General features: G+C 34.2%; 2 protein-coding genes across 3 annotated transcripts; both read left to right on the top strand.

The window, feature by feature from the left end:
* Positions 1-46034: 46034 nt before the first annotated feature.
* Positions 46035-132704, top strand: LOC146998777 (uncharacterized). Of its 2 annotated transcripts, XM_085811601.1 has the most exons (5): positions 46035-46285; positions 56142-56394; positions 127096-127238; positions 129585-129717; positions 130937-131176. In XM_085811601.1, exons 2-5 carry the CDS (start codon positions 56324-56326, stop codon positions 131025-131027), a joined length of 438 nt encoding a protein of 145 aa, XP_085667727.1. In that variant the 5' UTR covers positions 46035-46285; positions 56142-56323; the 3' UTR covers positions 131028-131176. The 2 variants fall into 2 exon arrangements, with proteins under 2 accessions (XP_085667727.1, XP_085667726.1); XM_085811600.1 differs by lacking the exons at positions 46035-46285; positions 56142-56394 and having other exon boundaries at positions 127100-127238; positions 130937-132704.
* On the top strand, positions 47042-51401 carry LOC146998778 (uncharacterized). Its single transcript, XM_085811602.1, has 4 exons — positions 47042-47549; positions 49053-49321; positions 50108-50373; positions 51172-51401. Exons 2-4 carry the CDS (start codon positions 49306-49308, stop codon positions 51277-51279), a joined length of 390 nt encoding a protein of 129 aa, XP_085667728.1. The 5' UTR covers positions 47042-47549; positions 49053-49305; the 3' UTR covers positions 51280-51401.
* Positions 132705-144179: the final 11475 nt, after the last annotated feature.

Here is a 144179-nt window from a genome sequence, read left to right as displayed (position 1 = left end):
CAATCTTAAATCTTTTTTTAAAAATTCAATAAAAAGAAATATTCTCCATCAAAACCCCTCCATTCTTTCAAAGCTTCACAAAACGCTCAACAATGTCCACACAACGGGAAGAGAAAAATCGATCTCAACGGTCCACACAACATGTTGACTCCTCAAAATATGTCTCTCCCAAGTGACAGGATGCTTCTTCTTCAACGGCTGACACTCATCTAAAGCCAAACTGGGAATGTTTAAATAGATAAGCGAGAGTTTATTCTTAAAAAAATGGCCCTTTCTTGTCAATCGAGAATCGAGTCGGCTGGGCAAAAATTTTGAGAGCCTGGAAAAAAAATTCTCTAACTCAAAAAAAAAAAAAAAAAAAAAAAAAAAAAAGTTTTGGTTAATTTTTATCATGTCTTATAGACATGATAAAAATTAACTCTACCCTCCTTTTGTCTGGGAATGTTGTCTCTCCGTTTCTAAAAATAGACCAGAACCCATTCTTGGAATTTTATCCTTTTTAGAAAGGATGAGTGATGGTCTATTTTTAGAAACGGTGAGACAACATTCCCAGACAAAAGGGGAAGGTAGTTAATTTTTATCATGTCTAAAGACATGATAAAAATTAACAAAAAGTTTTTTTTTTTTTTTTTTCAGAGTTAGAAAAATTTTTTTCCTGGCTCTCAAAATATTTTCCGAGCCGACTCGATTCTCCAATTGACGACACAGCGCCATTTTTTTAAGAATGGACTCTCGTTTATCTATTTAAGCATTTCGAGTGTCACTTAAGATGAATGTCAGCCGTTGAGGAAGAAAAACGCAGATTCCCATTTTCTCATTTCCTTCAGAGAGAGAGAGGCCTAGATTTTCGAGACTCGATGACTTTTCAAGCATTTTTTGTTTAAGCTATTCGACTTCATATTTGTCTGACGTTCAAGAGTATGATCTCTCGTGGATGGATCTCTTCCACCTCATTCTCTTTCCAGTCGATTTAGAAGGGGAAGGGGAGATTTTTCTTCCCTCATGGAGGATGTCTCCTGAATACCGTTCAAAGAGTCTATGGAGAAATTATATGGTCAGAGTCACGATTTCCAGGGCAATCTGCTTCTCAGCTAAAAAAAAAGGATCTCTCTTTCCCAGTCTGTCTTCGATTGCCTCGTTAACTGTAAAACCCATCGCTTTTCCGATTTTATGGTTCTCCCAGTATAATCAGACAGTCGGTCACAAAAGTATTCGAACACCGGTACCCTATCAGAAAATGACAAGATGGCGTTTTTTTTTCTCTTTCTCTCTGTGTGTCGTGTTATTCCATCCTAGGTTTTCTTCTCCCCCCCCATCTTGGAAAAAACTGGAAAAAATTGGTTACGATCTCTTTTTCAATGGGGAGATGCCATTTTGAGAAAAAGCTGACGACCCTATCTTGGAGAATGAACATGACCGCTCTACACACCCTTTTACTCTCTCTCTCTCTCTCTCTCTTTTTGAATTGGGAAGCCATTTTGGGAAAAAGCAGACGACCCTATCTTGGAGAATGGAAATGAACGCCTCTCCCTCTCTCTTTGAAATGGGAAGCCATTTTGGGACCCTCTATTCTTCGGGAGGGAGAAAACTGAAGTCTGCATTTCGCTGTCTCTGAATGCGGAAAGCCCTTTTGGGAAAAGCGGACCCTCTTCTTCTGATCTTGGAGAACTGGAAATGAACGCTCTACACGATCTCTCTTTGAATTCAGAAGGTATTTTGGGACCTTCTAATGTTGGAAAACTGAAATGAACGCTCTACACCTTCTCTCTCTCTCTCTCTTTCTCTGAAATGGGTAGCCATTTGAAAACTCCCTAACTTTGGAAAAAAACAGAAATGAACGCTCTACACCATCTCTCTTTGAAAATGGGGGGGTGTCATTTTGAGACCTCCCTCCCCTAAACTTGAAAAAAAAAACTGAAATGAATGCTCTACACTTTCTCTCTTTGGAGAACTGAAGTGAAGGCTCTACACAATCTCTCTTGGAATGGGATCCATATTTCGGGAAACGTGGATCACCTCATGCTGGAAAACTGAAGTGAACCACCAAGATTGGACTCTATATAATATTTTTTTTTAAAAATTGACATCATGACCCTCCTCCCATTTGTTATTAAAAAATTGTTTTTTCTTGTTCTGGACCCGTTGGAACTTGTTTACCCGGCTGAAATTCTACCTCCATGATTTCTGGACCCGTTGGAACTTGTGAACCCGGCTGTGATTCTGCCTCCATGATTTCTGGACCTGTTGGAACTTGTGGACCCGGCTGACATTCTACCTCTACGATGTCGGGACAGGTTGGAGGAGAAGAAGAAGAAGAAAAAGAAGAGGATACTAGAAGAGGTTCTGTCTGTGAGGAGTCCGAAAGAGGTTGCCGGTTTGAACAAGTCGGGGAAGAAGAAGAAGAAGCTTCTGGATTCTGAAGCGGATCTTGCACGCCAGGTAGGTTCCGGTAAGTCGACCGTTTTTTAAGAGGTAATTTTTTTTCTTCCTCCTCATCTTCAATTGTGATGACTTCAATTTCATTCCGTTGCCGGGTCGATTTTGTTTCGGGAAATAACGGTTTGGTCCAGCTCCTCTTATCATCTAAGGAAGGGATGGGTAAAGGTGGCGGAGGGTTTTCTTCTTCTTTTTCTTGAAACATCATCGGCGATTGGAAAGAAATCTCCTCTTTCAATTGTTTCCAAAGCGAGTACGAGCACCGATCGACGAGAAAGAGACTCTTCTGGGTTGTGACGATGAGATATTGCGTTTTCGGGGGAACGACATAGTTTTGAAAAGGTCTTAGAATATATTTCTTATATTTCATCCTGTCGCTGACTTTAAAACTTCTTTCCTTCAGATTGGGGGACGATGATTCGTAATAGGCGAGAGGAGCGGCTGTGGTTTGAACAATATGAACTTCGTCCTCAGCCGTCGTTCTCACTCCAAACGTAAAATATCGTTTCGTGAGAAAAATATTCTTCCACCGAAAACTCGTGCGCGGATCTGTATATCGCCGGTCTGTTTGAATGGGCCGTCTCAAAGCTCGATCCATCCGATTCCAAGAGAAGGGAGATTCCTCTTTCGTTTGTTGCGATTAGAATAAATTTCTGTATATATTCTGAACGAGCAGGTTGGAGGATTCGACATCTTGGTTGAAAGAAACGATCGCTTGATGAGGTGGTAAATGCGGAATAAATGTCGCACAATGACACGCCAAAAAATTTTCAAGTTGGAGATTTGCTTTAGCGTCTTCGAATCCTCCCCGTTCGAAATCCGTTGAGTTGGAAAAACGTCTAACTGCGACATGGCTCCCAATGGAAAAGAAATGATCTCGCCCAGTACTCTCGTCTTTTTATATATCTATATAGACACACACAGACACACATAGAGGCTCTATGACGTCCGTTTTATTTGTTTTTTTTTGTTTCTCTCTCTCTCTTCTTTCCAAGAAATCTTATCTCCATGACCTCTTTTTCTTTTCTTAAAAAGATGAATGTGTGTGGGAACGAGGAAGTGAAATTAATAATTTAATAAACAAAAAATTATCCAACCATGACCTTCTTTTTTTTTTCAAAGTCACCCTTTCCAATCCAAGGACGTCCAGAGATAGAGGAAGCAGGGAGAGAGGAGGAGGAGGGAAGGGAAGGTCACACTCTCTTTCTCTCTATAAATAAAAGGGGAGAGCCCCAAAGTCGTATTTTTGTCCAAGTGGATCATGAGGAGGCATCCCCAGCTCACTACGTATATTCCTTTCAAATATAAATATGTTGATCTTTCCTTTTATATCATCCAAGGAGTCGTTTACCTGAAAGCCTCCGATTTTTCAAAATGTGCGGGTTATTATACCGTGGGGAGTTATCAAAAGATGCGGGACGAATTTTTGTCCGACGAAAACGTGTTGATGGCTCGTGACATTCCACCTTTGGATGCACAAAGTTTGTTAATGAAACGAGCCAAATATTTTTACACGTCCCACTTTCTAACCGTCTCGCAAATGAATAGGATTATGGATCGTCTTGAGAAGACAAAAGGGATTCTCGTTCATTTTAGTGAATGGTTGCACAAATGTTTGCACAAACCTCTCTCGATCGAGAAGACTGGGAAGAATACCTATTATATTCTTCTCGAGGACTCTCCTCGTTCGTCTCATCTTAGAGAAGCTACGACTTTTGAAAAAATCCTCGAGCAAGAAAAAATAGAATGGTGGAACAACTACCCCATCCCTCTCCCCGAGCATCAAGAGGAGCCTGTTCAGAAGAAAAAGAAAAAACCTTTCCAAAAGCCTATCCTCATCCTCCTCGATAATGATGGGGATGAGGAGAAGCCTGTTCAGATTCCTCTCCGTTTGTCAAAACCCGTCGAGGATGAAAAACCTCTCCCTTTCTCAAAACCCCTTGAGGAAGAGAGACCCCTCGAGAAGGAGAAATCTCTCCCATTGTCAAACCTCCTCGAAGATGAAAAACCTCTCCATTTATCAAGACCCCTCGAAGATGAAAAACCTCTCCATTTATCAAGACCCCTCGAAAATGATGGACCTCTCCATTTATCAAGACCCCTCGAAAATGGGGGACCTCTCGATTTGTCAAAACCCCTCGAGGATAAGGGAACCAAAACTTCTCTCTCTTTCGAAGAGGAGGGACCTCTCAATTTGTCAAGACCCCTCAAGAATAAGGGAACCGAAAATCCTCTCCCTTTCTCAAGACTTCTCGAGGAGGAGGAGGAGGAGAGACCGCTCCATGTCTCAAGACAGGACCCCCCTCTATCTCTTGAGGATCCGAGGGAAACGATTCCTATTGAAAAACCATCTATCGACGATCCCCAGAAAAGGTCTTCGGAGGAGATTAGACTTCCATGTAGAAAACGAATCTGCCACAATCATCATCATCATCATCATCATCATCATCATAATAATAATAATAATAATAATAATAATAATAATAATAATAATAATAATATACCCCCTTCTCAACAACAGAATCCTACAACATTTGCAGATAAATGCTTTCAAACCAATCCCTTTATAGTAACCCTTTTGATTGGAGAACCCGTGCATTAGCCTCGAAAAATAAAATGAGATTCTAGACTGTTTCTATGACCAGAATGTTAAGCCAATAGATAGGTCTAGCTCAGAATTTTTCTTTTTAAAAGAAAATAAATAAATAATCCAAAGACTATTCGTAAATATAAATGGTAAAGTCTTGAGTCGGCTGGAAAAAAATTTTCAGAGCTGAGAAAAATTCTACAACTCAAAAAAAAAAAAAAACTTTTTGTTAATTTTTATCATGTCTTAGACATGATAAAAATTAACGACCCCCTTCCCTTTTCGTCTGGGAATGTTGTCTCACTCTTTTGAAAAACAAATCGTGATTCATTCATGGAATGATTGCCATTAGAGAAAGGATGAGTCATGGTCTATTTTTAGAAAGGGTGAGACATCCTTCCCAGACAAAAAGGGAGGGTCATTAATTTTTATCATGTCTAAGACATGATAAAAATTAACCAAAAGTTTTTTTTTTTTTTTTCCATTAGAGAATTTTTATCTCACCTCTGAGAAATTTTTTTTCTCCCAGCCGATTCGAGACTTTACCATTTGTTTTTAAGAATGATTTCTCCCTGATCTATTATTTCAAAATTCCAAATTTCGCTTCAGAACCATCTGTGCTGTTGAAGAAGTAACGTGATATATGTATTTTTTTTAATGAGTTCTCTCAAGATTGAATTGTGCAGGATCGACCTTGCGAATTTCTTCTCTGTGTCTTTAAATAATAATGATACCGAACTGCTTTTTGTAGAGCGCAATGGAAAAAACCTTTTGTATGGTTAGGACAATTCATGTGTTCGATCCCATTGTATTTGAGAATCTCTTGCGTCGATCCCGAAATGCAATAAATGGATCTTTGCAACCATTTCTCTAAAAACCGCCGTTTCATTTCTCCTCGCACCCAAATCATGGAAAAAGGTTCCGTCAACATCGTTAACACCCATGGAAAATAACTGTACGGAATTTCTCCTTCGTACCACGACAAGCCGTGATAATAATCACTTGCCCACACAGCGGTTCGTTTTTCTTTTTCGGTGAGCATTTGCCATGGAAACGGGGGTTTAAAAACAAATACCCCTCGAGAAGTACCGTCCAATGTGACGTAAGCCAATTCTTTCACAATAAAGGCTCCTTGAGAATCGTAGAAACCTTCAAAGTCGAGCACGAGTTCCATGTTTTTTATTTCTTTTTCTTTCCAAGGTGACCTTTATTATTATTATGATGGATGTGTATTGAGATACGCACGATATTATTCAAAAAACAAATATATACGAATGTGACCTTTCCCAGAATTCATACGACCTGTCACGTGCAACCTTCTCTCTCTATATATATAAAAGAGGAGACGGCGAGAGAACGCTATCCATTTTTTCCTTCAGGACACACAGCGAGAGAGAGAGAGAATTTTGTTTTCTTTTTTTTCCTCAATTGAAGAAGATGGACATTTTGAGTGCCAAACCTCTCAAAGATTCCTACATTGTTCTGGACATGGAATACTTTCACTGTTATGATCCAAAGACGGGAGATATATGTTTCATCTTGAAAGAACTGGGCTACATCACTTGCGATTTCACCTTATGCGGATCCATGATTTTTCTCCCTCCTGTCCATTACGATGACTTATCGTCCCGCAATCAAGCTGTGGTCAACCAGACTAACCAGACAAATAACCGACACGGCCTGCAATGGACCGAGGGTCGTCTTTCCTACGAGCATCTTCCTACGATCCTGAAAATACTGACCGAAAATGTGGAGGTGATCTACGTCAATGGATACGATAAAGCCGAATTTTTCAGCAAGCTCTGCCAGCGATCCGTTTACGAGTTTTACATCCCAGGGAAAACCGAGTGGCGGAACAAGTCGAAATGCACGCGACACCAATATTTCCAAAAGATGATTCATTGTGCCGAGAAGAAGGTGAGAAATTTTCGATATCATTTGATGGAGGGTAGTTACGTTTTCCGGAAATTACATTGTTACCCCTCCGAGAGCAAAGCTGTCGAAGACGAAGAGGAGGCGGAAGAATCTCCCCAGGAGAACTCGTGCGACGATGAGGAGGAGGAGGAGGATGAATTTTCTAATAATAATAATAAATGTCTAAGTTGGGATGCTTTAGAGACCCAAGAATATTGGTCTCAACCCTTATCTCACCTAGACCTGAAAGAGGATCCTCAAGTGTACTCTTTGTGGTCCTCTTCTAAAATTTGGTCTTGGAGAGAACCCTTGAATGTTCATGAATGAAATGGTATGTAAATCCCTAGAGAAAAAAAATAGAAAAAAAAAGTTCCTTTTTTTTTGTAATATGTTGATTTCTTTCCAATCCCATTTCTTTTCTATAACTCCAGCCCAATCGACGAGAAGAAGACGAATTTTCCAAGTTACACAAGACGAATCTTCCAAGTTACACAAGACGTAGAAAGATTTCACAAGGATTTATAAATCACACGCTCCCACATGATATATGTATAGAGAGAAAAAGACCCTCTGTTCTCTAGCCAATACGTCAAGACTTCCCTAAACTAAGAGAGATCATGAGTACCGAGGAAACCTTAGCAGAGCAAGTAGAAAGACTTTCAAAGAGATTAGAAGAGTTAAGACGGGATAGATTTACAGTTCCGCCGACTAAAGAGGAAACTATCATCGATTTCAACAAACCGCTGTACTTTCATCCCCTACCCTAAAGAATGAGACGAGTGGACTCGCCGTTGAACAGTTCCAATGAGAAACAAAATGTCACTTATTTGAATAGTCAATTTCAACACATGAATATTTCATAAGTATTTTTTTCCCTAAAGCGTAGGGAGATCGGATCAGTAGTTTTTCCCTTTTCATCGTCGAAAAAGATTGGGAGGAAAAATCTTTCTCAGCTCTCTCAGAAAAATTTTTCAGCCTTAAAAAAAAAAAAAAAAAAAACCTTTTTGTTAATTTTTATCATGTCTTAGACATGATAAAAATTAACTCTACCCCCCTTTTTGTCTGGGAATGTTGTCTCTCACTTTCTAAAAATAGACCATCACTCCTCCTTTCCTAAAGAATAGAATTCCAAGAATGGGATCTGGTCTATTTTTAGAAACGGTGAGACCCTATTCCCAGACAAAAGGCGGGTAGAGTTAATTTTTGTCATGTCTAAAGTTCAGGGTCCAACCATCTTCTTATGTGAAACGGTGACCCTGACAAGATCGAGATAAACAAGTCCTGTGAGTTGTTTTGTAATCTTGACGCGATCCAAGAAAGACTTTTTATTATTTTTTTTTGAAATAGGCGGGGGATGGGGAGAGAAAATGTTCTCACGACCCTCAGATATCTTTTCATAAATATATTTTTTATCAAAGTGTTTCTTTCATTCCGATCCTTTTAAGAGGTAGGAATGACCCTGACATTTAGATGGGGTCGCGATCCCGACAGATGTCGCGCGAGTATAAAAGTGTGTATCCTCCGCGAGATTTCTTCAGAGAACAGAAGAAGACGTGAACTGAGCTGGTAAGTTCCTTTGGTCCTATGAATATGGTTTAATCATAACTTCATTTAAAAAGACCTTTGAAACTTTGAAACTTCTTAACCCTTTGAAAAGAAAAATATCTCTTTCAAGACGACGACTCTAAAAGGTTTTATTGTTTTTTTTCCCTCTTTCTAGATCTTCCCTGTTATACATATATACCTTTTCGATTCTCTTTTTTTGCTCCTGTTTGTGGAAGACATCACCGTATTCATCGCCATGCCGTGTTCAGAAAACTTTATCGTGCTCGATCTAGAGGGTTTCCAGTCCTACAACCACAAGAAGGGTGAATTTACCTACGTTTTAAAAGAATTGGGCTATGCGACAAAAGATTTTTTGACCGTGGGATCGTTAATGTTTGCTCCTGCTCACCCCTTCCACCAACTGAGTGAAAAAAACCAAAAGACAAATGCCTGGCTGACGAGAAACCGGCACGGACTTCGTTGGAACGAGGGTCATATTCCCTACAACCATTTAGGACGCATTCTCCAATCGCTCACTCACAGCTTCTCCACGATTTATGTGGTGGGATGCCAGAAAGCTAAATTCTTTGCTAAAGCCTTGGATTATCAAAAACCCGTGACGGAAATTTATGTGCCAGATGGAATCATTTGGAAGTATCGGGAAAAATGTGCCCGACATCATCAAAGGATGAAATATTTCCATTGTGCCGAAAACAAAGTGCGCAACTATCGATGGCATATTATGGAAGGAGATTTTCATATCAATCACGTCTATCCAGACGGAACGGAGAAAGAGGAGAGGATTCAGGAGGAGGCAGACAATCCTCTGCAAGCTTTTGATAAGGCCTACGATCAGTTTGAGAAGGATCCGTCCCCAAAAGCGTACGATAACCTCATCCAGAAATGGGATAATCTGTCCTGTTTCCAAGTGATGGAACATCCGGATGAGCATACGCCTTTAAACTTGATGGGCTCTTCTTCTTTGTCGTCAACTTCCTCCAATAACTCGAGGAAGACGGAGGGTTGGGGAGACATACCTGAAAATATTCCCCATTACGATCCCGCAGCCTGTTGGGACGAACCTTCCAAAGAATCTCATGAGACACCCAAAATATCTTCAGAGGATCCAAAGACAAAATCCACTGAGTGTTGGGACAATGAACGGACGACTCATGCTCTAAAATCCACTAAGACTATGTCCACTGAGTGTTGGGACAATGAACAGACGACTCATGCTCCAAAATCTATTGAGACTATGTCCACTGAATGTTGGGACAATGAACGGACGACCCATGCTCCAAAATCGACTGAGACTATGTCCACTGAGTGTTGGGACGATGAAACCGAAAAGACGACAGAGAATTGGGATGACCGTTCTCAAAAGTATTTCAATTGATATATACATAAACTCAGGAGAAAAAAAAATAAAGAAAAGATTTTTAGAAATAAGTAGGGAAAGGTTCTCCGCTTTCCCTATATTTATGGAAATGGACTGAGAAGAGAGAGAGAGAGACGAATCAGGAGACCAAAAAAAATGGGTCTTGGAAAGAATGAGTGCAAATGCATTCGATTCCTTCCAAGACCCATTTTTTTTGGGTCCCTCTCTCATCCAATCTTGGAAAAGAACTTTGTCCTATTTTTCTAGTTCCATTCAAAAAGAAATGAATCTATCCATAAATTTTCTTAAAAGAAAAAAAACAAAAAGATCCTTTACCTCTTGACGGTCCAAAGTCGAGAATCTTGGAAAAAGTTATCCACTCTCTCCATCCAGTCAAGCTTCTCTGTAGAAAATCTAGTAGGTGCATCTGCATTCTCGAACACCCGGCAGTTATTATTGGACGAGAAACGTCGAATGCTGAAATATCTAACAGTGAGCCCATTCTTAAAGAAACGGGGATGTTTTATTCATCCAGTCGAGTGCGGAAAAATTTCTAAGAGTCGGAGAAAAATTTCTCTGACTGAAAAAAAAAAAAAAAAAAAAAAAAAAAAAAAAAAACCTTTTAGTCTGAAAATTGATGTCTTCAATTTTTCAAAAATTGAAGACATCAATTTTCAAATTTTCAGACTAAAAAGGGGGGTAATTTATTTTTCAGAAACTTTTCCCAGCCGACTCGATGTGAATAAAACTTTACTGCTTGTTAAGAATGTTATTTAATGGATCGATTTCAACCTATCGAGTTTCGCTTGAGTTCCGGCCGTGCTGTGGGCCCACCTGGATACAAGTTTTCCCCTTTTGGAATAGAATAAAACTTTACTGTTTTTTAAGAATGTTATTTAATGGATCGATTTCAACCTATCGAGTTTCGCTTGAGTTCCGGCCGTGCTGTGGGCAAACCTGGATACAAGTTTTCTCCTTTTGGAATAGAATTTCCGTCAAGGTAGGCTACTTTTCCTCTTTTTGCATTTTTCATGTCATTTCATTTGTATTACAATATACTGAAAACGGGCGTTCGAACTGATTTCTAGGCTATTTCTATACAAATGGAGCTCGATCCAAGAAAGAAATGATGTCTTTTTTTTTATTTTGTGGACTGCCAATTTGTATTGGAATATACTGAAAACGGGTGTTTGAGTCGATTTTCAGTATATTTCAATACAAATAGAGCTCGGTACAAGAAAGAAATGATGTCTTTTTTTTTATTTTGTGAACTGCCAATTTGTATTGGAATATACTGAAAACGGGTGTTTGAGTCGGTTTTCAGTATATTTCAATACAAATAGAGCTCGATCCAAGAAAGAAATGATGTCTTTTTTTTTTATTTTGTGGACTGCAAATTTGTATAGGAATATACTGAAAACGGGTGTTTGAGTCGGTTTTCAGTATATTTCAATACAAATAGAGCTCGATCCAAGAAAAAAATGATGTCTTTTTTTTCTTTTGAGGACTGCCAATTTGTATTGGAATATACTGAAAACGGGTGTTTGAAACGGTTTTCAGTATATTTCAATACAAATAGAGCTCGATCCAACAAAGAAATGATGTCTTTTTTTTATTTTGTGGACTGCCAATTTGTATTGGAATATACTGAAAACGGGTGTTTGAGTCGGTTTTCAGTATATTTCAATACAAGTGGAGCTCGATCCAAGAAAAAAATGATGTCTTTTTTTTTATTTTCTGGACTGCCAATTTTGTATTGGAATATACTGAAAACGGGCGTTCACGTCGGTTTTCAGTATATTTCAATACAAATGGAGCTAGATCCAAGAAAAAAATGATGTCTTTTTTTATGTTGTGGACAGCCAATTTTGTATTGGAATATACTGAAAACGGGCGTTCACGTTTGTTTTCAGTATATTACAATACAAGTGGAGCTGGATCCAAGAAAAAAATGATGTCTTTTTTTTATTTTGTGGACAGCCAATTTTGTATTGGAATATACTGAAAACGGGCGTTCACGTCGGTTTTCAGTATATTTCAATACAAATGGAGCTAGATCCAAGAAAAAAATGATGTCTTTTTTTATGTTGTGGACAGCCAATTTTGTATTGGAATATACTGAAAACGGGCGTTCACGTTGGTTTTCAGTATATTACAATACAAGTGGAGCTGGATCCAAGAAAAAAATGATGTCTTTTTTTTATTTTGTGGACAGCCAATTTTGTATTGGAATATACTGAAAACGGGCGTTCACGTTGGTTTTCAGTATATTACAATACAAGTGGAGCTCGATCCAAGAAAAAAATGATGTCTTTTTTTTTATTTTCTGGACTGCCAATTTTGTATTGGAATATACTGAAAACGGGCGTTCACGTCGGTTTTCAGTATATTTCAATACAAATGGAGCTAGATCCAAGAAAAAAATGATGTCTTTTTTTATGTTGTGGACAGCCAATTTTGTATTGGAATATACTGAAAACGGGCGTTCACGTTGGTTTTCAGTATATTACAATACAAGTGGAGCTGGATCCAAGAAAAAAATGATGTCTTTTTTTTATTTTGTGGACAGCCAATTTTGTATTGGAATATACTGAAAACGGGCGTTCACGTTGGTTTTCAGTATATTTCAATACAAATGGAGCTCCATCCAAGAAAAAAATGATCTCTGTTTTTTTATTTTGTGGACAGCCAATTTTGTATTGGAATATACTGAAAACGGGCGTTCACGTTGGTTTTCAGTATATTCTAATACAAATGGAGCTCCATCCAAGAAAAAAATGATGTCTTTTTTTATGTTGTGGACAATCAATTTTGTATTGGAATATACTGAAAACGGGCGTCCGAGTCCTTTTTCCGACTATTTCTATACACATTCCACTATATTAAAATGACGTCATGGTTGAGTCCAGAGTCGTCCCCGGATAGAGTCGTCTCCGGACAAAGTCGTCCCCGGACAATTTTATACCGAATTTGTATAGAAATATACTTAAAATGGGCTTGGAGGGGGGGCTGAGTCCAGACAAAGTCGTCCCCGGACCATCTTGATGACCAGACATATTGCCTTTTCAACAGCCCGTATTATTCTGAACAAAAACGTGGAATACTTTTATAGAAAAGAGAAGAATTGAAAGTGAAAGTCAAAAAGCAAAATGGGATCGGCTGGGAAAAATTTCTGAGAGCCGAGAAAAAATTCTGAGTCAGAAGAAAAAAGAAAAAATATATAACATATATATTATATAATATATATTATAAATACTTTTTGTTAATTTTTATCAGAGAGAGAGAGAGAGAGGGGAGGAGGAGGAACAAGGTTGATGAATTCTAAAATAAAAAAAAATGATAACGAAATGAGATCGGCTGGCGAAATATTTTCAGAGCTCAGAAAAAAATTCTGAGATGTAAAAAAAAAAAAAAAAAAAAAAAAAAAAAAAAAAAAAAAAAACTTTTTGTTAATTTTTATCATGACTTCTAGACATGATAAAAATTAACTCATCCCCCTTTCGTCTGGGTATGTTGTCTCACCGTTTCTAAAAATAGACCAGAACCCAGTCTTTTCTTGGAATTTAAAAGGATGAGTCATGGTCTATTTTTAGAAACTGGGAGACAACATTCCCAGACAAAAGGGGGGTGAGTTAATTTTTATCATGTCTAGAAGACATGCTAAAAATTAACAAAAAGTTTTCTTTTTTTTTTTTTTACATCTCAGAATTTTTTTCTGAGAAATTTTTCCTAGCCGATCCCATTTCGTTTTTCGACTTTCACTTTCAACTCTTCACTTTTCCTATCCACTGTCGTTGGAATTGTGTTCACTGGAGGCTATTTCTTTTTTTGCAATCTCGCTTTTAGTTTTCTCTGAGATTCTTTAGAAATGGCTATACAAATTTCACCATCTATATAGAGATGATGTCCAAACAAAGTCGTCCCCGGACCATCTTGATGACCGAATATGTATAGAAATAGTCTGAAAATGGGCTTGAGGGCCGGTTTCTGGACGATTCCTCTACAAATTCGGCCGCATCCAGAAAAACAAAAATACATAGTTTCTTTTTGGATGGACAGGACATGATAAATTTCTTCTCTCTCTCTCTCTCTCTGCCAATATTGGAGGAGAGAGTGGCCCAAAAAATGGGTCTCGGAAGGAATCGAATGCATTTTGAAATGCATTCATTCCTTCCAAGACCCATTTTTTTGGTCTCCTGATTCAACTCTCCAGTCTATGGAATAGGGAAAGCGGAGAACCTTTCCCCTTCTTTAAGCGACTGGAGACCATATCGCATCATCATCATCATCATCATCACCATCACCATCGTCCTCTTTCTGATACTTTTCAACGAAGGCTTGATGTCTCTGGATGATTTTGGGGAGATGATGGATCCCGAATTGAGTGATGAAAAGGAGAGGACTCTTTTTCCTTTCTTGTTCGTCTTGCACAGTCTCTCGGAGGGTGATATACGTTTCCCCGTCCTCCTCAATTTTCGTCAGAGGTCTCATGAATATTTTACACATCCAAGGGAAGAGCGACTTGTTATGCAGGGATTTCGAAGCGACGAAGGCCGCTTCATTCGAAGTGAGGACAATCTGGTTCGGTTGACCCCATTCTTTGGAGTAGTTGTCCAAATCGCCTAGTCGAAGAAAATGGTGTCGATTAGGAAAAAAGACTTGGAGAACACTCGTCGTATGCGAGACGTTCGTAGGTAAGAGAGTCAAGATATCTTTGGCATTCCAGTACAGGAATCCTAGATCCACATACGCGTGCACGTAATAGTCATCGTTATATTCCAGTTTGAGCAGCATGGCTTTTGTATTTTTTTTTCCGTTCTCAAGGCGAAACACTCGTCTGATATGAACAAGAGCTCGCTGGCGATCCGTTTATATAGACTCCTCAGAGAGAGAGAGAGAGAGGGGAGGAGGAGGAACAAGGTTGATGAATTCTAAAATAAAAAAAAATGATAACGAAATGAGATCGGCTGGCAAAATATTTTCAGAGCTCAGAAAAAAATTCTGAGATGTAAAAAAAAAAAAAAAAAAAAACTTTTTGTTAATTTTTATCATGTCTTCTAGACATGATAAAAATTAACTTACCCCCCTTTTGTCTGGGTATGTTGTCTCACCGTTTCTAAAAATAGACCAGAACCCAGTCTTTTCTTGGATTCTATTCTTTAAAAGGATGAGTCATGGTCTATTTTTAGAAAGTGGGAGACAACATTCCCAGACAAAAAGGGGGGGTGAGTTAATTTTTATCATGTCTAGAAGACATGATAAAAATTAACAAAAAGTTTTTTTTTTTTTTTTTTTTTTTTTTTTTTTTTTTTTTTTTTACATTTCAGAATTTTTTTCTGAGCTCTGAGAAATTTTTCCTAGCCGATCTCATTTCACTTTTCGACTTTCACTTTCAACTCTTCACTTTTCTATAAAAGCATTCCACGTTTCTGTTCAGAACAGTGTCTCTCTCTACCCAAATCTGAAACCCTAGTCACGAGAGAATATGAGACTAGAAAAATAGTTTAGCTTATTGATCTAAAAAATGTCCCATGCTAGAACTCAGAATTATAATCAGAGCGGGGCTTTCCAGTATCCACTTCCAAGATTTTAGATTTGTCATGGGTGACATGTTCCCAAATTCATAAATTCTTCAATTATAGTCCCCTTCTTTGACAAATGGCTAAGAAATTCTTAAAGAATATCATGATAAAGATTTAGCTATCTATATATAACATTATGTTTTCTTTTCAAAAAAAATCCAGTCTTGATCGAAATGGACTTTACGCACAATTTATTGTGTCCCCCCTTTCCAAGATTGGTTTGAAGAAGTGATCAAAAAAAATGGGTCTGGAAGGAAAAGGGTGCATTTCGAGAAAAGAAAAGAGGACCCTCTTTTTCTCGCAATGCACCCGTTTCCTTCCAGACCCATTTCTTTTGCCTCCTCAGAACTCTCTTTCTTTACTCCTCCCTCTCTCTCTTAAGAGGGATTGAAAGAAAGAGGCTAGATGGAAAAGTTTCTTTTTTTTTCTTTCGAGAAGATAAAAAAAAATTTGGAGGAGGAGCAAATTTTTTTTTGGGTGGTGGTGGTTGTTTTTTTTAGAAGGTGATGACTTTAGTGACATTTAAAGAGACCACCAGAGGATCCGTTTGAGTCTCGACGACCTTTTCTTGACGGGGGTCTGTCTGGCAATAAGCGCTGGCATATTGTTTAGGGTAAGTAGAAGAATCCGTCATGCCTGGATGAGGCGGTATGTAGCGCACTCCCAGATTAAAGAGAGTGATGAAGGGAAATTTCTCCCCCGGATAGAGCAGTCGGTAAACGGGTTGATTGGGTACAACTCGAACCAGCGGCTGAGTTAAAATGCTATACACCCAGGCCAGAAGCTGATTATTTTTAGGATTATTTTCGGCCAGATGTAACATTTCTTCGCTGGAGAGGACATATCCCTCTTGAGAACTGCCGAGACTCTCAAGATCTTTTATTTTCCTGAAGACGTGGTGTTCGTCGAAAAACACGGAGAGAATGTCCCACGTTCTTTTACTGGAAGTATGAATCAGAGGCAAAATGTCCGTAGCGTTCCAAAACAATCTTCCGTCATCCACATAACAGCGAATGCTCACAAACTCATTATATAAGACGCGGATCATCATCTTGAGTAGAAATATGGATACGCACAGCAGTCTCTCTCTCTGGGAAATAGAGTCTGTCTTCCACTCGCCTCTCTATATATACGAGAAGACCACGTGATGGGCGACGTGACGGTTGACTTCTAGAAAAAAAAATCAACTTTGTCTATCTCTCTCTCTCTATGACCTTCTATTTTTTTCCTAAAGAACACCCCGTCACCTTTTCAAAGGTCATGGGATTGAGAGGAACGAAAGAAAAAAAAACAACCATCCTTTGTATACTACCTATGACCTTCTCCTAGAGACCCCTGTCATTTTCTTCTCGAGAGCTACGTGATGAAAGCTTTTTTTTTATTCTAAAGTTTATCAACTTTGTAGACACATGACCCCGTCACCTTCTCAAAGGCCATGTCGTATGGAATGGGACCCTTTTGGTTTTTTCTTTTGAGAAAATAAAAAATAAAACAACTCTATAATCATCTCTCTATGACCTTCACAAACACTCATGTTTTATCATTTTTTTTTATTTTAGAATTTATCAACCTTGTTCCTCCTCCTCCCCTCTCCCTCTCTCTCTCTCTCTCTGAGCAGTCTATATAAACGGATCGCCAGCGAGCTCTTGTTCATATCAGACGAGTGTTTCGCCTTGAGAACGGGAAAAAAAATACAAAAGCCATGCTGCTCAAACTGGAATATAACGATGACTATTACGTGCACGCGTATGTGGATCTAGGATTCCTGTACTGGAATGCCAAAGATATCTTGACTCTCTTACCTACGAACGTCTCGCATACGACGAGTGTTCTCCAAGTCTTTTTTCCTAATCGACACCATTTTCTTCGACTAGGCGATTTGGACAACTACTCCAAAGAATGGGGTCAACCGAACCAGATTGTCCTCACTTCGAATGAAGCGGCCTTCGTCGCTTCGAAATCCCTGCATAACAAGTCGCTCTTCCCTTGGATGTGTAAAATATTCATGAGACCTCTGACGAAAATTGAGGAGGACGGGGAAACGTATATCACCCTCCGAGAGACTGTGCAAGACGAACAAGAAAGGAAAAAGAGTCCTCTCCTTTTCATCACTCAATTCGGGATCCATCATCTCCCCAAAATCATCCAGAGACATCAAGCCTTCGTTGAAAAGTATCAGAAAGAGGACGATGGTGATGGTGATGATGATGATGATGATGATGCGATATGGTCTCCAGTCGCTTAAAGAAGGGGAAACGTTCTCCGCATTCCCTATTCCATAGACTGGAGAGTTGAATCAGGAGACCAAAAAAATGGGTCTTGGAAGGAATGAGTGCATTTCAAAATGCATTCGATTCCTTCCGAGACCCATTTTTTGGGCCACTCTCTCCTCCAATATTGGGAGAGAGAGAGAGAGAGAGAGAAGAAATTTATCATCTCCTGTCGACCCAAAAAGAAACTATGTATTTTTGTTTTTCTGGATGCGGCCGAATTTGTAGAGGAATCGTCCAGAAACCGGCCCTCAAGCCCATTTTCAGACTATTTCTATACATATTCGGTCATCAAGATGGTCCGGGGACGACTTTGTTTGGACATCATCTCTATATAGATGGTGAAATTTGTATAGCCATTTCTAAAGAATCTCAGAGAAAACTAAAAGCGAGATTGCAAAAAAAGAAATAGCCTCCAGTGAACACAATTCCAACGACAGTGGATAGGAAAAGTGAAGAGTTGAAAGTGAAAGTCGAAAAACGAAATGGGATCGGCTAGGAAAAATTTCTCAGAAAAAAATTCTGAGATGTAAAAAAAAAAAAAAAAAAAAAAAAAAAAAAAAAAAAAAAAACACTGTTTGTTAATTTTTATCATGTCTTATAGACATGATAAAAATTAACTCACCCTCTTTTTGTCTGGGAATGTTGTCTCCCACTTTCTAAAAATAGACCATGACTCATCCTTTTAAATTCCAAGAAAAGACTGGGTTCTACTTTTAGAAACGGTGAGACAACATACCCAGACAAAAGGCGGATGAGTTAATTTTTTGCTTTTTGACTTTCACTTTCAATTGTTCTCTTTTTTATAAAAGTATTCCACGTTTTTGTTCAGAATAATACGGGCTGTTGAAAAGGCAATATGTCTGGTTATCAAGATGGTCCGGGGACGACTTTGTTTGGACTCCGCCCCCCCTCCAAGCCCATTTTAAGTATATTTCTATACAAATTCGGTATAAAATTGTCCGGGGACGACTTTGTCCGGAGACGACTCTATTCGGGGACGACTCTGTTTGGACTCAACCATGACGTCATTTTAATATAGTGGAATGTGTATAGAAATAGTCGGAAAAAGGACTCGAACGCCCGTTTTCAGTATATTCCAATACAAAATTGATTGTCCACAACATAAAAAAAGACATCATTTTTTTCTTGGATGGAGCTCCATTTGTATTAGAATATACTGAAAACCGACTCGAACGCCCGTTTTCAGTATATTCCAATACAAAATTGGCTGTCCACAACATAAAAAAGACATCATTTTTTTTCTTGGATGGAGCTCCATTTGTATTGGAATATACTGAAAACCAACGTGAACGCCCGTTTTCAGTATATTCCAATACAAAATTGGCTGTCCACAAAATAAAAAAAAAAGACATCATTTTTTTCTTGGATGGAGCTCCATTTGTATTGAAATATACTGAAAACCAACGTGAACGCCCGTTTTCAGTATATTCCAATACAAAATTGGCTGTCCACAAAATAAAAAAAAGACATCATTTTTTTCTTGGATTCAGCTCCACTTGTATTGAAATATACTGAAAACAACGTGAATGCCCGTTTTCAGTATATTCCAATACAAAATTGGCTGTCCACAAAAAATAAAAAAAAGACATCATTTTTTTCTTGGATCCAGCTCCATTTGTATTGGAATATACTGAAAACCAACGTGAACGCCCGTTTTCAGTATATTCCAATACAAAATTGGCTGTCCACAAAATAAAAAAAAGACATCATTTTTTTCTTGGATCCAGCTCCACTTGTATTGTAATATACTGAAAACCAACGTGAACGCCCGTTTTCAGTATATTCCAATACAAAATTGGCTCTCCACAACATAAAAAAAAGACATCATTTTTTTCTTGGATCCAGCTCCACTTGTATTGTAATATACTGAAAACCAACGTGAACGCCCGTTTTCAATATATTCCAATACAAAATTCGCTGTCCACAACATAAAAAAAAGACATCATTTTTTTCTTGGATCCAGTTCCATTTGTATTGTAATATACTGAAAACCGACGTGAATGCCCGTTTTCAGTATATTCCAATACAAAATTGGCTGTCCACAACATAAAAAAAAGACATCATTTTTTTCTTGGATCCAGCTCCATTTGTATTGAAATATACTGAAAACCGACGTGAACGCCCGTTTTCAGTATATTCCAATACAAAATTGGCAGTCCACAAAATAAAAAAAAGACATCTTTTTTTTCTTGGATCGAGCTCCACTTGTATTGAAATATACTGAAAACCGACTCAAACACCCGTTTTCAGTATATTCCAATACAAATTGGCAGTCCACAAAATAAAAAAAAGACATCATTTCTTTGTTGGATCGAGCTCTATTTGTATTGAAATATACTGAAAACCGACTCAAACACCCGTTTTCAGTATATTCCAATACAAATTGGCAGTCCTCAAAATAAAAAAAAAAAAAAAAACTTTTTTTCTTGGATCGAGCTCTATTTGTATTGAAATATACTGAAAACCGACTCAAACACCCGTTTTCAGTATATTCCAATACAAATTGGCAGTCCACAAAATAAAAAGAAAGACATCATTTCTTTCTTGGATCGAGCTTTATTTGTATTGAAATATACTGAAAACCGACTCAAACACCCGTTTTCAGTATATTCCAATACAAATTGGCAGTTCACAAAATAAAAAAAAAGACATTTCTTTCTTGTACCGAGCTCTATTTGTATTGAAATATACAGAAAATCGACTCAAACACCCGTTTTCAGTATATTCCAATACAAATTGGCAGTCCACAAAATAAAAAAAAAGACATCATTTCTTTCTTGGATCGAGCTCCATTTGTATAGAAATAGCCTAGAAATCAGTTCGAACGCCCGTTTTCAGTATATTGTAATACAAATGAAATGACATGAAAAATGCAAAAAGAGGAAAAGTAGCCTACCTTGACGGAAATTCTATTCCAAAAGGGGAAAACTTGTATCCAGGTTTGCCCACAGCACGGCCGGAACTCAAGCGAAACTCGATAGGTTGAAATCGATCCATTAAATAACATTCTTAAAAAACAGTAAAGTTTTATTCTATTCCAAAAGGGGAAAACTTGTATCCAGGTGGGCCCACAGCACGGCCGGAACTCAAGCGAAACTCGATAGGTTGAAATCGATCCATTAAATAACATTCTTAACAAGCAGTAAAGTTTTATTCACATCGAGTCGGCTGGGAAAAGTTTCTGAAAAATAAATTACCCCCCTTTTTAGTCTGAAAATTTGAAAATTGATGTCTTCAATTTTTGAAAAATTGAAGACATCAATTTTCAGACTAAAAGGTTTTTTTTTTTTTTTTTTTTTTTTTTTTTTTTTTTTTTTTTTTTCAGTCAGAGAAATTTTTCTCCGGCTCTCAGAAATTTTTCCCCACTCGACTGGATGAATAAAACATCCCCGTTTCTTTAAGAATGGGCTCACTGTTAACTATTTCAGCATTCGACGTTTCGCGTCCAATAATAACTGCCGGGTGTTCGAGAATGCAGATGCACCTACTAGATTTTCTACAGAGAAGCTTGACTGGATGGAGAGAGTGGATAACTTTTTCCAAGATTCTCGACTTTGGACCGTCAAGAGGTAAAGGATCTTTTTGTTTTTTTTCTTTTAAGAAAATTTATGGATAGATTCATTTCTTTTTGAATGGACCTAGAAAAATAGGACAAAGTTCTTTTCCAAGATTGGATGAGAGAGGGACCCAAAAAAATGGGTCTTGGAAGGAATCGAATGCATTTGCACTCATTCCTTCCAAGACCCATTTTTTTTGGTCTCCTGATTCGTCTCTCTCTCTCTCTTCTCAGTCCATTTCCATAAATATAGGGAAAGCGGAGAACCTTTCCCTACTTATTTCTAAAAATCTTTTCTTTATTTTTTTTTCTCCTGAGTTTATGTATATATCAATTCAAATACTTTTGAGAACGGTCATCCCAATTCTCAGTCGTCTTTTCGGTTTCATCGTCCCAACACTCAGTGGACATAGTCTCAGTCGATTTTGGAGCATGGGTCGTCCGTTCATTGTCCCAACATTCAGTGGACATAGTCTGAATAGATTTTGGAGCATGAGTCGTCTGTTCATTGTCCCAACACTCAGTGGACATAGTCTTAGTGGATTTTAGAGCATGAGTCGTCCGTTCATTGTCCCAACACTCAGTGGATTTTGTCTTTGGATCCTCTGAAGATATTTTGGGGGTCTCATGAGATTCTTTGGAAGGTTCGTCCCAACAGGCTGCTGGATCGTAATGGGGAATATTTTCAGGTATGTCTCCCCAACCCTCCGTCTTCCTCGACTTATTGGAGGAAGTTGACGACAAAGAAGAAGAGCCCATCAAGTTTAAAGGCATATGCTCATCCGGATGTTCCATCACTTGGAAACAGGACAGATTATCCCATTTCTGGATGAGGTTATCGTACGCTTTTGGGGACGGATCCTTCTCTAACTGATCGTAGGCCTTATCAAAAGCTTGCAGAGGATTGTCTGCCTCCTCCTGAATCCTCTCCTCTTTCTCCCTTCCGTCTGGATAGACGTCATTGATATGAAAATCTCCTTCCATAATATGCCATCGATAGTTGCGCACTTTGTTTTCGGCACAATGGAAATATTTCATCCTTTGATGATGTCGGGCACATTTTTCCCGATACTTCCAAATGATTCCATCTGGCACATAAATTTCCGTCACGGGTTTTTGATAATCCAAGGCTTTAGCAAAGAATTTAGCTTTCTGGCATCCCACCACATAAATCGTGGAGAAGCTGTGAGTGAGCGATTGGAGAATGCGTCCTAAATGGTTGTAGGGAATATGACCCTCGTTCCAACGAAGTCCGTGCCGGTTTCTCGTCAGCCAGGCATTTGTCTTTTGGTTTTTTTCACTCAGTTGGTGGAAGGGGTGAGGAGGAGCAAACGTTAACGATCCCACGGTCAAAAAATCTTTTGTCGCATAGCCCAATTCTTTTAAAACGTAGGTAAATTCACCCTTCTTGTGGTTGTAGGACTGGAAACCCTCTAGATCGAGCACGATAAAGTTTTCTGAACACGCAGTGGCGATGAATACGGTGATGTCTTCCACAAACAGGAGCAAAAAAAGAGAATCGAAAAGGTATATATGTATAACAGGGAAGATCTAGAAAGAGGGAAAAAAACAATAAAACGTTTTAGAGTCGTCGTCTTGAAAGAGACATTTTTCTTTTCAAAGGGTTAAGAAGTTTCAAAGTTTCAAAGGTCTTTTTAAATGAAGTTATGATTAAACCATATTCCTAGCACCAAAGGAACTTACCAGCTCAGTTCACGTCTTCTTCTGTTCTCTGAAGAAATCTCGCGGAGGATACACACTTTTATACTCGCGCGACATCTGTCGGGATCGCGACCCCATCTAAATGTCAGGGTCATTCCAACCTCTTAAAAGGATCGGAATGAAAGAAACACTTTGATAAAAAATATATTTATGAAAAGATATCTGAGGGTCGTGAGAACATTTTCTCTCCCCACCCCCCGCCTATTTCAAAAAAAAAAAATAATAAAAAGTCTTTCTTGGATCGCGTCAAGATTACAAAACAACTCACAGGACTTGTTTATCTCGATCTTGTGAGGGTCACCGTTTCACATAAGAAGATGGATGGACCCTGAACTTTAGACATGATAAAAATTAACTCTACCCGCCTTTTGTCTGGGAATAGGGTCTCACCGTTTCTAAAAATAGACCAGATCCCATTCTTGGAATTCTATTCTTTAGGAAAGGAGGAGTGATGGTCTATTTTTAGAAAGTGTGAGACAACATTCCCAGACAAAAAGGGGGGTAGAGTTAATTTTTATCATGTCTAAGACATGATAAAAATTAACAAAAAGGTGTTTTTTTTTTTTTTTTTTTTTTTTTTTTTTTTTTTTTTAAGGCTGAAAAATTTTTCTGAGAGAGCTGAGAAAGATTTTTCCTCCCAATCTTTTTCGACGATGAAAAGGGAAAAACTACTGATCCGATCTCCCTACGCTTTAGGGAAAAAAATACTTATGAAATATTCATGTGTTGAAATTGACTATTCAAATAAGTGACATTTTGTTTCTCATTGGAACTGTTCAACGGCGAGTCCACTCGTCTCATTCTTTGGGGTAGGGGATGAAAGTACAGCGGTTTGTTGAAATCGATGATAGTTTCCTCTTTAGTCGGCGGAACTGTAAATCTATTCCGTCTTAACTCTTCTAATCTCTTTGAAAGTCTTTCTACTTGCTCTGCTAAGGTTTCCTCGGTACTCATGATCTCTCTTAGTTTAGGGAAGTCTTGACGTATTGGCTAGAGAACAGAGGGTCTTTTTCTCTCTATACATATATCATGTGGGAGCGTGTGATTTATAAATCCTTGTGAAATCTTTCTACGTCTTGTGTAACTTGGAAGATTCGTCTTGTGTAACTTGGAAAATTCGTCTTCTTCTCGTCGATTGGGCTGGAGTTATAGAAAAGAAATGGGATTGGAAAGAAATCAACATATTACAAAAAAAAGGAACTTTTTTTTTCTATTTTTTTTCTCTAGGGATTTACATACCATTTCATTCATGAACATTCAAGGGTTCTCTCTAAGACCAAATTTTAGAAGAGGACCACAAAGAGTACACTTGAGGATCCTCTTTCAGGTCTAGGTGAGATAAGTGTTGAGACCAATATTCTTGGGTCTCTAAAGCATCCCAACTTAGACATTTATTATTATTATTAGAAAATTCATCCTCCTCCTCCTCCTCATCGTCGCACGAGTTCTCCTGGGGAGATTCTTCCGCCTCCTCTTCGTCTTCGACAGCTTTGCTCTCGGAGGGGTAACAATGTAATTTCCGGAAAACGTAACTACCCTCCATCAAATGATATCGAAAATTTCTCACCTTGTTCTCGGCACAATGAATCATCTTTTGGAAATATTGGTGTCGCGTGCATTTCGACTTGTTCCGCCACTCGGTTTTCCCTGGGATGTAAAACTCGTAAACGGATCGCTGGCAGAGCTTGCTGAAAAATTCGGCTTTATCGTATCCATTGACGTAGATCACCTCCACATTTTCGGTCAGTATTTTCAGGATCGTAGGAAGATGCTCGTAGGAAAGACGACCCTCGGTCCATTGCAGGCCGTGTCGGTTTTTTGTAGTCTGGTTGACCACAGCTTGATTGCGGGACGATAAGTCATCGTAATGGACAGGAGGGAGAAAAATCATGGATCCGCATAAGGTTAAATCGCAAGTGATGTAGCCCAGTTCTTTCAAGATGAAACATATATCTCCCGTCTTTGGATCATAACTCCCGTCTCCCGTCTTTGGATAACAGTGAAAGTATTCCATGTCCAGAACAATGTAGGAATCTTTGAGAGGTTTGGCACTCAAAATGTCCATCTTCTTCAATTGAGGAAAAAAAAGAAAACAAAATTCTCTCTCTCTCTCGCTGTGTGTCCTGAAGGAAAAAATGGATAGCGTTCTCTCGCCGTCTCCTCTTTTATATATATAGAGAGAGAAGGTTGCACGTGACAGGTCGTATGAATTCTGGGAAAGGTCACATTCGTATATATTTGTTTTTTGAATAATATCGTGCGTATCTCAATACACATCCATCATAATAATAATAAAGGTCACCTTGGAAAGAAAAAGAAATAAAAAACATGGAACTCGTGCTCGACTTTGAAGGTTTCTACGATTCTCAAGGAGCCTTTATTGTGAAAGAATTGGCTTACGTCACATTGGACGGTACTTCTCGAGGGGTATTTGTTTTTAAACCCCCGTTTCCATGGCAAATGCTCACCGAAAAAGAAAAACGAACCGCTGTGTGGGCAAGTGATTATTATCACGGCTTGTCGTGGTACGAAGGAGAAATTCCGTGCAGTTATTTTCCATGGGTGTTAACGATGTTGACGGAACCTTTTTCCATGATTTGGGTGCGAGGAGAAATGAAACGGCGGTTTTTAGAGAAATGGTTGCAAAGATCCATTTATTGCATTTCGGGATCGACGCAAGAGATTCTCAAATACAATGGGATCGAACACATGAATTGTCCTAACCATACAAAAGGTTTTTTCCATTGCGCTCTACAAAAAGCAGTTCGGTATCATTATTATTTAAAGACACAGAGAAGAAATTCGCAAGGTCGATCCTACACAATTCAATCTTGACAGAACTCATTAAAAAAAATACATATATCACGTTACTTCTTCAACAGCACAGATGGTTCTGAAGCGAAATTTGGAATTTTGAAATAATAGATCAGGGAGAAATCATTCTTAAAAACAAATGGTAAAATCTCGAATCGGCTGGGAGAAAAAAAATTTCTCAGAGGTGAGATAAAAATTCTCTAATGAAAAAAAAAACTTTTGGTTAATTTTTATCATGTCTTAGACATGATAAAAATTAATGACCCTCCCTTTTTGTCTGGGAAGGATGTCTCACCCTTTCTAAAAATAGACCATGACTCATCCTTTCTCTAATGGCAATCATTCCATGAATGAATCACGATTTGTTTTTCAAAAGAGTGAGACAACATTCCCAGACGAAAAGGGAAGGGGGTCGTTAATTTTTATCATGTCTAAGACATGATAAAAATTAACAAAAAGTTTTTTTTTTTTTTTTTTTTTTTTTTTTTTTTTTTTTTGAGTTGTAGAATTTTTCTCAGCTCTGAAAATTTTTTTCCAGCCGACTCAAGACTTTACCATTTATATTTACGAATAGTCTTTGGATTATTTATTTATTTTCTTTTAAAAAGAAAAATTCTGAGCTAGACCTATCTATTGGCTTAACATTCTGGTCATAGAAACAGTCTAGAATCTCATTTTATTTTTCGAGGCTAATGCACGGGTTCTCCAATCAAAAGGGTTACTATAAAGGGATTGGTTTGAATGCATTTATCTGCAAATGTTGTAGGATTCTGTTGTTGAGAAGGGGGTATATTATTATTATGATGATGATGATTGTGGCAGATTCGTTTTCTACATGGAAGTCTAATCTCCTCCGAAGACCTTTTCTGGGGATCGTCGATAGATGGTTTTTCAATAGAAATCGTTTCCCTCGGATCCTCAAGAGATAGAGGGGGTCCTGTCTTGAGACATGGAGCGGTCTCTCCTCCTCCTCCTCCTCCTCGAGAAGTCTTGAGAAAGGGAGAGGATTTTCGGTTCCCTTATTCTTGAGGGGTCTTGACAAATTGAGAGGTCCCTCCTCTTCGAAAGAGAGAGAAGTTTTGGTTCCCTTATCCTCGAGGGGTTTTGACAAATCGAGAGGTCCCTCATTTTCGAGGGGTCTTGATAAATGGAGAGGTTTTCCATCTTCGAGGGGTCTTGATAAATGGAGAGGTTTTTCATCTTCGAGGAGGTTTGACAATGGGAGAGATTTCTCCTTCTCGAGGGGTCTCTCTTCCTCAAGAGGTTTTGAGAAAGGGAGAGGTTTTTCATCCTCGACGGGTTTTGACAAACGGAGAGGAATCTGAACAGGCTTCTCCTCATCCCCATCATTATCGAGGAGGATGAGAATAGGCTTTTGGAAAGGTTTTTTCTTTTTCTTCTGAACAGGCTCCTCTTGATGCTCGGGGAGAGGGATGGGGTAGTTGTTCCACCATTCTATTTTTTCTTGCTCGAGGATTTTTTCAAAAGTCGTAGCTTCTCTAAGATGAGACGAACGAGGAGAGTCCTCGAGAAGAATATAATAGGTATTCTTCCCAGTCTTCTCGATCGAGAGAGGTTCGTGCAAACATTTGTGCAACCATTCACTAAAATGAACGAGAATCCCTTTTGTCTTCTCAAGACGATCCACAATCCTATTCATTTGCGAGACGGTTAGAAAGTGAGACGTGTAAAAATATTTGGCTCGTTTCATTAACAAAATTTGTGCATCCAAAGGTGGAATGTCACGAGCCATCAACACGTTTTCGTCGGACAAAAATTCGTCCCGCATCTTTTGATAACTCCCCACGGTATAATAACCCGCACATTTTGAAAAATCGGAGGCTTTCAGGTAAACGACTCCTTGGATGATATAAAAGGAAAGATCAACATATTTATATTTGAAAGGAATACACGTAGTGAGCTGGGGATGCCTCCTCATGATCCACTTGGAGAAAAATACGACTTTGGGGCTCTCCCCTTTTATTTATAGAGAGAAAGAGAGTGTGACCTTCCCTTCCCTCCTCCTCCTCTCTCCCTGCTTCCTCTATCTCTGGACGTCCTTGGATTGGAAAGGTTGACTTTGAAAAAAAAAAGAAGGTCATGGTTGGATAATTTTTTGTTTATTAAATTATTACTTTCACTTCCTCATTCCCACACACATTCATCTTTTTAAGAAAAGAAAAAGAGGTCATGGAGATAAGATTTCTTGGAAAGAAGAGAGAGAGAAACAAAAAAAAACAAATAAAACGGACGTCATAGAGCCTCTATGTGTGTCTGTGTGTGTCTATATAGATATATAAAAAGGCTAGAGTACTGGGCGAGATCATTTCTTTTCCATTGGGAGCCATGTCGCTATTAGACGTTTTTCCAACTCAACGGATTTCGAACGGGGAGGATTTGAAGACGCTAAAGCAAATCTCCAACTTGAAAATTTTTTGGCGTGTCATTGTGCGACATTTATTCCGCATTTACCACCTCATCAAGCGATCGTTTCTTTCAACCAAGATGTCGAATCCTCCAACCTGCTCGTTCAGAATATATACAGAAATTTATTCTAATCGCAACAAACGAAAGAGGAATCTCCCTTCTCTTGGAATCGGATGGATCGAGCTTTGAGACGGCCCATTCAAACAGACCGGCGATATACAGATCCGCGCACGAGTTTTCGGTGGAAGAATATTTTTCTCACGAAACGATATTTTACGTTTGGAGTGAGAACGACGGCTGAGGACGAAGTTCATATTGTTCAAACCACAGCCGCTCCTCTCGCCTATTACGAATCATCGTCCCCCAATCTGAAGGAAAGAAGTTTTAAAGTCAGCGACAGGATGAAATATAAGAAATATATTCTAAGACCTTTTCAAACTATGTCGTTCCCCCGAAAACGCAATATCTCATCATCAAAACCCAGAAGAGTCTCTTTCTCGTCGATCGGTGCTCGTACTCGCTTTGAAAACAATTGAAAGAAAAGATTTCTTTCCAATCGCCGATGATGTTTGAAGAAAAAGAAGAAGAAAACCCTCCGCCACCTTTACCCATCCCTTCCTTAGATGATAAGAGGAGCTGGACCAAACCGTTATTTCCCGAAACAAAATCGACCCGGCAACGGAATGAAATTGAAGTCATCACAATTGAAGATGAGGAGGAAGAAAAAAAATTACCTCTTAAAAAACGGTCGACTTACCGGAACCTACCTGGTGTGCAAGATCCGCTTCAGAACCCAGAAACTTCTTCTTCTTCTTCTTCTTCTTCCCCGACTTGTTCAAACAGGCAACCTCTTTCGGACTCCTCACAGACAGAACCTCTTCCAGTATCCTCTTCTTCTTCTTCTTCTTCTCCTCCAACCTGTCCCGACATCGTAGAGGTAGAATGTCAGACGGGTCCACAAGCTTCAAAAAGTCCCGACATCGTAGAGGTAGAATGTCAGCCGGGTAAACAAGTTCCAACGGGTCCAGAAATCATGGAGGCAGAATCACAGCCGGGTTCACAAGTTCCAACGGGTCCAGAAATCGTAGAGGCAGAATTTCAGCCGGGTAAACAAGTTCCAACGGGTCCAGAAATCATGGAGGTAGAATCGCAGCCGGGTCCAGACATCCTAGATCCCTCCACTCATCCCAAAGAGACTCCAAGTGATTCAAGACAGCCTTGTGAGGATCCAGCCCTTCCCGTATGGAATGATTATATGGATTTACAAAATTTGGTGCAACAGGAAGGAGAAGAAAATAATCATACGGATGGGTGGGTCAAAAACTGTTTAGATCATTTAACCTCGAATGAAATTGAACTGTTGTGGAATTGCATTTCTGAAATCACATCGGAAATGGGATAAAAACCAAAACAAAAAAAAAAAACAATTTTTTTTAATAACAAATTGGAGGAGGGTTATGATGTCAATTAAAAAAAATATTATATAGAGTCCAATCTTGGTGGTTCACTTCAGTTTTCCAGCATGAGGTGATCCACGTTTCCCGAAATATGGATCCCATTCCAAGAGAGATTGTGTAGAGCCTTCACTTCAGTTCTTTTTTTTTCCTACCAAGAGGGTAGGGTCCCCAAAGGGCTACCCATGTCCAAAGGGAGAAAGTGTAGAGCGTTCATTTCAGTTTTTTTTTCCAAGTTTAGGGGAGGGAGGTCTCAAAATGACACCTCCCCCATTTTCAAAGAGAGATGGTGTAGAGCGTTCATTTCTGTTTTTTTCCAAAGTTAGGGAGTTTTCAAATGGCTACCCATTTCAGAGAAAGAGAGAGAGAGAGAGAAAATGCGTAGAGCGTTCATTTCAGTTTTCCAAGGTTAGGATGGTGGTGGAGAATCCTCCAAAATGGTTACTCATGTCAAAGAGAGAGAGAGAGAGAGAAAGCGTAGAGCGTCCATTTCAGTTTTCCAACATTAGAAGGTTCCAAAATACCTTCTGAATTCAAAGAGAGATCGTGTAGAGCTTTCATTTCCAGTTCTCCAAGATCAGAAGAAGAGGGTCCGCTTTTCCCAAAATGGCTTTCCGCATTCAGAGACAGCGAAGTGCAGACTTCAGTTTTCTCCCTCCCCAAGAATAGAGGGTCCCAAAATGGCTTCCCATTTCAAAGAGAGAGGGAGAGGCGTTCATTTCCATTCTCCAAGATAGGGTCGTCTGCATATTTCCCAAAATGGCTTCCCAATTCAAAAAGAGAGAGAGAGTAAAAGGGTGTGTAGAGCGGTCATGTTCATTCTCCAAGATAGGGTCGTCAGCTTTTTCTCAAAATGGTATCTCCCCATTCAAAAAGAGATCGTGACCAATTTTTTCCAGTTTTTTTCCAAGATGGGGGGGAGAAGAAAACCTAGGATGGAATAACACGACACACAGAGAGAAAGAGGGAAAAATAACGCCATCTTGTCATTTTCTGATAGGGTACCGGTGTTCGAATACTTTTGTGACCGACTGTACTTCAAATGTCCTTTTCTTTCCCCCCCCCCCTTTTTTTTTTTTTTTTTTTTCCTGTAAGAGTTTTGCTTTATACTATTTACAGATGTGACATCTAAAAATGCTTGGCCTTTTTTATCCAAATATCTAAATATGGAAGTCTGAAATAATGCAATATATTTGTATGTATATAGAGTAAAATATTAGTAAATTCTACATAAGTACATTATTATTCTAAGATAATGTAATAAAAATATTCAGTTTAATGCAAATATGTGAATCAATTTATACATATAAATTTTAAGTGTATGACTTCTGTTGGATGTTTTAAGTAAACAATCAAAAAAATTAACCTTTTTATCAACTTATCTTGCACATATATACATTATTACTTTTTTTTCCTATAAGAATAAACTTAATCTAATATAATAATCTAAAAATAAATGATACACAACATCTATTAAGGCAGACCATTTTTAGTACAATAATAAATAATACAAGCAATATAATTTAATACTTTCAGTTGTCAGAGAATGAAGTGAGTTTTGTGAAGCTATTTAATGAAAAAATCTGAAAACAATTTTTGGTGGTTCTAAAATACAAGTTCTAAAAGAAATAAAATATGTACATGAGATAAATGCCGCTCTTGTTTTAACCCCTTTGAATAAATTTTAACCAATTTGATACTTTTTTTACTTCTTTTCAAAACCTTGAAATAAATGAGGAACTGATTTTAGGACCAACACATTTCAAGAAATATTGCTAACTGCAATGAATCAGCACACATGTATGACTTCATCAGAACCATCAGAATGTCTTGTATTACCTTTATTTATTTATTTAAAGTTACTAATGGATTTATATGTAGAAGAGCTGAGATTTCTAATACAGTTACCACACTGGCATTTTTAATGATCTTTTCACTAATGATTTAAAATCTCTCTATGTTTTTTTTATTATTTTTCAAATGAAAAGTTTTTGTTCATTTGTTTCCAAAATAACAGCTACTTCCTTAGTTCAATTATTATTTTTCTTAACTGGTTTGTCTGGTGAACTCCTGTGATTTTTTTTTTTTTTTTGAATACATTTATTCTGTAATTTGTTGTTTTCAGTAGTTTTTTAATTTCTCTTTTGAAAAGTTTTCTGCATTTTAACTTAATAGCCTTGAAACTTATGATCAACATTCAAAATCTAACTTCCATTTTAAATTTCAATGTTTACCTGGATTCATAACAAGTGTATTATTTTTAAATTATTCAGACAACTTAACAGCTCTGTGTCTTACATCTTCATAATGGTAGAAAATTTCATTGTACAGCCTATGTACATTTTAGTTTTGTCATGTCATGCCATTTGTGAAATATTCCTTCTCTCTGCTTAATTTTATTCCATATCTAGAGATATTCAGTAAGTTTAAGCATAATAAATTTGTAGAAGATAAATGTCTAAAATTCCATTTTCAGTTTCCTATGTAGACTTTTACATTTGCATTTAGTACAGCAATCAATTACGCATTGAATTCCAATATAAAAATATTTTTTATCACAGCCTTCAGATCATTCCTGAACATCATTCAAATCATCATCAGACTGCAGTATGAAATATACAAATACTTCTTCTGTTTTTGAAACAAAAAAGAATGATGACAAGGTCTAGTGAACATTGTGCATAGGGTATAAGCTGAAATTATTATTCCTGGAACAGCAATCTGGCAAATTTTAGTCTTGTGTGCTGCAGCGTTTTTATGCATAGCGGAATTTTACTGCTGAGTTTGCTACACAGTTTTATAGTTAATAGGAATTGTATTGGATTATTACGTCCAAAAATGTGAGAACTATCTGTCTAAGAGAAGATATGCCTTTTCAAAGGAACAATATAAGGAAAACTGGCTCTGATTCACTTTATACATGAGGAAAACAGCAAAATCTCCTCTGGAGCCAGCCTATTCGTCAAGATAAAACTCTGAGCGAATTACTAGCATTCAGCGGATTTACCTCTCGGCCGCTGGTGGGCCTAGTACAAGTTGAGTCAACAGGTTAGCGTAATAAACACCTTTTATCATGATATTATGTGACCTATAATCTATAAGCAATGCTCTTCATAAAAAATGTTAATTCCGTTTGTTTTCTGTATTCTGAACTTAGCTCTTGTTTATCTATTCTCTTGTTTGGAGATCTGCTCATCAAAACAGAGCAGCAGGTCAATTAAAGAAGGATATGCATGCAGTGCAATCATCTTCAGTACGATCTCAAGTCATAGTCACGTCTTTAATCCACCTGAAATCCAGTCCCAGTACTTCTCACTATTTGAGCAAAAGTATAATTCCTGTTGGAGTCTAAATTAAGATGAGCTCCGGTATTTCAATTTTCTACTGAACTATTTTCATTAATTAAATTGAATTATCTAATTTTATTTATTAATTTACATTTTATTTTTATTTTTTCTTTATTTTTATCTTTGTTGACGACCTTTCATAGTCCTTCTTCTTTTAGAAATTAAGTACTGACCACAATGCATTGAGGCATAAAATTGAACAGGCACTCGTATAATCCTATGACAAACATTCCACACTTGCTAGATAATGTGTTTCATATTGAGGACATCGAAGCACTGAGCCTACGCAGGCCAGATAGAGCTTAAGACACATTATTTTGATCACTGCAAAGCACGCAAGGGCTTTCTGCCTAAGAACAGGGATGCTTTTGCGGAGCACTTTTTAAAGGTTCGATTTGGTTTGTTTGATTTTAGAAAAGCACTTGAGGGCTATTTGTCTAAAGAAGAGCAAAGATTCTTGATGGCTTCATGATGAACTTTTCGAAGAAAACTAGCTGGCATTCACATTGCGCAAGAGAAAACATCAAAAACTCCCATGCGACCAGTCCGTTCGCTGGAATTTCAAACCAGTCGAACTAACAGTATTCACCAAATTTACTGGTAGGTTTATACTCAACAAGGGACATATTTTTGGAGCAGGTAGGTAGTGTAAGTTTCAGTAAATGACGTAGCCAGTCTTGGGCAATAAGCTATGAGTGGCGTTCTTTATCCTACTGAAATATCGTGCTTGGATTCTTTGTCAGGTATTGGTGTATATTGGTTGAGACAGATAGATTTTCGCATGTTATGTCTCATGTGCAAGCAGTAATTAGAATGGTGCAAAGCATAGTATAACATCGTCAACGTATTAGACAGTGAGAAATGTGACAACACTGACTAAGAAAGGAATGCAAAAGATACAAAAGCAGATTCGAAATACATCTGTATTCTACTCAAATCAGAAGGTGAATGCCCATATGATAAGGGTAACACAAACGCAATTATCACTAAGGGATATAATCCTACTTAATTGTGATGCAGTCTCTCTACTGTATATTCATGCTCTGTACGAGATCGTCCACGAATTTCTGAGAAATTATGTTCAATTCTTCTTGCATGGCTGATTACAGCTATGAAAGCATTGAAAGGCACTAGCGACGGGCTGTCAAAAGTCCCCAGACCATACACCATATATTAAGTCGGAGCATACGACAGCCTTCAGAATGCCTACGCTAAGACAGGTGCTATATCTTCACTCCTTAACAAGCTAGCGACAGTTGGTATACCCTGAAGTGTAGCATTATTGGTCCACAAAAAGGGTCCACAAAAATAAAATTCTCACTGCAGATTTTAGAAGATACCTAGTGCACTTAATCCAAGCCCGAGAAAGAGGGAATGATGAGAAAGAGGCGTTATACTATAGATGTATGTGGAGGCAGCAAAATCTTTGAAGTGCTACGGGCATATAAAAGTCTAATTTGGCAATGAGCATTACTAAACAGATAGCTGCTCCCTTTGTTTGAAATGTAATCCAAACTACTGACATGATGTGTATAGTCGCACTTTGGCCTTCTTTCAAACTTCCAGACAAAGTCGTCCAGATATTGTCTATAGAACTGTCACGCTGAGACTACAAATCGATGTTGTTAAAACCGAGTGTACCGTGCAGTAGCTTCCGTTCATGTTTTGAGCATACACCATGCTTTATACCCTCTCCTACACCCCATAGATGTCATGCTACGTATATGTGCATGCTGTACAATACCGGACCCTAAGTGATCTCCTAATTGATCCTTTTGTTGCATCTTCTTGTTTGTACTAACGTTACATTAATTTCTCCATTTCATTCTTAATTTTTATTATTTATATAATTGCAGAACTGATCAGCTATCGTGGATGACTTCTTAAATCGCAATATTTTACAGGAGCGGAAGCACGCTGTCCACTAGGAAGGTTGGGATTTATGCTACTGACCGGGAAATTCGCTTAGCTACATATAGGAACTGTGTGCAGCAAAAATAAAATAAGATACTAAGTCACTAATTTTCTCTTTCCTTACCGCTTGGCTTCGTGTTCTAATTAGAAGCACGTTCGGCTGGCAATGGGGAAGTCCAGAATGCAAATCCTGGGGCGGTCATTCGCTGATATTTTCTATTTCAAATAAATACCTAAAGGCTCAACCAACTAACCAAGTGGTTCCCAAACTAAAATGTGGTAGACGATAATTCTTCACCACCAGCAGGTGGCGATTAGGTTACCACCTCCCCAACTGCCTTTTAAATGGGGAAGAATGTACGGAATTTTCTTTTTTCTCAACGCATGCTTTCAGGATGTAATTAGAAGCACTTCTGGATGGCAGTCTTTAAGCCCAGATTTCGAATCCAGGATAGGTCATTTCTGATTTTTTTTTTTTGGCTCCTAAATAAACCTAATATTATACATCACCGTTCTATGGTGCTCTACACTCATCTACAATAGCACAATCTCAAATAGAGCTACCAGTGCTTTAATATCGAGATTAGTGTACATAGTGACTCTGAAATTGCAGTTTCGATGGTAATGGTTCAGAGGCACATGTTCTACTGTAGTGTGGATTAGGTTAACATGTCTTTCTGGAGCTGTTTCCAAAGCAGAAGGGTGCTGATCATTCTACAGATTTAAGACGAATGATAAGGCCTTTACCGAAGCTTATAAGTTGGGTAAATCAATGTCTACATGATCTTTTTTCTGATTACATACTTTTTGTTTTGTGTCATATGGGGACAAACTGTATACTAGTTTTTATGCCTGCTTTGAATCAGACACTAATTTTTGTTTGCAGCACCACTATAGAGTTTGCAGTCATACCCTGCTACACGACACTTAAACCATTAGCATCTATGTTCACATATTGCTCAATTGATTTATTAGTTATAGCTTATGTGCATACATTTCTTTGTCATATGTGTATGTATTTTAATATGAATCTTTTGTAAAAAATAAATTAGACTTACATATATGCATAGGCAAGCTAGTTTGCTATACGAAAATAAAATAAAATTAAAAACCCTGTTCCTTAGACCATATCAACTGGCTGTTTACCCAAGTCTCATATATTGCTATAGCACCAGATGTTAAATTTAAATCAACCACTTCATTTGAAAGTTATAAAATGGACATTTGTATACTATGTTATCTTTTAGTACATGCTCAGCTGTTGAATTTTTATGGCAAAGGTCCTGAGGGGTATCTGCTTAAAAGAAGAGATGCCCTTCTTTGAGCACTTTTTGAATGAAACTGACTTGTATTCATATTAAACATAGGGAAAACCGTAAAAACAGAAATGTAGCTAACCCATTTGATAGAATTCAAACCTAAATTGTATCACCAGTATTCTGTGTCTTATCTATTCGAGAACCGACACCGGTGGGTATTCTTCTAAAGCAAGATTTTGGTTTATGTTTGCATATAGATATTACTTATGCAGTAGATCATTATCAGACATATAAAAAAAGTGATATCATTGAATGAAATTTAAAAAAATAATAATTCCATTTTGCTACAAACTTCATACACAGGAAACAAGAGAAATAATGCTTTGAATTTTGCTCATCAGAAGAAGCATTAAATAATACAGCACTTTTGATGAGCACAGTTAATTGGTGTGTATATGTATTTTAATCAGTGAGCTGTTCTAAAAGATGTTTCATGGAATGGTCAGACTTTCTTAATTTCTCAACCAGACTAGCAGCATTGTTCATCTGACATGAGACAAACTTAAATTAAGATATACATAATTTTTAAAATAGGGCACATAAATTTCTATATAATGGCTAACATAAATTATATTTTATGTTAGCCATTATATAGAAAACTGGCTATATAAACAGAAAATCTAAAAAATACAGCCGCCTATTCCACAAACAAAAAAAGGACAAATAATCTTAAAATGAACTCAATGATTGCAGACTATAGTAATAACAATTTATTCAAAATGAATGTAGATACAATATTTTACTTTTAAACATGTCAAGAAACTTGTAGTGATCATCCAGCTAATTCAGTTTGCTTTTAAAAAAGTGTGCATTGAAATTAAAAAAAAAAAAAAAAAAAAAAAAAAAAAAAAAAAAAAAAACAAGAATTTAAAGAAAAAAGAACAAGAGCTTTTCATTATTAAAAACTGTTATGACCTAGAAGAAATCTAATCATATCCTTTCACATTACCATCCATGCACACCAATCACATAATCATCCAGCTAGTTGGAGAAAAATGGTTTTAGGTAATGAATTATTTTGCTTTTTTAATTCACGTGATATGAAACTCAGCCAGATCAGGTTCATGAATTTAATTGTAAAATACGGGTATTGAGAAGCAACTGTCATTGGCGAAGGGCTTGGGCATATTGTAGATGACAGTAGGAATCTGCCCCATAGTTATCCCTATGGGACGGACGGATAGAGGACTAATGTCAATTTCAAAAATATGTCTCTGCAATAATATTTTATTAAATTAATTATGTGAGGTTTGTTTGGTGCATTATGAAAAATGAGCACTATTTATGAACAACTTAAGATACTTAACAGTAAATTATCATCACATACATCACAAAAAAGAAATGTATCTCTTTGAGTGTGCATATAGTGAGCTTGGATATATATATATATAAAAGTATATTTTATTTAGTATTATAATATATTATTCTTTTTCATATTTTTATGTTAAATGATAATTCTTAAATAGATAAGAATGAATGAATTTATAAAAACAATCATCTCAACCTTTATAATAAATGACACCTAAAGGTTTTCTCAAAATTTAATACAGTTATTCCCATACATGTTGATTTGGCATCCATAGTTGTTATGGCCAAACTATTATAATGCAAATAACAGAAGAAAAAAAAAAAAATACAAAATGCATTTTAAATGAGAACAGGCCACATCATGCCAAAATAATTTGTACTAAAATTCCAATCATAAGTCAAAATATACAAGTATAAAATAAAAAAATTAAAAAAATATTGTTCTGACATCAAATACAAAACTGCTTACTTTGCTTATAGTACTTAACATTTTATTCAGGGTTAAATTAAAACATCAAAATTCTCAACATTAGAGATACAGAAAATATATTTAAAAAATGTATATGATATAGTATACAATCTCAGCATGCACAATTTATCAATTAAATTTGACTTCCTTTATACGTATTTTTCAAATCATGAGAAACAGTTTTTGGCTGATTTTTGTGATGAAACATTAGAAGATATTTTCCAAGAAGGGATGCTTTAAGGCAAACTGGCTTGCATTCATATTACACGTGGAAAAATCATGACGACGCTTATGCAGGCAGTCCATTCACCAGGATTCAAGCTATTAGTGTTCAACTTCTCACCAGCTTGTCCACTGGCACACAACAGCCTCTTGTAATACATTATCTGCAGACATGAAATCCTGTATTTATATGAAAAGAAAAAGTTATACATTCAATATTAATTACAAAACCCATTTTCATACATGCCTTCTGACAAATTATAAGTAATCCTCAACTCATGATGAGTATTGTTCCAATAGTTCCATCATAAGTTCATACTGATGTAACTCAGGGTCTTAATAAAATTATACCTTGGTATGTTTGATTATATTGTTATGAATAAGGCTTCTGTTTTATATGAAAATGGTTTAAGGAGGTATAAACTTATGTGACATTTATAAACAATTTATTTGCATACATTCACATGAATTTTATAAAATTAATACATATACATCCCTTTCATTAGTTGATAAGAACAAAAATATATACAAAATTCTTTTAATTAAAATAATGGATAAGTAACTGTTACTTATTTGAAAGAATTATTGTAAAATACAACTTAGTGAAAAATTATTATTCAGGTATGATCAGAATCCTATAAAAACAATGCATGTATGCATAAGCTGTTTATATTTTTCTGTAAAATAAACATTTGATCTGGACAACTGCATACTTTTATTTCAAGATGCTTTTTTAGTTAGGACTACCTAATATACACTAATGTTTGTGAAAATCACAACCATGAAGGAATTATGCACTTTGAACCAAACTTACATGAAATGTAAAGTGAGTTAAGACATACAAATGATTAGAATTACAAAGGGATTATGCATGCATGAAACGAGAACTGGCAGTTGTAAAGGACTGTAAAGTTGTGCTGAAATCTGTTTATCATCCTCCGTCTGCAGTGAACATTTAATTTGTGCTCAGTATGCCTCGTCAACAGCAGAGGATGCCATACCAACAAGTTTGAACGAGGCAACATCGTCTGTATGCAAGAGGGTGGACTTTCATATCAAACAATCACAGCCCGCACGCAGCATAATGCCACAACAGTGATGCATGTTTGGAAGAAATGGACAGCGAGAACCAAACAAGGTGAAATCCTGGCAATGGAGAACACAACAGCACAGGACGACAAACACCTCATCTGCATGGCTGTGATGGATTGTAGAGCATCCTCTCGCATGTTAGTACAATATTGGAGCACGGTTACAAGTGTTCGTCGCTGTCTGCTGCAACATGAACTGCATGTAAGGGTTCCTCTACGCAGGATTGCCCTGTCGCTGAGTAACATATGCCTCCGACTTCAGTGAGCACTGCAACTCAGTGCGTGGCGTGCTCTGTGGCAACAAGTTGCTTTCTCCAACAAATCTTGCTACAATCTGGAGTATAATGATGACAGAGTATGCATTATTTGATGCATTCCAGGCACTATATTTTAGGGGAAAAATATGCCTGTGCACAAGCCTTCTTTAAGGTACAACAGGTTTTGCATCTTCCCCAGATATGTTGCTCAATCAGCATGCCTAGGATTTTATCGGTCAGCGACTCGCACGTACAGCTAGTGGGCCACACACTGAAACTGAACTTTCACATCAATTCAAAGCCATTCCCCAGGATTACATTCAGAACCTATACGATTCAATGCCACGATGTGTACAGGCTCTCGCTCAGCATGACAGAAACCCAAAGTACTGATTTTCCAACTTTCGTTTTTTTTGTTTGTAAATGTGATTGTTTACTTGTATCACTATTGGTAATATGCGGAATAAATTTCATTCATTTCCGACAATTCCTTCATGGTGTTGCATTTTTCACAAACATTAGTGTGTCTACAGCATCCAGTGCCTGCTCAGCATCCTCTCGTATGTTACTGAAGATAAATGACTAACTGAAGACAATTTTTAATCTCTATTGAAATGCCCGTAATGATTCATTGCTAAGCACAGAATCTTAAATAACACTTGTCACTCCTAGCAATGCCTCATTCTGCCTCTAGTCCATCATCAGAAAACTCCATCAACCTGCTGTGGAGGAAGCTCCACGTTTATAAAATCATTGCCATCATCTTCAAAGGCAGAATTACAGATGTTCTGGGAATCCCATATTATCTTTAAATTCTTTCAAAGCTTTTCTCAAGCCTTTTCTTGTACAATGCAATCATAAAATGCTTGTTAAAATTCTACTCAGTATCAACTGTAATCTCCAAATGCGGCTTTATGAATTTGTGTCCATCATCTATACAAATTACACTGACCAAAAAAAAAAAAAAAAAAAGCATTATCTAATTTTTAAAATTACATTATCTTTCGGCTATGCCGAACTGGATGATGAAAGGGGCAATTCTCAGAACCCGCACATTTCCAGGAAACCCGTTATCGCTCAGATTGGGACCACGTGATCCTTCAGAAGCAGAACTTTCATCTGATTGGTTCATTTCTACCCCGGACAGAGTTTCAGCTGAAACATTTTTGGCGAGGTTTGAAGAAATATCACATAGCCACTACATTGTTTCTGTAGCTAGGTGGGATTCTTTTTTTTCTAAGAATCCTCCCATTTAAACCAGTGATACCAAAAACTTGTTTCTCAGGAAAGTCCCGTCTAGCAGGGACTGTTGATAGAAGTAAATAACCGCTTTAATCAACACTCACTAATAATATAGTAAAATCACAATGACCAAAATTAGCCTCAATCCACTATGTCTAATCCGTTTTCAAAACACATGTTTCACTTTTGTGATAAGAGGAGAGTGGAATGTGGAAATGAACATGAGCTCAGCATAAGAGCGTATAGGTAGTGATCACTTTAGGTTTTCTACAAATGACATTCAGTGGATGAGTTGAATGTTGCCTTTTTTTCCCTCTGAGATAACTAGATGCTGTTACTAGGTGGCTTAAAGTACAGTCAAAAGTCTTTAATCTGGAATGATCTATAATCCGGACCTCAAAGCTACAAACTTTCTGCACATGCTTAAACGCATGCGCATATGCGTTTAATGTATAATGGACTGTATAAGCTAAGCTAAAATTATCTATTTCAGTTAATGTTGCAGATCGCGTTGTTCCTTATTCTTCTAATTGGATCCGGCTTATTATTTTTTGCAGACTGTTAGAGCAATTTTATAAAAAGTAAGCTTGAACTTTCGATTATGTCAAAAAGAGTTTCCGATTCTGGAGATATCAAAGGTTTTACAAGCGAAAGCACGTTTTGATGTCCATGAAACAAAAAGTGGAATTGCTGCAAAAAATGGTTAAAGGCATGAAGAAAGTGACAGAGAGGTGATTTGTTTCTCTAACCATTCCGAAATCTGTTTATAATTTTCGCGCTGCTCTGCGGGAGAGGAGGGGGTACGTTGCAGCGCACAATGAACTGGAAGTTGATCTGTCAGCACTATCCTCATCTTCAGGGCAGATGTTTTCATTTTATTTGGCTTATAATTCCTCACTAAATGCAGTATTTCATCTCGATGTACTCCATCTTTGATATGATTTAAATCAAATTCATCATTATAAATATCACGAATACACATGAAATAGTTTTCTGGTTGCAATTTTCTAATTTCAACTATGCGTAATGTATGCTTTACACATGCGCACGTTGAAAGAAAAGTTTATTAAAGTAAACAAATAAATATTAAACTTTTTTTTGTAAATTTTGATACCCTTTAGATTATAATTGCTCTTTATTTCATATCTTTAATTTTATAATTTCTGCATGCCATCTTAAAAGATTTAAACTGATGAGCTATAATACAAAAAAACCGATAATCTGAAATCGCCGAAGAGTCCAAATTAAAGACTTTTGACTGTTTATGATAACCAAATGAGCACCACAGCATTTAATGGGTTAATATATGACATAATTACACAGATTGGAATTTGCTAGCAAGTTTGTCCTTGAAACAGAAAAGAAAATTAAAAATCCTGCTCCAAAGGACATTCCAGCTGGCAACTTTATGAAATTTATATACTACTGTTACGAAATAATTTGATCCAGTTTTGTGAAATTAACAAAATATATGGCATTAATGAACTATACAATCATCTGATGCATATTTTAACTTTGAATGTCAAATCAGAATAGGGATTTTTTTTTTTTTTTTTTGGCACTGTGGCTGATTCTTACCTTTAGTCATAAAGATGATTATTATGATGCATGTTGCTTTATCGAAGACCTGCCAATGATGGATTACTATATTTCCACCCCACTTTACAGTGCTGAAATTTATTAAAAATATTTCCCTCATTTTCCACTTTTTTCAATAAATTAATTAGAACGAGCTTTCCTATAGTTTAAAATGTATTTGTTGATGTGGTAATCATTGTCTTACTTACAAAGACAAAATCCTATAAATACATACAAAGGTTACATTGAACCTTTCTTCTTGTAATTTTTTACCTTAATGCCAAATTAACACAAGAACTGTTGGGTTTTCATCCGCAGAGAACCCGTTGGCGCTTCAGGAAAGAACCCGTTGGCGCCGTTGCATTTTTACTCGCCAAGCTGAGCTGAGCCGAGCCGAGTTGTAAACGTGGTTTTTAGTGTATGTAAATTCAAGTTAGCAGACAATGGTAGTAAAAATTCACAGATAATAAGTATGTAGATGTAAAACTAACAGGTTAAACGTGATATACGAAAATAAATTTGTATTAAATTCAAGTTAGCACAGAAAACAATGTATTAAGCATAACGGGAAGTAGAAATTCATTTAAAAAATAAAAATTAGTATTGTTATACTTACGTTTACATTATACTTCTATGTATTTTCTCTAATTCATATAGAATACTAATATTTCTATTACAAGTGTCATTTTTCATTATTAAGTACTTGGCCTGTTGATTGACGTATTTTGGTAAGAGCCATGCCCATGTAATAAATTAATGAATGCATGACCTTTAATACATCCATTTTACATAGTTTTCAGTATTTTTTTTTTTTTTCAAGTTACTTGCACACAGCTTAAAACATTTTACGTTGCAACAAATACCTGTCCTTTTTCATAATATATTTCACAATACAAATAACCTTCAACAGTAATGAAATTTTCTTCAGTAGCATTGTTAAGTTAATAAAACTAGAACTTTATACATTTAAAAATTATTTTAGAATTTGGAAACCTCATGGTTCTGCGTGCTTACAGCTGTTAATAATTAAGAACATAACGTGAACAGCATGTTACAAATTAGCATTCACCCCTCCCGCCATATTTTCTTCCTTTGATCCCGAACTGACGAGCCGAGAACCGGCATCTTTCGACGAAAACTTCTTTAAGTATGCGAAAATATTTCTATCTATTCGTTGTTAAAAAATTCAGAAAAAATAACAATAAATAAGAGAAGAATAATATAAATCTCCAAATGCGAACAACGACAACCTTCGCACAAGCGAACAGGATGAATTAGCTAGGTTACCATGTTTGAACTATTATCGCCAAAGTTGGCGATGTTTACATTTACCGGGTTCTCTGCGGAAGTGCTTCCGAACTGTTGAAACACAGTGAAGCAAACACAAACTGACATTCATTCTATGATTTCAGCTGCATACTCAACTTCTTGCCTACGACTCTGCAGTTGTGCAATTCTAAGATGTTTCTTCAAGTAAAAAATTGGTCGATGTGTACATGGATACCGAGGATGTGTAATTCTTAAAAACGCACCAAGCAGTCGGTGATTTTTCATTGTTTTTCTTGAAGTCCTGTTCTAGATATTTTTGCATGTTTACAGAATTAATTCAAATTTGTAACCGGCGATATGATGAGTTAGCGATTTTCTAAAACACATGAAAACAATCGATTTGGCGACTTGGCAATTTTTTTAAAACTCGCCAATCTGGACCGTAATATCTAGTTTTACCATATTGCTGTTGTGAAAAGACATGTTTGAAGATGAGTACAAGTTTAACAATTTAAAAATACTGTAATCCTAAAAACAAATCATATGGACCATGGCAGACAAAAAAAATAAGAAAGGCACTGCAAAAGCATATGGTTAGACATGGCCAGAATCTCATAAAAAATAGCACACATTAGCTTCTTGGCAAAACATACTTTGGCTCAACTTCGATGTTAATGTTTCTGGTTAAGCAGAAGCAACATTAAAACTGGATTGCAGTAAATGCTGCCAAATGAACACATAACTGAAATATTTGCTGATATTAAGAAAAATATTAATTTGTTCAGCTAGACATTTAGCACCAATGCTCATCCAATAACAACAACAAAATTGTAAATTCGTTCACAGAATGTAATAAGAAATTTGTGTAAATAAGTACATAAGCAACAACAACAACAAAAGGCACATCAATATCACTGCCACACCATACAATTACGTTTGAATAAGAAAACAGAGTTATGCGCACAGCATTGAAAGAATACCTTTGAAGTACACCATATTCATTTCTTATCCTGAATCGAGCAGAACCATGTAATTATTTAATCTGCAACTACATTTTGAAATTTAATAATACACACAAATTATATACATTTAATACACATTTTGTACCGAAATTAAATAATTACAAATATAGTTCTTACTAACCTATACATGCAGAAATTCAGGGAAAAAAGATCGCATTTACCAGTTTGCTTTAAAAAAATGAATTAACATAAATAATTACAATTGAAAACCTATTCATTTAAGCAAATAATGGATTATAAATTTTAATTTTACCTTACAATCAAGAATGAGAATAGCCACATCACACCCACACCACGCTGCATACAGGCAAGAGTACATTAACTGGGCTGAATAACAAAACAACCATCACAGCAAAAGCTACTGCTTCTTGCTGCAATTTTTAATTTCGCTACAAATAACAGAATAATACTAGAATTGCTTACAATAAGTGTACATAGAATGTTAGGCTTTTGGTATTAATATTACACTCTCTAGCTCGGCTGAAGTTAATATGTTAATGTTTCTGGCTAAGCATGTTCAACTAGATGCATTATTAAAGCTGATTTCCAATAACGTCTGGAAAGTTGAGCGCAGATAACCAAAATATTTGCTCAGCCAGATATTTAACATTACTATTAATACGATATCAAAGAGAACATGAAAAAATGAGTATATTTGTTCAAAAGAACACAGAAATACAAGAATATATTACATTTCGCAGTATTTAAAGAAAAATCGGTGAATAAGTACATAAACGACACGAATTTTTTTTCTTCCTTTTAACTGCACACACAAACCAATAAACTATATACAATTCATAAATAATTTTGTATTCAAAGTTAATTAAATATTTACAAAATCAAAAATAATTCTTACCTATACATTCAGCAGAAAACGAATTATGCCTATAATTGCGGTCTGTGCAAGAAAAAAAAATAATGATTAAAATTACTCAAACAGACAATTAAATTTAAAAAATACTATTCATTTAAGTGGAAAAAGCATTAGAATTTTAATTTATTTGAATTTCAACTTAAAATTTGGAACAATAGATAACACTTGTATACTCACCACTACAACATCTCACCACGTTCGAGAACAAAATGGCGCTCGATTCGCATGGCACATTGGAGGCATGTTCATGCGCAGATGGTCTCTGCGCAACCAGTCGTACGTTTAGCATTTTTACCATGTTTGAACTAGCCGTCCGACGTCGTACGGGTAGACACTTCCGGTAGACACAGCCAAGTATCGAAGCTTCGTAATCGATTACAGATCGCAAAGTAATCACAATCAGCTATTCGTCATCGATGGGGAAAGGACAGTCTGGGCTATCCGAAAAAGCGGCGACCTATTTTGTGTGAGGGAAATGAGAGATCATGGGATATGTCATGTGATATTAATGGACGAATTACGGTTCTTTAATCGGAAAAGGGGGGAAATCGGGAAAAAATCTGGAAATTTTGTATTTGGCTTTATTCTGTGTTGTGTGAAACAGTGTTCGTGAATTTTTGGATCCCATGGCCGTAACTAAAGTGAATTCGAAATGGGTATTTATGTATGTATTAATTTAATGTATGTGCTCATTTATATGTTAAGTAGTGTTTTTGAATTTAATTATATTTTAATTAAATGATAGTTATTTTGTGAATTTTATGTTTGTAGGAATTTGGTATACGTTTAAGTTGAAATAAACGTGCATGGAAATAATTTAAATATTTGATATTAAGTATTTGTAACGCTTGCGGTATGAATTCGTTGGTGACGTGTATAATGTAATAGATGATTTAGAGGTAAAAGTTTTTGGATATTTTATTTATTTTATATGTGGAAATGTTCATTACTTTTTCGCGATCAGGTAATTTCATATATGTTCTTTTTACCGGGTTTAAAGATTGAGAAAATTGTCATGTATTTTCGTGAAATTTTTCTAATTTATGAGAAAAAAGCAGTGTACATGGATATAGTGAAGGGTGTGCGCAATGCCATTTTTGTGCAATTCTGGGATGTTTTTTTAAGTAAAAATAAGTCGACGTGTACATGGTTTAGTGATATTTTAATTAAATGATAGTTATTTTGTGAATTTTATGTTTATAGGAATTTGGTATACGTTTAAGTTGAAGTAAACGTGCATGGAAATAGTTTAAATATTTGATACTAAGTATTTGTAATGCTTGCGGTATGAATTCGTTGGTGACGTGTATAATGTAATAGATGATTTAGAGGTAAAAGTTTTTGGATATTTTATTTATTTTATATGTGGAAATGCTCATATTTGGAAAGGGTAAATACTTTTTCGCGATCAGGTAATTTCATATATGTTCTTTTTACCGGGTTTAAAGATTGAGAAAATTGTCATGTATTTTCGTGAAATTTTTCTAATTTATGAGAAAAAAGCAGTGTACATGGATATAGTGAAGAGTGTGCGCAATGCCATTTTTGTGCAATTCTGGGATGTTTTTTTAAGTAAAAATAAGTCGGCGTGTACATGGTTTATGTGTATGTGTTATTTTGAAAAACGCGTAAGGAGTATGGTATTGTGCACTTTTTCCCAATTTTGCAGTGAATGTTTGTCATGATTAAGCCAACGAGATAATATACTGGTAGAGAGCTTATTGCAACCTTCAACCGGTTCCAACATTAGTGTCACGTGACTGCTGCGCGAATTCCGAAAGTCCGGAAATACTTTACATTGCTTTCTATGGGACGAAAGACTGCTGCTCTGCTTGGTCACATAAAATTTAAGTAAAAATGGTTATTCGCTGCAGCGCCTATGGATGTAAAGAAAGTTTCGTGAAAGGAGGACCTGTAACCTTTCATAGGTAAGTTAAAACTGCATGATTTATTATTTTATTTTCAGTATTTCTGTCGTTTTACTATCTCTGTTGAATTGGTTGGAAATTTTCAGCCATATTGTACAAGAAAATTGCCGCTGTATATGACATTTTCAGCATGTATTATTAGCATCAAAATGTATTAAATACTGTGACACTATTTACTGGATTCATCATTTACAAATAATTGAATTTTATATGTTTTTTCCGTGTATTCCGTTGAAATAGAAAGCTGCGCCAATTGGCGTTAACTTTTTTTCGCCAAGTCGTACGCGTTTTGATTTCATAAACAATTATTGCTTGCGATAAAAAAAGAAAAATGCTGTTATTAGCATTAAATTATTGAGAAAAGATTGTGCGATATGTTTACTTTGTTAAAAAAAAAAAAAAAGCTGAAGATCTTGATTCATGCAACATTGAACATAAACAGTTAAACAGCATTATTTTAAAAATCAGATTACTTTTATAGAGCTCAATGCTGTATCATTATTTTCTATAAAATCAATTAAAATAAAAATAATCTGGATTATAATTCTGTCTCATCTACGATGCTGTTAGAAATTTAATGTAATTGAAAAAATGTGATGTAAAAAACTTAACCATATTTTAAATAGTATTTAAAAAAAAAAGGAGAGTGAGAGAATTTTTAACTGTAATATCGTTTTGATCCTAATAATAAATACTGAGTTGAAGTTTGTTACCGTTTGATACATATTCAATATAAAATATTTGTTATAGTTAATAAGATGTATTCATCCCCCCATGACATACACATGAGTGTGGAAATCAGTAATTAAGATTGCATTATTATGTTTCAGTAATATAATCTCAAGAAAAGAGAGGTGGTGCTCATTTTAGAAGTTGAACCTGCATGCAGTGAAATATAATTTTGTTAATAGATTTTTATTAAGAAAGAATTGTTGATGACAAAATCAAACTAACTTTTTTCAACATTGCCTTGAGCACAAATTTTTCCCATCATTAACAATCTAATTTGAAAGTGACTCATTTTCTTTTAAATTTCACTTGACCCTCTTTTCTCTAGAAGGCACCTTTTGACCTGTAATTTGATGTATTACAAATTGTGTTTTTGAATGTACGTACTATTGTAAAATAATTTTAAGAGAACTTTAAGGTGGTCCAAAAGGACCCTTTGATTTCCATTCCAATACAGAATCACGAAATAAGAATTCTCGTGTAATAAAAGGCTAAAGGGAAAAATGCCATCCCCATATACAGACAATTATATTATTGTTTTGACTTTAATTGTAGGTATATTTACATTTCTTTCCAATGAAAAATTACTACACTTTTAAAATTTCATGATATTTTTCAGCATGTACTTAAAGAATTCTTAAATGATTCTGAAAAATTAACATTCTTCTGCAGTATACCTGTATGACCTGGAATACATATATGTGTGTAATTTAATACTTCATTTGCTACTTTAGTACAATTAAGTTTTTTTTTTTTTTTTTTTTTCATTTATAGTTTCCTTAAAGATCCAGAAAGGCAAAAACAATGGGAAGTACAACTGCGGCGGGAAAACTTTAGAGTAACCAAGTATTCAAAGTTATGTTCGAAACATTTTACATCAGACTGCTTCAATAGAACAAAGTTTGGAGGCACCTGGTTAAAGGCCACAGCAATTCCAACGTTATTTAATTTCCCTTCTCACTTATAAAAAAATGTTTACAAGCGAAAGTCGTCAAAAAAGCCACTTCAGCCCAATCCAGAAGAGTCTATGCACTATTCAGAAAGTAAGTGATGCTCTATTTTCAATTTCAGTATCATGTACTTAACATACTTATTTATGTATGTGAGAGAGAGTCGAGGAAGAAATTGTACTTTGATTAAGTCTAACATAACATGCTGTGATGTAGTAATTTTTTTCTTTGAATTCTATTAATTGTATTGGTTTCAATATGTTAAATAGTATTTTTAGAGAGAAAAATAGTTTTGTAAGTAGGTGAATTTTGTTGCATTCTAGACTTATAATTCAGTTTAGAATTTCCAGAATGCTTGTAGTTTACTTTTAGCCTACTTTTTTTATTTATGTTTATGTTTCAGTTTCATTTGTAAATTAAATTTAATGAACTTAGCTTGAAAATTTTATGCAAATGCTAATTAAAGCAACTAAAACACTTGAACTATTACACGATAAAGTAATCTGAGATTATGGGAACTTTTAAAACTAATTTAGTTTATATCTACAACATCTTGCCTGAACTCTAATATTTTGCAAGGTATTGAAAGCTTGTGAAGAAAAACCCATTATTTATTTTTTACTAATTTAAGATGGCAAATTACCCTCAAAATCTCCTTGCTTGCTATAAATATTCATGTTTCATAACTTTTAATTCTGTTTCCTCTCAGAAAGACATTACACAAATAAAATAATCCTTTTCCTCCACACCAAATCAAATTATTAGCCATAAAATTACTGAAATGCGTTATTAAGCTCCAATGAGTATGATTTATAAATAATAATAATTATTATTAATATAACACTTATATTTAATATTTCGTCTTGAAATCTGTTGTAGGTTCAGCAAGTACATCTGTAACTCCTGAAAGAAGGAAACGGCTGCATTACTTGGGAGATTTTAATGATGAGGATGTTACATCTCCAAGTAAAGCAAAAAAAGTTCTTGAAATAGCTCAGCAGCAAAATATCAGCATGAAAAGAAAAATTAAATTGTTAGATAAACAGAACAAAAGACTGAAGAAGCGTGTGGCCTCTTTAGACGAGCTGCTGACTGAGTTAAAAACTCAGAATTTAATATCTGATTCAGCGTCAACAATTTTAGGGGTAAGCTTAACAAATTTTTACAATATCCAGTTTTGTATCTCTCTTACAATTATTTTATCCATCATTTCCCAGAGAAATTGTGCTTTTAATTATAGTTTTGGTTTTTAACTATAACTTAATTTAGGGGTAATTCATAAATGATGTTGCACATTTTCATAAAATTTTTTATCCTCCTTCCCTTGCCAAATGTCAGGCTATTACATAAACATATACTTTCACTTCTGATTTAAAGCTGGGAAATGCTGATCTAAATCATTTAGTAAGAATCAGTAGAATTTTTATTAATCCCAGGAAAGTTGTTTTAGCCCCAATAGAAAGAAATACCCTCAATTTTTGTAATTTCAAAATTTAATCAGCTGATTTTAAATGCTGTTTTTTAACCAAAATGTGTGTGATGTCACACTTTTTATTACTCTTCTTCTCCCTTGTGACAATTGCACAAACCCCCTCCCCCATCAGAGCGTGACATCCTTTTTGGATGGCCCCTTATCATGCACCCTAAGATATAATGAATACTTGCTGAGAATTTTCAAAATGTAATAATCAGAAATATATGTCTAATCAAGTAATTCTTTGATTAAGGAAATGACATGCAGGATGCAATGTCACAGGTTGTATTTCCATTAGTGTCATGAAAATATTGCATCTGTAGGTTTTTTTAAATATTTCTGAGGTGACCATTACATAAAAATGTTATAAGTTATTACTAAAACTCATCTATGTTTTATTATATTATATTTTAAATTTTTATGTTTAATATTATATTAAAATCTTAATTTTTTTGCTCCCTTCCTCTAGTTGTCTGGAGCTGCAGGGGACTTCATAGAAAGACTTGAATGTAGTAATTCAAGAGCTGAATATTCAGAAGACCTCCGAACATTTGCCATGACTTTAAATTTTTATTAGGCAAAAGCGTATAATTATGTCAGACAAATGTTCAACGACAGTCTTCTACTTTAAGAAGGTGGTATGGTAAAATTAGTGGTTCTCCTGGATTTACGAAGGAAGCCCTACAATCATTGAAACTTAAAACAGAAGAAGCTTTAAAGATAAACAAAACCATTTATGGAGTTCTTATTGTCAATGAAATGGCAATACGACAACATATTGAATGGGATAGAACTCGTTTTACTGGATATGTTGACTTAGGTACTGACATAGATGATGATGAGCTGCCTCATGCAAAAGAGGCTTTAGTTTTCATGGTGAATGCCATTAATGGAAGCTGGAAGGTTCCAGTTTCGTATTTTTTGATAAATGGGTTAAATGCTCTAGAAAGAGCCAATCTTATTAATGAGGCCCTTCATTATCTTCAAGAGACTGGCATTAGAATTATAAGTTTGACATTTAATGGTTGCAGTAGCAATATTGCAACTGCAAATGCATTAGGTGCAAATTTACAAAGCAATAATTTAATCAATTATTTTCCACACCCTGCCACCGGAGACAATGTGTATGTCATAATGGATCCTTGCCATATGTTGAAGCTTGTTAGAAATTGCTTGGCATCAAAAGGATCCATTGTTGATGGTGACAGTGGCTTCATTTTGTGGGAGCATATAATCAATTTAGAAAAATTTCAAAAGGAGCAAGGCCTTCATGCTGCAACAAAGTTACGGGCACGGCACATAGAATGGTATCGTGAAAAAATGAAGGTTAAACTTGCAGCCCAGGTTCTCAGTAATAGTGTTGCTGATGCTCTTTTATATTTAGAAAACGATTTAAAACACCCCCCATTCATTGGCTGTGCTCCAACCATAAAATTTTTAAAAATATTCAATAGCCTTTTTGACATCTTAAACGGCAAAAACCTATTAAGTAAAGATTTTAAATCTCCAATTAAGCCCCAAAATAAAGATACTATATTAAATTTCTTAAATACAGCACAAGAATACATAAAAAACTTAAGAACAAGTAAAATTGGAGAATACATATTGCATAGCAACAGGAAAACAGGATTTTTAGTTTGCATGAATAGTATTAAATCGTTATATATTGAGCTGTGTGAAATTTCACCTCACCCATTAAACTTTTTCCTGACATACAAATTATCACAGGACCACCTTGAGTTATTTTTCAGTGCCATACGCACAAAAGGTGGTCACAACAACAACCCTACTGCAAAACAATTTAAAGCAGCATATGTTCGCTTACTGATGCACCATCACATAATGACATCAGGTAGTGCAAATTGCATCGTTTTAGACGATACAAATATTTTAAATGTGAGCAGTTCCACTAATATGTACTTGAAGTCAATCAATTTCAACTCCGCAGATACCTTTAAAGGTGATTTTAATTTTTCTGAGAATTGTGTTACTGAAGATCATTCTTTTGCATTAACAAGCTGTAAACAATTCTCAGACTTTGTTAGTGATGTTGTTGTATACATTGCTGGTAGTGTTGTTAAAAAATTGAAAAATGCATTAAAATGTGATACTTGTATATATTCTCTGTCTGATGTTGGTTTAACAGTTGATTATACACAAAGTAAATTATTAGGTAGAAAAAATAGGGGAGGATTAATAGTTCCATCTGGTAGTGTTGTGAAGATATGTAGAGCAGCTGAGAAATCTTTTCGAACCACCCAAGCTTCTGGAAAACTTAAACAAAAAAACATTATTGCTTCATTAATTTCAGATAGTGTTAAATGTATAATAGAAAACTCTCCAAATATATTTTTAGGCATGCATGAACATATTTTAAATCACGAGCCTTTAGATAACCATAGAAGTTCTTTGATAAAAGCCATTCTGTTTGAATACCTGAAAATACGACTGTACTATGCAGGTAAAGTTGAAACAGAAAAACTTCAGAACAAAAACGTACGTAGTGTTAACACAAAAATTACACTTTTTAAGGGACAATAATATTTTAAGTTTTATTCAAGTCCTGTATTTTTAAAAATAAAAGCATGTATTTTTAATTTGTAGTTTGTATTTTATTTACATTGTTTTATGTATTCATTTTTTAAAAGTAAATATCACATTCTTTATATATCTATAAAGATTTCAATGGTTCGACAAGCTAATTTTTTAAAAATATATACCATCTCCAAAAATAATAATAATAAATAAAAAAAGTTTGATAAGTCAAATTTTTCATATCAGAGCCATATATAGGGTGCAACAAACAACGGTGCAAATAATTTAAAGCGATTATTAAAAATATAGATAAAATATTCAGGAAAAAAGAGGTTATTATTATTGTATTTCATATTATATTGCATTATTGTATTTCATAAAGTTATTCATGTAGTATATAACAATAACTAGTTTCTGTATTTTGGCCAAATTGTGTGTTTTTGTTTTAAAAAGCTCATTACTTATTCACATATCAAAAATAAGAAATTTGGAATATACTTGACTACCATTTTGAGTAGGTGATTTTTAGTACTTGTTCTTGATATACTTTAGAATAAATAATTTTAATAAATAAAATAAAGCATTAATCCACTTAAAATAAAAATATACTACTTTGTATGAACACCAAACTTTTAAAATATGAGCAGGACATGCTTTTCAATCGAAAAGCTTTATTTCTTCATCAGATGCAAGTTGGATCCTTTGCAGCTGGTGAAGAGCGAAAACTTTTTATTCAAAACGTGCGTTCTGCTCTCGTTTAAAAGATTAGTGTTCATGATAAGTAGTATATTTTTGTTTTACTTAATTTTTGTGTGTTTATTTGTAATTAAGCCACTTACTTTATAGTAAATACTGTATTTAAATGCACATTTTCATAATGTGTTTATTTAATTGGGATACAGGAATAAAATAGAATATGTATTGTCATGTTTCAATTTATAATTCATTAAGAAAATTTTATTTTGAAAATGTACATTTTACAGCTGATCTGCAAAATATGAAATCTTACTAAATTTAATGTACAGTTAAGACAGTAGCTTCCAAGTTTGCATGAAATTATTTTCTGGACATTGCTGAATTTATAAGCACTTTAATATGCAAGTAACTGAATAAAATGGGCATAATCAATTACTTAATAAAGATCTTTTTAAAAATAAAAAATTCTTTACTATCCTACATTTCCATAATGCAAGTACTATTGCTAACACCGAGAGGTCAAAAGTAAATGAAATTCTTCCAAAAACTATTTCTGACTTTAAATTAATTAAAATTATGTTTACATAAATATATGAAAGTAAAATATTTTTCTTTAATATTTTACTTTCATATATTTAAGTAAACATAATTTTAATTAATTAATTCAGTATAATTTATCTTTTTGTATCATAAACTATATTAAGTTTGGACAGTAATAGTTTATAGTTCCAGCTGAAAGTCAACAGTCTGTAAGTATATACATGTAATACAATGGGATTTTCTTTGTCTCTTTAGGATGCAATGCATTAAAATTAAACGAGATTTTTTTACCTTCTCAAATATTATAACAGTAGTGCAATTAATTTTTTAACGTTATTCAAATTAAAGTTTCCATCTCATTTTTTATTATTTATTTTAGATTTTCTTCCTAAAATTATTTAATCTAAACATCTTAAACAATGGTGCAAATAATTTAAAGCGATTATTAAAAATATAGATAAAATATTCAGGAAAAAAGGGGTTAAGTTATATCTAAATATAATTGTAAAAAATCGAACAACCTAATTCGAGGTCGTTGTCTGCTGACTGCTAGGAGGCGGAAATGAAAAGCACTACTTGCCATATCAAAAGCGGGCCAAACTGGCGATGAACAGTCTAAGCTATCACTCCCCAAGAGCGCCAAGAGCATTAGTCACGTGGTATATGTTGGAGACATCCTAGCAGACGAATTCTCTGTGGGTGAGCCGTCTACCTGTTATAAGAAGTCCTTGTATTAAGCAGTTTTGTTAGATAAAATTTCTAGCATAAGTGTAATTCGGCTAGTAGATTGTTGGCAGAAGTGTTCAGTAGATAAAAAGAAAAGAAACGTCTTTACTTCGTGAAGACAAAATGGCGGCGGGGAAAAAAATAGAGGGTTGCTGTAGGAGAGTTGGTCGCCAAATTTTCACCAAAAAAATGCCAAGTTACCATAATGTAAAGATCAACCAAAATATGTTTTCCTACACAATAAGCTTTTATGGTGAAATTTACCTGCCTGTAATAATCAAAATAATGCATATAAGTGTTTCTACAAACACATACAATGGAGATTTATTCATAAATAAATTTGTATCAGAACACACATGCGATCATACTATCTCATACCGACAAACACAGTATTTATTTATATGTATGAGTATTTACAAAAGTATTTTAAGTATTTAGAGTTTCATGCAGAATACAACTAACCATACAAACAGAAATAGTTCATTATTAATTACATATTTTGTTGTTTGTATTAGTACTTAACTGATACAGAGTGTAATACTAAACAGCTGCTTATACTGGGTAATATCTATCAGACAAATTACCTTAGTGTAAATACATAAAATCGACGTATGTACAAAATACTTGTATTAGAATGTGTTTAATATTTAAAAGGACAAGCTAAGCACAAAATTATAAATAATTTGAGTATTAATTATAAAATTTAATGGTCCTACTAGTTATAGGCACTAATTGATTGTAAACAAATAACTATCAGATAAATGTATTTACATACAGAATTATAAATGCATATATCAGAGATATATACACATATTTAAATTAGCATTTCAATAAGTACTTTTGTCTGCGAGTTGAAATACATGTTGCATCATTTTTATTCTTTCCTGTGTTTAGAAACAGATATCCGAAGTCAAAATTTTCCTCTTTTTTCGCTTTCTTCAGGAAGTGTCTACAAGTACGACGTCGGACGGTTAGCTCAAACATGGTAAAAATCAAGGAGCTTAGAATAGAAGGAGGGAAGGTTCAACTCAAACGGTGAAGCTTGGCGGCCATCTTCCTGTTATCACCGTGACTTGTGCAAGGAAGTCTGTCATTGCAACATTTTTTTCTTTTCTTTTTGAAGCATGTCAGCTTGTATTGCATATGGATGCATAAATAGATTCTCGAAAAAAATTCCGGGCATTATTTTTCACACGTAAGTATTAATTTTCTTTTTTTTTATGTAATATGACAACTATGTCAAAAAATATCACAATGTCATGTGGTTTTCTTTCCAGATGTGAAAAAAAGGACTTAAAATAGGTTATTTAATATAACTATAATCAAAATATTTTAAATACATTTTAATGTTTCTGTTTATAGCTGGTATCTTCGTTCTTTAAGATACAATGCTATATGGTAGGATTTAAATTGTATAATTTGAACGTTTTAGTTAATTCGTTTTATAACTTTCATGAAAAGTAAGAAATCAATTGTTACTATTTTTATTAATTGTAAAGGTGTTAAATAAAGCAATGCTTTTCTTTATATATTAATTATTATTCATTTTTTAAAGTTACGATAAACTGTTCTGTTGTTAAAAATTTTTTGTATAAACTTACAAATTTCTGAGCAGTATAGTGATAAAATTAAGTAAAATATTTACACATTTGAACATGTGGAAAGATGTATCCAAAAACTTATATAGGTGTATTTCTGTAATTCAACTTAATTAAAGGCAGTTTCTTTGAGATTAATAAATATGAAATGCGCATAAACTGAAATCAATGAATTCTGTTTTATTTTATTAAGATTTATTTTCTAACCTAAGCGAATCCGTGAAATATGCAGAGACATCATTTTTTAAAGGCTTTAATGTATGCGCATGCATTTAGATTTCGAACTATTTCTTAACAATTTGCTGTACATAGTAAATTATGGATATCATCTTTATTACTTTAAAACAAAAATTCAACAATAGCGGGGGATTTCATTATAAATTTAACATAATTTTACTGGAAAATAAATGCACGGAACAGCTTAGAAACACGTACATGTCACTGCCGTAATGCAATGTTTTGAAGTCACAAACATGGACGCCGCTTGTTCGGCGGACTTTGTTTGCAATTGGCCAACATTTCTTGTTCTGTGGCTGGTAATGTTAACATCAAGGCTAAACTAAAGCGTGTTTTAGGAAAGTAAAATGTTCTCACCTCCTACAGCAGGTGTTGTCTTCAGAGTATTACCTTTTGCTCATTAGAATCTTATTAATCTTCGTAAATGTGAAAGCTCTGTAATTAATAGGTTTAGGTAGAAAACTGAGGACATAGATAGTAGTTGCTCCAGAAAAAAGATTTCTGGATGCTAAGGCAAGGGCGAAACAAAATGTCCACAGCAGATACAGCTTGCATCTTTGCGAAACAGTTTTCTTTCAGCTGCTGTTAATGTTTCACTATGGGTCACCTTTCTAATTGTTCCATTTTCATTTTATACGTTGTTGCGCTTTTTAACCTTTCCCTCATATAGTAATACAACTGTTTCACTATCTTCTAAAAGCCTGTAGTTCCTAGCTTTTTTATCTCTTCTGTCCTTTATAAGATCTTTTTTCCTGAATGGTCCTACAACCTTCTCCAGGAATAAAGCAGGTTTACTTACTCATTATCATTCCAAGATTCAGATATCCATTTTTCTACTTTCAAGATGTCTATTTTCCTATTTTTGCAATTATGTCACACCTTTACTCCATGGCTAAGACAAAATGTCAAAGAAATTCACTTCTGTGTCTCTTTATCAGTGCTTCCCAAATGCCCTGCTTTATTGATTGGCATACCGAAGTCATGCTAGGATGGAGTATCGTGGCTTTTATGTCTTCACCTTGTAAATTATCCTTATCAGGAAGGAATGAGACATTATTGAGAATGCGAAGTGCTCTCTTTGGTAAAGGTTTCGACTGAGATAATTAACTTCTAAAATAAAAAATAAACTATTAATACATTCCATAAAAATGGCTCATTTCATCTCTGAATTTGACTGATTTTTTTGTAAGAAACAGTAAGATTATAGAAGTTGCCAGACCCATTACTTATTTTTTCACATTTTAAAAACTCCTAGGGATTTTAGCATTTGTTTATGAAATTAACGTATAGCTTAGCTAGTTTCAGCTTACCGCTACCTATATCATTGCTGCATGATAAGATGTTAGCTAAGCCTGGGGTCGATTCCCTTCCGTCTTGCACGTGACGATGCCAGTTTTTTATCCTACATTGCCATCTGATCGATTCGATTCGCCTTTAAAATACGAAATTTATTCGTAGATTTACTGGCTAGGATTCTGAAGTATTAGTTTTGAATATTACATATAAGTTCTTTAAGCAAACTCATTCAGTTAATTGAAACTAAATCCTTTTCTCGTGATTTGATTTATCTAAAAAATTTAAATAATTTGCAAATAAATTTAAATATTTTATTGAAAGAAGAGTTTACAATTATGTAACTACTTCTAAATCTTAAGTACAATGTTTTATGCATACATTCAAAAGTGATAACAGTAAACAATATCAGTTACAACAATAATAACAATACCCCTACAAAACGTTTCTAAAATTTCGATTCTTCGTTTGGCTGGCTCTCCTACCAAACTCGACACTTATTTTTTCGGTTCATTTTAGAATCTTCTGAGCACTGAAATGCTTTTGAAAACTCTGGCATATTAGATATCATTCCTATCGTTCTGTAAAAGAGAAAACATATTTTAAATACATGTATGATGAGTGTGACTTTCGCTTGGAGCATTATCAATATTTGCTCAACAAAAGGGTTTTATTCGTGGAGATGTCTGTTATTATAGATATTTGGGATAAAGGATCTTTAAGAACGGCTGCCAAAATACATTCAAGGATGTCGATGATAGCAACTATGTAATGTATTTATATCAATTAACCGATTTTTATGATTTTAAAGTTTACTATTATTTCTCATTTCCACTAACCATCACAGGGATGCAAATAAGATTGAAGAGAATTTCAAGGGAGAATTTTTAGTGTTTTAGATGTAAAGCTTTTCGCAACGTGACTTGCAGCATTATTTTATACCGCTCAACTCGGCCTGTTACATTACGGCATTAACCATTTTGCTAGCCGATGTCAAAACGCCCCAAGTTTTAACTACCGCAGTTAGGCGAAATTTCCTTAAGCTCAGTTTACCGTACTCACTTAAAATATGAAATTTTTGCTATTTTACCATCCGCAAGTAGCGGAGATTGCTTGCAAATACAATTAATGTTTTCCTTTTGAAATCAAGTGACATGAAAATGTTATTTGAAAAATTTTATGACTGTCTGGGTAATAGGATGTTAATGACGCTCTAGGTGATTACAAAGTTAGAACTCTACGACTATAAACCGCGAACGCCCCTGAAATATTGTGACTTATTATTTTTCATTATTCATACACATTTAATGCACGAGTTTTTAATTTATGATTAAACTTTTGATTCGTGATTTTACGATTTGGCACAACTGTGTGTTGACGTTTTTAGTTAAATTCTCCAAAGAAAAATAAATATCTATAGTAAAAGATATTTCTCATAAATAGTAACGTACATTTATATTTTAGAACTAATATCAATGATTCTTGAATATAATATCATTAGAAAGTTGAAATTATATTTCAGGCTGCTTAATTAGCCAACATTTAAGTTCTCGACTACTGACGTCTTTTGAAGAAAATGTATCCTCCAGTTATTAAGGACTTTTACACCGACTGCTAACCCATCCAGCGAAATACTTTCTTCCGGCTACAGTAAGAAGAAATGCTATAAGGATAATATGATTATTTGTTTCTCTTACTGTTTTGCCTGTATTGCTTCTATTTTTAATATCAAATTAATCCCATAGAGGTCGTCTAAGTTGTAGTTTGTAAACGCCCTTTTGTTCTCATTCGAACGGATCAAATGAACGCGCTTGTTCCACGTCGTTTACGTGATCCAGAGAATTTTTATTTTTCAGTTCTTAGCTTTTGGAATACATTTTATGGTTGATTTGTTAACTTTATTCATGTAAAAGTAAGTGAAAAACTGTTTTTTATCATAAAATAATGGCCGATTCAGAATCTATGAAGCTAAACTCTTGCCATTCAGACAATGATTCAGAATCAGAACATGAAACGTCTGTAAATGAGTCTGGAAGTAGTAAAAATTGTCTAGATGACTTCGCTACTAATATAAAAAAATGACGGTAAAGATACGAATTAACAGTTTCGATTGGAAGTTATCATTTGACTGATTGAAAGGGAAGCAAAAGTGGCAGGTTAAAGACATGTCTTCTTGGGTTCTTAACAGCTCGATTAAGACCAGTAGAAAGAAAGTTTTAATGTGATTTTACTGACATGAAAAACCTAATATCCGCAAGACGGAGATATGTGTGTTCATTGAAAGAAAAATGTCAACAGCAAAAGAATTAGAAAAGAAACTCTGTACATTAGTCTGAGCTGTCATGTTAAACATTACCTCTCGCCTTGTTTTAAGATATATCACACTAAAGCAGATCTTTGAAAAAAAAAGAAAGGTAAGTAAATGTAAATGAATCGAAACAATCGAAATATAATCGAACATAATTGTAAACAAATGTTATTTTCAATATATACAACTGTAAATATAACTTCTCCTTTAGGCGGCTTCTGTAAGAAGAAAAGGCTAATTCCAGGGTTGGTTTGGTTTGGTTTTGGTTTATTCGATTACGGCAAAGCACTCGAGAGCTATTTGCCTAAGGGGAGGGAGGCCTTCCTGGATGACTTTCCAAGAGAAACTGTCTCATATACACTTTACGCATGGGGAAAAACACGAAAACGCCCATGCAGCCTGCTCATTTGCATGATTCGAACCTCGGACCGAATTATAGTGTACAGCGACTTTACCGCTCGGCCACTGGTGAGCTGGTTCAAGAAAACTACTATTATTTTATTTGCAATAAAGTGTTTTTATAAATGCTTAAAAATTTTACAAAAATTTATTTTAATAACATTTTCCTACTTACAAAAATAAAATTTAAAAAATGCCATAAAAAATGTGATTATTTTTTGGATCGAATTCAAGAAAAATGAAACGGTTAAGAAATTATGTCTGCTAACAAAATATCAACTAGTTAGCAATATTTTGCTATCAGTACTTCTCGAATCCGATCTGAAATACTCTAAATAATATCTCAATAATAAGTAATACGATGATTCAAAATTTAAATGTGCATATTATTTAAATCTGAAGCTATCATTTCGAATTTTCTGCGTGTTGAAAAATTGTCATTTAGCACCAAAATAATTTTTGAACCTTGATAGCTAGTTCTGTGGAAGTTGTGTCCATTTAGGTGATTCTTCAGTTGCTTATTTCTTTTCCTTCTGCGAATGATCAATAATTGAGATTTTTGAGCATTAATCTTCACTTTCCAATTCATTGTAGCAGTTTGCAAGTTTGGAATACAATAAGCGCAAAAGTGTAAGAAAACACTAGTGAGCAAAGTCTTTATAATTTTTATCATAATAATTATAATCGCAAACTGCGAATACAATTTTAAATATCGATGGCATAATGGAATGGAAGCCTGTTTCCATGCCAGAAGCATTTCATTAAGAAATCTGATATGTTTTTAAAGTTTAAGAAGACAATTTCCAAAGAATTTGACAGCCCAACATGTACAATCTTCATTCATTTGCTTAAAAGTTAGTAAAGGACTATCACAAATTTTCTTAAAAAGCCGTCGGAGATAAATGCGGATATTGATCAATGATGAACGAGAATATCATACAATATTTTGGAAGGAAAGATGAAGTAATTCTGAGACTTTCTGCACGACCCAGTCTCAGTTTTATTATTTTAATATTAATCTTTACAAGTCTGACATAATATACGTGACTCACATAGGTATGGAAAATGGATTCACACCGTAAAAAAAAAAAACTGATCTGCATTTTCTTACAAGGTTTATTTTCTTCAATTTTAATTTTTTAAACAAACTCGTCGTTCCTATGCGCATCCATTTAATGCTGGAAAAATACTGAAACTTCAATCATCATTATATGAGCTAAATGTAAATATGTAAATGTAAAATATAATAACAAAAATAAAATATTCTAATAATGATTATTATGACAAGTCATATAAATAATCAAATCCATAGCTTCGAATCTTTGAATATGGTTTGTATCACGGCTTGTAAATTCCCAAAGCTGTTACTCACGTTCGTTTTTAATGGTAATCACACTTATGTGAAAGTGGACTCAAACCCATTTGAATCTTTAAATATCTCGAAATCCTTGCAAAAAATTAATATCATAATAATGCTAATTAACTGAATGGAAAATGTTATCGCTGGACGTGTAAAATTTTTACAACGGCTTCTTTCCAGTTTCGTGTTTTTTCGTCCTATGAAATGGTAATCGTTAACAAAGTTTCGGTCTAAGATGTTACATCATCGGCTCTTCTTCTTGTTAACCTCAGATAGCGCAAACCGTACGGGAGCCTAATTTGCTAACTGCAGTCGCTTGAACCTGTGAACATACTGTTGCGTTCGTTACGAAATGAATGCACAAGTCCGATGAAAAATGAACAAAAATTTATTATTATCACAACAAATATGCTTAAATTTCCTAAAATATTCGTGCAATATTACAATATCTCACAGTAGTTATCTTTTAACTACTCAAACATTCAAAAGAACTTAATTCAAAACAGCTAAAGAAAGCTAATCCGCGAATTCGCTGCAATCAACAAGAGCAGTTTTCTAAACAAACTCTTAAAACAACAACAAGCTAACTAAAATCACTGACTGAGAGGTTTTCTCCTTTTATAAGATTTTAAAATCGCGCGCGAGAATTTTCTAGTACTTTCTCGAAATCAAAAAGAGATATTTATTAAATGTTACGTGCACGCGCTCTTGTATTTTCAATTTTCCGGCTAAGCTTTTTTTTTTAATATTCATCACGCGCTGCACTGAAAGGGGAATAAAACAATTTAATTTATAATTCAACTAACATTAGCTTTTTAAATACCAAGTCGGTAACAATGCAAATTAAAGTGTTAAATTCAAAATTATCTTAACCTTTATTAAATCATTAAAGTTAACAACTATTTTACTGTAATCACAAAGTAAGTTTGATGAAAATCCAAATAAATAATGATCAAATCATTCTCGTGATTTATAACCGAAAATTAACACAAATAAAAAATGGTGACTTGTTGCTGTAATAAAAGTAGTATCACAAGAATGAGGTTGTTTCCTCTCGCAGTTAAATTTCAAATATTTATAAAACAAAGCTTAATTTAAAGTTTAAATTATTATAGATTTATACTATTGTTAACTCTTGCATAGCTTTGCAGTAGCACAGCCCATTTTCTAATTTTGAACCCGAAATGGATTTAACAGGAACTAACTTTTATTGAGATAGTGGGGAACATTCCGCTAGCCGAGCTATGTTCCTACCTTTCAGCTCTATCACTCTGAGCTTAAATTTGAGTAACTTTCTGATCTGACTAGAAATTGCGGCATAAGCGAAGAAAGATTGCACACATCAAAATGTAAGAGATAGTGAAACTTAGTATAGTTGCCGCAAACTTCCTGAATGAAGTTCTTTTATGCTCGTCAAAAACTTAGAATTCGTTTCAATTTTCGAACCCAAGGTTGCAGCTGGAAAAAAAAGAATGTTTCTCTTATTTAAAAAACCAAGACTTAAATTAGTCCAGATAAGCTTGGAAAAATTTTTGTCTGTATACCAAGAGTTACATATTTAATTTTAAAAGAATGCTTAGCTTTTATTCATCTGCAAATGAAAAGATCTCGCTTCTAGCAGATTTCACTCGCAGGCATCGAAATAATTGCTCTAGTTGGACTACATTTCTTCGAGAAAATAATGTGTCGCCTAATATGAACTTTAATAAATGTCCAAGCATGTAAAAACGAATGTTTCTGTTATTTAAAAATACAAGGACTTAAATTAGTCAAGGTAAGCTTGGAAAAAAATTTTTCTATATACCAAGAGTTACATATTTGATTTTAAAAGAATGCTTAGGAATGCTTATAGAGTTCATTTAATAATTCAGCACAGTTTTTGTGATACAAAGTTAAAGGTTGATCAGAGTTAAGGTAAGTTCAGTTTATTTTCTGTGATTCATAGTTAAGGAAATGTTTGATGACAGTTAAGCTTCAGACTTTAGAAGAGAAAGACTTTTAAACATATTACCTCTTAAATTTAATTGATATAACTTTTAAATATATTTAAACATAAAATATAAGGATTGGATTATTGGATTATTTTAGTTATGGCAAAGCACACGAGGGCTATCTGCCTAAAGGGAGGGAGGACTTTCTAAGGGAAACTGGCTCGTATACACGTTACACATGGGGAAAACCACGAAAATGCCCATGCAGCCAGCCCGTTAGACACAATGTAAACCAGTCGGCTCGCCCTCAGGCAAATTTCGAATCCAAGTCAGTATGCGGTGAAGCAAACACGCAGGGTGTAGCCGAGGCGGAAAATCGATCTTACTTTAAACGCTCGTGAAGCAGAAAGCGTAAATCTTTTATTTGATAATTAGCTTTTACTATTGTTTTTTTTTTTTTTTTTTGAAAATTTTGCTTTGCAGTATATGATTTTTTATTTTACATCCACTTTTTTCGTTTCATAATTATTCATATTAATACTTAAATATTTCATAAATGGTTACTATTAGTTTAATACTTCGTTTAATTACGTCTTTAAAATATGATTTAATTTTAAATGCCATGTAGTACGTATGCACGCAATTTAATAAATGTAACGTTTGTTATTGCATATGACAGAATTACTGAGATATAGCAAAGCACACAAAGGCTATATATTTAATAGTCTGAAATACGTATCAACCGTTAGCAATTTTAAAATAAATAAATGATGCACTCTTCAATACAATTTTATTAAAGATTTTTGCTTATTCAGCTTGAAAGAAATAAAGACAACACATATAAATTAAGATATTAAAAAATTTATTTACACAAAATTTCATACTAAGATACACAATTATCAAATCACTATGACATAACATATAACAAGCAAATGTATGATTTTTCATACAATCGCTGATAAAATCTTTTTCCCTCTTTTGTTTCAAATAAGTTTTCTCTGAGCTAACTTTTAAAGATATATCAATTAACACAGTATAACAATAATTAGATGAAATTATTTTCGTGTTTTTTAAGAATAATACATTTAAAAATTTTATTGTAATTTATGTGTTTTATTAGAAATTCTTTTTTCTACTATTTAAACAAAAAATTTGGTAAAATATTCATAAATTTTTGTTTTAGAGATACATAAACTTTTAGATTTATCATACAGAAAAAATAGCAAAGACAAAAAATGAGAGAAACCATTAAAGCTATGCTAAGAATGTATACTAACCATACATTCTTAGCATAGCTTTAATGGCAGAAACTACAACAATAATATATCTTTTAGAAATCAAATTATTCTGAAATTTAAATACTTAGATCTCACACAGGTCATATTTCTGTAAATTAGTAATTTTCATAAAATAATAAACTCTGTAATACCCAATGTTTAGGAGCACATATTAGAGATTAAGAGATAATAGTTAAAAAATAACTTCTATATAATAACAAACAATCTATGTTAGTTCTTTAAGAAACATTCAATATCTGACTGAAAATTTTAGATTCAGTCAATATTGTTTTGGAAACAGTCTGAATTTGTCACTTATGGCTACTAAAAACAGTTTTGAGAGAATGTGAAAATTTTGGGATTATTTTCCATATTAAATTCATTGTTTGCTTTCCTCCCAAAAAAGGAGGGGGTGGCAAATTTGAAAAGAAAATATATTTTACAAAAAGAAAAGCAAACTAAATCATTCTGTACCAATGATAATAATGCATGATGTTAAAGCACCATTATTCAATGCTTACAGCAATGCTGCAAATTTTCATAAAAATGTCAATAAATATATCTTTTAATGTGCTGAATGCAGGAATCTTAAAACTGCACATTTGTAAGAGTATGAGAAAAATCATCAACTGAGGGGTCTGAGCAGTATAATGCATTTCCATTCATCAAATCACAAATAAAAGCATCTACATGGAAAACAATATCTTAATATATTATCCATAACAAATGGCTTGGTATGCATTTTGTATTAAGATAATTTTAAATGATTTGCATAACTAGTAAAAGAAGGAAATTTTTATTATAAAATCTCAAATAATGGAATCTTTTTGTATAGAATGAGATACTGTAGCAATAAATTTCCTATTATGCACTTCACAAAGTATTTCATATTGAAAGGAAAAGAAGTAAGATATGTGATAAGATTATTCTTTGTTTACCAATCCTAAAATGTAACTTAAAAACTATCTGAAAACCTCTGCACATTTTTATATTAGTTCAAAGACTTTCCTGTTCATCATGCTTTAGAATTTGTGAGAAATACTGCTTAAGATAATTCTAACTTTATAAGGTAATAAGCAAATGGTTATTTATAATTTATTCAGTGATTAATTTAGCAGTTTTAAAAGAACACATGAAGAGGTGTAACAATAATTAAAATACTACATTTCCAAAGAAGACATACAAATATTACTTTCAAATCACTGCATAGTAGGTGCCACTTAATGTGATCATGTTTTTTCATATCTATTTTCATAATATTAGCAGAATAATAACATTAATTTTAAAAAAGCACTTCAGAATGGAAATGGAATTTAACTAATTTAATTAAAAAATATCAAGAACACAAGTATTTTCACAGAATTTTAATTAGAAACTGCAAAAATGTATTTGTGAACTGCTCATAATGTTCCTGGATATTATTTTACTGCTTCTATACACGTAATCTTAAAATTAAAAATGCATCCTTTGTTTGAAGACTGCCAGTGTAAAATTAAGCAAAAATGCAACCATTATTTGCCATCAGTGTTTTCAGGATTTTTTTTGGGGGGGGGAGTGGCTTCTGAAAAAGAAAGGACTTATGTGTGATTGTTCTTAAAATCAATAGAGTTCCTCATAGGATACGTCAAACTAAAGTTGTTTTTTTTTTTTTAAAACCTGATTTTAAATAAATGACTAAAGTTGAAATCAAGGTGTTTGGAAACCTAATCTCACACTTCGCAACATTTCCGTGTCACCTGACAATTTTTTAAAATCTATTTTAATCTAATTTGGCAATGGTTAAATTTTAAAAATCCATTCTGTATGAATCTGGACATATTAACTAAATTGTTGATCACAATAAACAATATTAACTGAATTGTTGATCACAATAAACAAAGTATTTTCCAAGTTTTCATTTACAAATGAGTGAGACTTCACCACATCGATGACAATATCCAATTAATAACATTAACCATGACCACAATAAGCAGCGTCTACTGTATTCTTTTAAGTTACATAATGCACTTTTTTATCTCTGTATACTTTGTATATAGCTATAAATTACATGTCTAAATACGTTGAAAAAAAAACTTGAGAAGAAAATACAGAGCAGGATGCAATGTTAGCAAATACAGCATTCAGAATTTTTTTCACATGTAAATTAAAAAAAAAATAAACATTGTTATTGTCAAAATTTATTAGCATAACACAGTTCAATGCATAGTGAAACCTCAGGTTACAAATATGTTTCACGATGAACAAATTTCCTAACCAAAAAAAAAGAACTGTATCGAAAGACAAACATACAAGCTATCAATAAATGAATTTCCTACATGTTTTGAGGTCACTTCTAACAAAAATGAGCAGTTTTAATATTCTCTATTATTCAATTTTCATGGACAAAGCCTTGTAATACATAATTAATGAAAATGAATTCAATCTGGAAGAAATTATTACCAGAGATTTTGAAGAAGTTGACAGTTAAGGACTTTTCTGTTTCTATATAATACCTAAATCCTTTGACGCGTGGTGGTCGTGCCCTGAAACCACCAATTTTCGAATTTTTTTTTCTTCTTTCCGAAATTTTTGAATGAAAATTGATTTATTACTGATCTTTTACCAGAGAGTTTTCTCTGACCTCAACACACTTGCTCCCCAAGCTAGTATTGTGATTTTATAAATTATTTCCTGTGGTTTAAATTTAATGTAAATATACTTTGCTATAATAAAAATTGAAATCGCTTAAAGTTTTATTTAAATTAAAAATATTTTCTGAATATTTTGGGATGAAATATGAATAAAATAAGTATGAATGGGAAACGAATGATCCTTACCAAAGCCAAAAAGACCAAGCCCTCCCCATTAACATAAAAAACCACAAATGTCATCTGATGAAAAGAAACTAAATAACACTGGACATATACCAGTGAAATTTAGATCCAGGCAGTGTATATTTTGTAGCACAAGGAAGAAACCTCATAGAAGATACATGTGTGAAGATTATTTTTATTCTGATTATTTTTTTAATCCTTATTTTACTGAGTTTTTTTACCCATTTAGCCAAACGTCCTTATTATGTAGGTACTTATATTTTCACTGCTACAGAAAAATTATATAAACGTTTATTTTTTAAATTTTTCTGACGATTTACCTTGTAAAATAATGTTAAAAAATTATATATAATGCAATTCTTACATACATTTTTTTTTAAATTCGTAATTTTCTATTAATTCAGGATATTTGTTAAGTTTGCGGGAGTATAATGGAAAAGTAACCCTTTTTTCTATCAGCAAGATTTATTTCTATTTAAAGATTAATAACAATATTTCTTCCCTTTTCATTTCTCATTATCTTGTAATTATATCACCAACTCTTTTTAATACATGTATATTTCTCTACTACTGAACTAGTTTCTTTCTAGTTTAGATTTAATGATTTGCACTGGCTTTTCAATTGTAAACTGGTGCAAATGTTACCAATGCAAAAGTTTAAAATCTGCAATCATCTGAGGCGAAGGAATGAATCAATAATATATTTTACAGAAGTTCCTAAAGGAGAATTAGGTTTGGTTTACAAAGATTTCAGATGACCTCTAGGAACAAACTATATTCGTTAACTGAGGTTTCACTGTACTTACAGACAATTTAGATACTGAAGATACACACATAAATCCAAATTTCATATATATACATAAATAGAAATTTCATATATATACAGAGAGAGAGAGAATTAAATTACATGAACTTTTGTAAAATTCAACAAATTACATTACATTACAAAAACATTAAAATCCAACAAATAGTAATATAGCAAAAATACAAAATCAAAAACTTCTCACACATACTCTTTACATTAATATATTTTTCTTACAAATAATACATATAATATATACAAATAAGACTTTTTAGTGTAATTTAATAATTTTTTTCTTTCCTCTATGTCTGTTTTTCAAGCTGTTATTTATACTTTTCAGCTTATAATATATCATAAGCTGAGCATATGAACTGACAATATATTCCCACATTTTTACTGCATGATAATGGCATGTAAGCCATTCATGATCAATTAGTTTCAGTTGGGATATAATTTTGGATTTCACATCTTTTTGGCTACATATTTTATCAAACAAAGTTACAAATTTTTCACCCATCTCACAAACAGTAAATGTAAACTGTTGTGAGGGGTAACACAATCCATTTTTCACTACATCAAATTCTTTAAAATACAAAAAGTAAGTGTGTTCACCCAAAGATTTATCAACAAGAAGAATATTCTTACATAAAGTGCAAGGAAATTGCTTCAATGCCCTTCCAGCAATATAGCCAGCAACATAAGCTGCTGAATTTTGTGAAAATACATCATATGATGTACTTGCAATACAAGCACTAGTATCAGAATTTTCATTTGCTACCAATAAGGGATCATCAAAGTCAATTTCCATATCATTTACATCACTGCCATTTCCAGGCTCAGTGTTATCGATAACTGTCAGCAACTCTGTAGGTATCAAAACTGTATCGTTATCAGGTTCACAGTTTGATAGCTTACTTGTGCTTATGATATTCTGTGCCATTAGTATTCTCATCCTCTGTTGAAAATCATATGCAGTTGGATGGTCATTATTTCCACCTCTGCGTCTAACAACAGAGAAAAAATTTTCCAAGGCATCTTGGGTGAAACGACACATTAATACAAATGGTACATCTTCCAACAGAACTGGAATTAACTGCTGAACTGCTGATAGTGTTAATTTCCAGCCAAATATACTTGGGAAAGATATTTTTTTTTCTGTTTGAAATTCAATGCCTTTGATGAAATCCATCTTTTCCTTCCAGGTTTTTAGGTGAATCGATGACTTGGTAACTCCTGCAAGAAAAGGATTAGAGTGCTTAAGTGTTCTACTGTTCACACTGTCAAATAAAATATTTATGTTTGAACAGAAATCTGCTGTAAGACTAGCCGATGCGGGTAAGCCATTTAGTGCACTAAGGTAACACAGGCCTGAAGCCACAGAATGACTGAAGACCTGAGCTGCTAATTTTACACTCATAGCACTAAAGCAATCCACATTTACATGGCGGTCTGTTAATTTCGGAACACATCTGTGAGGCATTTTACGATCAAATTCCCACAAAGATACAATGTGGTTCCAACTAGCAATTTTGCCACCCTGAAATTTAACATCATACTTTCTAAAATTATTTTGCAAGCACTTCAAAAGGTGAGGCACATCAAAAAGTGTGAATACCTTTTTGTCTTGACATATAATATATGGTCTTTCTTCTGTGACTTTCATAAATTTTTTGTAACAAACTACATTGTTTGCACCACCATCACAAACAACAGCCACAGGTATCAAACCACAATCAAATAATTTTGATAGGGCTTCCATGACCAAAGTACACAACATAAAACCTGGAGTAGTGTGAGAAGAAAAAAAATAGCCAATGACCTGTTTCCACTTTTTACACAGCCCACGGACCATAAAAACAAGACCATGAGTTGCATATTCGGGAAACATTTTTAGTTCAGTGTAGGAACCATAATTTTCAAATCCAACAATGTAATCACTTTTCTTATCATAAGATAAGCTTTGCTTTAAAGTGATTTCATCGAAGGATAAGATGCAATACCTGTCATGGATTTTCAGTTTGCTAGCAACTAATTTTATGGCATTGAGCACAGCAACTGAAAATCCAGGTTCCATTTTTATACCAGATACAGCTTTCAATAATGTAGGCTTGCTGGGCAAATGCAAAAAAGCCTTCAGTGTATTATATGATTTTGAACTACTAAGATAGATCTGAAGGCACAAATTTTTATCCATCAGTGACCATCTTCGTCCGTATTTTGACACATCTGATGCTTTTATTTGTGATTTTATAAAAGTGAAAACTACAGAACTAACTAATGAGCTAATCAGCTGGAGTGCCTTTTCGACTCCAGCTTTGTTTGCTTTCCTTTTTGCTGAATGTTTACGTTTTAAATATGCCAGCTTATGACTTAACTGCCTTATTTTTAAAGATTTTGGTGTTAAATTTTTGTTGCATTTTAATCTTTTTGGTGTCTCAGTGATATTATTTAGTTCTATGGAGTGCTGGTGTGAACCAAGTTCTAGAGAGCCAGAATCTGTTTCTGCCAAAGGACTTGAATTATCATCGATACTGATTGCATGCTGCTGCAATTTCGAGCACAACTTCATAGACAGCTGATGAACATTTACAACTCTGTCGTTTCTGGACAGCTCATCAGCTAGGAAGGAAAAAGAAAATTTATATATATGTAACAAGACTAATGCATAATAATTCATAATATAATCATTATCAATTAATTATTTTATGAATATTTCATCTCTAAACAAATATTTAACTAACCTTTAACACGGTTTGACATTTAGTTTTAAGAAAATAAGTTTTGGTTAATCTTCGGATTATGGTAACTTGGTGATTTTTTGGCGACCAACCCTGCTAGTTGTTTTTTTTTTTTTTTTTTGGACGCCATTTTGTTTTGACAAAGTAAAGGCATTTTTTTTTTTTCTTTTTTTTTTAACTACTCAACATTTTTTCCCAACAATTTGCTAGCCGAATTACGCTTATGCTAGAACTTTTATGGAACAAAAGTGCTTAATCATCACGAAGATTAGGTGCGAAATTGGGAGAAAGTGCAGAATCGCCCACTGCTTGCAGCGTTAAGAATTGCACATACACGGTATCATCCATGTATACGTCGATCTATTTTGACTTAAAAAAACATCACAGAATTGCACAAAAATGGCATTGCGTACACTCTTGACTTTATCCATTTACACTGCTAAAGTCCTAGCTAGTAAACTTTATCGCCTTACCAAAATGTCGCCAAACTACCAGTTACCATATTCCAAAGATTAGCCGAAGTTTTAATTTTATTTTTAATTATCGTTAATTTCATTTATCCTGAGTTTGTAAATCTGATTCAAAGCCTAAAATTATACTTTGCGTAAATATATTCTGCTACATCATATTCTAAGAACATTCTGCTATATCCATAAAGGATTTACTAAAGAAAATTTAATGGATTTTAAAAAAGGGTTACTTTACATTCTCTCATACCAAAATTGACTATGTAAGAAACAGCAGAAGAGTCTTTTCATAATAAATAAGTTATATTATTTATGTAAACAAATGAAATTTCTGTGGGAGATTAAACTAAATTATCCTTCAGAAAAAGATTTATCACTCTTTTTAAAGACAGCAGACTACTCTCTTTCTAAGATAACATAGTAAGTTGTTGATCAGTACAATATATAAGAGGTTAAATTTTTAAAAATTTTTGAAATATATAAACTTGAAATTAATGCATACCTGTTTCACCAAATTTTGTTGGTTTAGCACTCGAATGCAAAAAATGCTTCTTAGTTGTGGAATATGCATTGTCTTCAAAATGTGCGGAACAAAGACGACTTCGATATAAAAGAGAAGGTGGCTTCTTTAATATTTCCTTGTCACGTCCAATCAAGTAAATTCTACATGCTTCAAGCCATTGTGCTGATCTATAAAAGTTAAAACAACATGAAATTTACACCTACTTTACACAGGGAACACTAGTTTTAAGCATTCATTTAAAATGTAACTTATTACTGTGCAAAACAAATACATATTTTAGTTTTTCCAGAAATTTGACATGTAGATAACATTTAAGTACTAATTTATGTACAAAAAAATTAATATTTATGCATTTTACTCAAACTAATGTTAAATTTTTAAGCATTCTGCTTATGAAAAAATTCATTTTAGCTGATGCATATATTCAACTAATGCTTCTATGATTTTGTAATATTTACATAAATATTTTATTACTATTGTATATATAATTAGGCTAAACAGATAAGGCAACATTGAATATCACACAAAGTATGTTAATGAATATAACGTTTTCATTTGAAAAGGAATAATTTTTTTAAATAACAGAAAGTTAAAAAAATTTCTTCATCTGTCATACTGTACTTATTTTCATGCATTTTAAATACTTATAACTTAAAATAAAAATTAAATTTTTACCTCTCTGGATTTTTAGGAAACCGAAAGAATTTTCTTTCAGGAAAATACCAAGAATTGGCATTACACAACGCACATAAGCCTTTGGTGAAGGATCATTTAACCTAAATGAATTATTATTATAAAGATTTAAATCACATCAGTACAGAATATATAAAAATTGAATATAAAAATAAAATATGGATATTTAATAATTAATTTACAGAATACATTTAAGTTGCAAGGTTGAAATAAAATAAAAAAGAGCCAATGAATATCATGACACCAGAATTATGCAGCTAATTTACTTTAATAATTTTATTTTTAAAACTGGAAAAATTATTAAAAAATTAATTAAAAAAATAATTAAAAATTGGGATAATATTGCAGTTCTTAGTAGCAAAAAAATGATATCTGTGAATAGTTTATTATAAAGATTCTTTGATTATAAATAATGCTCAATGTATAGAATTAGAAAATATCATGAACTAAAAAATTGATACCGGGTTAAACGAAAATAGAAGAAGTCGCAATATACATTACATATAACTGCAGGAAAGATCGGATATGAAGAACTGAAATAATTTTCATTAGCAATCATAGTAAATCATCCATGATTGCTTGATTTTATCCTCGTAATTATATACAAATATACTAATTTTGCGTAAGAAGCTTTGATAGAGATTTTTCGAAATACTTCTGATTTCTTTAACAGTAGGAATTATAATTTTTCAATAAAATGTTCCAATGAAACTTTTAACTTTTTTAATGCCAACTTAATTAATAATCGTTCATTACATGATATTTGATTACCATCCCATGTTATGGAATTGATTTGAACATAACTCTGGTAATTAAAAAATAATTCTACTATGAAAAGGTATAAGAATTAAATATTTTTACGTACCTTTCACACGCAGGATCACTAGAGCGTGATTCATTATTTTTTTCCATTTCCAAATGTTCAAAATTGCTGAAATCCTCGTGCTTAGCGTTCAATATGGCGCACTATGACGACTTCTACGATGTTGTTGACAAACTCTCTGGCTCTAGCGCGCATGCGTGAATGAATTTCAGAGAACCTGAATTTACGCCTGTAAAGTTATCAAAAAAGACACATTTTAGACTCAGTTTTTCTCCGTGGCGTTGCTGTGCAGTCGAAGCTTGACTTCTTCTCACTATAGTTTCTTTGGCCCTAGTGTGCTTTGCCGTAATCTCAACAAACCAAACCAAACCGGCCCCGTATTATATTTAAAGAAATTAAATAGTGAAGAATCTGTACGCTTGTTTCTCGCATTGTGATAAAACAACGGTACGTAGAGCCATCCAATTTTGAATAACCCACGTCTCCATCCGAATATAGGCAACTGGAGGCCCAAATTGTGAATCTCGAATTTGCTTTATTATCTATGAGTTTTTGATCAAGAAACTCAACGATTTCAAAGCGAGCAATGACAACACACACACACACACACAAAAAAAAAAAAACTTCTGGGCGCGAGATTGTGTTTTGGAAATTCTAAAGATATGCTCTTTTATATATTTAGCGATATTGCTGTTGAACTGAATTTGATACTTTAAGTGCGAAGAACAAGATATTTAATAAACAAGGGTAACACACAAAACTTTTAAAAATGCCCCTTTGGGCGTAATATAAAATCTGAAAGCTCTCAGGCCCACTAGTGGTCGAGCGGGAAAGACGCTGAACACTGGTAGTTCGGTCTTAGGTTTGAATCCCGCGAACGGGCTGACTGCATGGGCGTTTTCGTGGTTTTCCCCATGTGTAACGTGTATACGAGCCAGTTTCCCTTAGACAGCCCTCCACGAAGGCATCCCTCCCTTTAGGCAGATAGCCCTCGTGTGCTTTGCCGTAATTCAATAGTTCAGGCCCATAAGGGCTATTAATTTCGTTTTGGCATTTTGTGTCGATTTACTTTCTGCGTCGATTCACGTTTCAAACTGTTGTCACCAACTATTACAGTGCTGTATTACATTTAACGAAATTAAATACTGAAGAATATACATAAATGTATGTTTCTCGCACTGTGATAAAACAACGGTATCTAGAACCATCCAATTTTGAATAACGTAATCCTCCAGCGAATATGGGCATCTTGAAGCCCGAATTTGGAATTTGTTATATTATCTATTTCATACTTTTCAGACATTAAAGAATTTTTGATTAACAAACTCAACGATTTCAAAGCGAGCAATGGCAACACTGCACGAAAAAAAAAAGACATTTTTATTTCCAGCGCGCGAGACTGTGTATCGGAAATTCTAAAGATATGCTGATTTTAAAATTATTTTGCGATATTGCTGTTGAACTGAATTTTATGGTTTAAGTGCGAAGAACACGATATTTAATAAATAAAGGTAGCACACAAAACGTTAAAAAAACGCCCCTTTGGACGTAATATAAAGTCTTAAAGTTTTCCGATTTTTTTTTTTTTTTTAATCCAATGGCCGGGTGGCATATAAGCAAAATGTACACTGCTAGGACAACGGCTTAAATTTGGCCAATGACAGTCCAGATGAGTCCAGATTAACTCCGCCCACATTAGTGACGTCATATTTCTGACGTTTGTTTACATTCTACTGTTCGGAGTTACGAAGTGCGTTTTTTGAATGTACATTTAGTTTTTCCGAATAAAAGTGTATATATATGCGTATATATCTGTATATAACGATTTAATGTTTGTTTCGAATATTAAGGATTATTCTTCTGTTCCAATACAAAATTAGGTCTAGTCAGATGGAAGTTACTGATGGCTGGAAGATACAATGTAAAGTGTGGTTTACAAATTATTCTGCATTTTGATAATCAGAAACTTTTAAGTGACAATGACTTAAATCATCTACTATATAAAATGTACTTGCGGGAATTAAACCAAGTGAAGGTTATGTTAAGTTAGTGAATCCAAGTGCTATTTTGTGTCAGTAATTAATGCAGTAAATATTTTGAATCAAATTGCCACCAGTAACTATTGCCAGTAACTGTTGACATAGTGTGTGTCAAGAAAATTTCATATATATCTATCTGAATATTTACAACATTAATTGTGCTTTGATTAAGAAATCAATATGATTTACAGGATTCAATGTGCTTTCTTAGAAATAAACTTCATTTCATTATTAGAACATAAAGAGTATAAAAGATGAAAAAGTGTGTCCACTCTAATGAACATATTGAAATGTAATTTAGCTGTGAAACTACTGAAGTTAAATGATGAACATGTTATTTAATAAGAACTGAATATATTTAAGATATGCTACCAGCTCTGATATTTCAAGACTGTTAGATATGCTTATCTATGAAGATTAAATCACTATTAACTGACAAATTATGGTTCTGGTAAAGCATATATCATATTTGGAATCGCAGAAAGGAATTTCATTATTTTTCTGAAATGTAAAGAAAATAATACTGAATAATTGTAAGTGCTTAGTGTAATAGACCTACTGAAATCTAATTTAGCTATAAAACTGCAAATGCTAAAGAACAAAATTTAGCAAGAACTGAATTTAGTAAGATATGTTAACAGTAATGATTTTTCAAGACTATCGAAAATGCCTAACAATGAGGTATCTTAATCAAATTCAATTTTAAAAAATCACTATTAACTGACATTATAGTTCTGGTAAAGCATATACTAGAATATTTGGAATTTTCATTGTTCAGTATGCATTCTTAGAAAGGAAGCTCATTGTTTTGTTAAAATGTTAAGAAAATAATAGTGAATAACTGTAAGTGCTTAGAGTAATAGACCTACTGACAGAGGCGTAGCGCCGTTTTTCAGCGCCCGAGGACAACTGAAGATTTTCTGCCCCTTTATGTGTGCCACGAATGGAAAACACTTCATTCTAAAATTTCGTACCATCAATTTGGCGCCCCCTGGATCCTGCGCCTGGGGACAGTTCCCCCCCCCCCCTCTGCTCCACCCTAGCTACGCCACTGCCTACTGAAACCTAATTTAGTTATAAAACTGCAAATGCTAAATGATGCTTAACATAATTTAACAAGAACTGAATTTAGAAATATATGTTACCAGTTATGCTATTTCAAGACTATCGAAAATGCCTAACAATGAGGTATCATTACGTGTTCTAAGGTGTAATGTTGAATTGAATCCAATAAGTATACTTTTATTTTCTGGAAACATACCTTCAAGTGAATGTGTGTTCATAATTCTTTACATCTAGTTAAATACAGTGAAACTTACATAAGCCAAAACTGAATGGATTTAAAAAAATAACTTAAAGTTGTATTTCAAATTTTACATTTTGTCGTATTAAAGACTGATTACCTGGGTTTCCACTGATGGTTGCACTTGATAAAATATGTCTTGAACAGGCAATTTTTTTTTGAGAAAAAGTATTAATTATTGATTTTCTTACATCAGTATGTATTTTTAACTGTGAAGTTTGTGCATTTAAAAATTGTAATGACATGTAGATTATTATATTTTCATTTATTTCCAATTTCATTAAAAGTATTTTTTTACAATTTACTCCTGATTTTATACATTATATGTATGAGTAATAAATAATTATTGTAAATATGCTATGTAACTTATATTGTGATCTTTATATTGAACCAACTTATATATTATATATGTATGAGTCATGCATCAATTCATGGCAATTGAAATTGAATTGTTAGTAAGAAATTAATGATAATAAGATGCATTGATGTATCTAATAAGATGTATTATTGATGACAGTACATAAAATTAATCAAAACTGTAAGATATACAGTTAAAAGGTACTATTCTATTTTCGGAACCAGATTTTGTATGTATTCATGTTACGTGTGTGTATGCACACACACTTATACACACGTGCATAGGCCCACCAGTGGCAGAGTGGTAAAATCTTTGAACACTGGATTCAAATCCAGGCAAATTCTTTGGCTTCATGGGCGTTTTTGTGGTTTTCCCCCATTTGTAAAGTGTATACCAGCCAGTTTCCTTTAGAAAGTCCTCCACAAAGGCATCCCTTCCCACAGGCAGATAAACCTAGTGTACTTTGCCATACTAAACTAAAATGAAATCCAAACCACTCGTTGATATATACATTATTTGTCTGAATCCTGTCCTGATAACAGAAAAGTACCGTTTAAAATTGGGCTTTTAAAGATATGTGAAAAGAGTTTTGAATTAAAATCCACACTATAATTTCATTATCTTGTAATAAATACATTGGACTTAAGATTGCACTGTAACTATTTAATATGAGTTTCACTAAGCTGTCAATAATGCTTTACATTAAGTACTAAAATCAAGATCAGAATGTTATGAATTAGTATTATTGTTCGCATAAGTGCTTCACATTTAGAAGTCCATTCTATTATCAATAATTTAATATCCATTCTTAATAAATAAGAACAATATGATACTAATTATTACATTTATTTATTTACAAGTTCTATGAATTGCAATAATTTCCTTTTCCAATATCTTCTTTTACAAAATATTTTCAGTCTATAATTCCTTTTTTAAATGTTAATTTCTCTTCATCATAAGTAAAATATATGCACACATTATTGAAGAAAAATTATTTAATTAAAATGTTCAAAGTATATGTTACAAAAAACGAACATATTGACGTCTATAATACATTTATTTACTACACTGAAATAATCAAATTCTCAGATTAATAGATAGGGTTTGAAAAGCAGAGGTCTAAGAAATCATGTAACATTTGTTTTACATAAAAATGACTGTATATACATAATGATCACAAGTTAGCTTTTACTCAGACATTTCATGCTAACCTGTTTTTATTGCATTCGAGTTTTAAAACTAAGTATTTTTAATGATTTTTCTACTACTGTTTCAAAAATCTGATTTTTATGCCAGTCAGAAATGATTTTCTTCGAGTATACAGAATTAAATTATTTATTTCTGGATTAGTCATCGAGTAATTTAAAATATAATACTTAGTACTATTACAAAATTTAAGAAATCCAACTTTTAACATGCTGCTTTTTATCACATAAAAAAATTAACCAAAATGTAAACTTGTAATATTGAAAAATTTCTCTCTTAAGTAAAATTGCCACTACATAATTTCAGCACAAACTAAATATTACAGTATATAAAAGAATACAGTGTATTGCCTGTAAAATTAATGATACTTACATATTAACACAACCACCTTAGCTCAATTTGGATTTAACACATGAAAAGGTAAAAATTATTCATTGGGTGCCAGTTGATGCTTTGCACAACTTTTCTTAAATAGATACCCAAATTATTGATATCTATCATAAGTTGGCTAACATTATCGAATTATAAAAAGAAAACATACTTTAGAATTTGAAATATAAATTTTAATTATTAAATAAGGAAATAAAACACGTTCATCTCCAAATCTTTCTGTAATTATTTTGCCCTATTCTTTTCCCCAAGCGGTTTGTTTTTGCTTGAAAAAAAATTAAATAATTTCAGAGACTTGGCATCACACAAACTTCAGCATCGGGTATCTACCAAATGCATTTCCTTTTTCTTTCTTTTAGAAATTTTGTATTCCTGTAGAGTTTCCACTGTAGTTTTTTCCATTGTTGATAAATTCAAAAGAGCATATTTTAAAATTAAGGCAAAAAATATCACAATTTGTTCATAAAAATGTTGAAACTTGAAATACAACACAAAGAATGTATACGAAAATGGCGACATTGTCCTATTAAAGGATTGTTATGAGCATGGTTGCTAGAGTTTGACACATTTTAAAAATTTGACGAGTTCTACTGAGGTGGTTGCAAGTAATAAAGTAATTGCATTGTAATATGTGCATTTTTACTGTTAAGAATATAAAATTTTTGCTTATAATAAATATCTGAATATGCTAATTATTTATTTGCCCTCTTATGTGATTTTGATAAATTAGACACTATTTATTTTACATCAGTAATCTTCAGACTAATTTTAAATTTAGTTTCAGTGTGAATTTCTTTTGTTCTCTGCTTTCTTATGTTTAAATTGACATCATGTAAAGCAACATAAAAAATATATGAAAAGCAAACAAATAAACAGATATGAAAATTTAGCAGTTCAGTTTCATAGATATTCCGTACAATAAAACCCCTAAGTTAATTAATAGGTGGGACTAATGAAAAGTACAACTTCACATACAGGATCTGTCAGAAAAATACATAGAAATTTTAATAGATGATATCTATATATTGGTTTCTAAGTTGAATTATCTTTATAATATGTAGTATGATATTTCCTTAACATGTTTCTTACTCTCACATATATGTAACACATGACAGTGAACCAAAATGGATTTGGAGGACTCTGAGCGATGTTGTGTAGTACAAGAAATCGGTTAGGCTAGAGGTCCTTCATCAAAAAATTATGGCAGAATGTGCAGCAGTCGCCTCAGACACATCGACTAAACATTGTTCAAATAACTGCTCAGTATTGTGCTATAACTCTAGCTGTTAATGTCTACCGCTGTGACTGAGCAATCTAAGTTACTGTACATATTCATAAATATTATTATTAAACCTAGCATAGCCTCTGATATGTATGATTTAATTATAATTAAGTTCAATACTAAAGCACAAGAATTTACGAATAATCTTTGGAATATGGTAACAGGTAGTTTGGCGACATTTTGGTAAGGTGATAAAGGTTACTAGCTAGGACTTTAGCAGTGTACATGGATAAAGTCAAGAGTGTGCACAATGCCATATTTGTGCAATTCTGGGATGTTTTTTTAAGTGATACAGATTGCACATACAACACCATATCCATGTACACGAGGTTGACGTGTACATGGATACGGTGTTGTATGTGCAATTCTTAAAAACGTGGCAAGCAGTGGACGATTCTGCACTTTGTCCCAATTTCAAACCTAATCTTCATCATGATTAAGCACTTTTGTTCCATAAAAGTTCTAGCATAAGCGTAATTCGGCTAGCAGATTGTTGGAAAAAAGTGTTGAGTTAAAAAAAAAAATCTTTTGTCAAGCTTGTGACTATCATACATTTTTCTGTAAACTTTAAATTTAAAACTGTGTAACTTCACGTTCCCTTAAGTCAAGGATGAATATTCCATAACATTTGAAGAAAACATATATTTATTTTCTCATATGTCGAACCTTTTTCAGTATTATACTCAAATATAAGACTTCATACTATATTTAAAGTTTATATATGTATATCAATATACCAGAGCCTGGTCTTTACATTAAAAAAAAATTACATCACAGGAAACGAAATTTGAGATTAACATTACATGATATTCAAATTTATATAATTTTAATTTCAGCTTCAACATTATTCATTTCCTAGATTAAATCTTAACATGGACTGTTTAGATATGTTATGTCCTACACTTCCTTCCCTGCAAAAAAAGGAGCCCACCAGCATCAAGCGGTTAAGTCGCTGAACACTGGTAGTTCGGTCTGAGGTTCGAATCCCGCGAACAGGCTGGCTGCGTGGACGTTTTCATGGTTTTCCCCATGTGTAATGTGTATACAAGCCAGTTTTCCTTAGAACGTCCTCCATGAAGGCATCCCTCTGCTTAGGCAGATAGCCCTCGAGCTATAAAATGCTATAAATCACATAAACCAAATCAAACCCTGCAAAAAAGTTAGGAACAGATTATCATTTTAACACAGTAAACTTTTTCTTTGTGATCATTTCTGAAACTGACTACTTTTCCTCAATACACAAATTCTGGTACTGAACATCTTCTTTTTGAAATGACAAGCTTTACACAAAATAAAAATCATGTAGAACTGCTGGTGGTCATCTTAGAGTTCACTGTATTTATTAAAGGTCAGAAATTTATTCAACTATTTCTAAAATGCAAATTAATCAACAAAATCTGTACTTTGTTTCTGTAAGCATAATTAATAACAACTCCAAGTTTGATTTAGGATGTATGATTACAGTTTATTACATTAACAAATGTCATTTGCTTGACAGATATGAAGAATTTCTTTTGAGGAGCTGTTTTGCTTGGAGGGTTGGTTTGGTTTGTTTGATTATGGAAAGCATACAAGGTCTATGTGGAGGATTTTCTAAGGGAAAAACTCTCATATCCATGTTATGCATGTGGAAAACCAGGTAAGTGCTCATGCAGCCAGCCTGTCCAACTGAAATCAAACTCAGATCGAACTATCAGCGTTCTAGTCATTTTACCACTCAGCCTCTGTTGGGCTATGTGGGGAGAGCCATGAAGGTTTGGTTAGGTTAAGTTATTTAATTATGGCAAAGCCTCGAGGGCTATCTGCCTAAGGGGAGGGATGCCTTTGTGGAGGACTTTCTAAGGGAAACTGGCTCGTATACATATTACACATGAGGAAAACCACGAAAACACTCATGCAGCCAGCCCATTCGCGGGATTCGAACCTCGAACCGAACTACCAATTTTCAGCGACTTTACCGCTCGGCCACTGATGGGCTCGAGGGCCATGAAGGAGAATAATTACATGCACTGAAAACTGAATTCTAAACTAAATGTATAAAGAAAGCAATGGAAATTCACTTATCAACACTAGTTCTTAGTAAATTAAAATACTGCTTAAAATAAATTTATAAAGCTATTGAATGAAAATTTTCTGTTAACCTGTTTCGGACATGTGTAAGGAGTAACAAATTAATTATTTGTAATATTATTACATAATTTTCTTATAAAGGAATTAAAAAATAAAAACAAACAAAAGCTTCTTTAGAGAAATTATTCTACTATTAAAAATCATATACTACTGGAATTAACATCCCACTTTATCCAAAATTAAATAAATGCATTTTTAAGTGATAAATCAAGTTGTGCAGAAATATTAAATATGAATACATTCATCTTAATTATTTAAAAAAACTGAATGTGAAGATGGGAAAAATTAAGAGAAAAAAAGCTTTGTAGATTATTTCCTAGAAATCTGACATTCTGAAAAATGAATACACGCATACACACACACTCACTCATATTTATATGCATAAAACACACACATATTGATAGATATAATTCACATATGATTAATTATATATTGAAAATATATGTATGTGAGCATGCGTGAGTATACACACCCACACATATAGTGAGAAATTTTGTAATGTTTGAGACACAAAATTTATATTCCTTCTGGAACAGTAAGGAAATAATACTTTAAAGGAAAATTTAAAAAATAGTATCACTAGAACAAATTTACGTTGCAAAGTAAAAATGTTTTTCATTCAAAGAATGCACTTCCTAACGCCAAATAGCAGAATGTAAACAAACGTCAGGAATGTGACATCACTCATGTGGGCGGAGTTAATGCTGATCCTTATCTGGATTGTCATTGGCCAAACTTAAGCCGTTGTCCTAGCAGTGTACATTTTGCTTATATGCGGCCGGGTGTAATTTATCTTTGTTAAGTTACTTAAAGTTGCATCTGCATGGGTAATCCATGCATGGCCACGAAAGCATGGAGGTAGGACGTATGGGACGTAGCAGGGATGAGAAGTAACGAACGCAACGGGGGATGCAGCTTCGAAAGCAATTAGGGAAGAAAATGAAGGAGGGAGAATGGAAGTCAAATCGGCAGCTGGTTCCTGCAATTTATGGTCAACAGTGAAGGAGTGTGAAATAGAATTCCTTTCGTGGCAGCTCTTAATACTTTTCGATGGTTCTCCCCCCCCCCACCAAGTATTCCAGCACCGTAAAACTGCTTGCAAAACAAAAATGGGTGGGAATAGTGGATCATGGGAAAAGGGAGTGAAAGATTTGTTTATACTTTTGGAGAAAAGTCGTAACTTTGCTGCAATGAGAGGAGCGAACCCAGAAAGGTCAGATCACGCTCCAAACATTCAGAATAATCAATTCGTCTTTCGTCAAGGACATTCAACAACTAATTCTCTATTTTAGTAGAAAAATTGCAGCAGCTTTTAATCATAAATCCTGTTTTGTTGCCTGCTTCCTGGGCATCGAAAAGGTGATCGACAGAATTTGGCTTACTGGTTTGCTCTACAAAATCATCCAAATTAAAAGCGACATATATAAAGCATTTCTGCATAAAATGAATGTCCCAATATTCCGCTTTTCGTTCCCATCATTGTAATAAACTGTATTTTTATAGGTTCAAAGGTGCAATTTGCCCAGAAGGACTATTCATTTCGCTTTGCCATTTTGCGTTGGCTCACTGTAAATGTCGGTACACTTTTCAAATTGTTGCCACCGAATATTAGAGCCCTGTATTATATTTAATGAAATTAAATAATGAAGAATCTGCATGAATGTTATGTATGTTTTTCGGATTGTGATAAAACAACGGTACCTAGAGTCATCAAACTTTGAATATTGAACATTTCCACCCGAATATGGGCATTTGGAAGCCCAAATTTGGAATTTGTTTTATTATCGATTATATATTTTGTAAAACTTTAACAAATTTTTGATTAACAGACTCAGCGATTTAAAAGCGAACAACGGCAAGGCTGTATGGAAAAATAATTTTTATCTCCAGAGCGCGAGACTGTGTATTGGAAATTCTAAAAGGTATGCTCACTTTACAATTATTTTGCAATGTTGCTGTTGAACTGAATTTTATGGTTTAAATGCGAAGAACATTATTTAATAAATAAAGGTAACATACAAAACGTTAAAAAAGCGCCCCTTTGTGCGTAATGTTAAATCTGAAAGCCTTCAGTTTTTTTTTTTTTTTTTAAATTTATATTTGATTCTTTTCCTTACAATTATTATCTGAAAATTTTGCTACTAATTAGTTTTCTTTCAAATAATAAACAAAAGCAAAAGATCAGATTTTAACTTTGAAGGTAGGCAGTTAAAAATATAAAACCGAAATTTTGCAATCGACTTTTTTTACAGCTTGCTAGAAAGAAACCTTCCTTATGGATGATACTCGTAGGATAAAAAATAACATTCACTATCTAAGTTAAATGATACTACCCAGATAAAATGAATTTTAAACCATCAATTTACGCTGTATTGAGCAACACACTTCTTTCATAGCACATATAAGTAAAAGATATTTTTTGTCGTTATAACACAGAAAAGAGACTTTTCTTCAAGATTTTTTAACTTTTTTCCAATTTGATTCTTTATAGCGAAAGCGTATAAATCGTATCCTAAATGATTTAGTTCTCGAAAGATTTCTGTTAATTCCCAACAAATCAAGTGAATAGTTAATTAAACGTAATCACCTTGAATGAGAAGGAATTAATACATTCCAGTCGAACATATCAAAGAATTATTTGGAGCTCCTAATTAACCACTTAATTAACGGTTAACTAGGCAAATGGTTAATTTCTAGTTAACGGCGTCTTGTACACAATTGGCAAGAAAGTCCTATGTTTTTTTTCTATGTTTCTTCCTATTTTTTTTTTTTTTTTAACACAGTATTTTAAGCTGGTCTTTAAAAAATTTCGTATTACAATGCTGCGCAGTTAGCTAATTCTCACACAAAATTTCCCTTTTCTATTTCCCTATGTTCGCTCTAAGCTTGATCTTTCGACCTGAGGGCAGAGGCCCACTAGCAGCCGAGCGGTATATTTGCTGAACACTGGCAGTTCGGGCGAGAGTCGAATCGCGCGAACGGGCGAGGTTCGAATCTGCTAGCTGCATAGGCGTTCTCGTGGTCTTCCACATGTGTAGCGTGTATACGAGCCAGTTTCCCTTAGAAAGACCTCCACGAAGGCATCCCTTTCCTTAGTCAGAGAGCCCTAGTGTGCTTTACCGTCATCTCAATACATCAATCAAAATCAACACCCTGCGAGCAGAAAGACTTCTATCTGTTTACCATAAACCTTCATCGGTTTGCCTTCCACCACACTTTAAATCATGTCATCCGACTAAACAAAAGTTAGCTTCATTTTATTCCTATGTTTTCCGTGCTCTTCAAGTTTGCTCCTCCAAACTAGCCCTTGATGAAGAACTAAATTATTTAAAAGCAATAGCTATTGACAGAAGCTTTTCATCCAACATTATTAATCAAGCAGTTAAAAAATTCTCATCTCAACACACTAAAAGCCACACTCTTATTTTAGGAGATTATAAAAATTCTGTTGTCATTCCCTTCTTTCCATCAATTAGCTATAAAGTTGCACATATTTTGCAGAAATTTAACTTTCGGGTTGTTTATTCTCCCATCAATAAAATTCGGACTTCTATACTCAAGGACCCCATTCCGGATATGAATTCCTGGGGTATTTATAGGATTCCTTGCCAGTGTGGTTTAATTTACATTGGCCAAACTAAGAGAGCCTTAAAATTTCGCGTCAAAGAACATGAGGCATATGTTAGAAAAAAGGAAACACAGAAGTCTTCTGTTGCTCAACATTGTTGGTCCGAAAATCACACTTTCAATTTTTCTGCTGCTAAAATTATTTAAAAAGCATCTTCCATTGGAGAACTGGATTTTCTAGAGGCATTTCACATTCATAAAAATCTTTCTGTTCTAGTTAACAATCCTAATTCCAATCCAAATTTGCCTTCGGCTTTTAGAGAAATTATGTTTTAGTTCTGGTTTCGCCAACAGATGGCGCCACTTGCTTATTCTTGTCCAGGCTTTCTTATCTTATCTAATCATTATTTCCTATCTTGTTTATTTGCGGTTTTGCAGCTGAAGATGGTGGTTCGGTAAAACCATCGAAACTAGTCTTGTGAAAATTTTGTAAATATAACGCTGATTTTTGTTGTTTGACTTCTGAATTAGTAACTTCTATCTGTCTTAGGTTGAAGCATAAGCAGAAAACTTGTTGCTTAATATGTCGTGCGACTTTTAAAACGTTTAAGCATACACGATTAAATAATTATAATTTCCGTCTAATCATTAAATTAAGTAAATTACTAATCGAACTTAATTAAATTTTAGCTAACAGATTACAGTTTAATATTTCAAAGACCTTAGCGGGGACAAAGAGTTCTTTACGTTCAAACGTAAACAAAAGGTTTGCTCGTTACGACATGAACCTTTAAAAAGTCTAAACGTAATTTAGTAGTTATTAATTCCACAAAACTGAAAGGAACTAGATCGGAAGAAAACGCAGCGGATTTTTGTTTTATTCAGGGAGAATTGTTAATTATTTTTATCGCTTACGAATCTTGAGATATAAAGTCAAATAATTTCTCACGTTCTCCTTCCTGGCTTTACCGCTTCCATCATGTTTAGCAAAATTCAGTCAGATAATCTTGAAGGTCTGCAATTCTGCCAGTTTATTAATACCATTCATTTCAAATTCTATTTAGCCCACCAGCGGCGAACCAGAAAAATAGCTGAAAACCGGTAGTTCGAACGGTGTTCATATCCTAGTTGCATCGGAGTTTCGTCGTTTTCTTCACATTTTTGGCTTGGTTTATTTGATTACACATTCTTTGATTACAGTTTAAGGGCAGTGATACTTTTTTGGAGAAATAATTAAGGGAAACTGCTTTGGTTTGGTTTATTAGATTACGGCAAACCACTCGAGGGCTATCTGCATTAAGGGAGGGTTGCCTTCGTGGAAGACTTTTTAAGGGAAACTGGCTCGCATACACGTTACTCATGGGGAAAGCCACGAAAACACCCATGTAGCCAGCCCGTTCGCGGGATTCGAACCTCGGACCGAACTACCAGTGTTCAGCGACTTTACCGCTCGGCCGCTGGTGGGCGTCTAAGGGAAACTGATTTATACCCACGTTACGTATTGGAAAAACGACGAAAATGCCGATGCAGCCAGCCCGTTCGCCCAAAATTGAGTCCAGGTCAAACTACCAGCGTTCAGCGACTTTATTGGTGGGCTGCTAGTGGGTCCGTTTTTCTCACGTATAAAGTAACCGGGAGCTAGGAAAGGGATATTGTCGTAACTGGCGATGTAGCGAATTTTGGTACTTAGTTATTACTTTTGTAACAGAGAGCGCCACCTCTTTTTCCAGTCGTTTCATCACACAGTTGGACGTGCCGTTCGCCAATGAAACAGCCAATTAAAAATATTCAGAACTACCTTTCAATTTTGCATAATCAGATTTATTCTTATTTAATGTTATTTTGGTACTTTTCCGTTTTGACGGCGCAAACGATAAAGTCGCCAATAATGGTTTAACTGATGCCAGACGGAATATCTTTGTTGGAAACCTTTTACGCCTCAGTTTCAAAACAAGTTGAAGCCATTTCTTATCAGATTGTTTCTTTCAATACTGGCATACAATAATATAGAATTTTTACGATATTTAAATTTTATCCCCTAAGACAATTCACGGTAATAAGTCAATTAGTTCTAAGTCAATTAGGTTCTAAGTCAATTAGAACGCAATTACACCGCTCATCCGAAGGCGAAATCAAGTGTTAAATTCATCAATTCTAATGAGAATGCACTAGCGAAGTAAAGCACTGCGGTTTTACATAATTTCTGAGTAAGCTATTCGTACGAATTGAAATAATTCTTGCATTTAAACTTGTATTCCAAATTAAGATTTAACTTGAAATTAATGTAGAAAATTACTGAGCGAATTAGATTTTAGTAGCGTAGTTTACGTGAGATGACATCACTTGGGGTCACGTGATACGAACCGGCGAATCAGGATATTGAACCATGAAATCATAGTAAATTCTTAAATTAATGTCTTTTTAAAAATTTATTGTCTTTATTTATTGACTTTTTACAAAATTTTAAACCATATTAAAATGTTTATGCCTTCAAAATAAAAAAAAATTCTTAGAATTAACATTTTTTTATGTGTATACTGTATGTTGTCGCCAACAAAGTCTGCTTGGCGAGATTTGCGCCGGCGAAACGGAAAAGTACCGTTATTTTTTTTAAACTTTTTGTAAAGTATTTATTTCTTGCGCTGTGTTTTATATTACGGATAAGAAAATTTTCAGCGTGCGCATTCAAGGTTGATTTTTTTTTATTTTTTTATTTATTATTTTTTTTTTTTATTAAATTAGCTGGTTTAAGTATTTCACTGACTTACTTGGCATTAATATAACTCAAAGTGAGTTCCTAAATGTTATGGATATATATTATATCAAGAATTTCGCGCATATAGTGAATGAAACACACCCGATTTTGTACTGCTAAATTTAGTCGTCAAAATCTATTTACAAACAATTTGTTGTAAGCACAGCATTAAAAAATCTCATGTGTATATTACATGACTTTCTTGCGCTGAATATTAAATTATACGCTGTAGGGTTTATATTTATTTTAACTAACATTTATTTTCAGTTTAAACTATCTTTCCTGTCAAGCCTTACTTTCCCCTGGAACTGCCAATGCCAAATTATGTAAATTTTAGTAGAACGCGCAAGGATTCAAATTATCAGCGGAAGTATTATGATTTAAATAGAAAGGAAACGAGTTCGGTGTGTGATATTCTTACTTCACGAGCGCGGAGGTAGTTAGCGAGAAATTGAAGAACCCCGCGTTTCGGCCTATGTGCTTGGCGGGAAGTAGTGTTAATCGTTCAAGTGAGCTTCAAGTCTGCTGAATTAGCAGCGGTATTGTAAAACGCGGTGAGTTAGTTTTTTTAGAGAGCCTCGTAGTTAGAGTCTTGTCTTTAGTTTCTTTTCAGGTTATTATTTTTATTTGACCGCCGAGTTGGCGCAGTCTATGAGCGTCAAGAGCACGCAATTGTAAATTTTTACGTTGAATAAAAAGGGACTTAAACCCTTCACAAGACTCTGTCTTTTATCCAGTTTTCACAGTCACCTCTTGGTTGCGTGCAAGTTGGAGGCGCGCAACGCTACATTGGCGCCCGAACACTTATCGAACTGAAATGGCCGAAAATTGGATGGAAACCGTTGGACAACACCAAGAAATGACATGCCAGTTGGAAGGATTTGGATACCTGGTCCAGACTTTGAGAGCGTCAATCAAGGCAAACGTCCATTTCGACGGAAAAAATTCGGTGGCGGTATTTCTAGAAGGTCTAGAAAACCACTTTCAGCTCTACCCTGTTCCTGAAAGACAAAAAGTTGCCATCGCCACATCAGCACTAAGAGGAGAGGCCGCGCTATGGTGGAAAAATATAGGCAAATTTTTATTAGGGGAATTTGGAAGCCAGACATATACATTGGAAAATTTCAAAAAATCTTTACTAAAGGCCTTCCCCATAGTGAAAGATCGCGCACGGCTGGAAGCCGAACTATATAGTTTCTATCAACGGGATAAAGCAGAATTGACGGACTTTATTCTACGAAAAATTAAGCTAACGGATATGCTGTATGGGAAGAAACCCGATGCGGAGATTATTGAAATAATCTTGCCAAGATTGTTACCCGCTGTTCAAGACTACTTTGAAATTAGAAACCCAAGCACATTGCAGGAACTCTTCGAATTGGCGGTGAAGTTTCAAAATCGCAGAATAGCGGAAAAAGCGAGAGGGGCAACGTATTCTCAAAGTACCCGAAAGAAATCTTCAAATGAGGAAACCAGAAATGGAAATCGCTCTTATGGGGGAAGGAGCTATCAAGCTAACTCATCGAAACTTGAAGGTCAAGGCCCAAAAAGAAAATTTGAAAATAAACATCCGCGTACCCAGAAAGCACAGATTGAAAGGAAAGCTTTAAACGAGTAGAGGGGCCTGTGAAAGGGAGGGTCCAGACCCCGGAAGTTTTAAAAAAACCCTCAAATAGACATTTAAATACGGTCATCGTAAAAAACTCACAGCTACCAATTATACAAGTCCTGGTTGGCGATGTACCAGTAGAAGCCCTCATCGATACAGGAGCAGAAGGAAATTTTATGAGTGAAAATTTCTTCAAAAAGAATTTTTATAGGGTACGATTATTTAAAACCAAAAATACGGAAATTATAGCGGCGCAAGTAAAAACATGTCACTGCATCGGGAAATTATCATTAAACTTACAGGTAAAAGAGGAAAGTCTCAAAGTATTAATTTTTGTAGTGAAAAATCTGCAAAATTTTCTTATTTTAGGTATGGAGTTTTTAAGGGCCGCGAGGGCCAAATTAAATTTTCAAGATAGTTCCGTGGTGTTGGAGATGGACCAGAGGGTGATGGAACCTGTGGAGACACAGCAAGTGGACCTTAGCCATCTGAATGACCATGAAAGGAAAGCAATACAGCAAGTGGTGAGTAATTTTTCTCATTTGTTTTCAGAAAAACCAGGAAACTGCCAAATAGTCACGCACAAGATTCAATTAAATGCCGAAAAACCTTGTAGGACTAAACCTTATCGGTATGACAAACAAAAAGACGTAATCATCGAAGAACATATTCAGGAGATGTTAAAGAATAAAATAATAACGCCCATAAATAGTGAGTACGCGAGTCCAGTCGTACTATGTAGGAAAAAGAACGAGTTTCCTCCTTCGGATAAAAGGGCTTGGAGGTTTGCTATTGATTACAGAAAACTAAATAGTATTACCAAATTTCCAGTTTACCCTTTGCGGTTATAGACGAGATCATTAGACAGATCAAATCGACAAGATATATGTCTACTTTGGACTTAACGTCTGGCTACTATCAAATAGCTATGAGACCCGAAGATATACATAAAACCGCGTTTATAACAAAATCGGGCACTTATGCATTTTTACGCATGCCCTTTGGGTTGTGTGGGGCCCCATCAACATTCCAGAGAGCTATGGACATTGTTCTAAAGCCTGTCCTAGGAAAATCAACTTTAATTTATCTAGATGATATAATTATAACGAGTAGTACGTTGAAACAACACATTAATGATCTAGAACAAGTTTTTAAATTATTAAAAGAGGCCGGTCTTACAATTAACGCCTCAAAATGCAAGTTCGCAACTAAAGAACTTAAATATCTCGGTTATAAAATTTCGCAAAAGGGTATAGAAACGGAAGATTCAAAAATAAAAGCTATTAAGAATTTCCCACCGCCCAACACCGCCAAGAAACTTTCTTCTTTCCTTGGGTTATGTTCTTACTATCGATCTTTCATAAAAGATTTCGCTAATATTGTTGAACCACTCTTAGTAATGAAAAGAAAAAGGGGTAAATTTACGTGGACAGCGGAAGCTAACACAGCATTTGAAAGATTAAAAGAAGCGCTAATTAATGCCCCTGTTTTAAAATTCCCGGAGGGGGACGAAAACCTGGAAATTGCAGCAGATGCGTCAGACTATGCAGTGGGTGCGGTTCTTATGCAAAATAACCATCCTCTGGCATTTTTTAGTAAAACATTGAATCAGACACAAAGGAATTATACAGCTACAGAAAGAGAAACATTAGCCGTATTAATGGCTGTACACAAATTTCGAGTTTATTTCGGCAAATCGCCAGTAACAGTCTTTTCGGATCATGCGGCTGTTGGTAGACTTTACTCGGGGAAAAACCTAACGCCCAGTTTAATAAGATGGGCTTTAAAACTCCAAGAATATAATATCACAATAAAACATAAACCGGGTAAGGAAAACAATGTAGCTGACGCACTTTCTCGTATAAAACTGGACGATGAAGGCAATGAACTTAAATGCGCTGTGTTGACTTCAAAAATTTTAGATTCTAGAGATACGATTATTACTGAACTGAAAGCTGATCCTGAATTTGGAAATATCTATGCTTATTTGAAAGACCCCGAAAGCTTCGAGCACACAGATATCGATGCGATAAGAAATAGAGCAAAAAACTATGAAATAATAGATAATTTATTATTTTATACGAAAACAACAAACGAAAATCTTGAGTATAAACCAGTCATCCCAGCCTCGCTTCGATTAAGCATTTTGAAGGAATTACACGAAGCAAAAACAGCGGGCCATTTAGGGGTCAGAAAGACTTTAAAAAGGGTACGCGAGGCGGTATATTTCCCGCAATTATACAAAATAGTAACGGCGTATGTCAGGTCCTGCAATCAATGTCAGTTAATAAATGATATTAATTACAGCCCGGCCGGGTACTTAAATAGCATTCGCGCTACATTTCCGAATGAAATTTTAGGCATAGATCTTCTTGGTCCCTTCCCCCACAGCGAGTTAAATAAAAATCGTTTTCTTTTAGTAATAGTAGATCATTTTTCAAAATGGACAGAAATTGTTCCACTTAAACGCGCGTCAGCCAAAACAGTCGCAGATGCATTCTTACACAGATACATTTTAAAATACGGTGCACCGATAAAAGTCATTAACGATAACGGAAAACAATTCATTAGTCAAATATTTGAAAACATATGCAATGGACTTGGCATACGCCATATCAAAATGGTTCCATATAGACCACAGGCTAACATAGGAGAAAGAGTTAATAAAAACATAGTAAAAATAATTCGCAGTTACGTGAGCACACATCACAAGCGCTGTGATGGCTACATAAATGAATTAGCTTATGCTTTAAGAACGGCAAATCATGATACTACGGGAAAAACTCCAGCAGAATTATTCTTAGGCCGAAAATTAATTACGCCTTTAGATAAATTATTCTTTGTGCAACAAAGAGAGCAGGAGTTTAAACAAAAAGATGTGCAAAAGCTGATTGATCAGGCGCTTAAAAGCTCGGATACAGCAAGAAATAGGCAGAAAATATATTATGATAGAAAACGCCGTGAAGCAGATTTTAAAGTTGGGGATAAAGTATTGAAGCGGAAATTTTCTTTATCAAGTGCCCCAGACAATTTTACGGCAAAGCTAGCTCCAAAGTTTGAAGGCCCCTATGTAATTCAGGAAATCAAAGGAGTAGTATTATATCTTAAGAACGAGAGAGGGGAATTCTGTAAAGCAAGTCCCGACCAGGTGAAAAAATACTATAATCAAAATGATTTTGAAATCCTTAAAAGTTTCTTGCAGGACTCAAGTCTAAACGAAGTAGAAGGTCCAGAGATAACAACAACTATTCCACCACCCAAGAAACAGAGAACTAAAGAGAGACCTAGCCCTTCTACAACCCGGACGTCGGTATCAAAAAGAAAAAATAACTTTCAAATTCCAGCGTTTAAGAAAAACAAAAATACAGATGCACCGGGTAAAGAAACCGTGGTAAAGAGAAAAACACCACCTACAAAGGATTGCAGGAGAAATTATACATCAAGGAGAACGCGCACACGGCCACAGAGTCAGGTGCCAGCAAGGCCGCCGTTCCGGAAACTGAAACGGCAACAGGAGGCACAAAAATACGAGGAACAGAAGAAATTCAAGAAGGACTCCAGACCGGAGGACGTCAAGACCAGCCGTCCCAGGGAAAAACGGAAAGGCCAACCACCAGACGATTACTCCGCCAAGAGGCCAGCATGTAGAGGACGCAAAAGAAAAAGTAATGTGGACGACACTCGGAGGGCAGTAAGGAGAAGATTAACATCCATGAAACCTCTAACTTGGGACCAATATTGCCAAAAACGAATGACGGAGTTTCAAGCATCGAAAACTCAAAGATAAGTTAAAACCTTCTATATTTTTTTTTCTCTTTTGTTCCGAAATGTTATGCATAAGTACGAAGTTCTATGTTTTGACGAAAGTCAATATGTCTCGGTTGAGACTTAGTTTTGTTTTACTTTATTTAGCTAAGGCAAAAGTATTATTTTCTTTAAGTGTAAAAGCTAAAAACAAGCATTTTCTGTTGGTCGAAAGACTAATTCTGTTATGTTAAAGCCAAAATTTGGCCCAAGATAAAAATAGCTTCGTATTCTTGTATTAATAAGAATTTTAGTTTCAGTGCCGCCAGCTTGGCGAAGAATGAGTAAAGTAAAAATTTATTTTCTCTTATTCATTTTATGGTAAATTGTAAAAATCATATGTATTAAAATTTTGTAAATGTACGTAAATACTTGAATGTTATGTAAAAGTAGAATTTAGTCTAGAAGCATAAAATTGTAGATGCTAAAAGTGAATGCTTAAAAGCAATGAAGTCAAAATTTAAGTATTAAATTGTAGATAAAGTCATGCTTTAGAGCGAAAGCCTGCATGTTTAAAGATGAATGAGGGGGAAGTTAGAATGAATGTGTTTTGTAGGGTTCTCCACATACGCTTGAATTTTTAAGAATGTTAAAGTAGCTCATCGAGTTGTAGAATGTCGAGTAAGGTGTGTCTATTTGGTCGTTGAATTCTAACAAATCATGGTAGTTAGGGGAAGTGTTGTAAGACTAAAACACGAATATTCCCGTTTGACACCACACACGGTGGAGAGCCAGGGTAAAGTTAAATTAATGCTTGAAAAATTGAATGAATGTGAATTAAGCAATAACTAAGAAAAACGAGTCGTTTAAAAACAAAAATTTATTGTGTCAAGAAAGTGTAAATTATAATGTATTTAGAAAGATACTGATACTTATTCCTTCCAGATGCTGGAAGGAAAGACCAAGATTGATTGATGAAGTCCAGGAAAAGTTGCTGTAAGAAGAGAAAGTTATAACTATCAACAGAAATTTTAGTATACAATTTGTTACATAAGATTTTTTTTGTGTAAACGAGGTTCTCGCCAGTTAGTTCGGAATTAGAGAAACTTGCAACAGGTCGTTTGTAGAACCTGCTTCCAAGTTTTCCAAATTCTGGCAGCGGCAAATGTAGGGTTTATATTTATTTTAACTAACATTTATTTTAAGTTTAAACTAACTTTCCTGTCAAGCCTTACTTTCCCCTGGAACTGCCAGTGCCAGAATATGTAAATTTTAGTAGAACGCGCAAGGATTCAAATTATCAGCGGAAGTATTATGATTTAAATAGAAAGGAAACGAGTTCGGTGTGTGATATTCTTACTTCACGAGCGCGGAGGTAGTTAGCGAGAAATTGAAGAACCCCGCGTTTCGGCCTGTGTGCTTGGCGGGAAGTAGTGTTAATCGTTCAAGTGAGCTTCAAGTCTGCTGAATTAGCAGCGGTATTGTAAAACGCGGTGAGTTAGTTTTTTTAGAGAGCCTCGTAGTTAGAGTCTTGTCTTTAGTTTCTTTTCAGGTTATTATTTTTATTTGACCGCCGAGTTGGCGCAGTCTGTGAGCGTCAAGAGCACGCAATTGTAAATTTTTACGTTGAATAAAAAGGGACTTAAACCCTTCACAAGACTCTGTCTTTTATCCAGTTTTCACAGTCACCTCTTGGTTGCGTGCAAGTTGGAGGCGCGCAACGCTACAACACACTTTTTTATTTATTTATTTATTTTTGCTGCATTTCATTGAAACTTATTTCCTCGAATCTCATTAGAGAGAGATTTCTCATTCAATTAATTCAGTTCTCACTCCGCGACAAGACAAAAATACATAAAACCTCAAAATATCTTTATTAAAAATTGAAAAATATAGAGAAACTTAAAACACTAAATACAATTAAAACAATTTTTACAATTAAAATTACTGTTTCTACGCAAAAACAAGCAGTTAAGCCAGCGTGCAAGAAGGCAGATTTTTTGGTGCACAAAACTGAGTTTACTTTGGATTCCACACAGCAAAAAGACACTAAAGGTGCAGAAACTGACTTAATTCACTATTTTGCTAAGTTTCAAATGTAAACAAATATGGCAGCTATAGTAAAAAAAATTAGGCTTAGCCGCACTTAAAAAACTTTTAAATTGCTAATAATTCTACAACTTTTGCATGCAGATTAACTAAAGGCAAAAGAACTTTAACCGGAAGATAAGAACAACATAATTCATTCATTTTTAAAGCAAAACATGTAAAATTTACCAACATATAAAAATAATTAAAAAAAAAAAACTGAGCTCACGCAGCCGAGTAACAAAGTGGGTATATCTGCATATTTATTTACTTTTGGTGCAACCAAAAAGGTAGGTGCACAACTACATGTTATATCATATGTAAAATTTCAACGTTTTTGAGTCTACTCGTTTTTGATTTATGCGAGCTACATACATACCACATACACACGCACGTACGTGTGTCCGGTCCAGACGTCACAAAAAAAAAAAAAAAAAAAAAAAAAAAAAAAAAAATTCTGTCCTGAATCCATTTTGTAACCCGTTTTGGGAAAAAGAGTCCTTTATTCTGTTCTCACCTACAGATGTCAGGCAAAAACATCGTTAATTGTATCCGATAGTAGTCGATATGGGTATTTGCATTGAAATAGGATACCCGAAAATTTTCACTATTGCAACACTTCTTACAAAAATGCAACTTACTTCGTTCGATTTACCTACAACTTACTTCGTACGTATTTTCGATTGCAACTTAATTCTTTACAAAGAAGTAAAAAACAGAGATAATGAATTTAAGAAAGGTAAATTAAATACTGCTGGCGATTGAGACAATAGTTATTTCATTTGCTTCTTTGTAACGTAAACGTGAAATTTATTTGAAAGTAAATTATCAACAAATTTTCGAAGAAAGCATTTTATAAACTCTTGCCAAATTCAACGGAAAAAATTGCATGTGAAAGAAACGATAAGCATGAAACAAACAAAATAAAAAGTATGTATGGAAAAGAGGTAGCGCCATCTTCTCTTCTCTACGTATAATAAAAGAAAGAGTCTGTCTGTGTGTGTGTGTGTCTTTCGTTCGCGTTGCGCGTAAGCTAATAGACCCACGGCTACGAAATTTGGCACATAGGTGCATCTACACAAGAAACCAGTGCACCTCGAAGCGATTTTTTTCGAAATTCGAATTTTTTTATTTTATGTTTTGTGACGAAATCGCGTCATTTTGAGACATAATAGGCTATAGGAAAGCGAGATTTTACTCTACACACTCCATTTTCACATCGTCATGAAACGTAGGCACTTAGCTATTTTACGAACTTAAAATAAATTTCGTGTTTCAATAAATCCATTAAATACGAATTTATTTAACAAAGTGAGCTTAACACCTTTTCAACGGGATTTTTTCTAAAAATGTTTATGTTTAAAAATGTACAGTTTATTTTTCTTTGATTTTTGGACACGTTAAACTTTCATCCTTGCGACTGCTTTTACAAAAAGAATTTTGGAAAAATGCTAATATTTTGTATTTAAAAAAAATTTTTAAATGAAACTTCCGAGTACATTTCTCACATCTTTAAAAATGTGATTTTGGCATCAATTTTCTTTCTTATAGTTGTTGATAGAGTTTTGATGAAATCGCGTTATTTTAAATAGTTTCATTCTTTTAGAAATATGGGTTTCAACAATTTTTCATAGTATTTCTATGTCAGTGTTTTTAAGAGATTGGCATATTTCATTGTCATTTTTTATATATACGTATAATACATTTTTATTGATGTTTTTTATAAAGTTGTTCTGCAGAGTAAAATTGTGAGCGGAATTTTTTTTGCGGGGGGTTTCTTTCATGTTATTTTTTTGCTTATTTCACTGTTTGTAAGATATTGTCCATTATAAAACTAATTCACGAAATTCGATAGATTGCCAGTTGCGACAATAATAAGGAAGAAATCCCTTCTCTTAGGTAGATAGCTCTCGAGTGCTTTGCATTGATTTTAAATGATAATAATGCAGTTCTGCAACTAACTAGGGATTCTCGCAGTGCTTAAATTGCGCCGGAGCCCACCGGAGGCCGGCTTCGGTGCAAGATAAATTACAATTTTTAGCAGGAGCGCACCAGAGCCCTAAATCAGATGAGCTCCGGTACTTCTTTTTATAAAACTGAACCACAATTTAAAGCGAGAAACATTTAGATAGTTTAACAATAAGCAGACTTTGCAATACTTTATTTCCCTAGAAATACGAACTCATGAGAACATGAGGCGTTCACGTAAAGTCCCCTCACTCACACGCGGAAACCTTTTCCTTTAAAGGACAATAAATTTGGGGGGAGTTTGTTTAGGAATGCGTTAATTTCCCGCCATGCCATCGTATCTATTGTATTGTTATCGATGCTTACAGATAGTTATCCTCCCAGGAAGGAAAATGTGTGTTCTTAAATGAGCGTTAAGTGACAGCGAGTACAATAAGAAATACTGAGATCAACTTCTCAAGCACGTCCTATAGATCGTCTTCCTACAGTATCCACTAATTGGGGGAGGGGAAGGAAGCGTAACCAGCAACATTACATTGAACCTTAGGAGTTAGATTCCGAACTCATTTTACCCCTGACACACATCTGCTTGATGGCTATAATTATATCAGCAGAGTGTCGCGGTCAAAGAGGACGTTCTTTCCCACCAAGATTCCCCTCATTTTTTGCATGGAGGTAGGAAGAAAGATGGAGTCGCCCTAAACAAGTATCTCCCATACCCTGCTCTGAAGCACCGGCGATCCCTACGTGGTGACCAAAACATTGGGTCATTTACCATTGAGTTCTATGGGATTTGACGCGTTCGGATGTAAATATTTTGTAATTACGTCGTAAATATACATATAAATTATATATTTTCTTTTTCTACAACACTTCAGAATCCTAAGTATGTGAAAACAACACATTTTTAAACAACATTTCATTCTGAACGGAGTTAAATGCTATACTTTTCACAGGACAGTTTTCTCAGAATGGTTTAATTTGAATGAAATATTTTCACAAGTTTTCGTTAATTACATTAGAAAAAAATTAAGGTAATTCGATTTTATTCGGTTAAGGTACAAAAATTAAGATGAAAGTTTATTGTATTATTAATATTAAAATTATGCATTATTTCTTTTCTATTTATAGAGCTTCTTCCTAAAATACTTTCTTAAATAGGACATGATTTTTTTGGCTTCTGAGGCATCTTTTAAATTGAAAAATGTAAGTCAATTTATAATTAATGCTCTATTCGGTTCATTTTAAATTAGAGAATTATTAGGAATTAGCGAAATACTTTAAATAAGTATTTCGCTAATTCCTAATAATTAAATAGGTATTGAATAGTACTTGACTTTCTTCTGAACATTTCTGAAGGGAATAAAATAAGGTGTTTTTTTTTTTTTTTAAAGTATTATTTAAAACTTGTAACTGAGTTATTATAAAATGTAAGGGGAATAATTCTTTTAATTATACTTATCAGTTTTTTTACTCTTCATTTCAACAATACATATTCCAAAACTCTTTATTACGTTCTTAAGTGCGCATCTCATAGCATTTGTTTTCCTACTTCCATGATTTTTTGTTTCCACCCACTTATACCCTCATTCTGTTTCGCCCTGGAATTTTAATCAGCTATACTTTATGTATATTTAATTTTTGTGATGATAAAAAATTTCCACCCCCTTAGCTTAAATTGGGCAGGAGCCCACCGGATATTGGCTCCAGTGCTTTTTAGTTTTTGTAATAAATTACAATTCTAGCCGGAACACACCGGAGCCCTGAATGAGAAGGCTGCGGCACTTCTTTTATGTAATTGAATAACAATTTCAGAAGAAATTTTATCTCCAAAATTTTATTTTAGCAATAAAATTATATTAAAAATTACGTATTAAATTTCAATTTATCGCTTTACGTTTTATTTAATTTTAATTATTTAATGACTTCAATCTTTAATCATTTCAATAAATAATAATTTATTACTTATAATTATCAATTAAATTATAATTAATGATATAATAATTATTGAGTAAATAACAATTTATAAACGTTCATTTATAAGGTATTTCTCCCACTTCCCTAGCGTGCCATCGTGGTGTAACGGTAGCACGCTGGGCCGGTATTCCAGAGGTCCGTGGTTCGATTCCCGGCGAAGGAGTTTTCTATTTTTTCATCTTTATTGCTTCCAAAAAAATTCTAATATCTCTACAAGTGGCGCCCGAACTAAAAGGGTTGTGGATGATGATTCTCCGCACCCAGGATTTGGCGACTAGGTCCCCTAAAACCCTAGTGGCCCTTTAAAAAGGGGAGTATATAAGGTATTTCTCCCACTTCCCTAGCGTGCCATCGTGGTGTAACGGTAGCACGCTGGGCCGGTATTCCAGAGGTCCGTGGTTCGATTCCCGGCGAAGGAGTTTTCTATTTTTTCATCTTTATTGCTTCCAAAAAAATTCTAATATCTCTACAAGTGGCGCCCGAACTAAAAGGGTTGTGGATGATGATTCTCCGCACCCAGGATTTGGCGACTAGGTCCCCTAAAACCCTAGTGGCCCTTTAAAAAGGGGAGTATATAAGATATTTCTCCCACTTCCTTAGCGTGCCTTCATGGTGTAACGGTAGCACGCTGGGCCGGTATTCCAGAGGTCCGTGGTTCGATTCCCGGCGAAGGCGATTGCTATTTTTCATCTTCTCCGGCTTCCAAAAAATACCTAATGACTCTACACATTAAATAGCTCTTAATTAATTTGATAAGAATGAACTATTTAATTTTAAAATTATTAATGAGTTTAATAGTCATTTTACTGATTTATTTACTCTTGTTCCTCTTTGCTGACGGTCTTCGATAGGGCTCCGGCACTTCTAATCTTAGAAATCAAGCCCTGGATTCTCGGCTCTGAGGAGAAAAGCATAGCATATACGAATTCGTACCCTTACGTCACAAACTGTTATGCGAGTATAACTTCGTTTGCTTGTAATTCTGATTACAAATCAGAATTACAAATTACAAATTAAATTTCTATCTACATAGCAGTGACCTCAGGCATAAAGGTTGATTTCTCCAACAAGTCCTGAGTTTCATAACGGTATGGCTACCTGTATACATAGACACACTTTTGAAGTTTTCCCTTTTGAACACTGACGGACTTCTTATAAAGATTTTGTAACCAAGCACAATTACGAAGCGTCTCGGATGAGGGCTACAAGGCTTTACGCCTGGTTATGCTGACCTTAAAGCTCGGCATGGATAGCGAAGTCCCTTTTCCTGCCTAAAATAAAGTTGAGCCTATCGCACACAGAACCGCACATTTGCCTATATTAGGCAGAACGGGTGAATACTTAGTTGGGGAGACTTTGTAGAGTAATGCTTGTAGAAGCTTTGAGACTGAAAAGCAAGTTTATCGCTTTAGTATGAAGCAACGACAAAGTCCCGAGAAGATTAAAATAACATTTTTATTTAGCGCTCGAAAGCAACAGAAAGCACCACTTGTGCTACAGATGAACCTCCGCTACTTGCGGTATTTAACATAACATTAAATTGAAAATTACACAATGCAGTCTGAGACTACACGCTTAAGATAGCTCGAGTAATTAACGGCGCGTATTTTAAAAGTCGGCTACCACGATGGCTAAAGCCGCAATCAAATTTTGGCAAAACTGGCGGCAGTACGTAACTGTAAAGCCGAGGCTGCCAGAAGTTCTTCAAAGCTTCGGCTTCAGTATAAAACAATTCCTTTCCATTCTGACGAGGAATGCGGAAAAGTTTCAAATCATAACAATTGGTTGCTTAACGTAAAATCCTACACCTTTAGAGTTTATTTTCCTTAGAAAGAAATTTGAAAAATTAGAAATCTCCTCGTCGGGATTCCAACCGCAGATCTTCCGGTTGCTAGCCGAATGTACTACCATGAAACCACTCACACAGGGAATAAAATGATTTCTTACATTTTCGCCAACTTTATAGGCAAACCGGAAAGAGCCCGAGATCCAATCGACCAAATGTAGGTGGTGAAGCGTTATCATCCTTCTAGGGTCGGAGCAACCGATGTTGTTAGACGTTAATGAGGCATTTCGCGACATATTTTAGAGCTGACAGGGCCAACATATCTAGCACTGGCCCTGCGTCCACCAGATTTGAGTTTGGAAGCCTGGACGGTTATTCTACGCTACGAGAGTCGACAGCAAGTTGTGGGCCGCCAGATGTCGCTGCTAGTAAAAAACAGGTCTGCCCAACATCCTATATTCTCTGAGTACGGAAGTTGTCGAAAGCGCGTGAAAAAGTGTTGCCGCGTCGTCAATCAGGGTTGTCCAGTTGATGTACTAAGTAGACAATGGCTTTGTATGTGTTTTCGCCGCTGATTTTTTTCATATTTAAACGAAGAATACCGTCGTAGATCTCTGTGAATCGATGGCGAATTTATAGAAAATATGTTGATGCTTTTGCTCTGCCAAAAGATGTTTTCATTGCGTATTTCAGATTGCCAAAATTTATAGTTATTTTAATTTGGGATGAACTGAGAGAGTATTTGGAGCCACATTCAGAAAACAAGAACGCAATTTCTACTGAAAGAAAGGTTATATTATTCCTGAAATTATAGATATAAATTGTAATTGTACGCTTTAAAAATGTAGAAGATAATAAGTTTATCAAGCACATAAACCTTCTTCATTTAATACAAATATAGACATCTGATAAGCTTCTACTCGATTTATGTACAGAAAAAATTACGTTTACTTTAAAATCTAACAGTTGAATACCTTACGAATAATACTGTGAATACAAAAAATGTCGTTCATTATTACGCGAAATTCACACTAAAATAAAAATTAAAAAAAAAATAATAATAATAATTATAAAACTATAAAATAGACTTATAATATTTTTTTCAGTAGTTGTACTACTACTAGTGTGATACTTTTAAAAATAAGTTTTAGCCCAGAGGGGCTATTAATTTCGTTTTGCCATTTTGTGGCGTTTCACGATAAATGGCGTTTCACTTTTCAAATCGTTGCCACCAAGTATTATCGCACTCTATTATATTTAAAGAAATTAAATAATGAGGAATCTGCAGAATGTATGAATGTTTCTCGCACTGTGATAAAACAACGATACCTAGAGCCATGAAATTCTGAATAACGTAATCCTCCATCCTAATATAGGCATCTGGAGGCCCAAATTTGGAACTGGGAATTTGTATTACTATCCATTTCATATATCATATTTTGTAAAGCATTTATGAGTGTTTGATTAAGAAACCCAACGATTTCAAAGCGAGCAATGGCAAAAAACACTTTCATCTCTAGCGCGCGAGACTATGTATCGGAAATTCTAAAAATATGCTTTTTTAAAATTATATGATATTGCTGTTGAATTGAATTTTATGGTTTAAGTGCGAAAAACATGATATTTAATAAATAAAGGTAACACGCAAAACGTTACAAAAATGGCCCTTTGGGAGTAATATAAAATCTTTTTTTTTTTTTTTTTTTTTTTTTTTTTTTTTTTTTTTTTTTTGGTGTGTGTGTGTGTGTGTGTATGTGTGTGTGTGTAATTTTAATACGTTTTAAAACTGGTTTCTAAGTGAGAACTTTCTAAGGGAAACTGGCTCGTATACACGTTACACATGGGGAAAGCCACGAAAACGCCGTCCAGCTCGTTCGCGGGATTCGAATCTCGGACCAAACTACCTGCGTTCAGCGACTCTACCGCTCGGCGGCTGGTGGGCTTGTTAGCAGAATTATACTGTATTATTATTGTATTATGCTATAAAGTAACAATGCTATAAGACTGAGGGTTTGTTCATGGAATAGTACTTTTGTAACCTATTATAGTATTAAAAAATCATTGTTCCTTTGCAAACTTAAAAAAAAAAAAAATAAAATAAATAATTAAATTAAAATACTGTTCATAGCATTCTCATTTTTATATTGTAAAAGAGATATTGATTATTATTAGTTTTCTATTTAAAATGTGTCGAAACGCTGGTTTGATAAGGACTTGAACTGCAGGAGACCTACACTGATTATTTTTACTTTAGTACTTCCATTGTGAAAATATTACTATCTTTTAATTATTTTCAAAGAACAAAATCTTTTGAGAAGGAAGAATATTTAAACTGAGCAGTTCTTATGTACAAAATTAAAATAACAGCAATGTAATATTGAAAAAAAGGTATTAGTAATTGTGTGACAAAAATTGCAAAACGAATTAATCACACATACAGGATAGATTAGTTTAATTTTGGTTATATATTTTATATTGAAAAAATATTTTCTTTCATGTTAATTATAGAATAAATTATTTAAAATAAAGCATTTTGATGCGTGTGTGATAATTGAATGCAGCAGCAATCGGCCATACTGTAATAGCGAATGAATTTTATTTCTTTTCCTGAAAGAAATAATTTTCATAGAAAAAGAAAATAAAAAAAAGGGAAGAAATATTAAGAAAGAAATATTTTCTTTCTAATTTCTTATTTAAAGAAATATTTTTCGAATAGTAACTGTAAAATAAATTACGGGAAAACGGTTTTAATGTAAACATGGGAAAAAAAGAAGAAAAAAAAAAAAAAAAAAAAAAAACTTAGTTTGCTATTAGATTGTAATGCAAATTAATCATATTATAAATTTAAATAATTAAAATTGTTTATTTCTAAAAAGATTTGAAGTAAGCTTAATTCATTTACTCTTATCTATTTACCATTGCTTTCATGGTATCCCATATCACTCTTTATTTCTTACCTCTAAATTCCTGCGTTAACTTTCCCATTAAAAAACGAGATTTTCTTTCACATAACACAGCAGCATATTCTACTGCGTGTTGGTCATAATACTGTTTTGTGCAATTTGTTTTTCGAACTACAAATGCAGCGTGTGAGTTAGTGAAATAATGGGAGAATATTCTTAGAACTTCAGCCAGCGCGCGCTATAAATTTCGTCACTCGTCTGTACTGCGATTGGTCTAAAGCTCCTTGAAGCCTTGTCCCCTTCCAGTAAAGTTAAATGGACCCACCCGCCCTCCAACTGAGGACCACAGAATGGCTTTCTCCGATAAGTTGTGATGGCTGTCCATACCGGTTCTTTTGAGTCAATATTGTTCGCTCAAGTTGTAGACAGATCCAGTGATCATAGAATAGGCGTCCTGGACAGCTATTACACTTAGGATCAGAAAACCTTAAAGATAAGCAATGCTCTTGTCAGGAATCAAACGAAGGATTTTCCGCACTGTATTCGGCTGTAATCACACACAGATGCACTTACGGGAGAGCATGCGAGCTGCGATAAATCCTTATATTCTCATTTCCTTAAACAACGAATGGGAAAAGTCAGAAACCCATTCGACCAAATGATAAATAATACTCCACCACATCGCACGTCACAGAAGAGGCATTAGATCATCCATACTCAATCTACAGGCCACATAAAACCAACGAACTCATGTGCATGGGCCGAAACGATATTTAGGTACAGTTTTCGCAGCTTTCCACATACCGCTACTGTAAAATTTTATATTTCTTAAACGGATGTTTAAAACTCTAGCTTTGCATATCTAATGGCACCAATTTTGTGACGCTACTATTACAATACTAACAGCTATTACAATACTAATAGCTGCTATTACAATACTAATAGCTACTATTACAATACTAACAGCTATTACAATTCTAATAGCTACTATTACAATACTAACAGCTATTACATTACTAACAGCTACTATTATAATAGTAACAGTTACAGAATGTACGATAGTACATGAAGGACCCGAACTGTTTTATTTGTGTAATTAATAGGCCCACCAGCGGACGAGCGGTAAAGTCGCTGAACACTGGTAGTTCGGTCCGAGGTTCGAATCCCACGAACGGGTGGCTGCATGGGTGTTTACGTGGTTTTCCCCATGTGTAACGTGTATACGAGCCAGTTTCCCTTAGAAAGCCCTCCACGAAGGCATCCCCCCCCTAGGCAGATAGCCATCGAGGCTTTGCCTTAATCACACACACACATACGTTGATTCACTACAAGCGTTGTTTCACTTTTCAAATTCTTGCCACCAAATATTATCGTTCTGTATTATATTTAAAGAAATTAAACAGTGAAGAATCTGCATTAAATGTATGTATGTTTCTCGCATTGTGATAAAACAATGGTACCTGGAACCATTCATCATTTGAAGAACGTAATCCTCCTGCGAATATGGGCATCTGGAAGGCCAAATTTGGAATTTGTTTTATTATCGATTTCATATTTTGTAAAACTTTAACGAACTTTTGATTAACAAACTCAAGGGCTTAAAAGTAGCCAGTGGCAACGTTGTACCAAAAAAAAAAAAAAAAAAAAAAAAAAAAAAACTTTTATCTCCAGCGCGCCAGACCGTGTATCGGAAAGTCTTAAGATAAGCTCATTTTATAATTATTTTGCGATATTCATCTTGAACTGAATTTTATGTTTTGAGTGCGAAAAACACGATATTTAACAAATAAAGGTAACACACAAAATGTTAAAAAGAGACCTCTTTGGACGTAATTTAAAATATGAAACTTTTCAGAATTTCCCCCATCAATATCCGGCCTAGCGTTAAATTCTAACAACTCATCTTTATTAAGCCCACTTTAGATCCACTATTTGGATACATGTCTTTGTCATTTAGCAATTTCTCTATTTTATCTTTATTTCATGATTTTAACTTTTATTTGGCCACTTGTTTAATTCGGTTTAAAAAATCGATGTTTTGATCCTATTAACCGAATTGGACGTCGACAGTTGGATAACAATATCCGAATAAGATTAACCGCAATCACGTAAAGTCGCGACTCCTGTATTTTTGTTCCGGAGGAAACAGTATAATAATTATCATGCAAAAATTCTTGCATGTCCAGTTTTTTATCTTAACACCTCAAATGTGTCACAAGCTCTGTAAAATACGACAACTTACAAAAATAAATAAATGAAAAATTAATTTAAAAAGAACTAACAGTCTGAAAGCTTTGAGATTTTACATTACGCCCAAAGGGGGTTAACTTTTTGTGCGTTACCTTTAGTTATTAAATTTCACGTTCTTCACACTTAAACTATAAAATTCAATTCAACAGCAATATCGCAAAATATTTAAAAGAGCATTAAAATTTCCGATACACAGTCTCGCGCGCTGGAGATTATTTCCCCCCCCCGTACAGTGTTGCCATGGCTCGCTTTGAAATTGTTGAGTTTCTCAATTAAAAACTCATAAATATATTACAAAACAGGAAATAGGTAATAAAACAAATTCAAAATTCGGGCTTCCAGATGCCCATATTCGGGCGGAGATGTACGTTATTCAGAATTGAATGGCTCTAGGTAGCTTTGTTTCATCACAATGCGAGAAACATCCATACATTGATGTATATTCCTCATTAATTAATTTCTTTAAATATAATACAGGGCTCTAATGTTTGGTGGCAGAAATTTAAAAAGTGATTCTCCGTTTATAGTGAATCAACTCAAAATGCCAAAACGAAATTAATAAGCCTTCTGGGATAACGCCCTTTGGAATAAAAGGAAAAGAAGAGGAATCGGAATGTTCTTAATCTCACTAGCAACCTACGGTATAATACTATTAATAACCAATGTAATTGTTTATATAAACTTTCGTAAAGCTATGTAATCCTAGAAACATACAACAGTATAAAAAATATCAAAGTTCTTTTCTGTAAATCTATTTCTTTCAGCCCATTTCTGTGAATTTTTCTCTCTTTGAGGCTGGTTAGCAAAATAACAGTCTAAAAGTCTTAGTAGATCAAAGCACACCACGTAAGAGTTATCTGCCTAAACGGAGCGATGCCTTAGTGGCACATTTTCTGAAGAAATCTGGCTCATGAGAAAACTATGAAAACATTATACAACCCATTCACCAGGAATTTAACTCTGGTCGACCTACCAGATTTAAACGATCTCATCCACTCGAGAAATTTTATGAACAGATTGGCACTTTGTAAGGTAAGATCAGTAACTGAAAAATCAGCATTACATTTCTTAATATTTACCTTGGCTTTGAATCTAACAAATTCTGGCAAGTGACTTGTGGACTATGAACTGCTTGGAGGAAATCATGGCTAGACTGTGCTGCAGGCAGACTGCAAGCTTGGACATTAGTTTTTATTTTTATTTTTTTTTTATATGGCACTTTATGTGAAGGCAAATCATGGCCTTGGAAGTTAATAAGGATAATAGAAACAAGCTCAGTTAGAAAGAAGTGGAACAGACTCAGAAGCAACAACAGGAACGAAATAAAATATTCATTTTGTTGTTGCTAATGCCAACTTGTCTCATCTATAGTCAGTCTAAGCCAACGAAATTCCTCGTGGTTATGAGCGCAAGTTTTACGTTCGTCGTTGGCAACAGCCATGAGCACCTTACAGGTGATAGTGCGATTTAGCTCAGTTTCGCCCTCAATTTTGATGAAGAGCACCCTGGAGGGGACAGGTTCGAGGGTCTCCACCCCTCTTTCCCTACCACAAGCTTTCGAGAGGAATTTCGGCTCGCCGGATATTTCGAGTGCCCCCATGCCGCACGGACACTATACATTTACAAACATTCACGCGTACTCCGGGATTTGAGCCCGGGCCCTGCGGCACGGCAGTCAGCGACGCTAACCATTATACCGGTAGGGAGACAATTGATATTAATACTTTGTTGAGCCAATTGCATTCATTAGTAAATTTACAAACATTATAGAAATTTATCAGCAACAAATCACGTGAGATAAATTTTGAGTGCAACATTCTAGCGATCTAATGACTGATCAATAGGTTTTGTTGATTTACTTCTCATTTTGTTATCCAACTCAAGAATGTTGTTTTTCCCCATGTGCAACATGAATACGAGCCAGTTTCCCTTGGAAAGTCCTCCACGAAGGCATCTTAGGCAGATAGCCTTCGTGTGCTTTTCCATAATTAAACAAATCCCATTTGCAGTGAAAACCATCATTCAAATAGGAAGAATTTTTAAAGCTTGAACAAAATTTCTATCATATTTGTCTGTGATTATTTCATATATAAAACCTATTGTTGCGTGCGTACGGGTTCGTTATGAAATGAATGCACAAGTCCGATGAAAAATGAATAAAAATTTATTATTATCACAACAAAAATGCTTAAATTTTCTCAAATTATCATGCAGTATTACAATATCTCACAGTAGTTATCTTTTAACTACTCAAATGTCCAATAGAACTGAATTCCAAAACAGCTAAAGAAAGCTAATCCGCGAATTCGCTACAATCAACAAGAGCAGTTTTCTAAACAACAACAAACTAAGTAATTACCACGAACTGAGAGGATTTCCTCCTTTTATAAAATTTTTAAATCGCGTGCGAGAATTTTCTGGTACTTTCTCGAAATCAAAAAGACATATTTATTTATTTAATGTTAAATGCACGTGTTCTTGTATTTTCAATTTTTCCGGCTTAGCTTTCTTTTAATATTCGTCACGCGCTGCACTGCGAGGGAAAATAAAATTATTTAATTTATAATTGAACTAATTCGTAAGACTGCCCCCTTCCCAAGGACTGCACGTTCCGGGAAGTACAATCCCTGGACAGGAAGCTAAACTTACGACTGTGGCATAAATGCGTTAATAAGCATTACATCACAATAATAAACAACATGAACAATAAATGCAATAAATAAAACAAATCAAATGCTATCAAATACAAATCAAATACTAAATGCAAATCAAATACTAAATACAAATCAAATCAAATACACATTTAAAAACAAAAAGGACCATGGTCTTATACTATTTACAATTATTTACATTACGTACTATGGCCATCGTAATGAGCTAACCTGTCGTAATGAACGACTTTAGGTTTAGAGTTCGAAGACTTACGAATCCGAACCACGATGTCATTCAGCCTTTTTAGGACTGTGCACGGGCCATCCCAAGGTGACTGTAATTTCGGTCAAAGTCCTTTCCGTCGAGTCGTATTCCACAACCACACCTTGTCTCCTTCGTGGAATTGATGTACAGTAGCTCTTGTGTCGTAGCTAGTCTTCACTTTCTCCGTCGCCAAGTTCACTCGCTTTCGTGCGGAACGGTGCATCACTTCAAAACGGGCCTGGACATCTTGGATGTGTTTCTCAGGCGATGAAGGCGCATCCGTACGGCGATCAAACAGGCGGTCACAAGGCAGACGAAGGTCTCGACCGAAGAGCATCTGCGATGGAGAATAGCTGGTGGTCTGGTGCTTCTCTCCGACCCTAGTATGATTTCGGCAGCTTTCTGAGTAGGGTCTTTCACATGAGACGTCGGCGTTTCCACGCGAGGATCCCTTTTGAAGATGGATAGTCATGTCCTCAGATGCTGAAAATAGCTTATTGTTTTTGAAGTCTAAGGGAAAATTGTGTTACGAATTTAGTATTTAGAAAGCTAATGTTAGTTCAATTATAAATTAAATGGTTTTATTTCTCGCGCAGTGCAGCTCGTGACGAATATTAAAAGAAAGCTAAGCCGGAAAATTGAAAATACAAGAGCGCGCGCATTAAATAAATAAATATCTCTTTTTGATTTCGAGAAAGTACTGGAAAATTCTAGCGCGTGATTTTAAAATCTTATAAAAGGAGGAAAACATCTCAGTTTGTAGTAGTTGCTTAGTTTGTTGTTGTTTAGAAAACTGTTCTTGTTGATTGTAGCGAATTCGCGGATTAGCTTTCTTTAGCTGTTTTGAATTACGTTCTATTGGACATTTGAGTAGTTAAAAGATTACTACTGTGAGATATTGTAATACTGCATGATAATTTGAGAAAATTTAAGCATTTTTGTTGTGATAATAATAAATTTTTGTTCATTTTTCATCGGACTTGTGCATTCATTTCGTAACGAACCCGTACGCACGCAACAATTGTATTTCCTTAAAAAGTCCAATCCGAGTATGCATGGATCTGTAATGTCCGCCACGTAAGCCGAGTGATGGTAGGCGGCACTTCGAAACGTGATGTTCACGTTTAACTTCCCAGCTATGTCGATCTTATCACCAGACGCAGTCTGAAGGGTAACACAGGATGGCGTCCAAATAAGTTTATCTTTAAAGTGTTCAGCTACATCTTTCCTAATGATGGTAACATTAGCTCCTGTGTCAATGATCATATTGCAAGGAACTCCATCGATATGCCCATTGATGGACAGTCCGTTACTGTTGCCACTCACTCTAGAAATCTTGAGTGCTTTAAAACAAGGTTTTTCGTTATCTGGCAACCTCCGCTCCTTGATATGGTCATTTATTTGTTTCCTGCGTCGTTGCTGAGAAATGGTCTCAATTTCCGTACCCTGGGGTGTTCTGCAATTGTTTCGTACGTGGCCTTCAGTTCCACAGTTCCAGCACTTTGGTTTCTTGTCGCTCCTTTTTCGTCTGATGGCATTTAATTGTCTGTTCAAATCGTCTGTCTTATTTTCCGTGCTCTGGGGAGTTCTGCAGTTCCTTCAAATGTGGCCTTCAACACCGTAGTTCCAGCACTTTAGAACTGGTTTCTTTTCACTTCTGTTCCGTCTCAAGCCACTGACTTGTCTGGTAAAATCATCTGTTTTATTTTCCGTACCTCGGGGTGTTCTGCATTGCCGTCGTATATGCCCTTCAATACCACATTTCCAACACATTAGAGCCACTTTGTTCTCCCTCCTACTCCGTGTCAAAGCATCAACTTCTCTAGCTAAATCATCTAAACGAGCCATCAGTTGATCCACTGGCTCGTGGACTCGCATAGCTCTGACTGGGTAGCGGTCTCTATGAGTTGCTTGCTGGGCTGCTTCGAATTTCATGGCGTACAACAGAGCACTTTTTATATCTTTCACATCCGCCATTCGTAGAGCTTTCCGTATTTCAGTATCCCGGATGCCGTCGATAAAGTATTGCAGGGACAGGATTTCCCTTGTTTCTGTCGGGCATTCCGAAAAGGCGAGATAGGACAGCCTTTCAACATCCGTGAACGAGCTCCTGAAGTGTTTCGGTAGGCTTCTGTTGACGAGATTTTAATTGGAACCTGCTGTAGTCTTTTAACCACTTCTCCCCAAAGCGCAGCTCCAAGGCGCCGGACAGAGCCGTGGCCTTCGAGATAATCTCGAAGGCCACGACAGAGCTTCGAAATGTAACCTTTTGTTATCGGGAAGAGTCTGAAGGATGTCCGCTGCGTCGGCTCTTAAAGAAGCGGCGAGATGACAGGCCTTAGCTTGGGAATCCCATCCATTCACATCCACCACGATAGAAAATTGTGTATTATACACCTGCTAGGAGGTCTTGCCATCATAAGTCGATAGCTTCAGAGAGGGACGAGCAAGCATGGGTAGAAATTTAAAACCTTCCGGATTGCTCCCTGCCGTCGCTACGAATTTCTTTAAATCATCAACTTCTTTGGTGACCGCAGAAACTCTATCATTAATTTGTTGTTCCACGGCAGAAACTCTCTCTTCTATTTCTTCTTTTACCGAAGAAACTTTTTCTTCAATGTTTCCAACTTTATTTTCAGCTGCGTCAATTCTGCCTTCCATAACGTCGAATTTGTTCTCTATTACGCTGGTAATTTCTCTTTTCATCTCTTCTTGTCTTGCTTCAATCTTTTCTTGTCCTGCTTCAATCTTTTCCTGTCCTGCTTCAATCTTTTCCTGTACGGATTTTTGACCAACATCCATTTTCTCTTTAATTTCTTCTTTAAAAGATTTTTGGCCAGCTTCCATCTTTTCTTGGAACGCAGTAAAAGCAGTAATGAGCTGTCTCAATGGTTCTTCCATTCCTCTTGTTATTGGCATTCAAATCCCACTTCTGACACCAAAAATTGTTGCGTGCGTACGGGTTCGTTACGAAATGAATGCACAAGTCCGATGAAAAATGAACAAAAATTTATTATTATCACAACAAAAATGCTTAAATTTTCTCAAATTATCATGCAGTATTACAATATCTCACAGTAGTTATCTTTTAACTACTCAAATGTCCAATAGAACTTAATTCCAAAACAGCTAAAGAAAGCTAATCCGCGAATTCGCTACAATCAACAAGAGCAGTTTTCTGAACAACAACAAACTAAGTAATTACCACGAACTGAGAGATTTTCCTCCTTTTATAAGATTTTTAAATCGCGTGCGAGAATTTTCTGGTACTTTCTCGAAATCAAAAAGACATATTTATTTATTTAATGTTAAATGCACGTGCTCTTGTATTTTCAGTTTTTCCGGCTTAGCTTTCTTTTAATATTCGTCACGCGCTGCACTGCGCGGGAAATAAAACCATTTAATTTATAATTGAACTAACATTAGCTTTTTAAATACCAAATTCGTAACACTATTTTCTGTATTTTAAAACACATTTACTTCTTCAGAGTATTTCAGAAAATTATGATAATTTTTTCCGAAGTTTCATTTCATATCTAAATTATTCACAATGAATCTTGGCTAGATTAGGTTATTTGAATAGGGTAGAAGCTATCTGCTTAAGAGGAAGATTTTGTTGAGCACTTTTTAAAGAAAAATTGACTCATCTTCACGTTATGCATGTTCAGAATCATAGTAAATACCTATGCAGCCAACCTGTTTGTGGGTCTTGATCATTCTTCCACCGGTGGACAAGGCATTTTGGTAATTAATTCATAATTTTATTAATAAATCGATAGCAGTACTTCCATTTTTATTTAACTTGAGTGTAATAAAATATTCTCGAAAGTCCCATTCTGTAAGACGACCATGTCCACGGAATACCAAAATCGTCTGGAAACTTAGGTGATCGTTTTACAGAAGGTTGGCTATATTTTGTATTTTGCTCTCCTTCTTCATAGCATGCCTTTGTGGTGTAATTGGAAGCACATTCGGCTAGCATCCGGTATACAAATCCCGATGAGTGCTTTGCATATTTTTCGTTTTCCTCGCTCCGAAATAACCGTAATCACCCTACAATTTCACGAATAAAATTCACAGTATGAAACTACCTTCATTGCATTTTATCCAGTTTTACTCACAGACGAAAATGCAATGTACAATAGGACATATTTCAAAGTGCCTTTCACAGGAAGTTTAACTGCAAATGCAGTGGCTTATAGAGAGTGATGAGCCTTCAGGAGATTTGAATTCCTTACACCTAGGTGGTTTAATGCAGCGGTCTCAAACTGGCGGACCCGCCATTTGGAAGCAATTTTACACGGCCCACAAATCTATTTAATTAGTCAGTTAATTAGTATTCATACTGCATCAATTATTGCACCAAGAATTTGAATAAAAAGTTTTAAGATTTTAAAAATTTCGAGTCAATTTTACATTATTTTCACTGACATCAAAAACGAACGTGAGTAATGCACAAGAAAAACTACAAATGAAGAATTTTTGTAATAAGAATAATATATTGTTTGGGAAAACACTGACATGTGAACACTCCCCCTTCCCCCCCGCTATTGAAAATAAATAATCTACGAAAAAGAACCGGACTGATCATTGAAACAGATTCGTGCTAAAGATCGTTTCTGGTCATTGTTCTGCAATCGAAACGCCATGAGATGTTGTAGCGGAACGCTATAGTACGAAATAAAAAAGTTTATAATTATTTACGTACACACACACACACACACACAAAAAAAAAAAAAAAAAAAAAATCTGTATATGCCAACAACAACAAAAAGGGGGGGCATTAAATAAAATAAAAAATAAAAAAATAAAAAAAAAATTCAGTCGCTATTTTTTATTCTCCAGTTTTGAAGCAATCGGAAATTTTTTGTTATTTCTTTATTTCCGATTTAAATTTAAATAGAAAAAATGAGCAATGCTTTTGCCGAGACTCAAGCCTGGATCTCTCGAATACGCGCCGAGTGTGCCGCCGTTACAACAACAGGAAAGCATGCTAGAAGGAGAGAGAAAATACCTCATATACTCTCCCTTTTAAAGAAGAATGATGATTAAGGAACCCAATCACTAAATCCTGGTGGTGACGAATTATTGTCAACCACCTTTTAGTTCGGGCGCCGCTATAGATATAAACTTTTTTTTTTTTTTTTTTTTGTAAACAGGAGTACATGAAAAATGTTTAGTGCCCTCGCCGGGATTCCAACCGCCTAGACTTCTCGAATACGCGTTAAGTATTATCAGTTATTACTAAGCATTACCGTTACACCACGAAGGCATATGCTGGAAGTAAATACCTTATAAGTTAACAGAATCATTTGAAATAAAGGTCAGAGTGGAAATTTAATACTTAGCTGTAGAGTCCAGGTTAGGTTAACTTCTATCTGTACACTGAAGTAGCAGGAAACTACACAGAAGAAATGCTTCAAACCCTTTATTAACTCTTTAAATTTGCAATGCGTCAACTCGACGCTAACAAACTTCGCCTCTACTTGGACGGTAACTGAAAGTCAGGTAAAGAAACTAAAATTTGAAGATATTAACAAGCGATATAAATAGTCTACAGGGCTCAGCGAGATCCCGTGACTAGACCCCCTTCTAAACTAGTGGCAGCAAAGCAATGCAATCAAGCCACTTGAACCAGCAATAAGCAAACGTACCCACGGCAGAGACAGCAGCTAGAGCCTAACTCTTTCTCTTCCCTACCGAAACTCGGCTTTTAACTACTTCCTCCCAAATAGAAAATTTGCATTCGTTCACGCGCGCTACAACATTTAACTATTCTGGCACTGATAATGAGAGAATGGAGGCTTATAGCGAAGTTAAAATAAAATTTTAATTATTAATTAAAATAAATATAAATCCCTACACTCTCAATAAGTTTGGATTGCAAAGTGTAACCAACAGAAATTTCCTATAGATTTCGCTCAGAAAAAATAATATTAACTGAAATTTTTTGTTTGTGTCGTTATTAGTGACGTTTATGTATGTTTTGATAAGTATTTAGTAAATAAAATTTAAAATTTATTAAAAAAATTGTTTTGAAATTTAATTTATTTTGCTCAGAAAGTATTTTCATTTTGATTTTACCTGAACACCCCCTGCACTCAGTCATTTGCGATAGTTACGTTGAATTTTAAATTTCAGACTAAACGTTTCAGGATTATTCATAGGGTTTCCTTTATTCTCATTTTTATTAATAATGCCTCATAAATATTTATTCAAATATATGAAAGTGTATGAAAGGTTCATTTTCTAATTTATAAAATACGCTGTTTTTAAATATTTTTAACGCAGAGGGACATTAGCCCGAATTCTGTCCAAACGTTTATGTCTGCAAATGAAAAAATGATCCCTTTGGGCGCAATACAAAGTCTGAAAGCTTTCAGTTTAATATTTGTTTTGGGTGTATCCGTGGGGTGTAAATTCTTTAACTTCCAGTATATGTCCAATCGAGATATTTTTATAAAAGTTGTTTAAATTAATTTCTTCCAAATTTCATGTCATGACTGATTTGTTTGAGTAAAAGTTAGGTTATTTGAAAAGGGCAAAGAAAAGGATGGTTACCTGCCTGGCGCGAGGGATGGCTTAGCGGAGAACTTTCTATGGGAAATCGCCTAATATACATCGAGATAAGGAAACCTGCAGAAGCCAACCATGCAGCCAGCACGTTGGCGGGGAATCAAACAGGGTAAAACTCTTAGCATTCTTAAACACAGGGCATATTGCTATGGGACACATATTGAAAATACTTCGTTTGAAAAGCAAAATATTCTCATTTATTATAGTAAGTTTTGAAATGAAGGCCAGAGAGAGAAAAAAATCTACAATACAAAATAACATCCTTATTTGTGTTTTAATGATAATCTGGAGGTTTTTTTATACGAAATGCCGACAAATCACATAGGAAAAACAAAAAGGAAGTAGCTGACTGTCACTTCGAATTGGGAGCACAGACAACAAGGGAAAATATGCCTAAAAAATTTCAATAATAGCTACAGCTTAACTTAATTCAATGAGAAGTTATAGTTAAAATAGAGCATATTGGTAAATCATAACTGAATATGGTGTGTAAACTAGTAAATTAATTTAAGAGCACAAGAAAAAAAAAATTTAGCAACGGCATTTAACTCCAAATAATATTTTAATTTCCGGTTACCATATAATTTCATTTAAATTTTGCAGTTCTGAAATGTAGCTCTAGAAAAGAATTTTAAAATGATTTTCTGTTTCCATTTCAGCTGTAGCACAATCGATCGGACTGAAAACATCTTTCCTCTCTCTTATTGAAAAAGGCAATTTCTTCCGTCCAAATCCAATGCTCAGTCAATAAGGACGTCACTTAGTCAGTCATTGGTCAGTCAATGTTCAATTTTTATTCAGTCACTGGTCAGGCAAAGAGATCTTCACTTTCTCAGTCGATTTTCAGTGAATGTCCAATTTTTATTCTGTCACTGGTCAGTTAATCAGATCGTCACTCCGTCACTAGGCTGTCAATGAGATCGTCACTTAGTCAGTCAATGTCCAATTTTTATTCAGTCACTGGTCAGGCAAGAAGATCTTCACTTTCTCAGTTCCTGTTCAGTGAATGTCCAAATTTTAGTCTGTCAGTGCTCAGTCAATGAGATCGTCACTCAGTCACTGCTAAGTCAATGTCCAAATTTAGTCAGTCTCCGGTCTGTCAATGAGATAGTCAGTTAGTCAGTCACTGGTCAGACAATGTCCTACTTCTAGTCACTCAATGAGATTGTCATTTAGTAAGTCACTGGTCAGATAATGTGCAATTTTTAGTCAGTCAACGGGCAATCATGGAGACCGTCACATAGTCAGTCAATGTCCAATTTTTAGGCAGGCCCTGGTCAGTCAATGTGATCGTCAGTTAGTGACTGGTCAGAAAATGTTTAATTTTTAGTCAGTCACTGGTCAGACAATGTCCTACTTTTAGTCAATGAGATTGTCATTTAGTCAGTCACTGGTCAGTCAATGTCCAATTTTTAGGCAAGTACTGGTCAGTCGAGACTGGTGTCATGGCAAACAAAGTTATCACGAATACAAACTGAAATTGTGTAAACTTATCTCAGATCTATATAATATGTTTTAAGTCCTTTGTTTATTTTTAATTTTTTAAAGCAGAAATATTTCAGTAATGTTTTCCTTATGTTTGAAATTTTGAAACGCTTGCTATGATTCGAAGAAGGATGTTGAGTGTACTCGTCATCAAAGCAGATAACAGGGACGGTACCAACGACGAGATCAACGAGCTGTTCTTCAGAATCTTCAGTTGGTTTCAGTTCTGTTCTGTCTACTTGATCCAGTTTGCCATTCATTTTTGGTTCATTATTTGTGTTAAGGAGATTACCAGAATCGATGTCTCTTTGTGCTCCAAGATCGTTTAGCGATACAATGCATTCAGCATCCAATGATTCACTAGAGGTATTCAAACTGAATTCTTCCTGGTTCAAGATGGTTATACTGCTGTTCGTGCCTATTTGATTACCTGAGTTATCAGGTTTTAGAAAATCAAAATCCTTTTCTGTTTCATGTTGGAGGTAATTAAATTGCTTTTCATCGCTGATATTGTGCACATCATAAGAATTATTATCGAAATCTTTGGCAAAATGGCCGATGTGGTCAGTATCGCTATCAATATGCAACTTAAGATGGTTATTATCAAAAGCTTCGTTATTAACTTCGAGGAGATCGATGTCACTGTCTATGTCCACATCAAACGAATCATCATTAAATTCATTAATATCAGCATATGAATCAAGGAAATCTAAATTACGTACCTTGTTTCCGGCATTAAACTTGTGTTCATTACGGTTAATAGAGTTTTTATCATTATAGTAAAGATTCTTTCCTTATTTCAATATAATGAATATTGAATCTTGTAGGAAGAATAAAGCTAATTTTTCAGAATAAACAAAATACTTTTATTTAAATTTTAAAACAGAACCAAAAAAAAAAAAATAAATAAATACTGCAGCTCTAAACTATCAAAATTTTAAACTCTTAACTACTGCAGTTAAAACTCTTACAACTATTAAAAAACTAAAAATCTTAAACTCTCTAAAACAAAATATATAAAAATCTTTCGAATCCTCTTCTTGTTGCCACACCGTAAAATGCAAGTTCTTGTCCTATTATTTATATTTCACGTTCTCTTTAAGTCACGATCTTCACAAGTCATGATCTTTACAAGTCACGATCTTTCCAAGTCCCCCCACAAGAAGCACATTCCTCACCGTAGAGACAATGTTGCTCAGAGTTCATTGAGAGAGAAAGAGTTAACAGCTAACCTTGACAGAGCATCAGCATTCCCATGTGAACTTCCTTTGCGGTATGTCACAGTCATGTTATACCGTTGTAACGCTAAGGCCTAACGAGACAGTTTAGCACCATGAGGGGCGCTTTGGGTCAAGTAGGTGAGGGGATTGTGATCAGACACAATCTGCACTTTGGCACCGAAAATCCATGTGTAAAATTTTTTCAAGGCTTCGATGACACAAAATGCTTCTCGTTCGATGGTTGACCATCGTTGTTGACAGGGCGTTAATTTCTTGCTGAAAAATGCTATGGGCATTTCTTTGCCATGTTCGTCGTTTTGAGCTAAACACGCTCCAATTGCGAAAGCAGATGCATCCGTATAGAGTTGAAAGGGCTTGCTGATGTCCGGAGTATGCAGAGATGGCATTTTAATCAACTCTTCTTTAAGTTTGTTGAAAGCTGCTTCTTTTTCAGAGTCCCATGGAATATTATTTGGAACACTCTTCTTTGTAAGGTTTGTTAGAGGTAAAACAATCTCAGAAAAATTTGGGATATAATCCCTATAGTAGCTTGCTAGCCCTAAAAGACTCCTGACTTCTTTTTTAGTGGTATGCTTAGACAGATTTCTGATGACTTCTACCTTCTCAGGATCTGGAGAGTGAGTGCCAGAACCTATCACATGTCCTAGAAACTTCACGTGACTCTTTCCGAAATCACACTTTTCTAGATTTGCGGTTAGACCTGCGTTTCTCAGTGTCTGAACCACTTGGTCGATGTGATAGAGGTGGCCATCACAAGTTTCAGAAAATATTGCCACATCATCAATATATGAACGGCAGTAGTTCTTATGGTTTGCAAGCACCTTATCCATTGATTTTTGGAAGGTACTTCCAGCATTTTTCAAACCGAAAGGGAGAACTTTCCATTGGTAATGGCCGGAATGAGTGGTAAATGCTGTGTAGGGTTTAGCTTCTTCTTTCATAGGAATTTGCCAATATCCCTTGGTTAAATCGAGAACTGTTATGAATTTGGCTTTCCCTATTTCGAATAGTAAATCTTTAGCAATCTTCATCGGATAGGCGTCCGGAATTGTGAAGCTATTTAAAAGCCTGAAGTCTATGCACAGTCTAACGCCGCCATTCTTTTTTGCAGCACATACTATAGGATGTGCCCAGTTACTGTCACTGTGTTCTATAAGATCCCATTCTAACAGTTCTTTAACTTGACGATCGACTTCCTCTTGAAGTGAAACAGGAACACGGTAGGGCCTCAATCTTTTCGGATTACATCCTTCTGTAACCTTGATGTCATGACCATCAACATTGGCTTGACCAGGTTTGCTACTGAAAACATCTACATAAGATTTTAGTACTTTAAATAGTCCTTCCCGTTGGTAAAATTTTAAGTCGCCTTTCAAATTTTGTAAATGGGTCCAGATATCATCAGCAGATTTATTCATAAGATCTGCTGGTGCATAATGGATATCTCCAAACTCTTCATCTTGGTCAAAAATGATACCAACGTGATCTACACGAGCATTATATGGCCTTAACTTATTTATGTGGAGTTCTCTAATACTTCCGTTTTCCATTTCGATTTTGGCAGAGTGTGGCCTGGTAAGTTTGATCACGGTAGCTGGTCCTTGCCACGTGTTGAGCAATTTATGTGATGATGATGGCATTAACACGAGGACTTTGTCCCCAACATTGAAAGTCTTTTCTTGAGAACGTAAATTGTATCTTGAAGTGTACTCTTCTTGAGATATTTTGGAATTTGCTGATGCAATGTCATGAGCTTTTCTTAATTTTTCTAAAAGCTCCTGTAGATAATTTCCAATTGAACGGGAAGCTGTAACTGGAATGCTACGTTCACCTGTCCATATCTCTTTCAGCAAAGATAATGGTCCTGGTGGTATTCTTCCATATACCATCTGGAAGGGAGACAAACCAGTGGTGCTATGTGGCACTTCTCTGTAGGCAAACAGGAGATAGGGAAGATTCAAATCCCATTTTCTGCCATGTTCTTGGATATTTTTGTTCATCATCTCTTTTAAGGTTCTATTCCAACGCTCGACGGCCCCCATACTCTCGGGGTGTCCTGGAGTGGAGAATCGTGGAGACACACCAAGTAAGTTCTCAAAGGCTCGGGTGAGTTTGGCTGTGAAATTAGTTCCCTGGTCGGAACAAATCACTTTTGGAAATCCAGTTTGAGTAAAAAACCTCATCAAAACGTTGCATGTTGTTTTCGCACTTATGTCTTTGACGGGGGTGGCTTCTGCCCATCTGGTGCATAGGTCAACTGCACATATCACAAACCGATGACCCCTCCTGGATGGAGGTTCTAATGGCCCGATACAATCCATGCTCCATACTTCAAAGGGTGTTTCCGGTCTAACAATAGGTTGAATTGGAATTCGATCTTTGTACGTAACTGTTCTCCTCAATTGGCATTCTTTACAACTTTCACAGAATTTTTAACATCTTGCTTAATAGTAGGCCAAAAGAATGAGTACTTGATTCGTTGAATTGTCTTTTTCTCACCGAGGTGGCCGGCAAGAGGGATTTCGTGTGCCATTCTTAGGACTTCCCTTCTTTTTTCTAAAGGTAACACAACTTGCTTAATGTTTTCACCACAGATATATTCGGAATGAAGTAATATGCCATCATCGAAAGTATATGAATTTTTATTTTTATTTGCTCATTCAAAGCATTTTTTCAGAGTTTCGTCTTGTTCTTGATGTGTCTTGAATTCTAGTCTTACTCTATTCGTTGTTTTCCCAGACTCTACGTTTTCTTGGGAAAGCTGATTAACAACAGCCAAATTTGTAGTATTTTCTTCAACTGGTAACGGTTTATCATCTGTCTCTTTGTACTCTAAGGGGGATGCATCCCAATAACGATCACAGTTAAACAGTTCGATATTCCCACAGAGTGTTTCATAAGCTGAAGAACTCAATAGCAAATCTCAATAGCAAACTAGCTTTTTTGAAACAGCACACGTAATGGACACTCTACCGTGAAAAATCATCGTCAATTTTCATCTGGAAAATCTTTAGTGGAGTAATTTCGTTTTCACCAAAAGCAGAAGATATCTCTATTTTACTTTCTCCTTCGCAAGGTACGTTGTCAACCAATTTCTCACGGACTACTGAGATTTGTGCTCCCGTGTCTACGATTCCATTTAAAATAATATCTCCACATTTAACTTTGACAAGTTTTAATTCATCTATGTTTCTAGACACGTCCACTGACTTTGAGACAGGAATAGAGATCTTGGCAGTTAGCACTCCTGGTTTTTCTTTTTCTGTAAGGGGTGCTTGTGTTTGTATTAAGTTGTTTTGTGCTGTTGCAGAAGCACTTCTTGGTATTCGATTTTTGGCACATAACTTAGATGTATGACCTTCTTTTCCACAATTATAGCAAGTTAGTTTGAAACTAGGCTTTTGTGGTTCGTCACTCTTACGGGATGGATACACTCTTGGCGTGTTTTCAGCGTACAGCGATTTATTTCTGAAAGCTCTTTCTGGAAGTGGAGAATGAGGTTGCCATTTTTTATTAGTTCTGTCTGCTGATGAATTACCACCAGTCCGTTTTGAGATATTACGAACACTGTCATATTCGTCAAGTTTATCAGCTAATTTGGTTGGAGAAACGAACTTCGCCCAGTCGTCAAGAAGATGATCACTTACTTCATAGGGTACTCTTTTCTTAATTTGGTCAGTAATAATCAAGTCTTTTAACGCGGCAAAATTTGTGATTTCAAGACCATTGATACATTCTTCAAAATAACTTGTAATTTCGCAGCAAAAATCTCTCCATGATTTTTCAGCGCTCTTTTGGTGCATCACAAATTTTTTTCTAAAGCTTTCAGGATTTAATTTAAATCTCTTCAATAAAATGGCCTTAATGTACTCATAATCTTCAAAATTTTCTTCAGATTCTCTACCAATTAATTGAATGATTTCAGATGGCATTAAAGTCAATAAACATGAAACCCAATCTTTAGGATCAATCTTTGTCCTTTTAGCTTGTCTTTCAAATAAGGATAAATAAATCACAATATCATCGTGTCATAAATTGAATTTGGGAATAAGCTTAATTAAATCAAAATTATGATGTCCATTTTCATTTGTTGGTGGAGTTTGTGTTAGTCGAACACGAGATTCAATTTCGAGTTTCCTCAATTCAAACTCCATTTGCTCTCTTTTCTGCTGTGCTTCTAATTCTTCTTTCCTTCGTTGTTCCTCAATCTCTTCTTTCCTTCGTTGTTCCTCAATCTCTTCTTTCTCCTTTCTTCGCTGTTCCTCTTCTTTTCTTTTCCTCTCTTCAATAATCGTTAAAAACACTTCTTTAGCAAATGCTTCATCATATGTATCACTTTGAATTATTTCATTTTTTATCGCCACGATTTTCATACTTGGATCTACTTGAATTTCTAATTCAGCAGCTAAAGCCAGCAAATCCTCTTTTTTCCCACGTCCCATAAAAGCCATGTCTCGATTTTATTCAGCCAATAGACTCTTAGTTAAAAAAAAAAAAAAAAAAAAAAAAAAAAAAAAAAAAAATTCTTTTCTTTTTCTATTTAATATAATTCATAATGAATTTAATTTTATTCGGCACCAAAATCAATCAGTGGAATCAATACTTAATGTGTTGTTCACTTACTCTGGCGAGTCAAACGAAATTACATTTGAACACTGTCGTATTCATTACTTTGACAAGTAAATAAACTAAGATTCCATGACGGAAACAATAATTAACTTTTCATAATCTTAATTAATTATTTTACGTTTACAAGGTAAATTGAGCTCTCACCTGAGTTATTTGGGTTCGTAATTATATGCGGGTAAATCCCTATCCTACCGGCTGCGGTAGTAAAGATCCTTTCCTTATTTCAATATAATGAATATTGAATCTTGTAGGAAGAATAAAGCTAATTTTTCAGAATAAACAAAATACTTTTATTTAAATTTTAAAACAGAACCAAAAAAAAAAAAATAAATAAATAAATACTGCAGCTCTAAACTATCAAAATTTTAAACTCTTAACTACTGCAGTTAAAACTCTTACAACTATTAAAATACTAAAAATCTTAAACTCTCTAAAACAAAATATATAAAAATCTTTCGAAACCTCTTCTTGTTGCCACACCGTAAAATGCAAGTTCTTGTCTTATTATTTATATTTCACGTTCTCTTTAAGTCACGATCTTCACAAGTCATGATCTTTACAAGTCACGATCTTTACAATTATTTTCCCGAATTCTCTCTTCTCTTCGAGAAAACAAAAGGAAGGCAGTCGCAAAACAAATAAGTATGCCCAATAGGCTGTCGATAAAGGGTGTTGGTATAAAAACGTAACACAATACTGTCAAAAAAAAAAAAAGAACTCCATTTCTAAAAATGGTTCGAATGCGATTTCAGCATTAAAAATAACAAGCAAATAAGCTCCACACGTAAGATTTTAGCACCACTAGATTTGATATCTCTAATGATTATGGTTTATAAGCATTGTTAAAAATGTATACATTAACTTTTTGTTTTAATTCAACAAAGCCTAAAACAATTATTAGTAAATTCATTGTTCCGAACGTTATTAAAACGATTCTTTGAATATGTAACAATGAAAGGTATTCTTATATATAACTCTACTCACAATAGAGGGAAGATTTTATGAGTCTGTCTTTCGTTCGGTCTGCGTGTAAGCTGATAGACCGTGTGATGCTAGCTTTGTGGTAAAGTTGACGGTGACCAGGTTTAACATATGGGGTCGTGAGTTCGAATCCCATGCGCTTTTTCCACTGTCTGCAACTTTCTAAGTTTTTTGTTCTAATTTGATCTATATTCGTGTTTTATAATTTATTTCTATTATTATATGCATTAAATATAATATTTTATTTTATGCTCTTATTTATTTAAGTTTTCCCCACAAAAAATTTTGAAAATTATATAATATGCATACCTTGTATATTTGAATTTAACAAACATTCTCTATTCCTAAAAAGAAAATTTAAAGTGAATTAAATTTAAATGAAATTTAATGCAAACAAATAAATGATTAATAATTGCTGTGAACTAATCTACAATATCATTTAAATTCTGAGAGCATATGTATATCAAGTGCAAGTATCAAAATCCATGAATAAATATATAATTCCAAAAATTTATTAATCCTATTATTCACTTATGCATTTTTATAAATTTTTTAAGCTTTTGACCTTGGGAAACTTTCCATCTCATACGGGCAATATCTTTGAAGCGGATTGTCCACAAATTTCTGGTTCTTTCTTCAACATTTTTTCTACCATAAGCGATACCATGTAAAAGATGTATAAATTTTTAGTGTTATCACAAGCATATCCAGTTTCTTTGCTAACTCAACTTTTCTCAAACCAGTGTTATCAAATTGTTTTAATATTTTAACTTTATCTTTTAATGATAGTGCCTTTTGCTTTCATGACATTTTTTATCAGGCTATTCTACTCTGTCTATTACACTTAACACAGCTTTCTGTTCTAAAGGGAAAAAGTTTTCCTTCCAAGTATTCGCTTTATTTATGAACTGGTTTTTCAACTTTACACCAGACTGTGAAACTTCATGCCTTTGTTTCCTTCTTCTATTCCTATTTCTGAGAAAAATACTTGAAAAGGTTTGGACTACATAATGTAAAACTAGTGCACTAAGTCAAATAAACGTGACATATAACAATGTGTATGTGATGTGTAAAAGAAATATTTTACTATTAAAATAAATAGGGCTAAGAAGAAATGGCACATAAATGTAAAAGATGTATAAATGAGAGTCGTATAGATTGTGCTGCACTGTATCTAGAATTTACTTTTAAATGAATTTAAGTAAAAGTTAACTCAGTTTTTGAATAGTTAATGTTTTTTTCTATTAAATCAATAAAGGATTTATTACCATCATCAGGAACTACATTAGGAACTTTTAAATACGTTTGCACCAACTGAAGGCAGAGAAACCTTTCATTGCATATTGTAATACTAAGACGTAATATATGAGAATTATTTTGATATTGTTAAAGCTTTTTGTTTTACATCCAGTTTTTTCAGTATATAATTGTAATTCTTTTTATGATTAAAGCACTGATTCTGAACATGCTCCACCTCCATCAAGTAATGAATCAGACCCAGAGAGTGGAGTCTCTGGTGAATGGAGAATAGTTAGAACAAGAGGGAAGGCAAGAAGAAAAGTGAGAAGAAGAAGACGAGGAAGAGATAGTTCAGGTTAGTACGAGATATTTGGTCTCAATGTTCATGGTTGTAATACAATCTTAACAACCAGAGAACTGAGATAGTAGAAAAGATTAACAGACTATCATTGAAATGTTCATGTTAAGTTTATAATTTTAATGTTTGATGAAAGATAAAATGTTGATTAAATTGAATTGAATGTTCTGCCTTAATAATGATCATTGCTGTCAATATCATTATTCTGCGCTTTTATACTTTGAAGCAGACTGTCGACAAATTTCTGATCTTCAACTTTTTTCCTGTTATAAACAACCGCTTTTAGTGTTGTCACAGAAATATCCAGTTCTCTTGCCAACCCAACTTTTGTCAAACCAGTATTATCCATCAAATTCTTTTAAGATAGTGTCTTTTGCTTTCATGACATTTTCTTACAGGTAATTCTACTCTGTCTAGTATTTCATTCTATATGATTCAAAAGCCATTAATTAGAGGTTTTATTAAAAAGATTAATATTTATTAAAAAAAAAAAAAAGCTTTAACTTCTCCGTCGTCCGTAATGTGTCTAGCGCGTTCAAGTGAGACTTCCACAGGGCGGCCGTAACGTGCCTCAAGCGTTCTTCTACATTTTAAAACTTTGAAACGTTTAAAACACTTTCTAAATGTTTACTTGTTTGAATTTTTTTTGCTTGTTCTAATACCTCCTAGAGAGTAGCACATAAAAACCTGAATTTATCCTCTAAAAGCTGATAACAGCTAATCACTAATGCTACAGTGAAACTATTACTTTCTGCTTTTAATGTGTGGTATACCAACGGCATTTATCAAAATACCTTTCTTAGAAATTTCCTGCATAAGGTGAACTTATTTTATGATTCGCTTATATTCCACACTGAAATAAGTGTATTGATAAATATACAAGAACACTCACTATCTTTCATTACTTTTTAAATGTATTAGTTGAATAAAGATTTTAAATATAAAAAATAAATTTAAACAAGCCATAATATTCATTCTTTTATTCTATTTATATCTTGAACAATATTATATCCATAAAAATTATTTGTATTTCCTGTGATGAAAAGATTAAAAGATTTTCAATGTTATGATTTTTTTGAGTGGTAATAATTTTTTTGTTTTAGTTACATTATTTGTATAAAATGTTTGAGATATTAAATGCTGCTTCGTTAAAATGTGGAAGGTGAAGTTAAACTAAAACTACTTTTTCAGATCTTGCAAATCTGATATCCCCAGAGCTTCAGCATCTGCAGCTATCTCACACACCTTCACTTGCCTATCGTCCAACACAATATCATACACTTTTTTTCTTATGGTTTCTGGTGTGGTTGCGGGTTTTGGCTGTCCTTCATGTGGGTCATCTTGGAGGGATGGTCGATCACATTTAAATTCAGCTGCCCAATTTTTAATGGTTGACATGGCAGGAGCAGAGCCCTTGTAAACTTTTTTTCAACTTCGGATGAATTTCCTTAAGGCTTAGTCCATCCAAAACAAAGAATTTTATGGCTGCATAATATTCAAGTTTATCCATTTTAACAAATAGCATGCAAGACGTCTACTACGAAAATTCTTGTAGACAAATTACTTGAGAAAGCATGTTGAAACTTGTCTTTCGAACTAATGACACCTGCATCCAGGCAGGAAAAAAATTTTTGCTGTTTGGAGCACCATCTCTGGGTCAGGCTGAGAACTTTTCTGCTTTTATAAAAGTGGGATTTTTATTTTTATTTTTATTTTTTTTTATTTAATTTGTTTTTTGTTTGTTTTGTTAAACACATTTCAAATTATTCCTCAAGTAAAAGTTTTTAATATAAAGTAAATGCACTTTATCAATTATAAATGATTGGAAAACATAAGATTTATTTCATAAAATGTGATAATATCCATCCCATATTTTACTGCTTTCTTGGAAAAAGAATAATTTTTACTCCTACCATTACTTAGAGCAATAAATTATAAAGAACAGTACAGAAACTGCATCCCCCACCAATCATCATCTTTGCGTTAGGATGAAATGTCAGAATATGTTACTTTCTAAATTACTAGAGGGATAGAGAGTACATTATAATGTTCAGTATATTTTTGCATTACTTTAAATGTAATACAGTGAAATATACTTTTATTTTATTTTGGTGAGTCTAATTTATGAATTAAATTTTGCCATATTTACACAAATATCCAATTTTATAAGCAGTTCCATATTATCTACAATTAAGTCCTGTCATTAATTACTTACTATACCAAGCACTGCTGTGTAAACTTATAATCTATTCACTTAAATATATTATTTTGTGACATCTGAGAATCAATTGAAATGTTTATAATTTGTTATTTTTTTAATGCTTTCTTAATCTTCTGTTTTAGATAAAGATTGGGATGAGGAAGGAAGTGACACATATAGGCCTGTTACTCGACGAGCTGCACAAAAGAATATTAGTTATAGAGAATTATCATCAGACGAGGGAAAGGAAGAATGGCAAGAACCTAAACCCAAAAAGTGAGTTCTACCATATTTACTCATGTATTTCTCCTCTTGCTAACATTAGATTTTAAAAGCTTTTGATTTGACATAATGTAAAACTAGAAAGTACATTGTTTAAATAAAAAGAACAATCAAAATTTATAATCTTAGCTGACATCTTTGAAATTCATAATACAGTAAAATTAGCACATCTATTTTTATATCTTTTATGTTGTATATTGCTAAAAATAGTGTAATTCTCCTCATTTGACTTGTAAGTAAATAAATGGTAAAATTAAAATGCTCAAATCAGATGTCAAATCACAGAACTAAGCAGTATCATAATGTCAAAAGAAAAATCTTTTGAATTGCATAAAAAGAGGAAATACTAATAAAGAGCAGAAAGTGTTCAGTTTTAAAAAGAGATATTGTATGGTTTATAATTTTTTCATAAAAAAGCTTTCACAGGAACCAGCAAAATTAAAAATGCTTCTGATATTAAAAAGTAAATAGAAAAGTAAAAAATTTTAATAAGAATGATGCCATTTCAATATATTCTTATTCTTGAAACTATTCCTTATACATATAATACGAAATCAACCTATTGGAAAGGGGACAAGTATTGTAATATAGGTGTAAAAATAAAAGAACAGAAAGGGTATTTAACCCTGTTAAGGTGGCCATTGCATATAATAAGCCTTTGGAACATATGGATTTGCATTAGACAGATTTGGAGATGAAATTTAGCAGTTTGGACAACGAAGTTCAGTTGACACTTTAATGGAAGACCTGGAAAAATGATATAGAATTTCTAGAAATTAAAATACTATGTAAGAGATTTTAACTTTACAGTGCTGACTTAAAATGTATGAACATCATTTATTATTTGAATATTCATTTTCATTAAATAAGTTCGTTGTTAATTAAAAAGATTTTCTCTGTGAAATACATTACCATTCGTCAAAAGTTATTAAATAAGTCAAGACATGATTAATTTCAAACAGTTTATTTCTCGAGTTACAGCTCTGGATTGCACTCGCAGACGCGGGCGGCGTAAATGAAACACTTTACCGCTTGTTATAGTGTAGCACACGGCACTGCAACGGTGAAGTTTAATCGTAGCGCAAGTGGTTAATATACATTTTAAAACTTATTGGACAGTAAATATATATTAAAATTATGTGTTAATGTTTATGTTTAAATTTCAAAAATGTAGAAAGGCATATATATATTAATTTCATTATTATCATTATAGAACTCCAAAGCGAAGAAAAGCAGCATCTTCTGAAGAGAGTGAAGCATCATTCAAAGAAACAAAGCCAAAGAAAAAAACCAAAGGTTCGTAAATGGGTCAGCTCCGATTCTGAATCTGAAAAGAGCATGAGTTCCATCGAAGAAAGTGAAAGCAGTCAAAAATCAGAAGATCAGTGGAAAGTCAATAAAAGCTGTGAAGGGAATCGAATAAAACTCAACATAAATAAGAAAGCCATTAGTAGTGAAGATGATGATAAATCCACTTCTCGAGAATCTGCACCGAGGAAGCGGGAGAACAAAATCGTCTCAGATGAGAGTGAAGAGGAGGAAAGTTCATCAGAAGATGACAAACAAGACTCTGCTGAAGATGACGATGAAAACAGTACTAAACAAGTTGTGAAAGATAAATGTCCAACTGAAAAAGAATCTGCTAAAGAAGTTTCTGCAAAATCAGTTGAACCAGAAATGTTATTGAAAAGAGACATTGCTCCAAATGTATTGCCCCGTGAACCAATTAGAGAAACAGTCACTGTTGTTACAGTTCGAGATAAAGCTCCTCTCAGGACAGTTAAAAAGGAAGCTACAAAAATGGTGCCCTGTGTTATTCCTTATGATAAATCACCAAAGAGTGGGCATGGTACAACACCTGAAGAAGAAAGTAATAAAGAAGTTCCAAAAGAAAAAGAAAGCTTACCATTAGCTGCAAAAGCCCCAGGTCCTTCAAATATTTCTCAACCAAATCTCTCAGTTTCTTAGACCTTTAGTATTAATAAAACGCCGGCAGTTATTCAACCTATTCCTGAGCGCAAGCCTTTCACAAGCACAATTATGGAACCATTCAGTAACATCGATGAAGGAGATGATAGTGATGATGAAGTACCATTAGAGAGAATTCCTACCACATGTGTGCCTAATCCACATCCTAGCAAATCGGCTATTTATGAAAGAGAAGCTGAATATACTCCAGCAAAAGAGTTGCCTGGTTTTTCATATACTGCACCTGAGGAAAAGTGTTTCCCTCCATCATATACTTCACTAGCTCCTTTCCAAGACTACTCCTCTCGACCAAGTCCATTGAAGCCATCCCTGATGGAAACGTATCCTAGCAACTCCAGCCCATCAAAACTCACACCTTTAGATACATACTCACAAAATAGCAGCCCAAGAGGTTTTATATCATTAGATTCATACTCAGAAGCCAGAAAAAAGAAGCACTTTTATGGTAATCCGTCTGCAGAACCAGAAGCAATTCCTATACCGGTACCTCCACCCGTGGACAGTTATCAAGGTGAAATAAGGTTTCCTCCTGAACCTTAACCTTGCCCTCCATCACCCAACACATATTCAAACCGATCACATGTTCAAAGAGATCCTGGAACACCTCCCAGACTGTATTCTCAGTTTCCTGATGCTTATGCTCCTCCGAGGTCTCCCGAGTATTATCAAAATCATCAATACTATACAAGTGAAGAAAGGATACCTCGGCCATCGTATCAGCCTAACTATGCTCCACCTGAACAAGTCCCTCCTTTTATTTCAAATCCATGTGTAGCAACACCAGTGCCACAGCCTAATGGAGGATTTATGATCGATACTTTGTTACGAGCAAGGAATCCCGAAAACGAAGAAGATGAAATGACAAGTGTTACTGACATAGTTTCATACATCACACAAGAATAAATCTAAATCATGTAAATTACCATTCAGCATTTTAGAGGGCATTTATCAATGTAGATAACTTGTATGTATAAAATCATATTTGCAACATGTTTTATTTCTAGTTTTATATTTCATGCTAAAGGTTTACAAGCTGTTGTCTTTTTTTATTGATATTCTGTACATTGATTTGACATTTTTTATGGCTTTACAAAATTGGTACCGATTCTTTGGTTATTTTCACGTCCTGTTCTTTTTGGGATGGGTTTATTAGTTACTGTTTCTAATGGTAAGTATCAGCTAGGTACTTAAAGTGTAAATATGCAAAGTCCTCCTGGTAGTAGTAAATGCTGTAAGGATTTGTAAGGATGTCTTTTCTCCCTCTTCCATTAAGCTGCCATTACATACGTACATTAAAAAATATTCTGCTTTGGATTTGTATCATGTATTCTGTGTTGCTATTTAGCACCATAGATTTTTATACACGTGAATGTTCTGTATGCCTGTTATTTATATAAGTGTATTGTTTATACATCCTACTTTATCACATGTGATATAATTTTCCTAATTCATATCTATTCAGATGTAAGCTATTTTGTTTTTTAATATTAAACGAATGAAAATTCATTTTTCTGGTGCATTTATGAATATCTATTCCTAGACTTTAGGTACCAAACGTAATCATTCCCATTTCATGAATTCTATGAACAGATTCTACTTAGTATACTGTCGCTTAAATGTGTAAAAACAATTAACACTGATTTAATGTTTATTTTACTGTATGACAGATTGGTTTAAACTAAGAGCTGGTATATCAAATTAAAGAAACTAATGTAAAATAAAGTTGGGATAACTACAGTAGTATGTAAACTAAACATAAGATTTATTTTGATGGTTGTTTATTGGTAACCAAAAAGAAGTCCTAAAAATTCCTTAAAATATACAAATCATTTATTTAAAAAAATGTAGACTGTGCATAAGTGATTTAATTTTTTATATTAGTTTATAGTTTCTGAATGAATTCTGTATTTATTAATATTTCTTAATGCATTCTTATTTTATATTTTAACTTCTAAAAAAATCTATAGAAGGTTGAATTTATATAATTGACACTTATTAAGTTAAAATAACACCCCCTAGTATTGTTAAATGTGTTTATTAGACATCAGTTTATGATTCCTTGACATATTTTCTATATCAGTTAAAATTTAATAGAAAATATATAAAAAATGGGTTATATGTAGAAATGAAAAATATAAAGCGAAATATAGAATTCTCAATAAAAATTATTTACCTACCGATAATGAAGTAAAATTTCAGAAAACATCATAGTTTTTGGAAGCTGATTCTTTTTTTTGTTTGTTTTATATTCTTATATGTAGAATAGAAAGAAAATTTATCTGCAAAAAATTTAGTTTAAAACTATAATATGTATTAAAATACTAAAATATGCACATCTTGGAGCAGTCAATTTAGTATATACAAAGTGTTCCAAAAATATGCTAGCTTAATTTTGACTTAATAATATGACTTTTCTGCTTTTCACCTGTTTTAAGGAATATCCTTATTTTTTTATAAAGTCTAGAAGTTAGTGAATGCTGCTGAGAAAGGAGACAAATTATGGATTAGAAACATTTTACAAAATACAGGACTGCAATTGTTCTTCTGGATTATTTTTTTTTCCCTCCTGTTAAAATTGTATGCCAGAATGAAAAATGCCAAAACTTTTCCAAAAATCAAAACTGATCAAGAAGTACTAAAAGTACAATCAAAATATCAAACAATACATAAAAGAATTTAATATGTAATCAACTTATACATCTATAATTACAAAAAAAAAAAAATTTGTTATTTATGGCATGGCAAAAACTGATTTTTAAAAACTGAACTTTAAAAAATTTCTCATATATCTTCAGGTTCTCCCAATTTTTTTTCTTCCTCTTCCTGATAGTATAATATCCTTTTTTTTTAAATGCATGATAGTTTTTCAATTACAAAATTAGTCTGATTAAACTATGCCCTTTCAAAATTCCAAATTAATACATTTTTAATTTGCTATGAAGTTTTATTAGCTTAAGCAATTGGTAGTAGTTTTTTTTTTTTTTTTTAAAGCAATTGGTAGTAGTTTATATGCTGAATTAAAATGCTTAAAGTTTGGTTTTAAAGTTTTTTTAAACATGCATAATAAAATTAATTTAATTTTCATCATATGCTGATCCAAATTATTAAAGTTTTTGAAATGTACTGCTTCTAGTCTACTATTCTTCTAGTTTTTATTAAAATATGCTATTACAACATGCAACTCTTAAAAATTTAATTTATAACTGAGGCAAACTTGCTATCTCATTAAGTGATTAATTACCAATTTGCTAGGTGATGAGTTGATAGTATACTAAGAGCGGTTTATTTCCAGGATAACAAATTTTTTAACCACCTAACATTTGTAATTACATCATGATTACTTATTTTTCCTTTTAAAAATAATTCTGTAATTGAAGTTGCCTTACAGCAGCAATCACTGAATTCCTAAAATTTTAAGCTATTTAGCAGGTTTCTTACCTGTTTAAAACATTTTAATTATTTCAATGTATTGTGATTAAAGTACATTGATACACATAATAATTAAGTTTTATAATGTATTATAATTTCAATGTATTACATTTTATAAAGTTTTATAATGAACAGATGTGTAATATATAAACATAAAATAAATTAGATTTTAATAAAATATATATATGCATAGATAATTTATTAATAATCTAAACAATATATATTTATTTTTAATTACTTTGATAAGTCAGATATGTAAGTAGAACAATGAAAGGCGTTTACACAAAGCACTATTCAAATTAAAATTAGTTTTTCCCCCTTCCTAAAGAACAAAAGGCCGAACAGATTGATTGAATAGCTGAAATGGTGCTCTGTGATGATAAACTGTATTTAAATTTTGATGAAAGTTCATCTTTAAAATTCTCAGCTGCATCATAGAAATAGTTTTAAAATCAGTTCTGAATAATTCAGGATGTCATTGAATAGTTTAATTTCTCAATAATTTTTAACACAGTTTTATGTTCTATATGATGGGCAAATTGTGACTTGATTTTGCTACATGGTCATATATTTTATATATTGACTTTTAATTATAATTAACCAATACTGATTTTGTGCTACTTTGGTAGACGGTTGCACGGATTTTTGGCAATTTACTTTGGCGTAGTTGTTGGCGCGGTTTTTACAATCGTCAGCCATCTTGAAAAACGTTGTTTTTACATATTTTACGCATAGTAAAGTATTCAAAACTTTAAAAAAATAAATATCGTTAAAAATAATGGATTAATTTTTGTTGAAAACGTTCTTTTTTAAGTGACAGGCAAATGTAAATAAACACATTTACTACGAGTATAAAATACTAAAGTAAGGTTAAATTATTACTTTTATAAAAAAATAGAATAAAAACACCACTATAAAAACATTGCGCCAACGTTTAACTGGATTAAAATATTACTTAAATTGAATATCGAATTAAAAACCATCATACCAACGTTTAAAAGAATTGAAATATTACTTTAAAAAAGTAAATAAGTACACTAGAGCTAAAATGATAGCAATTAGAAGTTTACTGCCGGTAAAAAAGGAGAAATGTCTAATTTTTTTTTTTTTTTTTTTTTTTTACCGTTACAGCGATTATTGACCACTATAACATATACGGTCGTCCTCAGAATCGGCTCTTTTAATGATCTTCATCTGTGATCCACATTTCTCGCACTTTACTGAAGAAGCAATTAGCGAGGTTTCTCCAAAAATTTAAAATAAATTTCCTCTGACCCTTGTAACAATTTATAGATAAATCTTTGATTAGGAAAGCCAGGTTGGCCAAAATAAGGTCTCAAAGGCCAATTTTTTTATTCCGATACCAATAAGTCTTGGTACTTACCAATGACCACATTAATCTTTGAAAAGGACATGTCCGTTCGCTATGAAATGTAATCTAAGAAATGAATAATAAAATTTTAAAATGGTGCGATAATGAACAAATATTCAGTAACCAATCAGGGAACTGATTACAGTTCGTTAATGCACAAATATTCTGTAACCAATCAGGAAGCTGATTACATCACGCATAGAATTAAAATTATTTAAATAATCATACATAATAAAATCAGTCTTTTAAAAAATGCAAAATTAAATTGCATTTTAATATTTAACAGCCATAAATAATGTTTAGATATTAAAACCAATTATTTTTAAAGCAAGGTGACATTGATTACATCATCCACAACATAAAATTATATAATATATCATAAACAATACAATTTTATTTCAAATAAAAATACAAAACTAAATTGATTTGTAATACTTAGAAGCCATGAATAATATTTAAAACACGGAATTTATGCATAATAAAACACGTTATTTTTTAAATAAAATGACAACAAAGTATCGGTTACCATAAATAACTTGTCCAGCAATGGATTTATCATAAGTCGGATCACTCGGAAAAAAAAAAAAAAAAAAATCTGTGTAACCGTCTACCAAAGTAGCACCATCGATTTCTAATATTATGTTGAAAAGGAAAATTTCTGGTGCAGGTTATTGAAAAAGCTACATTAAGCTATTAGAAGTCCAAGTTAACAATTCAGTGACTACTTTCTTAACAGCATTCAAATTATTCAAAAATATTCAAACATTTTGTTATACTCAGACATTTAAGCACATTCTTACAAATTTTCTGAATGCAGCTAGCATGTATTTTTATGAACATATTCTTTTTTTACTGGAATTCATTGAATGCAGCTGATAAAAAGCTCACGGCAACCTGAATGCAAGCATATGCCTGCAAAATTCACTAAATTTAAGATGGAAAATATTTTGTCCTTAAGGACCGATTCTGCCAGATCCATTCATTAAAACTTTTAAATCAAATTTATATTATTTCATGAAAATATTCTTTGCCTGAATTTTTTTAATAAAGTCCTTTTATTGAACAATATGCTCAGCACATTCCAAGATAAGCGAATGAGTCACAAATTATTCTTAGTTCTTCATATAAATTAGTAGGAACTGTTCTTACATTTCAGATACTATGTTGAACCTAGTGCATCAGATTGTATGCCAGAGCATTTGGACAGGTGAGATTTAGTTTCACTAGAGATGTTAGAACATTATATGAATATTTTAATAGATTGCAGTTTTGCAACATGTGAAGAAGTGAATGATTCTGGTATTTCAGAAATTAGGGATTTCATATACTACAAGAATAATATTGGATTATAAGTCTTACCTTTCTTTCAACATAATTTTTGCATGTCGTAGTAAAAGTACTTGCTTAAATTATGACATTGATCTGAAACCTTGCACTTAATAGATTTTTAGGTTTTATAATCAAAGAAGAAAAATGAGCAAGTAAAAAATAATGTTATAAAGTATTTCAGAAAAGAAAATTATAAAATCATAGTTTTATTGAATTTTATAAAAATAAATACATCTATAAATATTTCCTATTAAACACTTTTTAGTTAAGTTAGTTAGTTTTTAGTTTTTAGTTAGTTAGTTTTTAGTTACCTTCACCCTTTAAATGAGGTTGTTAACCATAAAAAAACTTGTCGCAACAAATCCCATTCTTCTACAGGTAAGGATTTTAATGTTAAAGGCAGGGGGTTCTCAACCAAGGGGGATGTGGTCAGACTTTTATTTGGCTATTAAATATTTAATTTTACATTATAAACATAAAAAACTACTTTTTAGTTTTATTATCAACATTTTCTATACTTTTATCTGTTTAATTCATAAAAAAGTATGTTATTTTTCATGTTCTGGAAAGAAGGGGAGATGATCTTCTAACAAGGTGAAAGATGTGCATGGGACAAAACAGGATAAGAACCACTGGTCTAGAGATCCCTGGAAGGGTGTTGATGTCGTGCTTCCCTATAGCAGCGGTACTCAAATGTTTTGGCTCACGGAACCCTTTTTAGAATCGGTGTCTACAGCAGGCAGTGTTTAGGAGTGCTTAGGAATAGTGTTAAAAGAAGAACGTGGGAATAAAAACAAAGTAATGTAAAGACAGGACATATCTAAACAGCAGCACTATGTTTGTGCTATGAAATTATTTTAAAAAATTTAAATTTTAAAATTTTGAAATTTACAATCGTATTTCAGTATTTTCTCAGCTACCAATTGATGCCATGGTTTTGTCAAGACTTTATCATACAGCAAAGTTACTTCAAAATTCAATGAATTGAATTTGCATTACAACAGACTTTTGGTGAAAGCAACAATAAAAAAAAAAAGTCCATACAATAAAACACATCGAATTCAGCTAAAGTACTCGTAAATACACTAGTGTTCAAAATTAAGAGATGGAAAACATTTTCCCTCATTTCTCCTAAAATACCACACAAAACCTGGACAGTTTATTGCCATATAATGCCACTGTGGTGCTGGGAGATGAGTTTATGTATTGCTGTGCATGTTGCTACCTCAGCGGGAGATATAAAAATCTGCGTCCAGCTGCTCAACTCTTTCCGCTTTGCAACACAGTAACGATTTTTATTGTCTTTCTTAAATAATCTTTTTGTTTTTCGCTGTTTTTTTATGAGTACACATCATCGTTTGGATGCTGGTATGAGATGAGAATTGTGGGTATGCTTGAGGCAGGGCAGTCCTAGATTCAGGTTGCAAGAGAACTAGATGTAACATAAAATTTCATCTCTAGTTTGAGGACAATTTAAAAACAGTGTCCAGAAGAATGGGACATGGTTGCCCGAGTGCCAGAAAGACCAATGATGATCAGCATTTGGTACTTCAACCAAGCGCCAGAGAACCTCTACAGCCATACAACCTGTCTTGTGACCTCACTACTGCCACAGGTACATCAGTTTCAAGAGAACATATGGCTCCATGAGACAGGACGATATGCTAGAAAGTTCGCTATTTGCATTCGACTCACTCCCTCTCACAAAAGAAAGCATTTACAATGGTGCATACAACACCAACACTGAACACAGTTTCAGTAGGCTAATGTTTTCTTCATGGATGAGTCCACATTCAGCCTACAACCCAATTCTCAGAGATTATTGATATGGAGAGAACCTGGGATCCGATGCCATTCCAGCAACATAATGGAAAGGGAGCAATGTGGTGGTGGAGAAGTGATGGTCTCAGTAGAGATAATTCAAGATACCCGCAAGCCGCTCCATTTGTTTCACACTGGGTCCATGAACGCCCAGAGTTACACACAGGAGATCCTAGAGCACAATGTGTGACTTTTCAGGGGAGCTGTTTGCCTTGAGTTCATTTTTATGGATGACAACGCACTACCACATAGGGCCCACCTAGTTGATGACAATCTGGAAAGCGAGGATATACACCAAATGGATTGGACAGCCAAATATCCTGACTTTAATCCTCCTGAACATCCTTGGGATGCTCTTGGGGAGGGTTATTGCAATACACCAATGCTCACCCAGAACCAATCAGGAGTTAAAACTGCTGTACCTTTATTTATTAAATATCACCATAAAATACAGTTCAACAGCAATATCGCAAAATAATTTTTAAAATGAGCATATTTTTAGAATTTCCGATACACAGTCTCGCACGCTGGATGTAATTTTTTTTCATACAGCGTTGCCATTGCTTGCTTTGAAATTGTTGAGATCGTTAATAAAAATTCGTTAACGTTTTACAAAATATGAAATCGGTAATAAAACAAATTCCAAATTAGGGTTTCCGGATGCCCATGTTTGGTGGAGGATTACATTATTCAAAACTGGATGGCTGTAGTTACCGCTGTTTTATCACAATGAGAGAAACATACATACATTTATGCAGATTCTTCATTATTTATTTCTTTAAATGTAACACAGGGTGATACTATTTGGTGGCAACAATTTGAAAAGTGAAACGGACATTTTAAAGTTTTCGACACAAAATCCTAAAACGAAATTAATAGCCCTTTTCGGAATTAATTCCCCTTTGGGATTAAAAAAAAATTGGAATGGTTCAGATTTTAACGTTGCTCAAAAGAAATCGTTTTTTCCTCGATGTCAGCTCCTCTAATTCTGACGCCTGAATTGTTTATTTTATACGACGTTTGGTTTCTAGACCAATATGCTTTGTAGTTTCAATTTTATTTGTTCTTACACATAACTTTTTCAATCGCTTTTCATGTGATAAAAGCTTTTTCCCTTTTGGTTAACCGATGTTGTAACATCTTTTTATTTGGAAAGTAATACGGACATCGAAAGTGATTCGATGAAAAATTGAGGTTCGAGGCTAGGATTGATTGATCCGCTCCGGAATGGATTCAAAGGACCAATTTACTTTACTTTGTGAATTTAATTCCGATTCTAGAAAACGTAACTCTTTTACCGTTCACGGAGAGCTGTAATTGGAATAGTGTTAGGAATATATAGTTTTGCAATCGGATTCGGGAAAAAAAGAGCGGAGATCTTATTGCAAACGTGACAGAAAAGTTCGGTTCTCATATTAGGGTAGAAAAGAATAATTATCATCCCCGACGTTTTGAAAAATTTTCATTCTAGCATTTTATTGTTAGTTCTGTGTAGAAAGGCAATCTTCAAAACTACAGATGAAAGAAATCAGTTTAGAGAGTTAGCATTTGATGAGTCAATTTTTCAGATCCCACGACCCGTGCGATTCTTTTCGCTTCAGCTTCGTTAATTGGTCCCGATCCACTCATTCCATCCTTTCCGTCCTTGGATCCATACTCGCTAACTGCTCCAGATTCACCCCTTTTTCTCGATCTTTTTCATCAATGTTATTACTGGTGAAAGATGAGACATAAAAAAGAGCTGATTCATTTCAGAGAGAGAACGGCTCTGATTCGATCCCAGAAAACAGAGGTTTTGTCCATCTCTGTTCAAGACTAGTAGCCCTTTCGAGCTAAAAAGAAAGAAAGTTTTCGTCACAAAATGCACTGAATCTCATCCATGAATGCCTTCGTCCAGGTGTGCCTATTCCAGGGATACCTTCGTGGAGGACTTTCTAAGGGAACTGGCTCGAATACACATTACAGATAGGAAAAACCATGAAAACACCCATGCAGCGAGCCCGTTTGCTGGATTCGAACCTTGGACTGAACTTCCATAGTGTTCAGCGACTTTACCGCTCGGCCCCTGGTGGGCTAGAGTGTGATCTGGATATTGTTTCAAGATTATACATTAGACATTTGAAATTAGCAGCTTTTACCGAAGAGGATATTTAACTGAAAAATCTGATCTGAGATTTCGAAAGAATATCAAAGTTCAGTGGAGATTACGGTTGAGGAAGTAATAGAAGAAATTCTCGTCTCATTAGCTGACGAGATAGGCTCTAAAAAGCAATTAGGTGGCAGATTTAAATGTGAAGTAGTCCCTTCACATTCGAAGGGAAAATTTTATCGTATTTTATCCCTAAAATTTATCATATCTCTGTTAGGGGAAAACGCGATAAAATTCTGGCGATTCTTAAAAAAATCGAATTTAGCTTGCAGCTTGCAATACGACAGTTCACTTACTTCAAAATAAAATGAAACACTGAAAAGTGTATAGCATTTTTACATTAAAAGAAAGAGAGGATTTTTAATGGAAATGTCTTGCATTTGTCTTAGTCATTAGGAAAAGCCCTCGACCACTGCAGACCTAGAAATTTTTTAACTTTTGGAATTCGATTCCATTCGCTGACTATAATTGCGTAAATCGGATAATTATTTGTTCACATTTTTATTGCATTTTGTTCGCTTTATAACTTCAGTACGTAATCCACTACATTCTTATTATTACGTAAAGCAGTAGTATTTGTATTGCACTAAAATGACAAAAATATGACGCATCTGTCCACAGCAGTGCTTCTAAAATTTTAAGATAAATTACCACTTTAGCCGGAGCGCACCGCAGCCCTAATTAAGATGAGCTCCGGTACTTCTTTTTATAAAACTGAACCACAATTTAAAGGGAACAAAATTTAGAATTCCTAACGTTTTAGTTTAACAATAATCAGACCATGCAATATTCTTATTTCCCTAGAAAAACAAACTCATGAGAAGTTCAAATAAAGTCCCCTCACTCACATGCGGAAACCTTTCCGCAAAGCAATAAATTTGGGAGAGTTTGTTTAGGAACGTCTAAATTTCTCGCCATGCCATCGTATCTAGTGTATTGTTATCGATGCTTACAGTTAGTTATCCTCCCAGGAAGGAAAATTCGTGTTCTTAAATATGCGTTAAATGACAGCGAATACAAAAAGAGTGAAATACTGAGATAAACTGCTCAAGCACGTCCTATACATCGTCTTTCCCACAGTATCCACGAATGGGAGGGGGGCGTAACCCGCAACTTTACATTTAGGAGTCCCATTCAGGACTCATTTACCCCTGAAAACCATCCTCTTGATGGATATAATTATACCAACAGAGAGCGGCGGTCAATCAAAGAATGTTCTCTCTCACCAAGATTCCCCTCATTTTTTGTTTCCACCCACTCATACCCTCATTCTGTTTCGCCTTGGAATTTTCATCAGCTATACTTTAAGTATGTTTAATTTTTGTGATGATAAAAGAACTCCCCCTCCCCCTACGATCAGAACTTAAATTGGGCCGGAACCCACCGTATCTCGGCTCCGGTGCTTCTTAGTTTTTGTAATAAATCATAATTCTAGTCGGAACGCACCAGAGCCCTGAATAAAAAGACTTCGGCACTTCTTTTATGTAGTTGAATAACAATTTCAGTAGAAATTTTATCTCGAAAATTTCATTTTAACAATAAAATTATATTAAATCGCGTATTAAATTTCAATTTATCTCTTTACATTTTATTTAATTTTAATTAGTTAATTACTTCAATCTTTAATTATTTCAATAAATAATAATTAATTATCTAATAATTATCAATTAATTTATAATGATATATAATAATTATTGATTAAATAACAATTTATAAACATTAATTAAATAGCTATTAATTAATTTGATAATAATTTACTATTTAATTTAAAAATTATTAGAGAGTTTAATAGTCATTTTATTTATTTATTTACTCTTGTTCCTATCTGCTGACAGTCTTCCATAGGGCTCCGGCACTTCTAATTTTAGAAATTAAGCCCTGGTCCACAGTAAAATGATTTATAGAATTTCTTATATCCTGACCTCATTTTTCAAAGATTAAATTTCCAGCAGTTCTGTTAAATCCTTCTATTTTAAATTTGTGTCCATTGACAGCCAAAATATGTTTACTTTTGTTTGTTAGCTCTTCTTTCATTATTTTTACATTTCCGTTGCATGAATATGTCAATTTGGCGACTTTCCAAGTTTTCAGAACCTGCATTTTGAAGTTTGCCAAAGAGGGCTATATCGCCAAATCAGTTTATTTTTTACAATTTTTAACTGTTTATCTATACCAGAGTTTCTTAAACTGTGAGTCGCGTCCTGCAGCAGCGGGTCGCCAAACATTTTGGCAGTTTTTGATTTTTCTTTAACTCATTATAATAATTTTACAATTACCAATTATTTTTACACGGGGTATCTGAAAATAGATGAAGTAAGAAAATATAGACAAAGGAAAAAACGATGTTTTGACGCATTCTTTTCATAA

This window comes from Stegodyphus dumicola, chromosome 2 (assembly GCF_044657685.1).
Source record: "Stegodyphus dumicola isolate Sdum_Otavi_A_Nest chromosome 2, ASM4465768v1".
NCBI classification, from domain to species: Eukaryota; Metazoa; Arthropoda; class Arachnida; order Araneae; family Eresidae; genus Stegodyphus; species Stegodyphus dumicola.
This window is presented reverse-complemented; position numbering and strand designations above follow the sequence as displayed.

Coding starts and splice junctions, on each gene's coding strand:
- LOC146998777 (XM_085811600.1), top strand. CDS start 129,597: ATGAGGAAGGAAGTGACACATATAGGCCTGTTACTCGACGAGCTGCAC. Junction 129,718..130,936: donor CAAGAACCTAAACCCAAAAA/GTGAGTTCTACC, acceptor TTATCATTATAG/AACTCCAAAGCGAAGAAAAG.
- LOC146998778 (XM_085811602.1), top strand. Junction 50,374..51,171: donor CAGCGTCAACAATTTTAGGG/GTAAGCTTAACA, acceptor CCCTTCCTCTAG/TTGTCTGGAGCTGCAGGGGA.